Source organism: Amblyomma maculatum, chromosome 2, assembly GCF_055883805.1.
Source record: "Amblyomma maculatum isolate TAMU_Amacu chromosome 2, ASM5588380v1, whole genome shotgun sequence".
NCBI classification, from domain to species: Eukaryota; Metazoa; Arthropoda; class Arachnida; order Ixodida; family Ixodidae; genus Amblyomma; species Amblyomma maculatum.
In genome coordinates, this window is record NC_139345.1 from 209,807,976 (window position 1) to 209,952,154 (window position 144,179).

Consider the following 144,179-nt stretch of genomic DNA (forward strand, 5'->3'; position numbering starts at 1 on the left):
CAAAAGATCTGCTTAAGTAAATTAAAGTGATGTCATGTATAAGAGGGGAATTTCTTCAATTCGGAAGTAGTGAGGGGTAGGGGTGAAGGTGCAATGTTGCGAAGGAAGGAGTTTGGCTGGGCTTGAATAAACAGTAGCAAGTCCGCGCCCGTCGTGTCCAACTCTTCACTGTGCTTCGTCTTTTACGTCGTTTTCGTTCCAAGCTCATACATCACCAAGTAACCCCTCCTCGTACACTCCTTGTATTCACGTTATGGCTATTTCATTTGTTTTACTAGAGGCGATAATTTCTGTTTCTTTTTCCTTTTTTCTAAGAGCTCTGAGCCTGAATGATTCCCTTAACTTGAATAAGGAGGACCATGCATTAGCTCCGGTCAAGTGCACACCGCAGATCACACGTTGCAAAGTTCTTTAATATAGCTCGCAGAGTTAGCGCGCCTTGAGACTCCGTGAAGTGCGGAGCATAACACGAAATCGCGGTTCTCTGGCCTTTGTACTCATATTCCCGCTGAAATGGCTTTTCCAGAAGTGTAGCAGCAGGAAGCGCTGATCGGATCCGCACACGCGCACCTGCTATTGTGGGAAGCGTGATGCGTGGGCCCGGAAAAGAGCCCGAAGCGAGACGGTCCAAGCGCGCGTCGCCGGAACCGTGGCGAAGGCGCCGTCCAGCGCACGGACACGGTTTTCGCTGCGCCGCACTTTTCACAGCCTCTTTTTATTCCTGTACGCACACCGACATTTCGGGCGCCGACACAAGAGCAGGAAAGCGAAGCGCGGCGTAATCGCGTGCCGCGGAGGGGCTGTGAACAGGGCCGGCCATCATGTGGTTCGTGAAGAGGCGAAACACAAAAAGGCAGCCCATGAAACAGAGCCGAACTTTGGGTCAGCGTCTTGAGGAGGGCTGCGCGCACATTAAAGGACGACCGAAATTTCAATTGGATTATTCGTCGCGGAAATCTCGAGCAGGTTGTACTTTTCTTGCTTTACTAACAACCTGCGTTACTTTAGCTCACCATTGTCTCCGTGCCAAGGAAACCTTGTGAGATGTTGTTACTTTATTTTGTGAAAGCGAGACTATTCCTTAAGTCAGTATTTTTCTCGGTCTTCGTTTTCGCCGCCTCCAAGTCAAGTGGATGCTCCAGCAGTGTGTTGATGCTGAGCAGAGTTAGGCAAGTATCAGCAGCAAATGAATGAATCAATGTAAATTTTCAAATAGAAACACATGTTAACAGCGATTAAGCAGTGGTGTGCTCCCATGAAGCCTTGCAGCAGCAATTTCAAGAAGGCTCGTGCTTCACGCTGGTGCCTGCATCGAAGAAGCAGAAATCCCATTTCGGACGCATCTCGGTTGACGTGAGCTGCTAACTTAGCTCTTGTAGAGTGTGGAACGGAAATTGAACCCTGGACCTTTGGATCCCTAGTCAGACACACTGTAGGCCACGCAGAGGCATTTGTACGCCTTATTGAGATCAGGACTTTATATCAGGCGGGCTGCAGCCATTGGAGACAGACAGCGTGTCGCCGGAGGTGCACATGGTAATATCCATTGCGTCGCGCTTAAGGCTGGTTCTCTTGAATACACCTTGGATGGGCTGACGTTCTGTGCTGCAAGCGTACAGCCGAAGGAAACTAAGTTAGAACAAAGCTAAATCGACATAGGCAGAGCTAAACAAGGGCGGATTGTCCTAGCACCCGGACGAAGACAAGTCCGCTTATCGGAACCTATGGCTTGGCTTGCAAACTGATGTTCCCCCTCAACCCTTGTTCTCTTTCCTACTACTGCATCCCAGTAGTATGTTTCTTAAATATAAGTTTGAAGCTAATTTTAGTGCCGGTGTTGATGTAAAATATTTGCGCCCGTCTCTCAAATGACACAGCGAAACACAGTAACAGGCTAGCAGAACTTGATGAAATTAAACAATGTTCGTAGTGGGCCGATGACATAGGAAGTGACGGAGTACGGCATGCCGACTCCAGAAATTGTGGAGTTTGCTTTTCTAAAATGTGATGCAATAACCTTGTCGTTTTCAGTGCACCGGAAAAACTAAAGAGGCAGGTTTTGGCATGGTATGGCAGTTGTTAATTAATTATACAAAGCCTCCTGCAAGCTACATATGAGAAATTGAGACCGTATAGAGGGGGACGGCATGCACATGCCGATTGAACGATTAATCGATCGGGTACTTGCGAGACAATTTCCTTATTTTGTTAAGGGAAAACAGCTCTTTAGGGATGGCTTCAAGAAAAAAAAAAAACGTCTTATGAATTTTTAAACAGGGCAAAGATCAGGGGTCTGCAACTCAAAGATAAAAAAAATCTATTTAAAGTTCAATTTAGACGACTTGCCATCATCGACAGAAAGTGTCAATCGGTCATGTTCTGCGCTGAAATACGAAAACCTTAAAGTTGGCGTCCATTTATAGATATTTTTTCTAAAAGCGATGATCAAGTTCGTGCAACATTAAAAACAGCTCAAGAAAAAATAATCATGATACAAAAAGCACACAGAACACGGAAACATTGCACTGAACTCTTTATTATTATCCTTCTTTATCTTGGGCTTTTGAAACATGGCTTTGTTCAGGCCCTTTCTTTCTTCCCTTCATCTGCTGCAGCCCTGCTCCCTCTCCTACAGGGATACAAATGGTGTGCTGGCACATTGCTCACTAGAATTCCTGGTTGTGCAGGATCGTAAAATTTCTCAAGTCAGCCGGTCTTCATTCTTTTCCAGTACCTGCACATTATGAAGGTAAGCTGGCTTTTTTATTCTTTAAATTTATTGCAGTCATTGCAGTGCATCATAAGGTATCTTCCAAACCTTTCCAGTAAGGCTGTGACCTATAACTAGCGCATATCCTATTCTCTTTCCTACGTATTGATTTCAGCATGACAGGGAAATGCGATAAACGATACTTTAATTAACAGAGTTAACTGCTTTGCCAGACATAATAACAGGATATTCAGAGCAACACTGACACACACAATAAATAGCACACCACGGGCGCTTACTACAGCTCTTTAATCAGGTGAAAGCTGCCGAGATAATAGACTTCTCTGCTAATGCGTACACGTACAAGGCATTAGGGAAACAGCATCAACCTTATCAAACCACGCTTGACAGAAATGTTGCTCAGCCTCATAAAGAAGGCCCGACGTGTCAAGGACACAGTTCGAACCTGATTTTTGATATAAAAGGCTTGTAGAGTTTCACGAGCCCGTCTGATGCCTACCTAAACCTTGATTTCTCACGTAGCGGAACATTGGTATGCAACTGTTGCGAACCTGCCTTTGCACGTTCCCTAAGTCGGTCATTCACGTGTCGTCCCATCTGTCTAGTATCTAGTATAGGATTTACTATAAGACAATGGAATGTCACAGACGACGCTGGTGGCGCCCTTAGCGAACCACTGGCTTTGCTGCTTCTTCTGACAGCCGACATTTTGGCTTTCAGACGTTAAGCGACGGCTTAGCTGGGCTAGCCTGGAGAAGGGGGGGGGGGGGGGTCAGAAAATACCACCGCTACGTTAAACCGGTTTGCCACTTCTTGAGGCCCCGCCGGGGTGGCGCTGGTAAATCTTTCTTTATCCACACAAAATGAGGAGGGGGTTCCATATGATTCAATCATACTAATGGGCCTCCACAGTATATGGCGTTCACGCATGCCAGGATATCACTGTGATCCTGAAGCGCGTCCTGCACGAATGTTTTTCCGCGAGGCTCTCCATTGGTTTATCGTGATTGTGAATTTTGACGATGATAATCCTGATTTGTTGCCAAAGGTAGAACCTTTGATGGATCTAAAGGAATTTTAGAACGACGAAGCCAGCCCCTGGCAGGCTTATTATATCAATGTCTTGTGTGTGTTTGTGTTGTCATGCAAAAGTCAGGCAATAAAGAAAAAAAAAAGCCGGTGTAGCGCAGTGGTTACGGCGCTCGACTAATGTGCCCAAGGATGCGGCATCGAATCCCGGCCTCGGCGGCTGCGTTTCGATGGAGGCGAAACGGAGTGGCGTCCGTGTGCTGTGCGATGTCAGCGCACGTTAAAGAACCCCAGGTGGTCGAAATTTCTGGAGGCCTCCACTACGCCGTCTTTCATAGCCTGAGTCGCTTTGGAACGTTAAACCCCACAAACAAACCACTTTCTTGAGGCTGTGAGTAACTGTCGACGTAGGGAACCAAAAGAAGCCTTTCTTTTCTGCCAGTTGATTCCTGCTGGCGCCAGCCTTTATCTTCTTCAGAAGTGTCTCCGCCACGCGCACTAAGACCCACTCAAGGAAGCCTGTTCAATCTGCTATTAAAACTGATTTGCATCTCATGGACGCATGACTTCGGGAGCGACGACTCCAAGAAGAGGGTTCCGATGCCGGATTTCGCCACCTTTGAGGTTGCAGAATCATACGGCAAGAGAGCTTTGGCGCACGAGGGAAATAAGTCCAACATATCTGCCGATTCAAAAGCTTTAAACGCAAGTCTAGGAACTGAAGCATGCCGTTATCCGGCAGTTTAGAGGTGAAGGTTAGCCCTCTTCCAAAATTTCTAAAATCCTCTAAGACACGAACTGTTTGCCGTTGTCTCAGTAGACAGAGTCCTTTGCTGGTTTAACACAATTAAAAAATCTTTCATCTAGCGAAACACTTTAAGGACCTTGTGATAATATAAATGGTTAAAACAATCGTGTAAAGAGTGATCGAAGAGTGATAAAAAGGTGTTGCAAAGTACAGGGGCTACGCAAAAGCTGAGGCAGATCTCTTTCTTTTGGAAGTAAGGTTGTTATTATCAAAAGATATGAAAGTGCTGCGAAGATAACATTCTAAAAGGGCTAAGAGATTATCTGCTGAAATACTGGCAGCATTTTGAAAAGACACAGTGCCACATTCATGAATGCATGCTTTAACAGATGAAAATAGTTCAGGATATAGCTCTGAATAAAACATGTCTTCCACGTCAATGGAGAAGGCATAATGTAATTCAAAGTGTTCTTCAAAAAATTGTGTTACATCCCTTGAGCTTTTTGTAAGGAAAAAGAAGTTATTTCAAGGCCATTCAAATATCGCTGAAGGAACCTACTGATTTAAAACTGCCAGGTGCCACCTTCACTCACAAATAAACGGAGTGATGCTTCGGGTTATGTTTCTTAACACTAAAAAGACATTAAATATTCAACAATACCTTCAATTCCAACAATACCAGACTTTCAAACATATTTTCAATGCCTTCAGCTTACTTCGGTTGGTGTGCAATTCGGCATTTTTGCTTGCTCTCCTGCCCGTTTTCCTGCTCCGTGGCGCTATCCACACGCCACGGCTTCTTCACGGGCTCCGTTCTTTCAGCCCCTACCACTTAACGAGAGACTCCGTTTGCTTCGGGACTCTCATCAAGTGATCCCTAACGTTCCAAGGAACCTGGTGATACCATCTTTACCAAGGTCAGGCCTTTAACCATCTAGCCAGGACTTCTAAGAGGACAGAAGCGGCGCCAGACCGCGCTAAGCCTACACAGGAACGCAGACTGCCGGCATGCCTGACCGCACCCTGCCTCAGCCGCAGGAGGCTACTGCACCCTCCCCATCGCCGCCGAACCTCACCTATGCATCCCAGACGCGTGCCCCCGAGCCCGCATCTCAAGGTATACCTGCCCGTACCCTGCACCAGCTGCAAGGGGCTGCTGCACTCGCCGCATCACCATCGACCGTCGTCCATACATCTCAGATGCGCACCCCCGAGCCCGCGTCTCAAGTGCCTCCGCCGTCACCTCACGGCCCGCCAGCTGCGTCTTTTACTTCAGACTCACCTCCTCTCCATGACGTGACAGCAGGCGCCTCTTCTGGCCCGCTGGATCTCACGGCTGCTGCACTCCACCCGACCATGGACTTCACTCCCTCCCGAGACGACGGCTGGGAAACTGTCGGTGCCACTCGCAAGGCCGCGAAACCTGCCAGATCTCGCCTGGACGTAATGTCGGTCGGGTTCCAGCTCCCGCCTCGCACCCTTTCCCCTCGCACCCGGCCCTACGAGCTGCTTAAAACTATAATCGGTGCTGCCAATCTCTCTGAACGCTCCAGTAACGACCTCACCAACTAGACGAAGCCCGTGCTAACCTGTTCTTTCTAAAACACATTCTGGCCTCACCGCCCACCTTCTTTTGCATATCACCCACATCAACCTCTCCGGTAAGCTCGTAAAAGTCCGTCCCTACCCTGTCAAATCTCCTCTTTCCTGCCTCGGTGTCATTCATAATGTCGAACGCGGCCTTTCGACCGAAACTTACACAGCCGATATTATAACCGTGCGCATGATGGGGTCCACCGAAACAGTACTAATTGTATTTGCTGGTACTGTCATCCCTCGCACTGTTTACTTTCGTCGAGCAGCGTTTCGATGCCGCCCTCACAAACCCCGCGTTCCTGCACATACACGCTGTCTCGACATTTGGCCACCGCGCACATCAGTGCTCTAGTGCCACTGTTAACTGCCCCAAGTGCACTTCGCCCATCTCCCCGCCACCCTCTGTCCTCGAGTGCACGCAGCCTTGGTGCCGACACTTCCACACAAATAAGCATGCTACTTTCGCCCCTACTTGCCCCTACTATAAGCAGATAAACAAGGAACGCCTGCCAACAGCTTGTCAACCTTCTCCAGGCCACTCATCCGGCTCCTCCGCAGCCTCCTATAAACTATGGCTATCCTCCTCTTGCTGAGCATGCGTTCTATTCTTCTCCCGGCTCCTACGCAGCAGTAACACATTCATCTTCCCAGCTTCAGCTCGGGGGCTCTCCATCTCGTCAATCTCCGACGCGTCCGATTCCTAATCCTCGTTACTCTCTCCTATCATCTCCACAGTCACTCGTTTCCCACTCGACCCCTCCTCCGTCCTTTATTGAAGAACGCTTTCATACCCTCGATCTCCGTGTGGCTACTTTGGATGTGGCCATTCGCCCCCTCAAACAAGAGCTCATCAGCATCGATCACCGCCTAGATGCTCTTGAGGCTCGCATGGATCAGCTACTCACTACAATCGATTCCAAATTGTCAAGCATAGAGAATGTCTTCGCAGGCTATCTCAAATACCAGTCTGACTTAGAGCACCGCCTCCAACAGCATGAGGAGGCGGTGCGGTACCTAAATTGATGTCAAATTCAATAGCCTCAATACTCACGTCAACGTTCAGTTCGAACGCATCCTTAATTTGATCTCTACCTTTCAGACTTCACTGCAAACCATCACGGATTCTCTTCTCCCTCCCCCGAAGAAAAGCGATGGCATGCCACAGCGCAATCAAATTAGTTAGATGTCAACAAGGAGGACCTCAATATAATTCAGTGCGACTGTCGCAATCTCAGTACTAACCGCACTCCATTACACCAGTATCTTCTTACTCTACTTTCTCTGCCCCACTTCATTCTCCTCCAGGAAACTCGCTGCTCCGCTAACATCCCTGCTACCGGGCATTTCGCTCTATAGTTACTAACCCCCTAACTTCTATTTACGGTCGCCGTGACCTCTCGGTAGCTGCCCTTAAAATTCCTTCATCGTCCCAGTCCTACCTAGTGGGCACCCTCTACAATCCTCCTCAGGCTCACCTCAGCCTGGTACTGTTGTCCTTCTACAACCCCCCACTCACGTCACACACTTCACTGCTCTAGGTAAATTTCTTAATACATTGCCCTCTCATACGGCTATACTTCTCTGTGGCGATTTTAAAGCCCCGCACACACTAAGGGGTTATTCACAGTCATTTTGTGCCAGCCGCCTACACCACTCCATGGCCCCGCAAGCTCACCTCACTCTCCTCAACACCCCCGGGGTACCCACTAGGGCGGGCACATACTCCCAGCGCCACACAACCCCTGACCTCACTTACTGTTCTGGTCCTATATCACCTCAGTGGTCAGCCACTGCCGATACCCTTCTTAGTGACCACTATATATTTTCATCTCCGTCCCTCTTCAAATACCCACCCGCCAGCAGCGCATTCGACATACTGACTGGCAGGCCTTTGCGCTGTCTCCTCTCCTCTGCCTCCTTCATGTCCTATGACGGGTAATCTAATGCCCTTCTCCAAGCGGCATCATCCTCTACTCGTACGGAGACCACTGCATATCCCACTTCTGACCCCGACCTCCCTCTCATCAGGCTATGGAAGCGTCGCAAAAAGCTTCTCCGAACAGCCAGACTGCAACCCCGCAACATTCAACTGCTGACCAAGCTTTCGAAGTTGCGAGACGATATCGTGACATATTGTGCTACCCTTGAGGATTCTTGTGGAATGCCCTATGCAGCAATCTTGACACAGCGGTGCATAAAAAATCAACCTGGACTCTTTTTCGAACCCTCCTTGGTGCCACCCCTGCCCCTGCCCCGACTCTTGCTAAAGCCCCCGCCACAAAGTCTCTCTATGAGGTTTCGCAACCCTTGCAGGTCTTCATCTCCCGCCCCCTTTGTTCCCCTTTTACCCTGAATACACAGGCTGTGCAAGCAATGACCTCGATGCCCCTTTAACAATGCGCGAGCTTGAAGCTGCACTTCTTGCTAACGCCACTCGGTCGGCTCCCGGTGAAGATGGAATCACTTACTCCGCTCTTCGCAATCTTCCCGGTAACGCAAAAGAGCACGTTCACAACCTCTATAACACCGCCTTGGAAGAAGGCTCTCTGCCTTCGTTTTGGACTTCCTCACTTCTTTCTCTCATTCCTAAACCTGCTAAGCCTCCAGCCCTTTCAAATCTCTGACTCATTTCTCTGACCTCCTGTGTCGGCAAGACGATGGAAAGAATGGCGCACACTAGGCTTAGTACATTTGGAGGTTTCGAACTCACTCCCTCATACCCTAATTGGTTTTCGTTCCTGCGTATCTGCACAGGACCTTTTCCTCATACTTCAGCATACTTTGGTAGCCTGTGGTAGCTCTCAGTTTCACGTCCTGGTCACAGTCGATGTCCGGAATGCATTCGATTGCGTTCCCCATTACGATATTCTTACCTGCCTTTCCAGCCCCGACTACGGCTCCCACATATATAACTACATTCGAGCTTTTCTTTCTAATCGTTAGGTCCGTTTCCGAGCATTGAACTTCACTTCTACACCCCACCGTCTCAACCGCGGTACCCCGCAGGGTGCCGTTCTTTCACCCACTCTTTTTAATATCGCCATGGATCCTCTCGCGGTTCAGTTATCGTCTGTTCCCGATCTTCAGCACATTTTTTACGCCGATGATATCACACTGTGGTGCTCGCACGGATCTCTTGATCCCGTTCAAGACACCATTATGCAGGAACTGGATATCATTTCTTGCTTTCTTGACTATACAGGCCTGTCTCCCGCCCCCGCGAAGTCAGAACTCTTACTTTTGACTCATTCTGCTTATCAACGAGCTCACAACTCACTAATCTCTCTTACCATGGGCGGCTGCCCAATCCCCAAAGTTTCTTAATGTCGCGTTCTTGGCATGCCTCAGCATGCCGCCAAAAATATCCGGGCTCTCCATGCGGCTGTTGCTACTTGTCAGTCTGTCCCCCATTTACTTCGCCGAGTTGCGAGACGGTCCTCTGGCCTGAGGGAAGCTCACGCCTGTCGACTGGCTCACACGCTGGCTCTTAGCAAATTCCTTTACTTTATATCATATCTTTCCTTAACCCGGGCCAGCTAGACACACTTGCAACAGCTATTCACGGCCTTTGTAAAGCTGCTCTTTGTCTTCCCATAACCACTTCCACCGATAAGCTTTATGCCACCGGGCTTTTTCATCCTCTTCGCAGTCTCCTTTCCCTTCACCGTGACAGACAGATAGCTCGCCTCTCCGGCACAGTTCATGGACGCTGGCTTCTCAACCAGGCTAACATTTCCCTCATCCAGTCAGTCCCTCTGTCAACTCCTTCCCCTCCAGAGGCCACAAACCTCCGTATACTTCCTCTTCCAGCCAATATGTCGCCGGCCCTCTATGCTGGCCTCCTGCTGCTGCCTCTCATCATAGTCCGCCCTTCAATACCCATGGAGTCACTTACACGGATGCCTCTTATGTGGCTCCTCGCGGGTCCGGAAGCCAGATCCTCTTTCATCCTCGTCTATCTACCCTTTTCACACACACTAGCGGCCTCTTTCTCCACCCTCCGGATATTATCTCGCTTGAGGTCCTCTCCATCATTCATGGCATTCAAAGTTTCCATTCTCTCAAACCTGTACCTCAGTATATTATGTACACCGGCTCCGTGCCATTCAATCTAAATATCTAACACATCATCTGTCCACGGAGCTGGAGGCTGCACTTGTTGCGCTGCAGCCCTGCCCCGTCATCCTCCGATGGATCCCTGGACACTCAGGGATTGACGGCAATGAGCTGGTGAACCAGCTCGCCCGTGAAACTCGTAACCGTGCACCATTCATCCCCTGGCCAAGAGCCTTGGCCAGGGTCGAGACTGTCTCTTCGTGCCACCATCAGGTAGTATTACAATGCTGCTCGCTTAGACCGCTAGCTTTAACCCTACCCTCAACCTAACCTTTCCGTTCGGGAGGCTCATATCCTTCGGCAAATACAGTTGAATACACTCGTAACACCTGCACGGCTATATCTCTACAAATTCCGTCGTGATCCACCATGCCCCAACTGCCCTTCCCATTTGCCAACCTTTCACACTGCCTATTTTCATGTCCGGTTGCATCGCGATCGCGATTATTTCCCACCTCCTCCCATACTATCTGGACCTGGGTGGACTGGCTTGGTGTTGAGGGTGAAGAAGAACAGCGCCTCCTTGTCCAGCAGGCCATCGGTGTATTAGGCGCCTAAGTGTTGTGTCTCAATAAAGTCTTCTACTACTACTGCTCACCCATGCTTTTTTTTGCTTTGTTTGGAGAGGTGGAAATAATCTGAATACTGTGTCTATTTCCGACCGTCATAATATTGCGGGTCATCTCATCGACATAGGGTGCCATAATAAACTTCTTTCCTTGCCTTGTAGTTTCGGGGAAGGATTCTTTTACTCTGGTTTCGCCGCAGCAACAGCCTTTCTGGTATCCGGCGTAGCAACATTTAGGCAGTACTGCTTACAGAAGCCTATGGATGTGACGTTGAAACCTTGTACTAATATGATGATGACAGTAATTATTATGACCGGACATTAAGGGCACCCTCGCAGGACGTATTTTTACCGTCTCGGCACAGTGTGATATGTACAGTAAGAAAGGCGTGTCTCCTCGTGGCTGTCGAGCGAACGCATATGCCCTGGCGAGAATTCGACGCGCAAGGCTAGCAACGAAAATCTGGAATCTCCCAGTGAAAATTGAGATCAGGGCAGCTCTTTTAAAATGCGGCAAGTGCTCTGTATTTGTGTTCTTGCGTCTTATTTTCCTCGTTTAGACGTACACATCACCGTGGACAGGCAAAACTCTCAAAACTATGAGCATTCTACTCTTCTGAACATAGAAGATTCCTTCATGTCAAGCGGCTGCTGGCTTATGTTAGGCTCCCAACACCTCCACGAAGGTGCGCGCGGCTACACTGTCTGCATTTTGGAAAGGGATATCATGTTCTTCGGTGGTTTTCCTTCAAGCTTTCAAAAATCTGCCCTGGGGAATAGAATAACACATATATTCAATTTAGGAGTAAAATGATGCTAACAAACTCGGTCAAAAATTCACCTTCTTAAGGTTCATAAAACGAAACCTAGCTGTACCATATATTCAAGAACCTCTCCACATAAAGGAACTCAAATATGTGTTTGAATTTCTAAGCGATAAGGAAGGCAAAGCGTTGCGTGCATTTTTCATCGACTTAAATGTGTTATATTATTATTAACGCGTAAGCATTTTATGGCTATGTAGGCAAGTTTCGTGACTATGACTTTGTCGGCGTTGTAAAAGTGAGACTGGTTGGTATATCGGAAAAACAATGGTACCATCCGATAGAGCATCAAGGAAAGGTGTGCAAATGAGAAAATGGTTGATGTGGGTCCATATTCTTAGATAAAATTCCAACAACTTTAATGATATTAACTAGGTAAATATTTAGAGCCAATTAAGCCACTCAGACGGCGAAATAGCCGATACGGGTAATGTCGAGGAGGGGTTCAGGTGGCACTCGACTTCCGGGGACCTAGGTCTACCTTCCATTGGCGAGATATTTGACGTGTTTGAACGTAACGAGAGGTAATCAGCCAACTGCAATCTAAAAATATAGTGGGCACTTTATACCACTAAACTGCGATGAGGCGAAAGCCATTATAGGCACCGTGCGCATGTAACTGGATGGATGGATGGATTATAGGAGCGTCCCCTTTGAAACGGGGTAGTAGCAGGTGCTATCATGATCATTTTTCTCCTTATATCTTAGTTATTGTTTTAGATTGGTTAACTATACCATCGTTCTATTTATTGATTTTTTGTTTCTACATTATTAGGATTATGTCCCTTTTCTGTTTTTGAGCCACCAATCTTGCAGTCGTTTTTTGCTAGCTTCCACCGCCGGTTTATTCACCCGGCTACTGGTGTCTCTAAACCTAACTTCAGGAAGACTGACTGCGCCTGCATCGACTGCGGAGCGACGCGCGCGTCCTGAGTGAGAAGGCATGGCCTCCGAGATCACCCTCGCGCGCGTGTTTCTCTCCGGCCGTTCCAATCGGCCGGAGAGAGCGTAATACCCTAGTCACACGGTCATTTTCAAAGGCGATTGAGTCGATAGCCTTCGAGATTTTCAATCGCGATCGAACTCGAAGGAGTTGTGCCGCTGCTACACGGCAAAACTCGAAGGCTATTGAAATAGTTCTGGTGTTTGGCGCCAAACTTTTATGGCGCTACTATCGTTGCTTTCGGTTTTGCTTAAAGAACTAAAATCTCTCTATAAATGCAAAATAAAATATAATTGTTACCTTTTTTTAGTAACTGCAGGTGTTTGGTTGTTATTCAAGGACAGCTTTCTTTTTTTTTTAACGCGTTGGCGTTCATACGAATGTGCTTTTCATTGTGTTTGTTTTTCTCGGCGGCGCATGCTACAGATAGTAGTAGAGAAGAGCACATAAATAATACGACTAAAAAAGAGCGATACTATTTTAAAACAATTACGGGTATTAATATTTTACCGCGTAAATTAAAGATATACAATAATAACGCTTGTTCACGTTTTTGTATCGTAAACGCTCTGTGCACGTGTGTGCGTGACGCTACTCGGGTCAACGCTAGCAACCTTGCGCGACGTTCGAAGGCCTTCGAGATCTCGATAGAGTTCTGAGCTGTTCCGTTGACTCGATAGACTATCGACTCAATGGCCATTGAAAACGCTCGTGTGGCAGCTTTCGAAGGCCTTCGAGTCGATAGGCAGTCGGTTCGAGGGCCTTCGAAATGCCCGTGTGACAGCGGTATAAGTTGGAAAAGGGGCGTGGCAGCGTCTTTCGCCGCACCGCGGCGCTCGCCACCTATATGCATCAAGTGTCCCGCCGCAGCTTGGCGGAAACTTTAAGACACGAGTTTCCTCAGCTTGCGCTCGTACCACAGTCGAGCTGCCAGCTTAAAATGCCACGCGCAAGACGGCAGCCAACAATTTCGCTATCGGTAAAATACTAATAATATAAGGCCCACATGCTCAAAGTTAGGCAGCGACTACCCGAAGCTGCATGCCTGCCCGAAGCATGCATGCGTGCTCTGGCGCTCTCTGCTGCGGTTCCGCGTCTTTTTTTTTTTTTTTTTTTTTAGTCAGTGTGTATATACACGCCGTACATTTGCACGTTCATTAACTCACTAAATACAGTATTTACTAGTGCGGCGACTTACATAAACATCCAGCGCACGAATGCAATTCTCTAAATGGTTCCGCCACAGCCACATGATTATTGCTTACTTAGATGCATGTCACGATAGCTATTTTTTTTTCTCGCACGGTTTTAAAGCAGCCTTGGAAGATCGTAAGCACGCAAGTTCGATAGTCTCCTTACGGATAACAATTTACACGTGTTTTTATAATATACCTTATGGCAAGCTTGCGTAATAAAAAAAAGTTCGATAAAGGTGAAGGATAATCGGGGCACATTCATATGAGTATATGCGAGGTTTTCGGAAGTGATCCCGTTAAAAACGGATCAGCTTATACGATCGAAAGTGAGGAGAAGCTATTACCCCATTCGTAAACTACGCGGCCCGCCATAGCATAAATGTGCGATATTATCACGCGAGTTTCAGCTTATTTCTTGTTTTCACTTGTTTGCATATGCTACAAACTGCGTGCAGTGCTTTAATTTTTAATTTTTACTCCCATGCCTATACACGCAGAGGGCCAAGCTGAGCAAATGGGTTAATTCAAACAAATTATGATTAGACTACAGAATGGCACTATCATACACGCCTGCCACACTAGTTAGCAATTTCTCATTAACTTTCAATGATATGCGAAACTTATCAGAACGTTTTTGGCACTAAACCTCCGCCGGTTGCAATGATACTAGCGACTTTCTGAACAAAATTACGAGGCAAACACTGCGAGCAATTTAAAAAAGATGTACATGTTTCTTTATTTACAAAACTGAGGTGGACAAAGAGAAAAACAATATGGGCAAGCACAATCAAGAAGTACACAAAAACATTTTGTTATTTACAAAGTTCTATTACCACATGGTGACTACTTGCGTAGTTTTCTAGTCGCAAAGATGAAACAGGCAGACTAAACACGCAGCTCCTATCTTGCTCAGCAGGTGTTTTTTTCCAGTAAGCTGCTTGATCAATTACTATTTTTCCTGCGTTGATTAGTTGTGGCCTAAGCAACTTTTCTATGATTATCTTCGTTGTTTCAGTGGCGTGGTCCTTTCTTGGTACACAAAGCTAGAAGAGAGCACCTCTCGAAGTAAGCAACATAAGCTAGCGACATGTACGCTACACATGGAATGTAGCGATGTACGCTCCACTGAAATTTGTTATATTTTCAAGAAAGCGCAGAAGCCTTAGGATTAAAAATGGGGAGGAAAACGAATGTCTCATCAGTTCACCAAACTGCAACAAGACCTTGCAGCTGAGAAACATGCATGCCTTTGACCACTCGAGCATACGCTCGTAACGTTCATTGGCTGCAGGCTTCACGAGTGACCGTTAGGCACTCAGAGACTACCACCTACACGAGGTAGTATTGACGAGTAACTGACGAGCTATCCTGACATGCATGCATCTAAGTAAGCAATAATCACGTGGCTGTGGCGGAACCATTTAGAGAATTGCATTCGTGCGATGGATGTTTATGTAAGTCGCCGCACTCGTAAATACTGTATTTAGTGAGTTAATGAACGTGCAAATGTACGGCGTGTCTATACACACTGACTAAAAAAAAAAAAGACGCGGAACCGCAGCAGAGAGCGCCACAGCACACATGCATGCTTCGGGCAGGCATGCAGCTTCGAGTAGTCGCTGCCTAACTTTGCGCATGTGGGCCTTATATTATTAGTGCTTTACCGATAGCGAAATTGTTGGCTGCCGTCTTGCCCGTGGCATTTTAAAGCTTGCAGCTCGACTGTGGTACGAGGGCAAGCTGAGAAAACTCGTGTTTTATAGTTTGCGCCAAGCTGCGGCGGAACATTTGATGCATAGGTGGCGAGCGCCGCGGTGCGGCGAAAGACGCTGCCACGCCCCTTTTCCAACTTATGCTCTCTCCGGCCGATTGGAACGGCCGGAGAGAAACGTGCGCGCGGAGGTGATCTCGGAGGCCATGGAGAAGGCGCCGCGAATTCGCCACAGCGGCTAAATGATCACTACTCAGCTGGGGTACGCCAGTGAGGTTATTTCGGACAGCAATGGACCCTGTGAACAGTTCAAGAAATTGTTGTGTCGTTGGTTTTCACCAAGTACCAAGATTTACGGCTTCCTGACTCGACATTGGAAGCTGGAACGACGTCTACGTTGGATTCAACTCGTTCGCCGTCAGAAGCAGTGGCGTTGGGAGTGGGGTGTGGGGTGTGTGGTCCGCACCGCGTGCAGCGCTCAGGAGTGTGCAGCTGGGCAGTGAGAGGGAGGAAGGGGCGGGGGGGGGGGGGGGCGAAATAAATTATTGTATAAACACGCATTGGTGCCGCTCAGTCACTGATTGGCAAGTGTGATCTTCTCGTAGAACGAATTATTCTCTTCTGAGGAGCGCTTGAAAACGCATGCCTTAGTTAATGCTAGAGACTTAACGCCGTTTTAACGTTGGATCGATCCTGTGTTCTTGCGTGTACCCTGGAACCACCAGTATAAACACGATACCCGTCGGAAACACCTGCGCAGGAGCGTGACACCCGATGGCGGCCGTGCCGCCAATTCGTCTTTTTTGTGTATGTTCAGTGCATTCTCCTTCCCCAAGCGAGGACCGATGCCGGCCTTTTTTTTTTTTTTATGCCCTGTGCATTTATGCCCTGTGCCTTTCTCGCTCCTCGGCAGTCACACATCCGCCTCACACTTTCAAAACGCCAAAAGGCATGGAATGCCTGTTCCTCAGTGGAATATGGCAAGTCTAATCACTACGTGCTGACTAGAAAAAAAATAATACTAATGAGAATGAGGGCACCTTTATGCGAGGCCAGGTGCTTTAAAAGGGGAATTGAGAGTGAATGTACCCAAGAGTGCTCATGTAGTACATTATGCGGTTCTTACCTTTTTTTCTCTGAAAAAAAAGCAAATTCCTTGTTAAAATGAGAAACGCAACTGAAAGCGTTAAAACAAAAATGAGCCAGGAAATGCCCATCGTCTCCCAGCTCCAAAGGGCTGTTACGCGCCTAATATTTTCTGTTTTTATGGCATCAATGCGCATTGGTTACTCTGCAGTCTGGATGCGGAAGTCAGCTCGCACCTTTTGATGGAAATGAGAGGAGAAAAGTTACATATAGAGAATACAAAATACAAAGTACAAAGTACATGCCACCTATGCATGTGGCATGTGAAAGGCGCTCTGCTTGGGACCTAAATAAGGCTCCTCTATTTTTTTATAGAGGCGTCTTAAACCTAACTACAACGCACGGCAAGTTTTGAGGAACGGGTTCGGTTACAGAGTGAGCTGAAAGAGTGTTTTTCTGTTAACTCCCATTATGATTGTGCTTTTGCTTTGATGTTTTGCGGAATTATCAGTCGTGGGGAACGACATCGCGGCGCCTAAGTATTAACGAGGAAAAACAGAATGCCACTTCGCTCACACTGCGTGGTTGGGTGGACAGCGAACTTGACTTCAAAGCAAAACCGTGAAGAGAGGAGGTAGAAAGAAAGTTCTTTTTATGTATTTAGAGGAAGAGAAAGGCGCGGTAACTGTCTCACTTGTTTTCTGTGGACACCTCAACCGCGCCATAAGGGAAAGGAGGAAGGTGGGAGTGAAAGTGGAAAGAGAAAGAAAGGGGAGCCGCAGTGGAGGGCTACGGAGTAATTTCGACCACCTGGGGATCTTTAACGTGCGCTGACATCGCACAGCACACGGACGCCTCTTCGTTTCGCCTCCACCTAAACGCAGCCGCCGAGGTCAAGTTCGAACCCGGGTGCTCCGGCACAGTAGCCGGGCGTCTTACCGCTGCACCACCCCGGCGGGGCGGGCAGAAAGTTGCGATTTGGTGCTTAAACAGATGGGAGGGGAGGGGGGAGGGGGGGCTGCGCCTCTTTCACCGGGTGTAGGTGACTCTAGCGACTTCACTAGTTAGAAGTAAGCTTTATTAAGGCTAAAGCCTTTAATGGCTCATGTTGTCGTGGACAAAGTGTGTCCCGCTATTGCGGCGTTCTGATTGGCCGAGGCGGTATGCGTCCCTGCCATCTGCAATGCCGCATTTGAACGCGCGCCAAGTAACGCCACTCGACCGGGGCGATGGTGTACACTTACCGGAGAAGGTGTGATAGATACTGCGCTTTTCCTTTGCTGTAAACCAATTATAATTATATGTAGCACTGCAACGAATGCCGACAAGGGGCTATCGATAGAAGGCAAATTATAGGATAGGAAGGGTACGCTTTCAGAGATCCTCTAATTTGAAGACGAAAGCCTTTAATGGCTCATATACTGTCGTGGACAGTGTCCCGCTTTTGCGGCGGCGGTCGCGTGGCGTTCCTTGGCGCGCATTCAAGTGTGGGATTTCAGATGGCAGGAATGCTATAAAAGATGAGACTTCTGGAGGAAAGGCGCAGTACCTGTCACACTTTCTCCGACAAGTGTGCGTTGGTATGGTGCGTCATCGCTCCTGTCGCGTGGCGTTCCCAGGCGCACGTTCAAGTGTGGGATTCCAGATGGCAGGAACGCTAGACAAGATGAGATTCTCAGGGTTTCGCCTTTCAATACTTTAGTCGCTAAAGTCCCTCGTAATTTTTTTTTCGTAATTACTATCACACCATACGTTTGTTGCCCCTATAATAAGAGTTAAAGGCTGCTTGCTTCTTACATGTTGAAGAGATTTCTGACTGAAAACTATATACCGTAATATCCTCGTTTCTTTTTCGCGGGGCTCATTTGTCAGCGGCCTGTGGCAAGCGGCGCCCCTTATTCGTATTTTATTATTTCGCTTCAGTGATGACGGAATAGAGTGGCAGCCTTCAATCCACTCAAGAATATGCAGGAAACATTTTGTTGGAAACTCAAATGCAAATGAACAGGCTTCTACAAGGTTCATGGTTGGCAACAGCTAAGTACAATAAAGGAACATGTAAACTTCTTGTAAAACACGTAAAAAAGCGAATTAACGAATATTACTGTCAGGTTGATGGATTTCGAGGGCGCCGAGACGCACGTCTGTGCGATGCACCGGCCCGATACTTCGCTGCCGTTTTCTGTCGAAAATTCTTTTACATCGTGAACGTGTCCGGATTCAAACAGTTTGATGCCTTTGCCTATGTTCGCACCTCGAAAAAAAAAACTTGTCAGTCTAAAGGCAGGCTACAATATGGCAGCTGTCACCAGCGGCGTGCAGGCTCCCGTTTCCATGGTGGCGAAAATTGTCTGCTACGGCGCTCACTCGGGATGCCAAACTCGCCACTGGTGGCGCTGAACGCAGCGCCGGCGGTGGAGGCTCCTGGCGGCGCACAGCGCCTATGGACCCTATTCACTATCAGGTTTAGCAGGCGGCAGTTGTGGCAACCCTGTATTGTGGAGACGCCATAATGTTGGGCGTTTCGAAACTACCGGCATCCTCCCTGCTGCGCCCCGTTCATTTGTCGGACACTTGAGACGCCGTTTGCAACGCCTTCAAACCAGAGCCCTTGCCAGAGCTCCCATTTAACGACCGCCGTGTCATTACTCACCTCAGGCCCTCTCTCTCTCTTTCTTTCCCGCTCTCCGACGTTGCGTTGTGCTTGCCATAGTTGCCAGTGAAGCTACAATGACGTCACGTGAATTAGCTCTGATCGTAGCCCTTCACTACGGCACCTTTATCTCCCTCTCTTCTTTCACTCCCACCTTCCTCCCTTCCTTTACGGCATGGTACATCTGTCCGCGCAGAATTGTGACAGACACTGCGCCTTTTCTATCCTGTAAATCAATTTCAAACGCCACTGATGCCTGCTGTACTAACGCCTCCTAGACATCCGCCAGGGTGGTGCAGTGGTGAGACGCCCGACTACTGTGCCGGAGTACCCGGGTTCGAACCCGAAATCGGCGGCTGCGTTTCGATGGAGGCGAAACGGAGGGGCGTCCGTGTGCTGTGCGATGTCAGCGCACGTTAAAGATACCCAGGTGGTCGAAATTCCTCCGTAGCCCCCCACTACGGCTCCTCTTTCTCCCTTTCCACTTTCACTCCCACCTTCCTTCCTTCCCTTACGGCGCGGTTGAGGTGTCCACAGAAAACAAGTGTGACAGTTACCGCGCCTTTCACTTCCTATTAATCAATCAGTTTAGACATACGGATCTTCTTCTGTTTGCTGTGTGGTCTGGCGTTCGAGGAAGCGGCAAACGACAGGTGCCGCACGGAAGCCTGGATCGGACGACCGGCGGGGTGAGCTTCGTATATGCATGAATCGCCTTGCTTCGTTATGACCTGTCGTGACGCTGCATCGCACGCTCCTTGTCGAACACAACCAGCATTTAAATGAACGCATCAAAGTTCACCGGCGTTCTATAATTCGTTTACAGGAAAGGAAAAGCGCAGTATCTGTCACTCGCGAAATCCCGCCATCATCCTGACGGTTGACTAGGGGAATTATCAAGAGCGATTCATGATCAGGGCCGTGGCCCAGTTGGTAAAGCGCTGGGATCATAGGAATGCAGGCTCGATTCCTGGTGCAGACAAGGTACTACTGCAGAACCAGTAGTGCATATATCGAAAGCCTGAGGCGTTGCTGTTGCATATGTATACATCGCGCGGCCCTTATCGAACACAGCCAATGTTTCGTTGAACGCATCAAAGTTCACCGGCGTTCTATAATTGGTTTACAGGAAAGCAAAGGCGCGGTATCTCCAGCTCAGACACCACAGCAACGCTCAGGCTTGCGCATTACTTGAGTGCAGATTCTGCAGGAATCACGGAAATTTCTGAATGCGTAAGCATTATTTCGCTATATAGGCGGGTCTCCCATGGGCGTGACCTTGTCGGAGCTGTAAAAGAGAAACTAGTTGGTATATCGGGACAAAAATGGTACCATCGGATAGAGCGTTAAGAAAAGATATGAAAGGGACAAAATAGTTAATATGGATTATTAGGTAATTAATTAGAGCCAAATAAATCTGTATATGGGTGCCAAGATGGCCGCCAGCCAACTTCCGGTAACGTGTCCAAGTGGACGTGAAGTCTTAAATGGTACATCGCGTGCCCCTTGTAGAATACAACAGCGCTCCGTTAAAGGCGTCAAAATTATCCACTCTATAATTGATTTACAGGAAAAGAAAGGTGCTGTATCTGTCCTTTGCGGAATCCCGCTGACACATCTCGCGGACAGAACAGCAACGCTCAAACTTAAGCATTCTAGAGCGCAGCTTTTTGGCGCCCGTTCCAGCGTTGTTGTTGTGGCTGTAGAAGAGAAAATGCACGGGCCTGCTACTGGCTCTGTGCCTCAGCCACCTCCGTTGCGTCGTGCGGACAGAGGGAGCAAGTAAAGAAAGAAAAGAAGAGGGAGAGAAAGAACGCACCGCGACAGCCGTCGTCCACCACCTAAGCGGTGGCAGGTGAAATGACGGCCTACAACAGATAAAACGTTTGTGGCTGGCTAGCCCCCGCCGCAAGCGGCGTTGACCTACCGTCCCAGCCCCGCTGGGCCAGTGGCGTCACCGTCGCCATCGGCCTCGTAACCAACTCCGACCGCCTCTCAACCCCCAGCTCAGCCCCTCTCTTCCTTCGTGGCATTAACCAGTACTAATGGCTAACTGGTCACTAACCAGTACTAACTAATGATTAACTAGTCATTAAATGACAGATGACTGACTATGACACCCTCACATGGTGACGTAATCGGCCCCAATGCAATGACCGGACGTGACGTTAACATGATGTCACATCCGGTCATGTCTAATATCTGGAAGTGGTAACATCATCACATCCGGTCATGACGTCATAATTGGTGATGACGTCAACAGGAGATTCACACACACATGAAGTTGACCCCGCCGGGCGCTCGATCCAGGTGGCGCCTTTCATTTGGCGCTTCCTTGAGCGCTGCACCACAGAGCATGTAGAAATAGACGCATCAAAGCAGGCATCAGCGGCGCTTAAAATTGGTTGACAGTAAAGAAAAGGCGCAGTATCTGTTGTAATCCTGTGCGGGCACCTTAACTGAGCTATGAAGAAAAGGAGAAAGATGGCAGTGAAAAAAGAAAGAGGTGTATAGCGGAAGGTTTCGGACGACCACAAAGCTTCCTTAATGGCAGTCAAGAACTTCAAGTGGTGCAGCGCTGTTGTTACGGCGCGCGTATTTCCTTTCCTCTTCCTTTTCTTTCTTCTCTATTTTCTCTTCTGTCTGCACGAGGCAGCGGTGGTGGCTCAGCTACGGAGCCAGTAACAGGCCCGTGAATTTTCTTTTCCTTCTTCCTACAGCCACAACAACAACAAGCAACGGCACGAAGCCTAGACTAGAGAATGGGACACAGACACAGCGCTGATAGACATAGCGCTCCATGCTTCGTGCCGTTGCGCTGCACCACTTGAAAATGTCAGACCAACTAGCCCTCCAGTTCATGTAGTCAAGAACTGTTAGGGGAGTGTTTCTTGAGGGAATATGTGTGAAAACTTAAATACGTTGTCTGAAATTGTACATACACGTCTTTTTCGAAATCTTTGCCTCACTTTATCGAAAAGGTGAAACCGCTGATGAATTGCGCTGAAATTTCGCATTAGGAAGTAACGTAATCGTCGGCAATTTTTTTTTACAGTGCAGACTCTGCAGCGATCTTGGAAAATATTTGTATTCCTCAAGACAATCTTATAATTTGTATTAGCGATGTGACTGACAGTCATCGAGCCGTAACTTTTCAGAGTGCCTCCACCCTTTTCGCGGACATTTCCTTAAATTTGCTTGAAACTAATCTCGAGCCCACCTCGATACAATGGGATGATTGTGTTCAAAAGGGAGTAAAATCGGTTTCCTATATTTTGTTCTTCTCTTCCTCGACTCTTGAGAGGTGATCGTCGATTTGGCTGGCGACGTATTGTTCTCACGGACAGAAGGACGACGAACTTGAAGCAGTAGAGGAAACGTAACATTATATAAGAGAAGTATTTACAAAAGAGAGACAGGCAACTACACTTCAAAAGAGGCTGACTCAAGCTAAGTACAGCTACGCGGGGTGGCACGCTGAACAATACGTGAGTTCTACTCTCTCTTATCACGGCTTTGTTAAAGCCAGGGTTTGCCTGCGACTGTTGTTGGAGCCTTGCCTAGAACCAGCGGTCGCAGCTTGGCGCATTGTCAAGTTTTTGAGAAGAGACAGAAGAGTGAAGGGGGAGAGGATGCATTCGTGAAGCTATGCTCCTTTCCTCAGACCTGCTAGGCAATCTTGGGATTTACTCGAATCCGTAGTCCAAACGCGTGCTGCTCTCAAGCACGCGATGAGAGAAGGACCCGGTCCGCGCGGTGGGATGCATACGATGCGGCTGTACCTGCTGCCCTTCCGGTAGTTCCATGTGGTTTCCACCGTAGTCTTTTGCCAGACGGCAGCGATGGATGGATGGTTGGATGAAAATAGTGTCCCCTAGAAACGGGGTGGAGGCAGTTTCCACCATACTCGGCTGTTTTCCCTGCATTTTGAATGCTATCATTACTCCTTCAATTATATGATCATTTCAGTTATAATTTATTTCTACCCTTACGTCCTTTTTCTGCTTCTGAGCTACGAAACTACCAGTCGTGTTTTGCTAACTTGCACCGCAGATTCATATTCACCCGACCGCAAGCGTGTCTAAACCCTAAGGCATCAGGCAGAGTGACTGCGTCTGCATCGACATCTGGACGGATACCATCCTATATGAGTATAAGATGTTCAATTGTTTCTACAGATTTAACACTGTGCACAAGTGTCATTTTCTTGGATAAATTTCTTTTTGTACCAGCATGTTCCAAGGCGTCCAGATCTGGCTTCAAAAAGCAGGGCCATGTCTATTGAATTATCGAAGAAAGATTTCTTTCTGTTCTACCTCTTCCAATTTCTATACATTTCTACACATGGCTTCTTTATATAGTATTTTTCAAAATTCTACCTTCTGGTTTTTCACCTGTTGCTTAACGCTCTTTACTTCTCCGTTCCTATTCCCTGCACACTTAGTGGTTAGATTCCGATTTCTTCTCCTCCGTTTTCTCCTCGATAATTTCTTCTAAAAAAAGCGACAGCCTTTCTTGGCTCATGCGCACAATATATAGATAAGGTTATCAGAAAATGTCAGTCACGCGCCGACTTATCGAAAAATATTTTTCTTATCCACCGGTAATCGAACCACTATACCCCAGATGCCCAGCCGAGTGCGCAAACTACAGTTCCACCTCATGAGAAATAGATCGTTTTCTCCTCGACTAGTGTAAGAATGATAGTAGCGATGACAATGACACTGCAGCTAGTGATAATGATAATGATAATACTAGCAATGTCAATGATATTGCAGTTGATGACAGCCGTTGATGAAAACAATCCTCTATAGTCGCTGTTGTCATTTGCGCTTCAAGCAGACTTAAGTGCAGCCTACAAAAGTTGTATGCGCTACTGTAAATGAGCTAACTGATTTCCTTCGTCTTACCCCATTGTTATCCATGTCTTCATTTCGATTTTTCTGAGGGGCCCGCGTTTAAGTTTTCTTATGAATGATATTTATTGTCTCAGGGAATCAGAGGGTTATGTAATGAAGAATGAGAAAATGATTAAATTATTGGAAATTGGTTTGCTTATTTTAAAAAATCCAGTAGGGAGCGATGATGTGACCCCTATGTCCAGGCAATATATCCAGCAATATTTCAGGTTGAGTCTCTTTCTTTCTTCCCTTGTCTTTGTGCAGCTGGGCCCCTATACCTTATTATGCTTTGTAATCGACCGCTCGAAGCATTTTGCTCGTCGTGGACTCCCTGCTTCCAGCAGTTCAACATCTTTAAACCAAACTGTCTGGCCAGGTTCCCACGTGTCATGAGGCGCTCAGTCATCACTAAATAATTCCTCATAGGGCAATATCTACGAGGGAATCGGGGCATTGAGGAGAAGGGGGAGCTAGGGAGCATTCGCTCATTGGAGCGAACGGTCCACAAATTACCCGTGCGTACGTAAATAGCCTTGGGACTGTGCCCCACTGGACCTTTTTATTGCATATTTGCCTTGCGCGTCCCACCTCCACTCACAAATTTCCCTTCTCCCTGGTGGCCAAGAGTGATACCAACCCACAGGCCAACATACTTCGCTACCAGGTATTCCCCTAAGCATGTCCCATAGCAACTACCGCGCTCCCAGTGTATGTGGGGCAGCGCGTTAATCTAACGACCGAAGGGCAGCGATTCGAATGCTTAATCACCCATTTTTCTTTAGTGCAATAGTTTACTTAGAGACACTGCTTGATGGGAGTTGAATTACGTCACAGCCATTAGGGCAAATGAGTAATTTTATAAGATTCTACCACTGCTGTGCCTTGTGATCATTGAGGGGTGCTTGATTTTCTAGGCCTGGTTTCACCACTGAAAAGTTCTTGATGATGACGCGGTAGGTAATGTGGCTCTGATGCGACATCGCCTTCGTCTAATGGCAGTTTTTTTACACATGTGATGGCTGGGGTGAGCGTGCGCTCTGGTGCTTTCGCATTATTGACAACCGGCCTAATTTGACCCGCATATTATGGGCAGCGAAACGAAAAGCCGTGCAGGTGAATTTGAAATCGCCATTTTCGGCATAAGTCACCAGGTAATGAGAAGCTTTTATGGGCTAGTTGGTTCATTCGAAGCGAAAGAGTAAAACTACACGAACGATACCAGGACTAAAGGGAACACAGGCTGGCAGTTTTACTCATTTACCAGGTTGCCATGAAAGGGATGAAAGTGGGGTGAAATGTAGTAGCGGCGCAGCACTTTCTACCTTTTGGATTTCGTATAAACTACCGCAGCTCATCTGCATAGCAGATAGGAGGATGGTCTGAGAAGCCATAAGGGCCAGACTAGGGTCGGCGAAGAGGGCGCGATCTGCCACCTGCGAAGATCTGTCTTTGGATTGAGGGAAAAAATACTTGCTGAGACATAGCACTTAGATGAGACATAATCAAAATAAATGAAACAACAGAAACGACCAACAACACAAAATAAAATTGTAAAAAGCCTTTATTTTACTTATTGATCGGTGGATAAAAATGACTGCAGATGCAAAAACAACTGGTGGTAAAATAAATTAAGCAATTCCAGTTTACATGTTTAACGGTTCTGCTCGATCCAAAAAGCTTTTTTCGACTCGACGGACAGGCAGTCTCGTTAATTTTCTTGATGCTTCCTCTTCTCCAGAGCCAGGTTTATGTGGCTAAGTTCAGTAACGTTTTTCTAAACAGCCAGCTCTGTAAGGGTAATCGCAAACCATATACTTTTCGTTGAAATGTAAATTTGCGGGACATTGTTTTACATAAGGAATAAAGTTGGAACAGTGAACAAACAAGTTACAGTTTTGGGGATGCCGGAAAAGACCAAATCTTGATTTGCACACGGGTCCTTGCGTTACTTCCTCTGCCTTTACCGTTGAGGGAGTACTTTTAGCAGTCGTCCTAGAGGGTAGAGATGAAACTCGGTTTGGAACGACGGCAGTACTAGGTGCGACCGTTGACTGTGTAGATGTTGAAGCGACGGTCGCATCTTCGGCTATTTTCTGGGTAGGAAGGGGTAACATGTCGAGGTTCGTTAAATTAGGAGCATGCTGACTGGGTGCCCAGTGGGAAGTTCGGTTAACTTCCATCGTGGTCACTGATGTGAAATATGGTCGTTCAGAGTCTTCAGGAATAACCATACTACCTTTATTATGCTCCGTTTCTTCGTCTTCTATTCCAGGCAGGCGTTTTAAGCGTTCCACTGAATAAAGTTCGGTAGTTGAAAGGGGCGTTTCAGCGGTATTGTTTGATGCAGAAGAGGTTTCGTCATCCCGTCTAACATGCTGAATACTCTTCTCGAGCAAATTCCTGATTGAAGTAATTTCATCGCGAGACGGTGCCGATGTTAGCAGGCTCGAGATGTCCTGCGATGCTAGCAAAGTAACTAGGCGTTCGCTGGCGGAGCCATTCAATAAATGCATTTTGGAGTGCGCTGTAACGTTAGCCTGCTTAGACGAGACAGTTGAAAAATGCATGGTGAGTAACGGATTTCTGACTGGGCTTCGTCCCGAAGATTTGGAAAGGTGTAGTTCTAGCGACAACTGGTCCAGTGACTGATCACTGTCTGGAGTAAGTCGCTCTGTGTGTAAAGTAGCGGTAACATTTTGTAGCGCTGTTTCAGTTGTCACGTTTGGGACGTCGAGAGTGCTGACTCCTATGTAGTTACCGGAAACATATGATCGCGTTTCTTTACTTGCGTTGTACTGTGATGCGAAGGAGGAGGATGACGCGCTAGAAGGAAAAACTTTGGTGTACCCTGGGGTGATAAATTTTGAACTGATCACATTTCGGTAAGCTTCAGTCGATTCATTATCTCTGGTGTACATGTCTAGATCTGCATCAGGACGAAGAGTTCGTTTCGAAACAGAAGGTTGTGATACGTCTCGAGACGTTGTAGCGTAAGGCGACTCGGCTCCGTTCGAGCCATACGTCGGGAATCCGGTCATGCTATTTAAGGTTTCCTCATGAGTTGGCGTAGTAAGGCTGACGCCTTCGCTCTGATTTGTGAGCCGTTGCCCTGCTAGTATTCTAGGCGTTGATATCGACGTGGACTGAGCATCATGGGAAGGGGCGTTAGTCACTCTAACATTCTTTTCTGGGATACTGACGTTTTCGCGTTTAGTTTGACGAAAAGCAGGTTGAGTGAATGGCAACTGGGTTTTTGCAGGTGTCGAACTCGGCTTTACAGATAATTCTGAGGCATTCTCTTGCACCTCTGATAGTACAAATGTGACTGCTTGTGCGTCCGGTCTAGATGTATTATTATTATTGCCACTGCCGTCTGGACTTTGTAGCCGCACTGTGTAAGTTGGAAACATTCTATCTAAAGAAGTGGCCCTTTGAGTAGCTTCGCTAACTGCATCGGTCTTCTCAACGGGAAATTGACTTGTCGTGTCTGCGTACTTTTGAGTCGTAACCGCTGTCAGATCGACCTCACTGTTTTCAACTAACATGGTTTCAGTTGATCCCTGCACCCCATTACTGGATACTAGCTGCTTTGTGACCGCATGAAACGAAGGTTTTGCAGCCGTCACAGCGTGAGAAGTTAAGGTACGCACTTCATCGTGCATACTGTCAGCAGGTGCTGCTTGGCGGGTGACGGCTTCACGGGTCTCAGTAGGTGCTGTATGTTCAACATGTGGGCCCGAGTTGTGGTTCTCCTGTTCAGCACGAGCATTGTCCTCATACAGCGGCTCTTCTTTTACACTTTCGTTGACGTCTGTCCTCAATGTTGGTTCTGGTAGCGGTAATGTAATGGTGGTGATCGAGGAAGGCAAGGGCTTGCTAAAAGCATGTAAAGCTGGCAGGGCCGCTGTGGTGGTTTCCGTTGACGTAAATAAAGCATGTGTCTCTTTCCACCTTTGTTGGGCCGGTAAACGCAACTCGTGATCCTGAGTCGTTGTATACGCGGATGCTAGAGCGGCTTCGGTTTCTGCACCGAGGTGAATGTAGCTTGGCGAAGATGCCATTCGTTCAGTGAAAGGCGATACCGTGGCGTGAGTAAGCTGCTCTGCCCACGTTGACTTTTCTTCGTATGCATGGCTGCCGACTTCTCGCGAGATCGACGAAGTGAAAGGTGCACTTAGAGACTGTGAAGCTGGCGAAGGCTCTGTAATTGTTTCTGTTTGCGTGTCAGAAGGACCTGTCTCTTTCAATTTCTGCCGGGTCGGTGGAATGAGTCCATGATCCTGCATAGCCTTATACGAGGACGCTAAAACGGCTTCAGATCTTTCACCGCCTTTAGTGTAGCTTGGTGGAGATGCGATATTCTCAGTTAAGGGTGCTATCATTGCATGAGTAGACTGCTCTGCCCACGTTAAAGTTTCCTTGTATCCAGGGTTGCTGACCTTTGTCGAGATTGATGAAGTGATAGGTGCGGTCAGAGAAGTTAAAATTGGCGAAGGTGCTGTAGCCGTTTCTGCTGGCTTAAATGAAACTTCTGCCTCTCCCAATCTCGGCTGAATGGGTGAAGTAAACCTGTGGTCCGGAGTAGTCACATACGCGGACGAGAAACCGGCTTCGTGTCGGGTGGGCAAGTCAGTGTAACTTGCATCACTTTTAATGCTCTCAGTGAAAGGAGCTACCGTGGCGTGAGTATGCTGCTCTGCCCAAGATTTTTGGTATTCGAAGTCATTTACTGCTGCCGAGGTAAATGAAGTGATGGATTTCCTATGAGAAGTTAGAATTTCCCAAGGTTGTGTCGCGGTGTCTGTTTGCGTGACGGGAGAATCTGCCTCTGCCAGCGTGTGCTGAGTGGGTGAAGTTGCCCCAAAGCGTTGAGTCGTCATATACGCTGACGTTAAATGGGCATCATTTCTAGCAGATGAGGTAATGTAACTTCGAGCTAAAGTGATGCTCTCACTACTGGCCGCCACCGTGGTGCGAGTGTTCTCTTTTGTCCAAGAAGAAGTCGTTTCATATGCAAGACCGTTTGCATCCACGAATCGTGGAGAGTCCGCATGGGTTACTTGCCGCAGACCGTTGCCTGGTTCGGCGAATAACGTTGAGGACGATGCTGCCGGCGTGAACGAAAGAGCTGGAGACTCGAGCTCTGCGCCAGATGAGCTGAGTTTCGCGTTCGCTGTCGCAACAGGAGCGGTGCCCGGAGAGATGTCTGGTATTATCGATGACATCTTGTCGGCTGTCATCGACGAACTTTTCATTGCGCTTCGCCGACCACTTAGTTCTGTCGGCTGTTCAGATAAATCTACAGTCTTCCACGTTGTAAACTGAGCCTGTTTCAGTGACGTCATCGATTCCACAGGTGCTTCTTTCTGAATGTTTCTCAACATCGGGTCAAGCTCCTTTCTTGCCTGCAGGATTTCCTCGAAAGACTCTCCCGACTGTCTTGACTGCTCGGGTGGCAATGAAGCTTTTAATGCGCCTGTAGTGAAGAAAGAAAGGTACAGTAAGCACATACGGCTAGGTATTTTTGCGGCAATAAAATGGAGAGTTGAGCTAGTTGGTGCGACATTCTGAACAAGACACAGCGCAAAGGACAAAGGACAAGCGAGCAGGCAGCGGCCTGTCTACTCGCTTGTCCTTTGTCCGTTGCGCAGTGTGTTGTTAAGAATATTTTTGTAATACGCTCAAAGCTACAACTGCCAATTATAACAGCGCACACTTTGACAATAATAAGTCGTGATCTCCTTGGTCTAGCTAGCAAAGGTAGCATGTCACTGGTGGGATCCGCGACTTCGGATACCTCGTTAGTGGTTATTTTTCCTTCTACTTTCTAATCGGTTATCTCCATGGCCGCTTTATTATTTCACACAAAATGGTTTTCTATGCGTCAGCTAGGTGCTGTTGGCTTCCTTTTTGTTTTGCTTAGAGAAGCGATTTCTGTGTAGTTGACGAGTTGAATGAATGAATGATATCTTTATTAACTCTCACAAGATTACATGAGTAACAAAAGAGAGAGGATGCAAGGCAAAAAGCTGCATTGTTGCAGCTTGAGAGCCACCCTGCGCCCTCTGCTGGCGTATATAGTCCAGCAGCTGATCACAGCAGCAGTGGAAGAGCGCACTCGCAAGCACGAAAGAAATACATCCGCAGAATATATACATTAACATTTGCATAAGGTTATGCCTCTATTATCATTCGACATAATTTGACAAAAGAAACTACTCAACATTTTTATGTACAGGAAACGTATTTATAATCAACCGAGATACAAATCAAGTAGAATGAAGATACACAGAGCTGTACATATATGTTTTAATCACGATGTGAAAACTATGCACATTCAAACAAAGGAATAAGTGTTACTAATTTATGCAGTGAAGTCTTTTCAAGTATGATGCTCTTGTGCAGAATGTTGAGGTAATGGGGTAGATTGTATGTCCGTGACTGCTTACCGTATGTAGTGCGGCAGAAAGGTGCGAACCATGACATTTTGTTCCGTGTATTATAAGATGGAATCGAACGAGTCAGGTTGATAGGAAGAACTCATTCTTAGTTTAAACAGCGTTCTTATACATAAAGATTAACTTGAATGGGAATGGGAGATTTTCATGACATCGAATCTTGCAAAGTAGGAACCCGTATGAGCACACCACGGCACATTACCTAATAATCTAATTGCTCGTTTTTGCGCCGTTAGAAATTTCGTTTGGTTTTGCTTGGTGGTCGTCCCCCAGATCATGCGACAATAAGTTATATGTGGCAATATAAATGCCCCATTGTAAATTAATATTTTCACTCTAGGCGGAAGTGCGTGCCTCTGGCGGCATAGGATGCCATTAATCTTGTTTATTGTAGCGCAGATATTCTCAGTATGTTTATCCCAATAAAAGTGATTCGGTCCAAACAACACCAAGACAACTTACATCTGGCACGACATCAGTTTTTTTGTTCCCTGGAATATCGGGTACTTATAAGTAGCTGTAAGTTTGTGTCCCTGCCTCCGAGAGTTCTGCAATCTACAACTTAAAAGTAGCACCTACGAACCCACTAAACATAGGATTGGGCAGACCAGGAAGACGAAAATAGTTCGGTGCGTAGATCGCGAACGCTGCAAAAAACCTCTGTCATGAACAACAAAAAAGGATGTGGGTGAGCGACACCGGCGTCCGTCAGAATCACAAATGTATTATGTCAGTCGAAGCCTAACTGCTAATATTCAAGACGACAGACGCGAGGAGCTCGAACCCGTCAGATTAGCCTATTGACGGTTTCAATTCTTGCGCTCACCCTAGTCATGCTCGGAGAGCGTTTCTTTGTGATCGGCGATGTTTAAAAATAAGCACCCAAACCAGTCGCAGCAATACGCAGCATTCATAGGGTCGTATGCTGCGCGGGTGAGTAAGCAGAGCGCTTAAGATAGCTCAGCACCTCAGCGATGATTACGAGGCAAGTCACATTAGTAGCGAAATAAGCGAGAGAGACTGAAGCCAAGGGACGACTGAACATGCTGCTGTCTACAAAGTTTTATTCGTTATCTTCATAATGTATAAAAAATATATAACCTGTAAAGCAATTTTTTGTTCGAAGGAAAAGTTCGGCGTTCGACTCGATGAAAAGTTCTGCATTACGCTTCCACAGTATCCAAGGGTCCCTTTGAGTCCCGAAATTTGAACATTTCAGGGATTGACAACGTACCGCGTGCCTCTCAAGAAAAACGTACCTTGAGCAAATATCACGCGTTAATAATGCAAAATGTGACATTTTTTTTATTGATGATTTAGTAGGAAAGGTACGAATTTTAACGAAAATGTTCAGGAGACATATAACAGTTTCTTTATTTCAGTGGCTGCTGTAATTAGCAGGCCGCCTTTATAGCAGCCTCGTGCTTAGATCGACCAACCTTTCAAGAGGCGGCTCGTATTCTAGATGTGCTGGAAGGAGCGGTAGTTTCTAGTTGGGAAGTGCTGTGATCGCAAACCAGAGGACATTTTTTACTGGCTCTTATATACCCGGAGGCATATAGTTTAACTGTGGGTAACCGGTGGCGGGCTACCGACGCTGACGCCAACGGCGCAAAACCGAGGAAAGGGCTAGGAACAATTAACGCATTCATCACTAAGCCTTCGCCTCGGTGAATTAGAGGCTATGTAGTGAAGCCACTGCGGACGCAAGAGGTGCTGGAGAGACTGCTCCTACCGGCAGGTTACTGGCGATGAATGCATGGACGGCGTCGGTGATATAGCATCACATCACTTTGTTGACCTTGAATCATTATTCTTGAAATATTTGAAATAATATTTATTGCAATATTTATTTACCGCTTGAGGCCGTTACATTTTTGAGGAACGAGTCTATAAAGCCTAAGGCTGCAAGAAAATTCACAGCCGGTGATGTAGTGGCCTAACAGAGATCATTTAAGCGCAAAGCTGGTTTCGGCACGGGCATCCCTTTGCTGTAATAATTTACATGATCAGAATTTCCTGCGGTGCTTGTGGGGATAGAGCACAGGACAAGCGGTAAAGGCTTAACATGCTTTGTCGAGTTGCAGGTAGGACACTTTCCTCGCTGTGCTTATGCGACTAGTCGATTTTATACCTGCTGACGTTATTCTTTCATGTCGGGATGGTCCGGACGACCTGCTATTTAATCTCCCCAAATGCCCATTTGCTCGTTTCACGGGCGCTGCGCCAGCACCACGTACATACCGCGGATCTCACACTGAACCAGACTAGGCATCTGCATAAACGGCAGTGCGAAAGAACAAAATTTTCTGCTGAAAATTACCGGTACCCTAGGAGACACAGCAGGGCGGCAAGTCCCACCCAATCCCAGTACTCCACAGATGGCATCACCACTGCAGAAAGGGTTGCTTCCGTTCGCAGTTTCCACGCGCAGCACAGCCGCTGCTCTCAGCGCCAACAAAGGCAACGCGGGAACTTGAGCAAGAGCAGCTCAAGCTTCAGTCACGTGTTCAAGTACGAAAGCCACCTTAAGCACCGATGCTCCACCTGTATACTAACTAATAACAGCTTGGCCGCGCCCACGCGACCTTGATGGGGCAGTGGTCGTGTGGCCTGCGCTCATGCACCGCTAGAAGGAACACTGGGCGTCGTCCTGGTACATCCCGGTAGACTCTCTGCACCCCCATTTGAATGACATGTGCTGCTGCTAAACTAATTTTGATAATTTTAAGGGCATCTAATAATTAGCGTGAGCATCACATCTCTGAAATCAAAAAGACAAGATAATGCAAAGTTAATGTGAAATATGAATAGGACAAAACATACAATGCAACGCCTAATGCATACAATCGGCATGCAGAATGTAAACAAAACGAGCACAGATGCTGCATTTTTAGCAACAGTAGCTACAGCCTAGTTGATCAAAAATATTCATTCAGAGTAAGCAACTGCTTAAACAGGAAGAGAACATTAAAACGGAGTCACAGGTGTCAGTGTTGACGGGGTAAAAGATGAATCATATGCAGTACTAAAGGACGGGAAAATACTAATTTATCTCGTTTATGGAGAGGTGACAACTATATCCGGGATTCCTAGCTAATAACCACCGACCTGGTAATATAGAGGAGCTTTGTAGCGTTAGCAAGAAGGTGAGAGGTGTAGTATTTAATGTTATCAGGAAATAAAAACTTGAGGCTATACAGGCCTAAGGTTATCCAGTGACGATGATGAGATAATATAAAGTTTCTGTCAAAATTTGACTGCGGAATGTATAAAGTAAAAAGGCAGCATAGTGAACAATTAATGACTTCAATTAGGGTAGGCAGAAAGGATACAGTATATCAGGTAGCGGGAAAGTATGGCACAGATTAAAGGAAGAGCTGGACAAAGCCATTTTGTAGAGAATACAGGACGAAATAATTTACGGATTAGAAGTGCCTGCTCTTGCAAACGAAAAAGGCGGACGTGGACGTAGCAGAGGACGAGCAGAGAAGCTAACAGTGAACTAGTTTCATACTGTAGGCTAATCTTAGCATCATGCGGAATCTGTACGCTAACCTTGGCATTGTGACCATAAGGTGCGGAATTATTGTAGACTTCAAAAGGAAACACAGGAAATAAGTAACTAAGAATCCACCGACGAGTTGCTTAGAGGTAACATGAAAAGTAAAAGAATGTGGTATCTTGCAAATAAATATAAATGTCGCGTTAATAGAGGAGGATGACTTTGAAGAAATTATTGATCTTTCTAATGCAGAGGACACAGTCTCTAAACAGCATAAAGGCAAACTATCTCAAAATAAAAGCGGTTATCAGGAGCCCCCCCCCCCCCCCCCCCCCCCCAAAAAAAAAGGCCTGAAATTAGATCGATAGAACATAACACGGGGAACTGTCAAAAGTAATCAATAGCCTATAAGCAATCAATATAATTCAGTATAACAAGAACATAATAGAGCATGGTCCAGGAAATAAAGGCAGATTAAAGTCGTTTAAGAGGTTAAGCAGTATAAGAAACAGTTGTAAAGACAGGCAACTAAGACAGGCAATTACATCGCGAAACTGAATAGGTGCAGATCATAGTCAAGATTTTCTACGCAGGTCACACAGTAGACAGGGTAAATAGGAGGATAGACACCAGGACAGCGCTGTGGAGGAATTTACAACCAATTTTTTTTTTGTTCAGATTTTATGGCGCCGCTGCCAATTCGCAAAATGAATTCACATCCAACCGGAGAGGAAAGGGGAAGTTTGGTTTGGAGGGTATTGACGTCCCAAAGCACTCAGGCTATGAGAGACGCCGTTATAGTACAGGGCTCCAGAAATTTCGACCACCTGGGGTTCTTTAACGCACGTGCACTGACATCGCACAGCACACGAGCGCCTGGCTTTCTGCCTACATTGAAGACTGGTCGCCGAGGCCGCGGAGAAAGGGGATGTATAGAAAGCTTTAAATGAGGAAATCACCCAAACCACCTTGTGAGGCACATTTAGCGGCAAGTGTGTTGAAAGAGAGTAGGGAGATTGTGCTAACATTGCTGGTAGCGCTGTGTATGACCTCGTGGCTTGGCCAGAAGAAAGGTAACATTAACCTAATTCCCAATAGATCGAATACTGTCAAATAGAATTGCAGAAACCTTAGACTGATCTAACCAGCTAAAAAAGCATGTTTGTTTCCCGAAATGACACTCAACAATATATTAACATCATCAGCACTATAGAAAAATGGGCATAATGTAATTAGCCGCTTGGTGTAACTATCCGAAATTACCGTAGAGTTAGCTCAGCCATACCTCAGCAGCAGTGCCGGTTTTGCTGAAATAGCTTGTCAAAGAGGCATACACAGAATTATAAAGAAATAAATAGCGGCTGCACAACTTGCACAGTGTTCCAAGAAAAAGATAAAACCGCAGTCGGGAGCCTGTAGGGCAGGAAGGCACGAACTCGCCAGTACTATTCCTGATTTGGTTGCAGAAGATATTGAGAGATGGATTTTGAAAATTGAGGATAAAGGCTATTGGATAATGCATCAGTAATATAGGATTTACGGGTGACATTACCTTGCTAGACATTTCAAGGATAGACAACCAAAATATGATCGCGAACATAGACAGGTAGAGCAAAAGATGACCGGGAAAATAGTACAATTAAACTAAAGAAATATTCCTTAGTCTCTGTTGTTTATGACAGGCTGCAAAGCGTTGGAGGTAAGAGGAGAATAAATTAATTTAGTGTCCAAAGAATCTGAAGACGACAGTGAAATTTCTACACGAATAACAACAAGGCAGATTCTATTCGGCAGGTACTCGCTGTTCACAACTAACAGCTTACTAGTATCACTTCATAGGAAAGCACATCTCAACTGTATTCTACTGGATCGCACACGAAGCATGAACGTTACATGAAAGAAATACCGACATAGTGATTCGGAGAACAAACTGACCTAATGACATCGTAGTCGAAGTAACGAAGAAGTGAGAGTGACAATGGCCGTATAGCAGATCATGGGTGAGGGTTCCACAGTGGAATAAAAATAAAATCTTCACTATAACCTCATTGTATATCAAGCGCTTCCCCTTGTCGTTTTGCTGAATCACTCAGCAGGCTCTTTGCTGTAACTTTTAAAGCTTCCTGTAAATCGGCGTCCATTCATAATATTTGAAAAACTGCACATGCAGTGCTCATCCTGAAGAAACCTGAGCTCCTTTATTTGTCAGACCTTCGCCCAATAGCTATACTACGCGCATTCTGTAAATTTATGGAGCATAGTGTATTATTATGGAGCATAGTAAATTTACAGATAGACCTAAACAACATACAATCCTGGTGCAGTCAATGGCTAATGACTCTTAATCCTTCCAAATGTAAATCTATGTCATTTCATCGCCGTCGTAATCCTGTTTCATTTTTGTATCACGTTTTCGGCGTCCCGGTTGATCTAGTACCTCGTATAAGTACTTGGGTGTCTTTCTGCCTTTTGATTTAACCTGGCATGTACATGTAACGAACATTATCTCATCTGCTAACAAATCATCAGGTTTCTTAAAACGTCACCTTCGTAGTGCCCCTCCTCATGCAAGACAACCTTATCCGACCAAAATGAGATCTGCCGTTTAGAATCCCAATCAATTACATCTTGCTAATTCCCTCGAGGGAGTTCAAGATAGAGCCACTAAATTCATACATTCATAGTACTCACGCAATGTGAGCATTTCATCTCTAAAAAATCAATCGGATCTAACAGCATCTTTCAGTCCGCCGCTGCATCGCCAGTCTCTGTCTTTATCCCAAGTTTTACTATTCTGCACTTCATCAGGAACCCAACATCTGCGCACCTCGTTGACGCTTTTCTAATCGTACCGGCCATCCTCTTCAAGTTTCACGTCCATGCGCCCGTGCTACAACCTTTTCAAAGTCATTCTTACCGAGAACAGCAGCCGACTGGAACGACCTTCCTCACCACATGGTTGCCATCACGTGCCCCTTAATGTTCCGACAAAGTGTTGCTGCACATCATGTATAAAGAAAAGTTTTGTATTTATTGTAGCACCCCTTACGTAGTACCCCTAACTGGGTCATTAAGGTAATAAAATGAAATGAAATGAAACAGTTTCAAAATTTCTTCAGAATTACAACATTTTGTCTCAACATCCAACATGGCTTTAGGATTTTCGATAGTTTTTGAGTTAGTGACCTTATTTCGTTCTCTTGCTTCCATGTCAGATGGGGCTGGCCACGTTGACATGATTTTCCTCAATTTCAATGAGCCGTTTGACCTTATACTAAATAATAACGAACCGAGAAACTGTATCTGACCATAACTTGAATTTCTTCTTGCTTGGGTATTAAATTACTTAAGATAGCGTGAGCATTCTGGTATGTATCCAGCACAAGTTTCGGTTTCGCTTTTCATACAACCAGTGCTATCATCATTAGCATTTTTCTCTCGAGCTCACAGCTCACAATTTCTGTCATAAATAAAGAGTTTACCCTGAGCTGCTGTTTGCGCCTGTTCGTTACTTCAATACGAATACCGGACACCACAAAATGGCGAAGATGGGACCTCCACGAGGCTTAACAAAGCTGTCATCCCCGACGCGTTTTCTCTTCCGCACACAGAAGAGATGAACATACACCGCAGAGTCGCGACCTAACAACTTTTATCACGCACGATGTGTTCTTTCGATTCAAAAGAGTATGTTTTTGTCTGGCCTCTGCTCCTGCGGCTTTCAAAAGAATGATGCAGCTATTGTTGGACTGCAGGAGTGTGCTCTTTTACATTGAAGACATAATCATCTGGGGGAGGACAAGTGAGAAGCACAAAGAAAATGTGAAACATGTACTTCTATGTATAAGCGCTTCAGAATTGAAGCTAAATGATAAATGTCTTTTCCCTGTTCCTAAGCTGAAGTTTTTGGGACATGTCATTTGTGGGAAAGGTTTGTGGCCATTTAATTTCAAAGTACACGCTGTTGTGAAAGTGTCTGACCCTCATGACCTCCGAACGTTGCGTTCTTTCTTGGACATTGTGGGGTGCTACTCCCGTTTTATTCCCCGATTTGCTGATGTGGTCGAACCGTTAAGAAAGCTTTTGAGGTCAAATCAAAAGTTTGGCATGAGGAAGCTCAACGCAGTTTTGATGTCATCAAAAGCTCTTCATCAGCTAGTTCCGTCATACACATGTTCAATCCAAATTTAGATGTAATCGTCACCAATAATGCTTCGTGAAAATGTTTGGGTGCTGTGCTTCAGCAACGCGATGGTTAAGGAATGAGCACCGTTGCATTTGCATCGGGAACCTTGACCGCGGCGGATGAAATTCCGTGGATGAACAAGAGGCCTTGGTATGTCTGTTTGCATGCGAGCATTGGAATATCTACCTTTGGGGAAGAAGGCTTGTATTGGGCACTGTTGTGACCGTGCATGGTCCACGCTTGAGCGCACTATTGTGCGCCTGTGGGCATGGTATTGATATGTGCTGTTTGTGCAAGGGCTCTAAGTGAACGTGTTCACATGAATCGTTTTGTGTGAGCATGCTTAGCTTTGTCGTGACCCTACAACTGCCAAGTTGGCCCTGTCAAGAGAACGTCAAGAAAAATACAAAGAAACGTCGCCCTGTGAGAAATAGCCGGAAGTGCTTTTGTTCAACTATTCACCCTTCCCGTCGAGAGGCGCTATTGTCAAGTCAGGAATGCCTATTGTCCATGGTTGCTGTACAGCCTATGGTTGCTGTACAGCCTATGGTTGCTGTACAGCCTATGGTTGCTGTACAGCCACTATACCTATATATCTTCCAGCACTTTCACGTACGGCTCATGTATCCCCTGATTTCGCAAGGCCTGCATCACCGCCGAAGTTACGACTGAGTCAAATGCTTTTTCGTAATCAATGAATGCTATGTATAAGAGCTTATTATATTCCGAATATTTTTCTATCACCTGGTTGATAGATGGATATGATCGATAGTAGAGTATCGTTTCCGAAAACCTGCTTGCTTCTTTGCTTGATTGCAGTCTAAGGTTGTTCTGATTCTATTAGTGATTACCGTAGTAAATACCTTGTACGTAACGACACTAAGCTGATTGGTCTGTAATTTTTAAGGTCCTTAGAGTCCCCTTTCTTGTGAATTAGGATAGTGTTTGCATTCTTCCATTGTTCCGGCACCGTCGATGACTCCCGGCACTACGTATACAGGGTGGCCAGTTTTTATAGCACAATATCTTCCCCGTATTTTAACAAATCTGTAGTTATCCTCTCCAGCTGATTTCCCCCTTTTCATAGTTTCTAATGCTTTCTTGACTTCGTCCTTCGTCACTGGTGGAATGTCTGACCGTATTTCCCTACCGCCAATCACATTACAGTCTTGACTACTTTGGCTGCTGCAGAGATCTGTATAGAACTCCTCGGCTACTTTGACTATATATCCATATTCGTGATGACGTTGCCCGCCTTGTCCCTTATCGCATACATCTGGTTTTTGCCTATGCCCAATTTCTTTACCCCTTTAAGGCTTCCAACGTTATTTCTAGCATGCTCAATTTTCTCCATGTTATACTTCCTTAAATCGCGCCACCTTGAGCTTATTGATTAGCTTTGATATCTCGGCCAATTCTATCTGGTCTGTTGGATTTGAAGCTTTCATACTCTGGCATTCCTTAATAAAATCTTTCGTCTCCTTAGACAGCTTACTGGTATCCTCTCTAACTATCCTACCACCTACTTCGACAGAGCGCTGTGTAATGATATCCCTGAAATTATTGTTCATTGCTTCTAGGGTAATGTCGCCATCCACAGTTAGAGCTGAATATCTATTCTGTAGCGAGATCCTGAACTCTTCTGCCCTCCCCTTCACCGCTACTTTTATGATGGGTTTCTTTCTTACTAATCTGTTGCGTTTCTTCTTCAGATTTAGGCTAATTTGGGACCTCACCAACCTGTGGCCACTGCATCGCACTTTCCCGATTACCTCTACATCTTGCATAATGGCAGGAGTTGAACACAGAATCAAGTCAATTTCATTTATACTCTCCTCGTTAGGACTTCTGCATTTCCAGTTCTTCAATTTGCTGAAGAAGGTATCAATGATTCCTAAGTTACTGCGCTCTGCAAACTCAACTAGTAACTCCCCCCTGCTATTCCTAGAACCAATGCCATAGTCACCTAGTGCCTGGTCTCCTGCCGGCTTTTTCCTTACCTTGGCATTGAAGTCACCCATTAGTGCAGTATACTGCGTCTTTACTTTTTGCGTTGCCGATTCTACCTCTTCGTAGAAGCTTTCAACTGCCTGGTTATCACAACTACATGTGGGTGCGTAGGCCTGTGCAACTTTCAGTTTATAGCCCTTATTAAGCCTAATTACTATGCCTGTCACCTTCTCATTTATGCTATAGAATTCATCTATATTGCCCGCTATATACTTATTGGTTATGACTAGCAGCTTACCGGTATCGCTCAAGAGGAAAGTATACAACAGTTGCATCTTACCTGTACTCACATATGGGGCTGAAACGTGGAGGCTAACCAAGAGAGTTCTACTTAAGTTGAGGACAACCCAGAGGGCTATGGAACGAAAAATGGTAGGGGTAACATTATGAGATAGGAAGCGTGCAGAGTGGGTCAGAGAAATAACTCAGGTTACCGACATTCTAGTGGAAATTAAGAAGAAGAAATGGGCATAAGCAGGACACGTAGTGCGAAGAGAGGATAACCGATGGTCGCTTAGGGTAGCAAACGGGATTCCAAGGGAAGGAAAGCGTAGCAGGGGGCGGCAGAAAGTTAGGTGGGCGGATGAGGTAAAGAAATTCGCAGGGGTAAAGTGGATGCAGCTAGCACAGAACCGGGTGAAGTGGAGAAATATGGGAGAGGCCTTCGCCCGGCATTGGGTATAGTCAGTCTGATGATGATGAAGATGATGATGATATACTTATTGACAAGGAAACCTACTCCTAGTTCTCGCCTCTCCGCTAAAACTCGATAGCATAGTACATGCCCATCCTTCAGCACAGTATATGCCTCATTCGGCCTCTTAACCTCACTAAGCCTTATGACATCCCTTTTCATACCCTCTAGTTCCTGTTACAGCACTGCTAAACTAGCTTCACTAGCTAGGGTTCTAGCGTTAAACTTTGCCAGGGTAAGTTTCCAATTGCAGCCTGTTCAGCGGAGCCAGAAATTCTTAGCACCCCCTGCTGCGTTACAGGTCTGACCGCCGCCGTGGTCAGTTGTTCCGCAGCCGCTGGTGACTGAGGGCCGGGGTTTTATGGAACTAATCATGAGAGGTTGCAGCCAATTACTGCACCAGGGTGGCCAACTCCTGTTCTGGTGAGGGAGTGCGTTTCCGGAGGTGTTCACCGGCATCAGGTCGCACCCCAAACCTGTTTATGGTTTGCCTAGTGGTTACTTTTGCATGGTTTCTCGTTGAGTTTTACGTGTTTCGTTCTTTTTTATGGCCTTCACCAGTGCGCAATCTCTTTTAGGTGATGTGTTGACCCGGTGAAATCTGAACATCGAGAGTAGGCTAATGCGTTTAAGACGAGTGTTTTCGCGTAGTATGTACGGGACCGTTAGTGTTAAGACGGCAGGAAAAAGAAGGTACCGCACAAAATCTGGAGAGCCAGAAACTTGCGTGTCGAGGATCGTCATCTGCACCGAAAAACCCTGAGGGAATGTGCTTAAAAAGAAAGGCAATAAACAAGGAAACGCAGAGGTGCTCTAAACAGTGTTAGACTGAAGAAGTGGTGTGCCGATAATTCCGTCCTCTCCGTTTCTGAAAACATGCATTCCACCCGCGCATTTATTTTCAGTGCTCCTAACGCGCACTGTGTTATCCCCTGTGTTGTTGTAAATAATATTTTACGCTATTAAACGCGTAGTCGGCTATCAATGCCGCTTTTAAAACGAAAGACTAACATCAGCAAACATTTATTTTCAGTGCTCCTAACGCGCACTGTGTTATCCCCTGTGCTGTTGTAAATAATATTTTACGCTATTAAACGCGTAGTCGGCTATCAATGCCGCTTTTAAAACGAAAGACTAACATCAGGAAACATTTATTTTCAGTGCTACTAACGCGCACTGTGTTATCCCCTGTGCTGTTGTAAATAATATTTTACGTTATTAAACGCGTAGTCGGCTATCAATGCCGCTTTTAAAACGAAAGACTAACATCAGGAAACATTTATTTTCAGTGCTCCTAACGCGCACTGTGTTATCCCCTGTGCCGTTGTAAATAATATTTTACGCTATTAAACGCGTAGTCGGCTATCAATGCCGCTTTTAAAACGAAAGACTAACATCAGGAAACATTTATTTTCAGTGCTCCTAACGCGCACTGTGTTATCCCCTGTGCTGTTGTAAATAATATTTTACGCTATTAAACGCGTAGTCGGCTATCAATGCCGCTTTTAAAACGAAAGACTAACATCAGGAAACATTTATTTTCAGTGCTCCTAACGCGCACTGTGTTATCCCCTGTGCTGTTGTAAATAATATTTTACGTTATTAAACGCGTAGTCGGCTATCAATGCCGCTTTTAAAACGAAAGACTAACATCAGGAAACATTTATTTTCAGTGCTCCTAACGCGCACTGTGTTATCCCCTGTGCTGTTGTAAATAATATTTTACGCTATTAAACGCGTAGTCGGCTATCAATGCCGCTTTTAAAACGAAAGACTAACATCAGGAAACATTTATTTTCAGTGCTCCTAACGCGCACTGTGTTATCCCCTGTGCCGTTGTAAATAATATTTTACGCTATTAAACGCGTAGTCGGCTATCAATGCCGCTTTTAAAACGAAAGACTAACATCAGGAAACATTTATTTTCAGTGCTCCTAACGCGCACTGTGTTATCCCCTGTGCTGTTGTAAATAATATTTTACGTTATTAAACGCGTAGTCGGCTATCAATGCCGCTTTTAAAACGAAAGACTAACATCAGGAAACATTTATTTTCAGTGCTCCTAACGCGCACTGTGTTATCCCCTGTGCTGTTGTAAATAATATTTTACGTTATTAAACGCGTAGTCGGCTATCAATGCCGCTTTTAAAACGAAATACTAACATCAGGAAACACAGCAATGCTTGGAAATTACTAGTAGGAATCATCGCCGTGTCGCTTGCTTTGTGTATTTTACGTGGGTATGCACGCGAGGTTAGATAACTCATTGACCAATATTCGTAACTTTATTCATTTACAGATTTCTCGCATTTTACCTGTTTACATAGTGTCAGTAAAAGGTGTATCGCGATAACATATACTTCTACTGTACATTTTCCAGCTGTTGTCAGGATTCGGCAGTCTCTGCTGTGTGCCCTGGTGAGACAATTGCAGCATACGCGCAAGAGGTCCGGACCAATATCCCGAATTTCACGAGTCGATAGGTTATAGCTTTCACTTTCAGCTAGCCATTTCATTTGATTAAATGTGCACATCAGGTATTTCTACAACGATATAATTATTTAACATAAAAAAACGTGTTAATAGGCATGAAATGAATGTCCCAATTGTTTCCTGAGATATTAATATCAGTACATATTTTCACATTCCAACAAATTGACCATCTGAGAATATTGCAAGCTAAGCTTTATTGGTTTCTATTTACCGTCCCAAAGAGATGCAGGCTTTAAAGACGCGCATAATAGGGGAACCTTCTTATATTTACACTGTTGAGCATTCTGGCTATGTATTTAACGAGTGCTAGTTACGTTGTGATTGTATAATGAATACAAGGCACTTTGTAACATGAGTCAATGTTTTCCAGCTTATTTCGGGCTTATAGAATATTTGTGATTAGGAACCCTTCAAACATTATGAAAAAGGTGATGCAGAGGATGAAAGACGTAATCGTCTGCTGGAATTTGCTGCCAAGGTCGTATACAAAAACATGATTGTATGGGAAGGGTGCTCATTTACGCTAAAAGCAATGTGTCTGTGGCGTAATACCCAACTACTTGAAGTACATTTGTTTGAAATCTGTGTTTAAAATAAAATACAGGGTATTGTGATTGAGCCGCGAATATATTTTGACCATAGTGTATGTCTATTTTCTTATGTATCATTGTCCGTGCTATGTACATCTGCATGTAATGCTACATTTGTCTACTTATGTATTGTTTCTTGCCTTGTGTAATTTCATTTTACTTTTTTATAATGTACACGTGGGCTGATGTATCCTACGTTCTGTCTCTCTTCCTGGTTGCTTTCGTGCAGAAAACTGTGACAGAATTGCATCTGTTTTGTAATTGTATGAAACAAAATAAATGTTCATTTCACAGAGCTCCTGGCATCTTTCCTGCAATACTGCTGTTTAGCAAAGGCTTTGACGCAGCTGCGTTGATGTCCAGTAAGCAGTAATTGTGACCTAATTTTATATTTCATTGCTGAAAATAAATAGAAAAATAATACCACACCGTACAGAATAGAAAGTGCCAACAGGGCGCGGCAGTACGGCAAGCGCTTGCTAGCATTCAAACCGCGCGCCGTGTCGCAGCGCTTTTCCGCATTCAAACTTTGCGCCTTCAACGAAAGCGGATGTGCGTCAAGCATCAGCCACTTGGTGCGCTAAAGTCAATTGGGCCGCTGGGCCCCATGGAAGTGTCCGCTCTTTACCCTACTCCTTTCTCTATGATTTAACGGCCTCAGTCGTCATGGGTGATTCAGGCGAGACGCCTCGTGTCTGCGCCTCAGAGATTGCGAAGACGACAGGCCGAATCCGATCATCGAGCGGACGTAGCTTGCCAAGACGCAGCCGCACAGAGGCGGAGAGGCGGGTCGCCGATTTTGTTACTTGGGGTTATCAGGGTTAAATATTTGCCTATTTGTAATAATGTTGTTTATTACCTCAAGGAATAACGGGCGTGAAGAAAAAAACAAGGGTCATTAAATAAATGAGAAAAGGTTAATCGATCGACTGAAGTCGAGGCGGGAACTGAAATGAGGCCCTTGCTTTCGCTCTGCGAAATGTTCTGTCTTCTCAAAAGCTGCCTATTCCTCTGCACCTGAAGACAGCAAGAGCTTTCTGCCTTTGTTCATTATCCAGCATCCAATGTGAGACATGTTCTGATGTCTACATATAAATCCACGCGAAGCTTCCTGTTGCTTTTATCTCACTTGCTGTGGGAACGTGCATTTGAATGAAAACTTACCAAGCTGTCCTTAATTTTTCCCTGATAACAATGTGGGGAATTTCTGGGATATTTTGTGATATTTTTATAGTTCACCACTTATGCGCCCGATCGTCGCCTTAGTCGCGTCTCCGATAGTCTCGTTGCCGGTGTATAGGAGCGAAAGACAATGACCAGCCACCAGAGAGTCACTTGCCGAAGAGAATTTCTCAGACAAAGATAGAACCACGAGCTTTGTGCCCTTCGCTCGTGGCTCTTCTTCCTGCTCTGCTGAGAAATTGTCTATTCGCCCCCGGGGAAAAAAAAGGGTGCTTTGTAACTGCACATGCATACATAAGAGAATCTTCCAAATATATTGCATAAGCGATTAAATGTTTGAGCTCAAATTTCGCAATTTCTCAAGGAAGTATCGTAGTTGTTTAAATTTGTTTTGTAAAAAAAAGCGATATTCTTACCAGAACCAACACTTGTCTCGCCACGGAAGTCCTCTTGGACAGTAGATGGAGTGAATGTGCGGGTTTTGGAAGTTGCAGTGCTTGCATGCAACTGTGCTTGCGACAAAGGGTTTGGCGGAGCAATGCGGTTTTTCACAGGTTCTCCACGGACGTCCTTAGTGGTAGCGCTTCTCCGTGATGTGGATATTGTGCCAGAGGCCAACTTCTGTATTGCCGTCCTTGAAACTCCTTCCTTGTCATTGCGTGTAATTCCTCCACTTGCTTCAGCCATTGAATCGAAGAGAACGTCGCCTCTCCCGACTTGAGTGACTGTTTCCTCCTCTTCAGAATGCTTCAAGGGGCTATTCGACATTGGCCCCTTTCGAACTATCAGCCCCGGAAAGATGGACAGGATTCTGTCCGGCAGTTTTTCTGAAAGCTTTTGCGCACACTTTTTGCGCGTTGATTTAAAATTGGTAGGAGTGCGAGAGAACGGAAAAACACGTTGCGATGCTCTCCCTGTTGGTCGCACTTCGAAAGAAGCACTGTTGCCCTGTCGTGGGTTCTGTAGCGTCCGGGGTAGCGCACTTGTAATCCCTTTTCTTTGTGCGATTGAAACACGAACAGTGTTGTCACGCGAGCCACTAGTCACGTAAGCTGGAGGCTTTAGTACTTCCAGCGTTTTGTCCCTATGCGCCTGGTTACTATTGATGACTGGACGAGAGCGTTTGTGGTAGCAGCTGATGCACGTTGAAGGAGGTTTCACCATGTCTTTGTGGGGCACATTGGAGGGTTTATGCGGAAGCTTCTGTAAAACACTTTTACGGCCATTGTGTCCGAACCACCTTCTTAGGGCGACACCGTTCTTCGCGTTGCGGGATTGGGTGTCTCCTCTCTCGGTGTCCGCAGTTTTTCCTTTCCAACTTAGAAGAAGTGGAGACCATGGGCTGGAAACGGATGAGCTTACTGACCGGCGGGTATACCTTGGTCCTCTGGCTTCAAGAGGTAGATGTCCTCGGGTTACACCTGCCAAAAAAAAAGGTAACCTTGTTTATAACAAAATTAACCCTGAATTTATGCTGCGGCTTGAAAAAGCTCTCCGACAGGATTATGGGAGAAAATGTAACTTCTATGCTTCCCCCTTAACCCTTCCTTTCCCAGCATCCACGCTTTTCCCATGAGGCATATGCAAATCCCTGATCGGAAGTAAAACTCGAAGCTAAAATGCCATCAGATATCGCAGTCATGCCGCTCCATGCAGGCTGTGAAGCACTATATTTACGAGTTATTTTGCACTCCATTTCTTGTGTATGACAAGCACCGTGGTCTTAATTTGTTGTAACGTATATGAGCTGTAAGGTACAATGGGTCAAAAGGAAAGGTGCTGCTATGTTCGCCAGCAATATTTATTACATGAATTTATGCAAATATCTCAACTCGGTCCAGGGGGATCTTTGACAATCGTAGCATATCAGAGGTGATTTTTTTTATAGTTTAGAGATATTTATCTGAAGACCTGTCGTAGCTACGCCGGTGTGGTCTGTGCAGGTCAATTGTGCAGCGCGGAAAGCATTGTGTCGTAATTGAGCATAATTAAAGCAAAATTTAATAAATAAATTTAAGTAATATTTATTTTGATTTAGGGGCAACATTTACTTGCGGAGTGAAGGCCGCCAGCATAGAGATGAGCTTAGTTTTTCAATTTTCTTAACCACCAGTACAGTTGAACTCATTGGACGGCGAAGATGCGCACTTGAATGCTCGTTGACTTGGGTTTCCAACATTTCGTGTTTATAAATTGCGTTCCTGCGCTTAATATTTTTGCCGAAATCACGAAATCAGAACATTGTCTACAACATCAACTGCGCAGCAGCGTCTGTCTTACCTGCATAATAAATTGAGACGCCGCCATTTCATACACAAGCACTGCGGAAAGCCTGCTCAACGAGCTTTCAGATGCAGATTTCTTGCGTTAGATATTTCGAGCCGCACTGCTGAGTAGAAAAAAATAATTGGAATGCTAACCTTCGATTTTGACAGCCTTCAATGCCGAAATATTTTTTTCGATAAAATAGAAAATAAAATTGGTTAGCCTTTGTGGCTAATTATTCATGTAATCTCTAGACACTTCGAATTAGAGTCCAGTACCACACACCGCACGACTTACCTCAAAGATGTTTTAAAATAAAAATCTGCAAGCGGTAAACAAATAGCACAGTAGGCATTCTATAAAGCTCATTGCCTTCCTATTGACGTTACTGTTTCTCAGCTCGTTTGCAATGCAGAGCAGTTGTCGGTCAATCTAAATTTTTTATCTAATCAAGGTGTGTAGGTATAGGTGGACGAAAGCTTATTGGAATTTTTCAAACTTTCGGCAAGTCGAAGTTTATAGACATTCTATAGACGTTAGCAGTAAGAGTGTGTCTGAATATTGTCAATTGGAACTTTATGAAGTGTCTGTATGTGTAACTCAACTCAAAGTGCAGCTTCTGTCGACGTATAGCCTGAAAGTCGGCGGGAAGACAGTTACAAGTTCTCACTGCTAATGTATTTGCACAATCGAGAGGAAATACTCTGTGCTGCCGTTTGCTGGACGACTACAGGCTAGGATGTCTTTGTAGTTAGCGTGGAAAGCAACACCTGCACCCCAGGTGATGGTTTTGATATCTACAGACGGGAAATGAGTCGGCCAGCATGGGATTCTTCTGAATTACTATTACCACACCATTTACATCGTGACATAACCAGCAACCTTTGCCCACGCACTGTGAAACAAACCTCCTGGTATATACGATCAATAAGAGTACCTCAGACCACATTCACTATTCCCGGCACAAAACACGACCGAAAGCACACTGATTTTGGGTTGTGTTCACGTGTAACCTTGTCATCACCTTGCAATTCTTTTATAAAAAAGCATTTAAATATCCAGGAAGCGCAGCTTGTTGGGCCAGTTAGCGTATCGCTACTGAAAATGCTTATGGTAAAGAAACAGGAAAAAATGTGTTGACAAGGAGTAGCACACAGGAAAACGCTAGAACCACGATTGAATTTTACTCGGCGAATTTCCCCAAACAGAACCAGGCGAACATGCACGTGTAAAAGATATTTTGAGCGTGTATCAAACCAACGTTACTAGAAACAGCTTCAGTTTAAAAACTCCGAAGCGCCGCGTGGCGCCGCCGCTGCCTTTCGCGGTGAGTGGCGCTGCAGTCGAACTAAGCTTCACCGCACCGGCGTTTTTTGCCGTCGGCTTCAGGCGTGTTTTCAGCCGCGCGCTCGCAAGTTCAAAGCGCTGACTTGACGCCGCGCAACCTAGCGGCTCCGGAAACATGATTGGTTTAGTATTCCTATTTCCTTGACTAATATATTTCTTTCATGCAGGCGTGGTGTGCTAAGTTGCCACTAATAACTGCAGCGAAGAGGATAGGAAACGAACAAGAGCACTGCGCAGGCCTGATTTTCCGACCCGGACCGATCGTTTGAAGATCGAGACTAGTCCGGGATCATTGCTCCAGGCGTGGGCCCGGCCAGGGCCCACGCTGACATGAAGCAGACCCGAACCGGCCCTTGCCCAGGCCCGGCAGTCAGTCTGAGCGGATTTCTTAAAAAATGTACTGTTATGGCGAAAGAAGAAATGCTTAACGCTTTTTTATTCCATAATAAAGGATTTAGTCCTTATTTACATGCAGCAATACATAAAAGAGTCAATATTTCAAATAACGCCTTACGAAACCAAGCGCGTAGAAGAAAAAAATTTCATAAGGTTGCATGAAGTATTCCTTTGTTATCGTAAGAACGCGAGACTTACTACCAAAGCTCTTATCTGGGCTAGTTGGTTGCGGGATTTGGATATAGCTGCAATCATGCGAGCAACTGGCCACTTTCTGTATGCACCTTCCACGTTGTTGTGCCGGTGGGGTTATCACACAGTAGCCCACCGTCAACAGGGTTGTGCCAGTGGATCCTGCAACTGCCACCAATGTTGTGCCGGTGGGGTTATCACACAGTAGCCCACCGTCAACAGGGTTGTGCCAAGGATCCTGCAACTGCCACCAATGTTGTGCCGGTGGGGTTATCACACAGTAGCCCACCGTCAACAGGGTTGTGCCAAGGAGTTGGTAATGCAGCGCTCGTCACCCGTTTCGTGAACGAGGGCTGTCAGCTCCCTGGGCGGTAGCGATGAATCCGAGTCGGCGTTGGTGAGATGAAGAAAAGGCTTTATACACTATTTACATGTATTTACACAACAAGATCGGCTCTGGGGCCGAAAGCTAACATAGCCATACGCGACTCGCGCAGCGACGGCCGGGGAGATTCCGCCGCGTCCGCACTGTCAGGGGGCGAACTGCTCCCGATGGACGCTCGTGACGAACTCACACTCGGAGTCTCGAACGGAAGCACTTGAGACTCCGTTGCCGAGAACCGTTGACGCTCAAAATGGTCCAATCCGATGGCAGCACTTTCGCAGGTCCAATGGGAGAGCTTGCTGCGCTCTCGCTTCAAATATGCCGCGGGGCGAGAAGGGGTTCACCGTCAGGGCCATGGCGCGCCGTGCTGTCTGGACGTTCAGCGCATGTTAAAACACGTCGCTTCTGTCCCTTTGGTACGGCTCGCCTCCAGTGCATTGGTGCTTTGCAGAGAAGTATCCAAAGTTTGTGAAGGAGGCGTTCGCCGAAGAAGTTTGGCGTCCGGCTGAATTTCTAGGCGGCTTTGGCCAGGCACAACAGCACCCCCGCCATCAGACAATGCGCCGGGAAGACGAGCTGCTCGCATGTGGCTCGGATGCCGGGCGCGCTCGTTCGCCAGGTTCCTCCAAGCTCACGTACAGTGTCCGGGCGCCAGGTAGCCTCACGTGCCTCGGGTTCCACTCGCCAGGTCAGGATCTCTGCCGACAGCCTTGTTGCCGGGGCACGCCGATCAACTTCGCTCGGGTCGCTCCGATGCCCTTGCCACTCGCCACTGGTAACGGTAGACTTTTCTGCGGCTTGCAAAACTGACCGAGAACAGGCAACACCCAGCACAAGCAAGTACCCTCGGTCACCTGTCAAACACCAGACCGAGGCAAAATTTCAAATTCAATTAGCTAAATTGTTGTCCCCTTTTTGCTCCCACTAGAACAAGAGACAAGTGTATAGGATGCAGTACACAAGGTTCAAACAACAATTTTGCACATTAACGATACTACATTAAATAGCAAAGAAGATTAATAATCAGTAAAGGAAAAGAGTCTCCTTGAAATCACTTGGGCCGTAAAGCACAACTGAGGAAGTAAGGAGGTCAATCAATTTTTCCCAGTCTGCCTAGAGCATTACCGTTAGCGACGAAACGCTCGTCGAAGGTAGCTATGTTATGAATGCATGACTCAAAGCATCTGAGTTCGCATTGTGCTGCTCTCTTCCGCAAGCGGCAGAATGCGTAGCAGTATTCGGGCGGTTTGGCTCTCCTCCCTCCGCTACAGCCTCGGCTGTCCATTTCTCTACGAGACCTTTCTTTCCACTTTGTGCGTGAAAAAACAGACGAGCCCAAGTTGCTCGCTTCGCTGAACGATCTGTCTCGTTCCTTACGCTTGGCGCACCAATCGCGCATTTTCTCAGCACGGGTGCATTTGCGCCGATGGGATCGCCGCTTCTTTTCCTTTCGCGATTGTTTGCGTTTTCTTACCTTCCGATGAAAGCATTCTTTCATGCACCTGCCTTTCCGCTCTTTTCGGCGGCGGCACTTGAGTTTTTGCTTTCTTTCTTTTGGTGCCAGCTCTTTCAAGCTGCCGGTAACCGGAGCGGGTATGGCGCCGACATCGTCGGAGTGCGGCGCCGCGCCTGCATCGCGGCCAGCAGCGCATGACTCACTGCCAGCAGCGCATGACTCACTGCCAGTCGCGTCCGAACAAGCCTCGCTGACGCCAACCTCCGAGCTAGGCATATCCTCTGCAGGCTCGCCACTCAAGTTACACTGATCGTCCGGTGTGCCGCAGCGCGGTTCGCTCACCGATGCAAGATCAAGTTGCCTCGACAGATTTCGCGCTTTGGATCGCGTGAGGGCCATGTACGCCACGTCGGCAAAGAATGATTTGCCCTGTTCCTTTAGAAGCTGCTCAGAGCTGTTGGAGAAGAGGTAGGGAAATTGCTCCGGGAGGGCGGTAGACACAGCGGCTTCTGTGTTTAGTTTACCAAATTCTCCTTCAATGGTGACCATCGCAATCGGTAGACAGACGCTCTGCTGCTCGGCCACTTGCTGTATCCAAGCGCATTCTCCCGTAAACTCACTCGGGGATACCAAAGACTGGTGGACAACGTCCATAGTTGCTGCCGAGTCCCTAAGTGCTCTGCATTTTTTTTCGTTTACCTTAATGTCCTGCATATATGGCTCCAACAGACGCAGGTTTTTGTCTGTTTCCTGAATGGTCGCCAACACAACTCTCTGTTTGCAGTACGCTGCAAGGTGCCCTTCCCTTTTGCAGTTATAGCATTTCAACGGTTTGCGTTTTTCAAAAGGACGTGTCGCATCGTTGCCCTGTTTGGGAACATCATTAGCCCTCTGAGACTCATTCTGCCCCTCCCTTACAGTTTCCTTTGTAAGAGACGAGTCTTTACAAAACTCACGACGAGTGAATGGCTTCCGTTCGTCGGGCCTCCTCGGAAAGCCATCTTTTCTGTCAGTTTTCTCTACGCGCACTGCCTTGTTGTGTAAGCTTCGGCGGGCGTAATATTCTTCCGCTAATTCTGCTGCCTTGTTTAGCTTAACCTCCGTTAGCTTATCTAGCAACCAGAGCCTGACATCATCATCGATACAACGGTAGAATTGCTCTAATGCGATGCATTCCACGAGCTTATCGCGATCGTTGTAAACCTCTTCGCCCTTGAGCCACTCAACTAGGTCGGCCTTCAGACGGAACGCGAAGTCAACATGCGACTCCTTACCCTTATGAGCATACCGGAACCTCTGCCGGAAGGCTTCGGGCGACAATTTGTACTTCCGCAGTAGTGCCTCCTTGACATCACTGTAGCTTTCGAAAGCCTCTTTCGACAGGCACGTGATTACGTCAGATGCCTCCCCGGGAAGCAAAGCCAACAAATTCTGTGCCCAGAGGGATGGCTCGATGTCATTCCGTTCGCACACATGCTCAAATTTCACGAGGAATTTAGCCATATCCTCGCCAATGGCAAAAGGCGGTAGTTGATCACGGATTTTGGGACTGTTAGAAAGGACTGTCGCAGAAGCTAAGCTAGGTGCTGGCGAGCGGTTGTGGAGCTCCAACTCTATCCTTTTAAGCTCCAGCTGTATCTTCGCCTCACGCTCCCGCATTTCTTTCTCGAGACGTTCCTTCTCCTCCTCTTTCTCGCGACGTTCACTGACATCAGCCCAGGCCTCTGCGGCTTCCTCAACCGTGACTTCTTCTGCCTGCATGATCTCAAGAATTTCCTTTTTTCTTTTTGTTGAGCCCAAATCGATGCCCAACTCATCACAAATTTGGAGAAGTTCTTTGACCTTGTAACTCTCCATCTTTTACACCGGCCTCTTGTTGATTGCCTTTTTAGAATAGTGTACTATACGTTCGCTATCTCGCTCCTAGCAAGAGATGCGCAAGCCTTTCTCACACTGATTCCCCTCTTAGCATCCCCTGGTTTTCAAAACACTTCCTGTAGGCTTGAAACACGCAAGGTTAACACAGTGCTACGCTCAGCCTTTCTCTAAGCTACCCTGTGTGTTAGAGAAGTCTGGCGTTTGAGGGAAACTTTAGGTACTCACCGCGCCGAGGTGCCTGACGCCGGTCAATCCCACCGCTGCCACCAATGTTGTGCCGGTGGGGTTATCACACAGTAGCCCACCGTCAACAGGGTTGTGCCAGTGGATCCTGCAACTGCCACCAATGTTGTGCCGGTGGGGTTATCACACAGTAGCCCACCGTCAACAGGGTTGTGCCAAGGATCCTGCAACTGCCACCAATGTTGTGCCGGTGGGGTTATCACACAGTAGCCCACCGTCAACAGGGTTGTGCCAAGGAGTTGGTAATGCAGCGCTCGTCACCCGTTTCGTGAACGAGGGCTGTCAGCTCCCTGGGCGGTAGCGATGAATCCGAGTCGGCGTTGGTGAGATGAAGAAAAGGCTTTATACACTATTTACATGTATTTACACAACAAGATCGGCTCTGGGGCCGAAAGCTAACATAGCCATACGCGACTGTTCTCGCGCAGCGACGGCCGGGGAGATTCCGCCGCGTCCGCACTGTCAGGGGGCGAACTGCTCCCGATGGACGCTCGTGACGAACTCACACTCGGAGTCTCGAACGGAAGCACTTGAGACTCCGTTGCCGAGAACCGTTGACGCTCAAAATGGTCCAATCCGATGGCAGCACTTTCGCAGGGCCAATGGGAGAGCTTGCTGCGCTCTCGCTTCAAATATGCCGCGGGGCGAGAAGGGGTTCACCGTCAGGGCCACGGCGCGCCGTGCTGTCTGGACGTTCAGCGCATGTTAAAACACGTCGCTTCTGTCCCTTTGGTACGGCTCGCCTCCAGTGCATTGGTGCTTTGCAGAGAAGTATCCAAAGTTTGTGAAGGAGGCGTTCGCCGAAGAAGTTTGGCGTCCGGCTGAATTTCTAGGCGGCTTTGGCCAGGCACAACAACGTGCTCTAGCCTCCAAGTTCAAAGCGAGATTGTGATAAATTTATCAATAATACTGTATGTGCTGAATTGCTGAATTATTGCTTGTAGATATGCTGTTTACGATTTTGTTTTCTTTTGGTCATGACTGCATTTCATGTGCGATTTTTCAGTTTATTACTATGGGCGTACTTTTGATGTATAGCCAACCCACTCTTTAGCCTTGGAATATACTGATGGTATATTTAAAATAAATAAATAATACTGCTTAAATGTTTCGTAATCACAAATCAAGATTTAATGTTTGAGTGCTATAGAACAGGAATTTTAAATATTGCTGCTTATTAGCAATTAGTTCTTGGGGCATATAATTTGCTCAATCCCACAGGCTGTCCCGGGCAACTATGCCTCAAGAACCTGTAATAGCAAAGCGCAGGAGAAGAAAAAAAAAACTACAGATTCTTGTAAGCATCCAATGCCGCACTCCGCATCCCTATGGAGACTAAAAGCAAAATACCTGTTTATTGTGAATGTATTTGTGTTTGAATACCCGGATATTCCTATTGCTGTGCGCGCTTATTCAATGTCGTTTATCGAAGCGTAAAGGTGTCATTTATTTTTTCCGAGGAGGGGGTTGGGGGGAGGGGGGGGGGCGTAGGCTGATGCAGAGAAAGGCTATCTTTAAAAAGATGGTTGCCTGCAGAGCTTATCAGGCTTCAAATGGCCAGTCACTAAGTAAACACAAACACAAAATCGAGAAGATACAAGAGTGCCTTCTGCTAAAGCCAACGGAGTGTGCTCACCAAGGAGGCTTTATAGTTCTATACATCCATCTTGGGGCTCACTGATAGCTGAAAATTCCCACTTTTGTAGGCGCGTGGTCCTATAAACGACGCTTATGTCATGCATTGCAGCGGTCCATGAGATTTATATCGTAGTAGAGCGCGCTGCAGGATTTGGAGGTTTTTCGTTTTAACTCTTTCGTTTGTGTCGTTGAACAGGCGTGCGCGCCCAAAGTAACTTGGGCAAACCAATACTGCTGAATAAAATTGGTCTACAATTGAGCTTTTCCTTATTCGGCGTTAAAAAATGTACATTTAGTGGTTCATTCATAAACCACTTGAACGATTTTAATGCCACTATTCTTTCATCTCCGAAAGAGGTCTACACAGCTAACTCTAGCCTGGCCTGGGTCCGCAACTTCAAGTTTTAGCCCGGCCCGGGCCCGAAAAACAATCTTTTTTAGGCTCGGCCCGAGCCCATCTAGTGTTCTAAAAGGAACCACCTACATCCAGCCTACAGATTCATTTTTAAAGCGTGCGTATGTCCGTGGGTCCTTTTCGTGCTTGGGGGTCCTTATATCGTGATAATAAGCGCGGTCAGTCAATGGACGACTAAACCGAGCGCTCAAAGACTCGCCCACGCTGACTGGGCCCGTTACATTCCGACAATTTAAAAAAAAAAAAAAAAGAAGCAGTGCGCAGTGTGAAGAACTTAGCCCGACAACTTAAGACGTACGCGGCGCGGTCGCCTGCGTTTGTCTACGGTTCCATACCTTTCCAAGTTACCGCGCTTTCTGTTCACAGCAAAATGCAACACCAACTTGCCTGGCAGCATGTGTAGTGCAATCAGTAGTGCAATCGTACTCGATGCAAGCTGTCCAAAGATATGTGATTTGATGCTGCAGCGTAACGTTCGCATTTAATCACAATTCATATCATTACGATAATCGATCAGAAGTGCAGTTATACTAGTGATAAGCTATCTAACGATATAGGATTTGATGCTGCAGCATGAAGGTATATATTTTATTCACGGATGAGTAATTAATGGCAACTAAAAAAGTCCTACATTTAATTCAGTGAAAGTATATTTTACAAAGCAATCCAACTATATATTACCTAGAGATGTAGCATTCAATGCAGTCACAATTAACTAATTAAAGGTTAACAACGGAGAACTACAATTAGTCGAGTGCAGTCATGTCAACATAAGCTACACAGCCACTGCGAACACATCTTGTATACAAATTCCGTATACGGCGGGTTAGAAACAAGTCAAGCTACGCATTAAAATTGCCCATTGATGAATACGCATGCACGCTCATCCTATTTCAAATTACTTAGGCAAATTGCACGATCGGCAGTTCCTCATGCCGCTATTGATTCTTCACTATTCCAATTGCCAAATGTGGCTGGAAAAAAATTGCAAAGCCGGCTCTCGAAGATTTTTTACACATAGACAACTTGTCTTAATTAAAGCATGCGCACAATACTAGTTTCTTAAAAGCAGGCACGTGGCGTTTGATTGTTCGCACAAATTGCGCAAAATGTACCAGAAAAGTTTGGTCTTCCCTTTTGGCGAAAACCTGACAAACATCCCACGCGTGGGCTGCTGCACCTGAAGAATGGCTGCTTTCAAGGTTCTACATTAGTTCATAACCGTTTTATGAAGGTTTCAGCTATTGAAAAAAAAAAAAACATCGCTTTATTACTTCAGACAAATTAATTCGGAAATGCTGCACTTCGCCCAACGCGCCCCAGATTTCACTGCAACCCCAAGGTGTCAGTCAGGAGCCGGCTTCGACCGCCACGCCACCTACCCCGGGAAGCCGCCGGTCGCCGCCCACGATTTACAGCGGAGGCGGGGAGTTTTCAAACTGAAGCTGGTTCTATTACCATTGTACCAAACTGCTTAGGCCGTATGAAGCAGAAATTTGCCACAGTAGACGCAGGGCCGGATTATCCATGGTTTAAGGGGTTCAAATGAACCGGGCCCTGCGTCCCAGGGGCCTTCCGATAGGTAAAAAAAATTTAGGATTTCGAGGTTTTGTCTGAAAAACAGTAAAATTATTTTCTTCCTGAATTCCATGGTTAAAATTTAAGCTTACGGATTGCAATATAGAAGGGTTTAAAAGATATTCGTCGCATTCGGCGCAGTGCAAATTTTGTGGCCAGAAGGCAAACTTATACTATATAGTATAGGCTTGTCAACAAAATACCAATATTGACATAATACATCAGCCAACGTGGGAAGGCTGGGAGGCGGCCCTGTCCAGCTCGGACCTCGAGGAACAACGAGCCCTCGTCGAAAGAGCACGGAAAGCGGCTTTTACCAACGGTGTCCCGGACTAGGGACCCGACCAGACTTCCTTTAAACTAAGCCAATGTCAATAAATGTTTTCATCGTCGCATCATAAGCATAATCCTGAAGCCAGCCTCATATTTCGCCACTGAAAGTAAAAAACCTTTGCACTCGCCTAAATAGGCGAAAAAAATATATGTAGTTTTAGCTGGTTCTAAATGGTTTAAGTTGGTTTCAGCTGCATGGTCCAAGGCTCCATATGCCTACCGGCTGGAAGGCAGCGGATCCATCAAGTGGTACCAAATGGTTCTGGCTGGTTTTCAGTGGAGAATCAGCTCGCGCCAGTGGGTAAACCAACTGACCTCTGTCATTACTGCTGTTGAGGTCAGTTATGTATTTTATTATTATGAGCGTAAGCAGTGAAAGCTGCGATAAAGCAATATATTTTTAGGTAGAGATTCTGGCTGCCCATAGCTGGCAGCCGCCTCAATAATTTGTCGTTGCTATGAGCGGAGACGCGAGATCTAAGAATATTTTTGTACAATTCAATATGTAAACAAGAAAATAAACTTCTTGTATGAAACCACTGACGCCAACTGTGCGGCACTAAGAAAAGCGACCAAATAATAGAAAAAACTTACAATAAGAATAAATCCGATCCCATTATTTCGACCTGCGCGAACTAAGTCAGCCGCGCTTAGGTTCTTCGAGAAGCTGGATGGTATTTCCAGTAAAAAGGTTTAGATGCGCCGCTTTATTATCTGTATGTATTGATGCTTAAAAAGAAGTATTAAAACCCTTGCGCTCCACTACAGACGTCGCAGTTTATTATTTTAGTAGCCAAAGATAAACAAGAATCAAAGCATTGCTATCGAAACCGAAACTAAAACAGAGCCAAGCACGTGCCTAACATCTCGGAGGACGAAAATAGCGGTCTGACCAGCCGCTCCTTAGGGCGCTGGAGGCAGTGTAGTAGTAAAGTCCCTCAATAATTTTCAAGTATGGAAAGGCTTTGATCCAGCCGATGACGCCAGCGCATGGCTCATCCGTGACACGTGACTCTATGCCGCCATGAAAGTTCCCACGCGCCGGGCGGAGAGCGCGCGATGACAAAGCGGATGGCTATCGCAGTTTCGCCTGCTCTGCTTACACGCCGCAACCTTTTCGTTCTCGTCGAACTTATCTCATTTTCTGCTCTTTAGCCCTGAGTGATATCAGAACATGCACAGTGCTTTGATAAACTCGTTCCGAAAGGGACGAAATACCTTGCTGTTGTGCGGTTGGGGACCGAAACCGGACGGAGGATGGCAAGAACCTATTCTGCATCCCTCGCGGGAAACAGAACCTGACCAGAAGATAAGTGTGGCGGCATAGAAACGGACGGAAAGACTTTGGCCCTTCGTTAACTGCACCACTATGCGAGGATTATGTGGTTATTTTATTATTTATTCAAAAGGAAGGGAAAGGTGTTTGCAAGCCCTGGTATCTGCTATCTGATTTCCGAAGCACTTAAACTGGGGCGGCGGGAATAATGGGATAGTGAGGAAGCCGTAGACGAAGTCGAACTGGTGAGCAATAGGGAGAAAGGACAGGGCAGGTAAAAAAATAAAAAAATTCGAGGACATTTTGGCGACTAAAGCGATGAAAGGCGAAAGCCTGAGTGCTGCATTCTGCTATGCGATTTTACCGGGTGGGCGGCACTAATGAGTAATTAATTAATTAATGACGCAGCTGTCGCTGATTATAAATTATAAATTATTAAGTCAGTCAATAGTAATCATTCAATAAGACATTGACTAATTAGACATTAATTAGTAAGTGGTATAGATAGTCAAATGGCCGTTTAAGGCAACGCTAATTATCAATTACTTATTTAGGCAACTGTTATAATTTAGTAATTATTATTGATTTGTATTTATCCAGTAGTCATTTATTAGTTATTAGTTTGTACAATTGGTTATTGCTTGTCATATGGCCGTATAAGGCAACAAAAATTATTAATTAATTTATTGCACAAGTGTCACTAATTTGTAATTATAAATTGATTTGTCATCAGTTATAACTACTTATTAGGCACTATTTATTAATAATACCTGTCCAGGAATTAGCACTAAGTAATTGATTATTTATACACTAATTAGTATTTAAGCGTTGATTGGCATATGACTATAAGGGATGCATTCGCGCATACTGTAGTCAAGGGTGCGCAGCATTAATTAGAAATTAATTAACTCAGTATGCAACTGTCACTGTTTAGTAATTAGTAATAACAATCATCATAATCATCATCAGCCTGACTATAACCACTCCAGGGCGAAGGACTCTCCCATATTTCTCCACTTAACCCGGTTTTGTGCCAGCTGTATCCACTTGAACCCTGCGAACTTTTTAACCTCATCCGCCCACCTAACTTTCTGCCGCCCCCTGCTACGCTTTCCTTCCCTTGAAATCCAGTTTGTTACCCTAAGCGACCATCGGTTATCCTCTCTTCGTACTACATGTCCTGCCCACACCCATTTCTTCTTCTTAATTTCCACTAGAATGTCGGTAACTTCAGTTATTTCTCTGACCCACTCGGCACGCTTCCTATCTCTTAATGTTACCATTTTTCGTTCCGTAGCCCTCTGTGTTGTCCTCAACTTAAGTAGAGCTCTCTTGCTTAGCCCCATAGATGAGTACAGGTAAGATGCAACTGTGGTATACTTTCCCCTTGAGCGATACCGGTAAGCTGCTAGTCATAATCTGCGAGTGCTTGCCAAATGCACTCCATCCCAATCTTATTCTTCTTATTTCCTTTTCATTGCCTGGATCTGTGGTTACTACCTGTCCTAAATAGACATATTCGCCTGCTACTTGCAGTACTTCCCTACCTAACGTGAACTGGTGTTCCTTCCCGAGGCTGTTGAACATTACCTTAGTCTTCTGCATATTGATTTTCAAGCCTGCCTTTCTACTTTTCCTGTCTAGGTAATCAATCATTATTTGGAGTTCATCCCTCGAGTTGCTTAGCAAGGCAATGTCCACAGCAAATTGTAGGTTAGTGAGGTATTCTCCATCTACCCTTATCCCTAACTGCTCCCATTCCAAGTCTCTGAATACTTCCTCTAAGCAAGCTGTGAATAGTACTGGGGAGATTGTGTCTCCTTGCCTAACATCTTTCTTTATGGAAATTTTGTTACTTTCTTTCTGCAGAACTATGGTTGCTGTGCAGCCACTATATATATCTTCCAGCACTTTCACGTACGGCTCGTCCACTCCCTGATTTCGCAATGCCTGCATCACCGCCGAGGTTTCAACTGAGTCAAATGCTTTTTCGTAATCAATGAATGCTATATATAAGGTCTTGGTATATTCCAAGCATTTTTCGATCACCTGATTGATGGTATGGATATGATCGATAGTAGAATACCGTTTCCGAAAACCTGCTTGATCATTTGCTTGATTGCAGCCTAAAGTTGTCCTGATTCTATTAGCGATTACCTTAGTAAATACCTTATACGTAACAGACAGTAAGCTAATTGGTCTGTAATTTTTAAGGTCCTTAGAGTCCCTTTTCTTATGAATGAGGATAATGTTTGCATTCTTCCATGGTTCCGGTACCGTCGATGACACCAGGCACGGCGTATACAGTGTCACCAGTTATTCTAGCACGATATCCCCCCCCCCCCCCGCCCTTCAGCAAATCTGTAGTTATCTTATCATCTCCAACTGATTTCCCATTTTTCATAGTTTCTAATACTTTCTTGACCTCGTCCTTCGTCCTGACGGTCCTGACTACTGTTGCGATCTGAATAGAACTACTCGGCTACTTTTACTATGTTGTCCATATTCCTTATGTCGTTGCCCGCCTTGTCCCTAATCGCATAGATCTGGTTTTTACCTACGCCCAGTTTCTTCTTCACCGCCTTAATGCTTCCCCCGTTCTTTACAGCATACTCAATTTTCTCCATGTCATACTTTCTTATATCGGCCACCTTGCGCTTATTGATTAGCTTTGATATCTCGGCCAATTCGATCCGGTCTGTTGGATTGAAAGCTTTCATACTCTGGTATTTCTTAATCAAATCTTGCGTCTTCTTACACAGCTTACCGGTATCCTCTCTAACTATCCCACTGCCTACTTCTACAGCACCCTCAGTAATCATATCTCTGAAGTTATTGTTCATTGCTTCTAGAGTAATGTCGCCATCCTCAGTTAGACCTGAATATCTATTCTGTAGCGAGATTCTGAACTCTTCTGCCCTCCCTCTCACCACTAATTCGTTGATGGACTTTTTTCTTACTCATCTGTCGTGTTCCTTCTTCAGATTTCAGCTAATTCGGAACCTTACCATCTTGTGGTCACTGCATCGTACTTTCCCGATTACCTCTACATCTTGCATAATGGCGGGGGTGAACACATTATGAAGTCAATTTCATTTTTAGTCTCCCCGTTAGGACTTTTCCATGTCCATTTCCGGTTCTTCCGTTTGCTGAAGAAGGTATTCATGATTCTTAAGTTACTGCGCTCTGCAAATTCAACTAGTAACTCCCCCCTGCTATTGCTAGAACCAATGCCATAGTCACCTACTGCCTGGTCTCCTGCCTGCTTTTTCCCTACCTTGGAATTGAAGTCGCCCATTAGTACAGTATACTGCGTCTTTACTTTTCGCATTGCCGATTTACATCTTCGTAGAAGCTTTCTACCGCCTGGTCATCATAAATACATGTAGGTGCATAGGCCCGTACAACCTTCAGTTTATACCGCTTATTAAGCATAATTACGATGCCTTACGATTAAGAGACTTCTGATGCGCGTACAAGAAGGGAGTGAGAAGTTTGGGCTTAAACTGAACATTAAAAAGACGAAGATAATGGCGTCTTGCCCTATCAAGTCCTGGAGCATCAATGGACAAGAAGTGGAAGCAGTGACAGATTTTCTGTTCTTGGGCGCCAAGATTACCTCGGAAGGAGACTGCAGCCATGAAATTAGGAGACGCCTGCTTCTGGGAAAGAGAGAAATGGTTAGCCTTGACCGCCTAGTAAAGAGCAGAGACATTAGTCTGTCAACCAAGATCCGTATAACCCGTGCTATGGTCTTTCCAGTTGTGATGTATGGATGCGAGAGTTGGACTTTGAAAAAGGCTGACCGCCGAAGAATTGACGCGTTTGAATTGTGGTGCTGGCGATAGACTCTTAAGAGTTCCTTGGACTGCCAGAAGATCAAATCAGTCGATATTGTCAACCATAAACCCTGACTGCTCATTGGAGGGTCAAATTCTAAAGTTAAAGCTCAGCTACTTTGGTCATCTGATGAGAAGAGAGGAGTCGCTGGAGAAAGATTTGATGTTGGGAAAGGTTGAGGGTCGCCGGAGAAGGGGTAGGCAGCGAACGCGATGGTTAGATGGCATTCTCGAGGCATTGCAGAGGAAGCTATGTGATGTTAAGAAGATAGTGAGAGAGCGGAAAGCGTGGCGTGACATGGTCCATAGGGTCACGAAGAGTCGGACACGGCTGAACGCCTGAACTGAACTGAACGATGACTGCCACCCTCTCATTAATACTATAGATTTCATCTATATTACCCGCTATATACTTGTTGACAAGGAAACCTACTCCTAGTTGTCGCCTCTCCGGTAAACCTCGATAACACAGTACATGCCCACCCTCCAGTACAGTATATGCCTCATTCATCCTTTTAACCTCACTAAGCCCTATAACATTCCGTTTCATACCCTCTCGTTCCTCTAACAGCACTGCTAAACTAGCTTCACTAGCTAGGGTTCTAGCCTTAAACGTTGTCAGGGTCAGTTTCCAATGATGGCCTGTCCAGCGGAGCCAGAAGTTAGCACCCCCTGCTGCGTCACAGGTCTGACCGCCGCCGTGGTCAGTTGTTCCGCAGTCGCTGGCAACATTACTAGACTAGGTTCAGTTTTCAAAGTTCTGTGCTTGCATGGACCCGCCACGATTCTCTCGTTGAGTGGCGCTGCCATCGCACTTTGGTCGGTCAACGCGACGTGGCCGGTGCAGCGTCACGTTGTTGTGGCTAGCTTGTCGTTGTGTGCGGATGCGTGTTTCTGCTGTCTCGCTACTTTGTGCGACCGTCGTACGCGTTTTTCATTCAGCGAACGGCTAACGAATGATGCCGGCGTGCTTCGTGCCTGGCTGCACCAGCGGCTATGCAACTGATACGAACAAATCAGCCCGACATCTCTTCTCCCAGCGACGAGACGCTTCGCTCTGCATGGAACAGGGCCATCCCACGCGCCGACAAAGAGCTCTCTGTCAAGTCTAAGGTATGCGACATACAACATCCTCAAAAACTATGTACACGTGATCAATGGGAATGTTGTGGAAACGCCGCGGGGCAAGTGGAGCCTGGTTGAAACTGCTGTCCCGAAGGTTTTCCGAAACCTTCCTTCCTACCTATCCAAGCCCCCTCAGAAGAAGCGGAAAAGAAGGGAAAGCGCTCGGAAGACTTCTCAGTGTGTTGCACGTGGTCTCGGAGATAAAGATGGTGGCTTGAACAAGGAAGGGAATGAGCTCGATCCAGACACCGGTTCTGCCATTATTGAAGAGCTCACATTGAATGATATGGAGCGTTTTGAGCTGCCAACTTCGTGGCAGAGGATTACCCTCGGAGACGGCAATGGTGTCCTCATTGCATTTTTCACAGTCAGCTTGGATAACAGGGTTCCACAAATAGAAAAATGCGTTTGCATAGATGACGAAAAGCTGGCTACAGCAAGTGCCTGCGGGCGCGCAGCAAAGGCGTACATGCGTATCAGCATCACCACTGCTGAAGACTTGCAAAAACTGATAACCACCGTTGATAGACTGCATGTTTGCAAAGGACAAGATGCACATGGAAGCAGCTCCTGCACATTTCGTAAGTCCAAAGTCCTCTCATTGCAGGCAACTTGCGCGTTCTGCCATACCCAGAAAAAAGCGCATCCAAGGAGATGCATCTAGAAAGAAGGAACGGCAAGCGCGAAGGCAAAATAACTTTAAAAATCTCAAGAAGAAGGCAATGAGGGCAGCAGCAGCAAGAACTGCTTTTGTAGACAATATAAAGAAGTTAAAAGGGCAGTTGTCAGCGAAAGATTCAGTGCAGTTGAAAGAAGCACTTGGATCGCTGCCACCAATAAGCAGCTGGCTTTCGAAACATCCCTAAAGCAAGTGCAAGCAAAATGCCCTCAAGGGATGCGGTACACAAGGATGTGGGTGATGAACTGCCAGCTACTTCGCATTGCAAGTACCAAAGCATATGTCTTGTTGCGCAGCATGAAGCTGCTCCACTTCCCACCAGCAGCCGGCTCAATCAGATAGTTTCAGGCGTACCTTGTGAGTACGGCTACAATGCAGTTGCTCTTGAAACGATTCGCACTTCCTTCAAGCACAGGCCTGCTGTGCAGAGATGTGGAACACTTGTGCTTGATTAAATTAAACTAAAAGAGTCGGTAGACTTCAACAAGTCACCCTATAAGTTTGATGGATTTATCGACTTTGCGACTCCAGCAGTGCAAAGCGGAGTCATATTTGCCGACCATGCTTTAGTTATTATGTTTATCCCTCTGTTTCCTAAATGGGTGAAGCCAGTGGCTAGTTTTGCCACAAGAGGTGCGGCTGCTGGATTTGTATTTGCTAAGCTGGTTCTCGAAAGCGTTCTGCAGCTCGAACGTCACAGTGCATCAATTGTAGCTGTGGTCAGTGATGGTGCCGGGAACCATAGATCAATGTGGACCCAGGTTGGAGTTTCAGGCAAGCTTGACAGTTCACAAAACTCCCCATCCTACCCTCGAAGACGGACATTTTCTTCACTTTCCCTGTGATGTACCGCATATAATGAAGTGCGTGAGGGACCATCTTCTGTCACATACATATGCGAAGGTAATATTCAGTATAACTTCTAGACATTTAGGTGCATAATTATTTTGCAGTGCATTTTTAAAGTTGTTTTCCCCTATTTGTTTCCAGGTGGGCTCTGACTGCATCAATTATAAACATTATCAGCAGTTTTATGAAACTGAGAAAAAGGTAAAAGTGAAAGTTGTCCCTAAGCTTGCAGCTTCCCATGTCAACCCAGGAAAATTGGAGAAGACGAATGTGCGACTTGCAACACAGGTATGCTGCTCTTGCCTCTAAGCATTTTTTTAATGCTGTAATTTACAGGAGATAATGCTGTAATTTACAGAAGAATCTTTCATAATATTTACTCACCAAATGCTTTAGTACAATTTTGTGTTGAATTTTATTTCAGCTCTTCAGCAGGAGTGCTGCCATTGGGCTAAAGTTCTACAGAGAACAACGTGAACCGGGGTTTGAAGGGACGGAGGGCACTGAGAAGTTCACCCTTATGATGAACGAGCTGTTTGATGCCCTGAATGCTAAGTGTCCTGTTGAAGGCACTTCGCAGACACTCACCAAAGATAAAAGTGAGAACTTTCTTATGGCCATTTTAGAAAAACTTAAGGTGCATGGAGACTGAAGCTATCTTCTAGCATGTTTTTGTGTTTTTGCTACCAAAAGTTCTCATGCGGAAGACACAGGAATATAATTTCCTTGAATACATTGCCATTAGAGCGAGTATAAGCGTTATGCAATGTTTTTCTTCTTTTGCTAGGTCATCAGAGACTTCCTTGACATTCTAAACACAACGGAGATAAAGAGCATCAGAGAGAAGACGAAACTGTTCGCATCACAGCAAACAACTGAGTCGCTTCGTGTGACCCTTCTGTCTTTTCTGGACATCATCACTCTTCTGCATAAGGAAGTTGTGTACGTGCTCACAGCAAAGCTGAATCAAGACCCTCTGGAGGTGGGTGACTGTACTGAATTTTTCTTATGCAGCTCTAACTCTTTGCATCAAATTTTAAAACTCTGTACTCTCTTTTCAGCGTTTCTTTGGAGTCGTGAGGAGCTTTGGTGGTGATGAAGACCATCCAACAATTACACATTTTAGTCAGATATTCAGACTTCTTAGCTTGTACTAACCACTAAAGATGGCAAGAAAGGGGAATTGCTCTGGTGATGCAGAACCCGTGTTTGTCTCTGTTGAGGAGAGCCTTGACACAGGCAAGTTGGCAGCTTTTTCTGAGAAGCAGGCCCGGCAAGAAAGGCTGGCTGACGTTCTCCAAAAGGTTCACCTAAGGGAGCATGTACCTCATGATGAATTCCAGCACAACTACAATCGGCCTGTCGCGAGAGATGATGTCCTATATTACCTTGCTGGATACGTTGTAAAAAAATCAAAGAAATTCTCCACCTGCACTGACTGTCTCGCTACTCTTGTGGGATCCGGGCATGTTCCACCAGCAGCAATCCTGACTGAAATGCGGTCATATGTGCCTGGTGCACTGCAGCAGCCGTCAAGTGCCCTGACCTGCTTGCTGGGGGGAAATGAGCGCGTCATTGAAGAAAAGACAAGATCCAAGGAAGTGTTTGGGGACTGTTACGTTCCTCCACCGACAAGTGGGACAGCTGACGCGGCCACCGCATAGCAACAGGCAGAACCGCGAGCGGATCGGCCATTTCGACGCCGTTCATCGGCCGCGCAACGCTTCCTCCCACGGGCAGGTCTCAACGTGAACCGGCCACGCGCCAAATGTGTGTGCGTGCGTGTGTGTGCGAACACCGGCCAAGCCCGGAACTCGAGGGAGAGTGCGCCGCCCTCGCCCGTCTGCAGGAGGTCGAGGAAATGCGGTCGGACCACCTGCGATTGGGTCATCCCATCTTGCCCAGACTTGCCGGGCTCTCCATTTCCTGTGAGGGTTTTCCCTTTCCCTGTGAACTGGAAAACCTATAAAAAGCAGCGGCCGATTCCGCTGAGACAGAGACTACTTTGACGCGCCGTTGGCACGACGCTAAACACCAGCTGTGTGAGAGTGTCTGTAATCTCTCCGGGTCAGCATCTCTGCCCGTTTCTTCATGTTGTTGCAATAAACGTTGTTTCGTTAGAAGACGCCTCGTCTTTTCTGGGACAGTTGATGCCGTCCGCCGTCCACGGAGCCGCCATGCCAACGCTGACGAGGGGCGCGCACGCGACCTAAACCTAATAGCTGGTGGCAGCGGTACGATACCACAGGCACGCGACCCAAACCTAACAATTGGTGAACAGCGGTGGGACGACGATGACCAAGCCGTAACCGTGGTCGGGGGGACGAGTCAGATGAGCCAGGCGATACCGTCGTCCAACAACTGGTGAACAGCGGAGGGACGAGGACGACCAAGCAGTGACCGTGGTCGGTGAAACGAGCCAGGCCTGACCGAGGTGCAACATCTGGTGGGAAGAGCGATGTCCGAGGCGTGACCCGTGCAACAAGCAGCTCAGTGGAAAGGCGGGAGCAGTGCAACGAGCCCTGTGTGATGACTGGTTGCCTGCAGCGGAACGACTGCGTTGGGTTCTTGGCTGCGAGGTTTGGTGAGTGCGGGACTTTCTTCTACTAAGTTTTGCCAGGCTTTTGTTAAGTAGAGAACAGAGCTGGTAATTGTGTTGTCGTTGTTGCTGGGTTAATTGCAGCAAGGCAATAGTGGGCAGTAGAGAAGGCAGCACTCGGAACAGCCATGGATTTGGATTTGAAGTCGTTGCGCAAACCGAAATTGCTGGAGCTTGCGAAGGAGTTGTGTCTGGATTTGTCAGACAAACTCAGAAAACCGGAAGTGTTAAAGGCTATTCTTGAGTTGAAAGCTGAAGATGACGAGCTTTTGGAATGCCTTAAGGTCATTGAAGAACGTAAGGAAAGGCTAGAGAAAGAGGAACGTGATCGTGAACGTAAAGAACATCACGAGAAAGAGATGCGTGAACACAGGGAACGTCACGAGAAAGAGGACGCCCGCGTAAGGAAACTGATGCAGCTGGAGATATCAGCACATAGAATGAGCGTGGAAAGTATTAAAGCTTGCAATGCCATTCAGTGTAACGGTTCAATACCGCGAGATGGTCCGCCACCGTTCCTCATTGCCGAGGATATGGCAGATTATTGGCAGACTTCGAGAGTGTCTGTAGAAGTAAACGCTTCGAGCGAGATAGTTGGGCGCAGAAGTTGGTAGCTCTTCTTTCCGCTGAAGCGTCGGAAGAAATCAAGCGATTGGTTGGCGACCGCTTGAAAAATTACGATGCACTAAAAGAGTCATTGCTGATACGATATCGGATAACGCCTCAGGATCTTCGGAAAAGATATGAGAGCGAGAAACATCGTAACACGCCGTACTTTGATTTGGCGTATCAGTTGAAACCGCTGTAAGCGAATGGCTAGACAGTGCGGAAGTTCCGGAGCAAATCGAACTTGCACCGGAGTGTGAGAAACAGCTTGGGGAAGCGGCCGAGCAATGTGACCGCAGTAGCGAGCCGACCGAGCCTCGAACAGAAGAGTATCCTGTTACCTGGTCGAGCCACTAGCTGAGACGGTTAGCACAGGCTTAATCGGCGAGAAGTCCGAAGGGACGCCGTTAAGCGAGGTGAACTGCATGCAGACCCAAGTAGCTGTAGGATATACAGTTCCATCAAACAAGTGTGGGGAACTATCAATAACTGAACCGCTTCTCGAGATAAAAGCAGAAGCTTGTGTAGAGCGCGACGGAGATGAAAATGAGCTAGGAGAGGAGAAACTTTCAGTTTCCGAAATCAGCTGTGTCGTAGAGCAGGGCACGCAGAAAAACGAAGTGCCGATCAGCGAAACTGCGCAGCCCGCGAGTTGTGATGAGCCAGGGCAGACCGACGAGGAGTGCGCGTACGCTGTAGAGAGCGAGACTTGCGAAGGCGACAGTGAGCGACCAGAGCAGAGTCAGAATCGTTCGAGCCCCGATACCACGCTATGTTGTATTCGCGAAAACAACCCCAGTGCGAACGCGGACGTAGCACCTATGGCCCTCACACAATCCGAAGCGCCCCAGCTGTCGCAGGAGCTCGATCCTGCTCCGGCTAGCTCTGAGCGAGGCGACGCACTGATTGGCGAGCCGCCAGAGCAAATGCCTGGAAGGGGGACTGACACGACTGAAGTCAGCCGTTGTTGTCGTTCGGACTTGACTGAAAGTGAGTCCTGCGCTGCTGGCCGCGATGCATACGCGGCACCACACTTTGACCAATCAGACGACACCGGTGTCCTACTAGCTCCGGTTACCGCTAGCTTGCTAGAGCTCGCGCCGAAAGAAAGTAGGACTAGCGTATTCAAGTGCTGCCGCCGGAAAACGCGGAAAGGCAGGCACGAGAAAGATTGCTGCCGTCGTAAGGAGAGCAAGCTCAAACGGTTGCAACAAGAAAGCAGAAAGCCTGTGTTCCAGTGCTGCCGCAGAAAAAAGCGGAAAGGCAGGCGCGAGAAAGAATGGAGCAAGTTGAAGCTATCCCAAAGGCACAAATGCGCCCGTGCCCAGAAAATTCGTGACTGGTGCGCAACCCGTAAGGAGAGGAATAAATTGTTCAGAAAAGTGAGTGATTCATCCTCATGTGGTTCTTTGCACAGAAACAGGAAGGTACGGTTGTTCCGTGAATCGGACAGCCGAAGCTTTAGTGAAAAGGGTGATCTCAAAGGTAACGCCGATGGCTTAAGTCGGAGCCCCTAACGTGAGAAGAAACCTCAATTTTCACTTGGTGTTTTTCTTCCTGACATAGGATTTTGAACAGATTGCATTGTATTATTTTTGTTTGAGAATGGTGTTTTTGAAAGCGCGACTTTCAAATTTGTGGACGCGTTCCAAGTGCTGCTGAGCTGCCCTTTAATATAGATGGGGGCATAAGAGTGGAATAGTCTGGCATAACTTAGTGAAGATTGTGCCGTGCTTGCTGCGGTTGAGTTTTTAGCGTGGTTGTGACGTTGTGGGTTGTCAGAAATCTCTCCTGAAGACAAGTTGCAGAGTGCCTTGGAAACCGGACTTGCCAATGACTTCTTCAGGCTGACTGGCTCAAGAGAAGCAGTCGGACGACCCCGGCTAGCAGCAATATCCTGATCCCTCCGGACAGCGGATGCAGACCCCTGCCCTTCGGGATCTCCCTTCCCCGGCGGGGCAGTCTGTTACGTTTCTCCACCGACAAGTGGGACAGCTGACGCGGCCACCGAATAGCAGCAGGCAGAACCGCGAGCGGATAGGCCATTTCGACGCCGTTCATCGGACGCGCAACGCTTCCTCCCGCGGGCAAGTCTCAACGTGAACCTGCCACGCGCCAACTGTGTGTACGTGCGTGCGTGTGCGAACGCCGGCCAAGCCCGGAGCTCGAGGGAGAGTGCGCCGCCCTCGCCCGTCTGCAGGAGGTCGAGGAGATGCGGTCGGACCACCTGCGATTGAGTCATCCGATTTTGCCCAGACTTGCCGGGCTCTCTATTTCCTGTGAGGGTTTTCCCTTTCCCTGTGAACTGGAAAACCTATAAAAAGCAGCGGCGGATTCCGCTGAGACAGAGACTACTTTGACGCGTCGTTGGCACGACACTAGACACCAGCTGTGTGAGAGCGTCTGTAATCTCTCCGGGTCAGCATCTCTGCCCGTTTCTTCATGATTTTGCAGTAAAGGTTCTTTCGTTAGAAGACGCCTCGTCTTTGCTGGGACCGTTGATGCCGTCCGCCGTCCACGGAGCCGCCAGGCCAACGCTACCGAGGGGCGCGCACGCGACCCGAACCTAATAGCTGGTGGCAGCGGTACGATACCACAGGCACGCGACCCAAACCTAACAGGACCTTTTTTGGGCCATTGTGGAAAAACTTGGCCAAGACACCCTTGTGCGTGTTGGATGCTGTGTGCACTTGGAAGAGTTTACTGCCCGCATTATCAAATTTTATTTGGTGACACGAATACATTTTTATGCACGGTTCATTCAGCCAGAGCGTGCCTTGAATGTCCAGATAGAGTGCTCGCAAGCGTACTAAGCTCATTGAGGTGTGAATATTGCTCCTGTGGTTATTGCACTTTTACAATTAACAGCAGTGCTAGCTCCACTTGTTTTTTTTTTCAACAAAAAATAAACTGCTAAAGTACACAGTGTAAACCTGCCTTTTAGATTTCTAACAAGACATATATTAAATGCTGCCTTGGATTTATTCCCATTATTTTAAAAGAACAAGTGCATCGGTTGGCCTGCAGATTGATACTTGAATTCTTCCGTGGATTATTTGCATTTTCCTGTAAAGCACTGTCAACCGCGGCTGACAAACGTGTCGCGCGTTTTCAAGCCAATTAATGCTAAAATACTGTAGAATGTTCTATCGCGATGAAGAGTTTAGGGGAAGCGACTGTGCAGAAAATATTTCGAAAGAATCGTGAAACCCAGTAGTCTATAACATTTTTTTTGCCCCGGGAACAGGCGTCCCATTAACGTTGGGTCACGATAGTACTCCTGCTGAACTGAAAGGCAACGAACGAGCTTTCAAAAGCAGCTTTGGCGTGTGAAGGGCGGTGACAAAATGTAATGGGAATCTTGATCATGACACTAATCTACACACTCGAAATCGAAAACCAGGAACAGCTGATGAGCGCACGCCAAGCTGCACAACAGCATTTTCAGAGCTCATTGCAGTTTTTTAGTCAACCTCCTAACCGCGAGGCTTTGCAAATATTTAAAAAGGATACCGTTATGATAACGTTTGTCGTGTTCGTAAGCTAGTACGTCCAATGAACTGAGCGCCCTCGCCAACGCAGAGCTGTACCCACGTAGAGCTGCCTGCTGCGCTACCGCCATCTGGCGGCGAGCCAAGAAATGGAGGCGCCCGCGATACACGGCGCCTGTGGAGAGTTCGACAACTGAACCTAGTCTAGTAACGTTGACCGCTGGTGACTGAGGGCCGGGGTTTTATAGAGCTAATCATAAGAGGTTTTGCGGCCAATTACGGCACCAGGGTGGCCAACTCCTGTTCTAATCAGTGATCAGTAATTAAGAAATTATTAATGATTTACTGCGCAACTAGCAATAATGCGTATTTAATAATTAACTAGTCATTAATTATTAAAAATTTATTGGTTGGCATATGGCCATGTAAGGCACCCATTCGCGCATATTGTGGTGGTGCTCTGTGATTTCATTAGGTAGTGCCCCTCCTCTCTACCCCCAATGCCTGTGTGCTAAGTTTGGAATGTCTTGTACAAAGGCTGATGTGCAAAATAAATGGTCTTTTTTTGTACTGCTGTAACTGTGTGGAAGTTATATGTTCTTACACTTTTTTTACTTATTTAAATGTCAGTGTCAGCACTATTTTATATTCTTTTGCTCACTTGAAAGAATCTTCTAATTTTTATTTTATGGAAAAATTTTATTTAATGTATTTTATGCACTGCATATGCGAACAAATCCTCCATTACTCTGCTTTTAAAAACAAACAATGCATAGCCACTGCTACTGTCCATCACATAAAATATATATTCATATATCAAAGCATATTACACACAGCTGTGAAATCTTTGCTCACAAGTTTCTTACGCTCGGATATGAAGCAAAATGTTTCAGTAAGTGGCGATGTTTCTTTACACAAAACAGAACTGCAAACTTACATATGAGAAGCGCCAGATGGAATGAATAAATTTGCAGTGAAGCAAAGTGCACTCATAACTGCATGCAATCGCCGGCGCGTCGTGTAAGATCTAATTATTAAGAGGCTTTTAATTGAGCACTGCACGGAGTCGCAAAGGCAGACTGAAAATGCATGACACATCAATACGCGTGATGATTCAAGCTTACGGGGCGACATCACTCAGTCCTTAATTATTATAGCGCTGAAGAAACACCACAGGAAGAAAGACACAAAAGGACAGAAGCGCAGTCCATGCCACCACCAGCTTGCACCAGCTCGCAGCAAATAAGCACAATGGACACGCTAGTTATCGCATAATAACTACACTTCACACTCAGCGGCAAGAGCACTGCTGACGCATTCGCTTCCATACACGCATACACGACTTATTTACTTTCCGTGAGGATCGCACACTCAGTACTTTCAGCGTGCGTAATGCCGCAAGTGTTTAGGTCCGGGCGACTGTCAGCCTTTTTATTTTTTGCAGGCACCATACAACCAAACCGCTATACGTATCCTACATCGTTACAAGGAAAAAAAAAAAAGAAGCCACAGCGCAAACGCAAATAACCGCAAGCAAGCACCGAGACTCGGGTGGCACGAAACGCCACGGGAAACGCGTCTCGTGTCGTCTTCGGCTCCGACTTCTTGTCCACTGTCAAGAGCGTCAACTCTTATGAAAATCCAGTAAATCAACACTCTACTCTCTTTTTATTTATACGCGACTAGTTTTTATGCGGTAGCTTTTATTGCCTCGCATGTGGCGATATGTTTTCCACTAAAGAATGCCGCGATTTAACACGGGCGTCGTCTGCTCCAGGATCCTTCTAGGTGGCGCGCGCGGCAGTTGTCGCTACCTTAAAAATTATAAAGGGACCTTATGTAGTAGTAGTGACAAAACAAATCGCCAAAGAATAAAATCATCTTGTAAAAAAAAGGAAGCAAGGAAGAATGAAAATCCAACAGAGAAGGACACAGATAACCAAAAGCAGGAACCAACAGTTGGGAGGGAGATAGAGAATGCCCAGGGATTCCAGCATGAGCAGGTCCAGGCGAGATATCATGGAACATGTAAAGAGTGATAAGCGAGTGTTAGTTGGAGACTTCCCAGGGATGACAATGAGGGCAGTGCTGAAAGAGAGTAAACATAGGCTGTTAAAAAATTCCGCTGAGTGCAATATGGTGATAGTAGCCGCGGGCTAAACGATGTCCTAAATGGTGAGGCTGCAAGAGGGGTGGAAAGTTTAGCTAAGGGAGTTGACGATATCAGGGAGATAACACAGCACGCGCAGATAGTTGGATGCACAGAACCAGAGGTGCTAGGATCGGATCGAACGGAAAGCTGGAAAAGGACGTGGTGACCGTTAATCAGGACATAAGAAAGTTAAGCCTGGAGAAGCGTTTAGAAGTGGTGGAGGTAAACAGGGAGGTGCATAATGCAGGTTTTGGCAGGGCTTTTCAGCGAGATGGCATCCATTTTAACAGAAGGGTAGGAGCAGAGATCGGCTGGCGCCTGGCAGGCAGGGCTGTAGCTTTTTTAGGGGGTCCGCGAGGACTCCGGGCACAGGGGTAGTAGAAGTGAAGCAGAATAAAGAGTAATAACGGAGGCTGAGCCCCAAAAATTGGCAAGGAGGAGGTCGAGAAAGAAAAGTACAAAAAGGAGATTTAACACTAGGATCAGCTACATAAACATGCAAGGAGGTAGAAATAGAGTGAAATGGCTAGATATAGAACAGCAGTTGAAGGAATACAAAATAGGTGTGTGCTCTCTATGTGAGACTCATCTCAGGGATAGGAGACCCGCCGTTTATAGAAGGCTACGTCTGGAAAGGGTGCAACAAAACGATAACGGAAAAAAGGGGTGGAGGGGTAGTTATGCTGATACACCAGTGAACAAATTGGCTAAGAATAAAATCATTTTGTAAATAACATATCTGGGTATCAGGAACAATTACCGGCATAAGGACATTGCGAAGCGGACACCAATGCAGGCAAGAAAACAAAGATCTCGCTTAGTGTCTCAGTGACGATATAAGCCAGTTTGGAGACGGGGCCGATATTATTCTGCTGGGGGGCATGAGCGGCCACGTCGACGACCTGTAAGGATACACAGATTGTAACGGAAAGCTAATGTTAGATTTCGTGTTAGAACACGACCTAGTTATAGTAAATAAATAAACAAAATGCGAAGGACAAATCACGTGGAAATTCCGCAACAGGCAGACGACCATTGATTACTGTCTAATGTCGCAGGGAATTTATAGCAAGGTCACAAAAATGGAAATAGACGAAGTAGGGGCGTGTATACTGGGAAGGTGATCATAAACGCATTAGTTTGCAGATGGGGTTCTTGATGAAAAGAGAAATGGAATTTAGACAAAATGTAAACGCAAAATAAATGACGATCAAATAGCGCAGATAGCAGCAGGCATAGAGGAAGCAATAGAGAAAAGCCCCATGGAAGACTGGGATTATGAACAAGTAGAACTATTCATAAGGAGGAAAATTAGGCAGGTTAAAGTAGCAAATTGCTGGAATGGAAAGAGGAAGCCACGGAGCTGGTGGAATAAGGAAATCAGGGAAGCCATTGAACAACGACGGGCTTCTTCAAGGGAACACCGAGAAAGAAAGAACATTTAACTCATGAGGAAATCGACCAAAAATAGGAATTAAATCGACAAAAGAAACTTGATGTACAGGCTCTCGTCCAAAGTAAAATAGAGCAGTTGACAGATCGTTGGATGGCTGACATACACGATGCCACATAGAGGCGTACCAAGAAATTTCTGGAACCATATAAGCTGGTATAAGCTGGCTAGGTAAAACGAATCAAAGAAAGCAGGACCATATTCAAGATAACGAGGGAAATTGTTTAAAGGGAGACAATGCAGTGTACTACATTGCATCAGTTATAGCCGGGTCATTTAACAGCGACGATAGGGTAATCTCTGCAAATCAGGAAGCAACACAAGATAGCAGAATACAAAAAAGCTTAGAATTCACCAATCTAAACTGGAAAAAGGCAGACAAAAATATCCCTAAAAACACATCTACAGGAATAGATGAAATTCCGATCAAGCTGAATAATGAACTTGGTCCAAGAAGTAAGGAGACGTTATAAGCTCTCGAAACAGTCAAAACGAATAAGCAAAGTCCGGACAGCTAGCGGCAGAGTAAAATGAATTTGATTTATAAAGGGAAAGGAGAAAGGATGCACATAAAATCCTATAGGCTGATTACCATAACATCTGTTATGTACAGGTTGGCCATGCAGGCTGTGAAATTAAAGGTGCAAGCATGAGTAGAAAGTAGCAAGATACTCGGAGAACTTCAGAACGGCTTTAGAAATGGTACGCGCTTAGATGATTGCCTGTTCATGCTTACCCAATGCATACAAATATCTAGAGTGGAAAATAAACCTTTGTATTTGGCCTTCCTGGACATAAACGGGGCGTACGACAACGTAAACAGGGAACTCCTGTGGAACATATTAAAAGAAGAAGGTATCGGTTATGAGATAACAGAGTTCCTACAGGAAATATAGCGAGATAACAAAGTAGAAATTACATGGGAAAGGATAAGAAGTATGGAAGCTGTCAAATTATGCAAAGGATTAAGAAAAGGTTGTCCTCTGTCACCGCTGGTGTTCATGCTTTATATGATAAACCTGGAACGGAGGATACAAGAAAGTAACCTAGATTTTAACCTGTCATATAGATTAGGTGGAAAGGAGGTAGAGCAGCGCCTCCCCGGTTTGATGTATGCAGATGATATTGTGCTGCTAGCTGAGAGCCAGGAAGAATTGCAAACTCTAGTCAAGTATTGCAGAGACGAAGGGGACGCTCTAGGCTTCAGTTTTAGCACAGTTAAGTCGGGTCTGATAATTTTCAATGGCTCAACAGATCAGAGTCTTAAAATAGAAGGCCATGAAATACCCAGAGTTGCAGAATATAACTATCTCGGGATCCGGTATAAACGTCCCCGGAAAAAATGTCCCCGGAGCAAATGTCCCCGGAAAAAATGTCCCTATTGGCGAAGTAGGAAAAAATGTCCCCGAATGACGCTGAAGTCTTGTGCAATAGGACGTAGACTACTTTTCCCCGTGGCGAGTTGCAATGGTGAATGATGTATGTTAACTTTATTACAATGGTTCCACCTGTCGGCTTGGAATTGACCGCGAACATCGAACTGATGCGGGCATTCATGACAAAAAAAAAAAGATTATGGCAGCAGTAATACAGTGACAGCGCCTCGTCTTCACTTTGCTTGCGGGGAAAAGAGGAGCTGACCAGCGGCTTTACTGAAGAAGCTTGTAGCGATGCATTAATATGTTCATAATGCACGACCGGTTAAGCCTAGTTCTGCTTATACCATCATCACCCTTACCACAATTCTACACCAGCAATAAAAAAAAAGCGGTTGCACCTCGTCACCAGAAGGCCTGGAAAGTAGTTCTAGTGACATCTTCTGCTTTGGGCGCTTCCCCGAGACTACCAATTGACCCCATGCTCGGAATCACAAACGTATAAAGAGCCAGATGGCTCTTTCACCGTGCTTTTACACAGTTCTTGTAAACATTTCGGGCCCCCAAAGGACGCATGTTCCAAATGATGACTACATTTAACTCAAAGCCAAGAAAGAATGGCATAAAATGTTTTTTTTTCCATGTGAATTCCGGAAAAAATCTTGTTTAGGGCCGGCTTTGGCCTTGGGGACGTTTTTTCCTAGACGTTTCTTCTGGGGACGTTTTTTCCGGGGACGTATCTTCCGGGGACCTTTTTTTCGGGGACGTTTTTACCTACACCCAACTATCTCGGGGTATGGGTAAACGAAGGAATGACATACATTCAAAAGCATGAGCAATCACTTAAGGCAAAAGAGCCAAGAAATGCCGGGTTAATAAAGCAGAGGGCATTGTGGGGATACAAGAGGTATAAGGTTTTGAGGGGTATTTGGAAAGGAATTATGGTGCCCGGACCTACTTTCGGAAATGCGGTTTTGTGCCTAAAATCAGAGGTACAGTCGACATTATAAATAAATGAGAGAGCCGTCGGACGATTAGCACTAGGTGCCCACGGCGAAACCATAAATGAGGCGGTACAAGGAGATATGGGCTGGGCATCTTTCGAAGTACGGGAAGCTCAGTGTAAAATACATGAGAAACGCCTGAGGAAATTGGACAGTAACTGATGGGCAGCTAAAGTATTTAAATGCCTATACCTAAGAAGCGTTGACTAACCATAGAGGGCAAGACCTAGGAAACTAACAAGTAAGTATGCTGGTCACAAGTGCTAAGAAATAAAGATCGTTAAGCGACAGGTGAAAAACACAGAAAGTAAAAATTGCATAAATTCGATGGAAAAGAAACAGAGTCTGGAGCTATACCGAAAGTGGAAAAGGCAGATCAGGAAGGAAGCTTTCTTTGATAATTATAGAGGCAGTGCCCTACGTTTTGAAGCTAGATCAGGGTGCCTTAGAACACGCAGCTACAAAAAGAAATTTAACAATGAAGATGATGCATGTGCAGTATGTGGTAACTCCACTGAAATAATTGACCATATTATACACGAATGTAATGGTATCCATCTGGAAGTCGATGCAGGCGCACTACTCTCCCTGAAGCGCTGGGGTTTAGAGATGCCAGTGGCCGGATGAATAAACCTGCGGTGGAAGCCAGCAAAAAACGACTGGAAGATTGGTGGCTTAAAAGCAGAAAAGTGATATAATGTTAGTAATGTAGAAACAAAAATTCAATAGAATGATGGTATAGTTAACCAATCTAAAATGATAATTAAGGTATAGAGGGGAAAAGGAGCATGGTAGCAACTGCTTCCACCCCGTTTCAAAGGGGACGCTCATATATTCCATCCATCCATCCCAGCTCGGCCGCAGGGCCCTATGGGAATATCCGCTCTTTACGTAATATGTTCTCCTATAGTGCGCGGGGCTCGTCGATAAACGTATAAGGCATGCATATTGGCTACTTGCAGTCTAAAGGCAGTTGTATGCGCTAGCAGCAAATACATTTTCTTTCTTGAAGTGTACAAACTATTCGAGTGGCTAACGGACCAAGCTGTAGACGATCTCGGAGGCTATCATAAGCACGTTGAAAGGTTACGTATACTTGCGCGAAGAAGACGGGACACAAAAAAGGCACACATACGACATGTACGGAGCGCAACTTCCAACTGGTTTAATTTTGAAACGGCCGATACATTTACACCGGCGCTGTGCAAACACAAGGAAAATGAACGCACTGCCCACGTAGCGTCCCGCCGCCAAGTGTTCCGCCAGATAGCAAACGTGTAAAACTGATATCCTTCGACATACAGTAATCAAATACAAGACAAGGCCACGACACCGATAAAAGGGAAGATGACGCATGTAGTGAACGATGAACATATAACATTTGTTAGCAAACGCAGTGTCAAGGAAATAAAACAAAAATAAAAAAGAAAAGAAAAAACGAACAATGTGTAATAATTGCTCATCGTAGCAATAGCAGTGTCGAAAAGTAAGAAATAACTAGATGCCGAAAGGCCAGAACAAGGCAAACACGGTGGGAAAAGGCTTATCTAACTAAACAGCAAACGAAGACTTGGTCAACAACCCACCAAAACTAAGGTGAGGCAAACAAGAAAAAGAATTCACACGTGTCCATCTAAGAATGTTATCTCTTTGTCCAGCAGTACGACAGAAGTATTGCTATTGCATTTGTCACCAGTGTTAGTGATATGAAATGCTTCTGTTATTTCTCTACTAAGTTTAATTTTTGCATGTGCCAGGATCAAGGTACTGCTGAACGAAGGCTTGCAATTATGAGTCGCGACATGCTCTGGCAGGTACCGTCTTTCGCTGTTTTGCACGGTCCTTTCATGTTCCCGCAGTCTGTCGTTGACACATTTTCCCGTTTGTCCAATGTATACACAACCACAAGTTAGAGGAATGCTGTACACTACGTTGGTGGCGCAACTGACATCTTTTTTCATGCTTTTTCTCACATGACTCCCGCTTCCTGGACAGGACAGTACAAATACTAGATAGACGACTGGGAGTTGAGAAAAGAACCTTTACATCATGTCTGTGGCCTATCGTCTTTAAGTTGTGTGAAAGTTTGTGAATATACGGAATAACCTTCATGCGTCGTCTGGGAACTGTGGGTCTCGAAGGCTTCTTGTCTCCTGCTTTTAACTTCTGTAGAAGACTCACAGTGACACTCCTGATGACATCGTAGGGGTACCCTGCTTTCTCGAGACGGGCGAGCTGATTTCCGAAGCTGTTTTTCATGAGGTGTGGACAACTTTTGAAGAGCGCTGCTCGAAGAAGAGCCGTAACTATGCCACGTTTAACAATTTAGAGTGGGCACTCTCATACGGAAGGAGACTTTTCTTTGTGCGTGGGTTGTATTTGTACCACAGAAGGCATTTAGAATCACCAAATATGATCTGTATCTCCATGAACTGGATGCAATTGTCTGGAGGGAGTTCCCAGGTAAACGTAAGGCCTTTGGATTCAACGGTAAACAAACTGACAATCTAAGACACCAAATCTTCAAGATTGCATGCTGACGGAGCATCTAGCATAACTAGGTAGTCATCAACGTACTTCAGGATTTTGAGTACTGCCGTACCTGCCAGGTTTTTCTTGATCCGGTTGTCCATGGAAGACAGGTATATGTCACAGAGTACCGGTGTGACTGCGGATCCAATGTAAATTCCATCTTTCTGCATATAAGATTTGCCATCGAAGGATATCAGGGTATCACTGTCGACTGCAGGTAGAATTCAAGGAGAGTGATAAAGTTGTCCGTGCTGATTCCGGAGGAAGTTTGAAAGCTGATCTCATTTGTGTAACCTCTCTTATCCCGAACTGCTTCTAGAAGGCCTCCGTGTGGAATAGAATAGTACAGATCCTTGACGTCTATTGAAAAAGCTGGAGTGGTGGAGCCGAGGGTTTGAAAAGCAGTGATGGCCTCTAAAGAACTTTTGACCAGAAAGGGATCCTCTAGTGGCAGGCTCTTGAGTTGTAGCTGTAAATACTTGCTGAATATGGCTTGCCAAGTGCCTTGTTCCGAGACTATAGTCCTCAGCGGGCATTCTGGTACATGGGTTTTACCCGAAAAGAAAACCTCCAGGAAATCTTTCTTTGATTTTTCGACGTCAGATTTTACTCTTTCGAGGGAGAGCTCCCGTAGCATCTGCACCGCAGTCGATTTCTGTTTCTTCGGGCGAAACTTCACAGACCTAAAATTCTCCTTCAACGCTGCCTGTGTTTCTCTTTGAAAAGTGATTCATGCATCACAACAAATCCTCCTTCCTTGTCAGCCTGGAGTACGGTGGCACCGCAACGCTGAATCGCCTTTGCTGTCTTCGCGATGGGAGGCTTACTTTTAGTGCCGGCATCAGCCGTCCGCATGAGGCAGTCGACTCCATCACCAATGGCTCCCACCTTGTTTGCTTCAGAAGCGCCGGTAGCCACGTTCCTCACAGGTTCCAAAAGTTGAGGCCTGCTGGTGCTTGGTTCGTAGCTGAACTTAGGACCTTTTTGCAGTGTTCTCCTGACGTCCTCCGGTAGTGACACATCCTCCAGAACGGAGACCATGCTTGCTGTCTCTCGCCAGCTTTTTTGTCTGGGTGGAAGATTGGTGACGGCGTGGCGCCACTGGAACTCTGTTGACTGGGCAGCTAACTTCTTGTACTCTGCGAGGTGACGAGCTTGTCTTGAAGGCTCAGTGCTCTCCTTTACCGTCACCTTGAGGTATTCTTCCAGTAGCCGAGCCTGATTCCAGTATTCAGATTTAAGAATTTTACACATGCGTTTCACATGTCCCTTAACAAAACTTGAAGTTGGGCTAGATGGTGCATTGTAAATTGACATAGCGCGTGTCCTGTGTCTTCTTCTCTTGTGTGTGTCTTTCCGTGCGCTTTATCTTCAGTCAATTCACATGTCCCCATGTCGGATTCGTAAAACCGAAAAACCGTCGTAACTCCATCGGTGTGTGCTTCCTTTCAATGCAGTACGTTAGAAGCCTAGCTTCGCTAACGGTGCTGGCGATGAGATTGATGCACGTGGTTGCCGGGTCAAGAATCTTCGATGCAGACAGAAAAGAGCCCATTGTAAGAGACATATGTTCAAGTAATACTCTTGTTTGGGCGAGTTGGTTTTACGTATACTTGCGCGAAGAAGACGGGACACAAAAAGGCACACATACGACATGTACGGAGCGCAACTTCCAACTGGTTTAATTTTGAAAAGGCCGATACATTTATACCGGCGCTGTGAAAACACAAGAAAAATGAACGCACTGCCTACGTAGCGTCCCGCCGCCAAGTGTTCCACCAGATAGCAAACGTGTAAAACTTATATCCTTCGATATAAAGTTATCAAATACAAGACAATGCCACGACACGGATAAAAGGGAAGATGAAGCATGTAGTGAACGATGAACATATTGTGAGCGCAGTGCGTGAACTTTCACCTCTTTCATCTGTATAAATCTATCGTCATCATCATCATCATCGCTGAATGCTGCTCGGAGCTTCGCGCGCTGTGTGCCAGCTGGTTCTAGAAAAGAACAGACGTTCGTGCAAGGGCTGACTTACAAGTGGCAGAGGTGCGATTAGTATTCCCCACCTCTCGCTTTAGACCCACCTACCGTTCTTCCTGGGGCTCCGTTCAGGCCTTCGCTTGCGTCAACAGCCCTGTGCTATGGATAAGGGCAACGGTGCTCGCTCACCCCCGGCGTCTCCTGCTCCTACTGCGGCTCTGCGGCTGCCCCTGCCTGGACAGTCACCAGCCGCCAGCGCGATCCCCAGATCTTTGCCGGCCTTCGCGGTGAAGATGTCGACGACTGGCTCGACAACTACAACAGGGTCAGTACATTTAACCACTGGAATGACGCTCACAAACTGCTCAAAATCGTCTTTTACTTGGCCGACGTCGCCAAAACCTGGTTCCTTAATCATGAGGATGACATCGCTGACTGGCCTAGATTCACGGACAAGCTAAAGAAAATTTTCGGCACTCCGGCTGGTCGCTCAGAGCAGGCTAAGAAAAAACTCGAAGCTCGTCTCCAGCAGCCCAGCGTATCCTATACGTCGTATATCGAGGACGTTCTGGCCCTTTGTCGCCGTGTCAACGCTGCTATGCCTGCACCTGAGTGTGTTCGCCACTTAATCAAGGGCATCAACACTTCTGCTTTCAATACCTTCTTGGTTCAAAATCCGTCGTCCGTGTCTGACATCACATCTACATGTCAACGTCTGGACCAGCTACAGTCATGCCGCCTCGTGCAAGACCCTACTGATGGCGGCTCCCTCATAGATAGAAATTTGCTGTCCCTAATACGCACCATGATCTGAGAGGAGCTATACAGCCTCACCAACCCCTCTGCTGTATCTCCAACTCTTCCGCCAGCAACCGTGAATTTTCGCAGCATCATCAAAGATGAACTGACAAATTTCAACTGGACTGTGGCACCTGCTCCACCTCCCATTGCCTCCCAACCTCCCTCGTCACCCCAATCGCCTCCCAACCACCCTTGCCAACCTATACCGAGATTACTTCACGCCAATTCGCCCCGCCTTCCCCGACTTGTTCGGCACTCTTGTGTGGTCACGTCGCTGTCATAGCACCATATCCTACAGTGCACCGTCCTGTTCAAGCCTGGCGCCCCTCCCGCCCTGTGTGCTACTATTGTGGGATACGTGGCCACATTGCCCGTGTGTGTCGCCGCCGCCAGCAAGACGAGCAACGGGGTTATGCTCCCTTTGAACGTTCCCGCTTGCGCCAGCCTGATGATTATACACTGCTCTACTCAGACTTTTACCGGCGTTCTTCGGGGTTATGCTCCCTTTGAACGGTCCCGCTTGCGCCAGCCTGATGATTATACACTGCTCTACTCAGACTTTTACCGGCGTTCTTCCTCCACTCCGGATCCCACCAATGTTTCACAGCCCTCGCGTCCTTCCCGACGCCGATCCCCTTCGCCTTTTCGACGCACGTCACCGCTTCGTCCTGAATGGCAACCCTTCGAACCTAATACGGAAAACTAACAGAAGCAGTTTTGGAGAGAAAGCTGCTTCGAGTTCGAATCTATAATTCCTCCTGGGCGACCATCGAATATGTTAGTAGTGATTGTTGAAGGATTGTATGTTGAGCTCCTCATCGACACCGGCGCCGCTTATTCAGTCATGCATTTCTCTCTGTGTTCTCATCTGCGCAAAGTTCTAACGCCATACATCGGTCCGCCACTTCGTGGAGCTAATGGAACTCTTATGAAACCCACCGGCCAATGCACAGCACGTGTCGTCATCAATAACCAGCGGCATCATATTGAATGTACTGTGCTCCCCACCTGTGTTCATCTCATGATCTTGGGGTGGGATTTCTTATCTTCGGCGTCCGCCCTCATCATCTCTTGCCGTGAGCGCCTTATTCAACCTGCCGAACCCGGTATATTACCGACTTATGATTGTTCACCACCACAAGTGTTCGCAGCAGTTGATTTCGTTTTGCCCCCAGGACGCGAACAGTTGATCATAGTGGCATTGGACTACCCTCTCGATGGCGAGGCCTTCGTTATGCCTGCTCCTCGGTGGAACTCCGACGGCCTAGCTCTTGCCTCGTGCCTCACCTCCTTCACCCGTGGTTGCGCTGTGTTTGCGGCCCTGAATACATTTCTCCAGCCGTTCTTACTGCCCAGAGGATCCACAGTTGGGTTTATTTTTGACTGCGATCCCGTTCCCCTCAACACAATTTCCAGTGCACCAACGCCTGCTCCCACGTCTCCATTTCCGACATCCTCTGCGCTCGCAGCCGCCATCAGCCCTGACCTTACATCCGAGCAGTCCACAGCTCTGCTAGACGTCCTCTTGTGGCACCGAGAATCTTTTGATGTGTGCGCCTCAGCGTTAGGGAAGACCTCCGTCACCTCTCATCGCATAGGGACGGACGGCTCTGCTATTGTTCAACGACGGCCGTATCACGTTTCGGCAGCAGAACGCAAAGTCATTGAGGAGCAAGTTGCTGACATGCTTGCTCGAAATGTCATCCGGCCATCCACGAGCTCTTGGTCCTCACCTGTGGTTCTCGTTCGAAAAAAAGATGGCTTAGTCCGCTTCTGCGTGGTTTACCGGGCACTTAACAAGATCACGCGCAAGGACGTTTACCCTTTGCCTCGTATTGATGACGCAGTAGGCTGTCTCCAAGGCTCTGAGTAGTTCTCCAGTCTCGACCTTCGCTCGGGATACTGGCAAATTCCTATGCACGATGCAGACAAGGGCAAGACTGCCTTTTCTACCCCCGACGGTCTCTACGAATTTAACGTGATGCCTTTCGGACTATGCAAAGTGCCGGCCACTTTTAAGCGCATGATTGATACCATGCTTCGCGGCATGAAATGGAAAACATGCCTATGTTATCTTGACGACATCATTCTCTTCTCGTCGAACTTCGCTCAGCAAATACAGCGTCTTACTGAAGTCCTCACGTCCCTTGCCCAGGCGGGGCTTCAGCTGAATACCAAGAAATGCCGCTTTGCCAGTAAGACCATCAAAGTAATCGGTCATGTACGTCAGTAAGACAGGAATCCAGCCTGATCCCGAAAACATTGCGGCTTTCGTTAATTTTCCTCGGCCCCAACGTCAGAAAGATCTTCGCAGCTTCCTTGGTTTAGCCTCCTACTTCTGCCGTTTTATTCGGAACTTTGCAACAATTGCGGCCCCTTTACACAAGCTCGTGTCTTCCCAAGTGTTTTACACCTGGTCCACTGAATGTAAAGACGCCTTCAAGGCTCGTAAGCAGGCACTCACTTCCACTCGTGTGCTTCGCCATTTTGATGCTGACGCGCCCACCATCAGAGGTGGGCATTTGACCTCAAAAACCTCGACCTCACCTCAAACTCAAAAAATATTTGGCGACCTCACTCAACCTCAACCTCATCAATTGAGGTTGAGGTCCCCAAGGCGACCTCACCTCACTTTTCAGGTGACCATTGGCGACCTCACTCAACCTCACCTCAAACTCAAAATGTGAGGTTGAGGTCGGGCGCTCGACCTCAAAAAAAAAATTCATTAAATTAAACCGTAACTTAAAGCAAATATAAATTTCTGGATAATCCTGGGGTATATAGGCTAGCCAGAATTTTGTTGTATGAAGGCTGTATTTTATTCCTAATTTTATACAACAATTAATATCCCGGATAAAAGCAGAAAAACTCCGGACACTACATGTTTAACTCTGCGCTAAAGTGGCAATTCTCTCTTCCTCCTCGCCTACCCTTTTGTGGTCGGTCTCAATATAAGGCCTACATGGGTACCACATTTCTACACATAGGCCCATAATGAAATACAAAGAGTTTATCCCATCTGACCCACGTGAATAAGGTTCGTATTAGAAATAAAACAAGCCAGTTCTTACTATAAACTGAAAAGACAAATGCTGTTGACCCTAATGACGACGACAACATTGACGATATGCTCTTTTTCTTTTCTTGCAACATAGCGCTAAACAGACAGGGACACAGCGAGACACACGGGACGGGCGCTTTTTTTTTAGCCCCGTCCCGTATGTCTGGCTGTGTCCGTGTCTGTTTAGCGCTATGAGGCAAGAAAACCGACACCATCTCGCCCAAGCTTCTATCCTTGCTGTTTTTCTTAATTCGCAAAAAAAAAAATTGATGATTGCCGAGCTTTTTTTTTTAATACATTGTACATTGTCTTGCGACAGAATACATTAAATTAGGAAAAAATAGGAATACAGTCGTGCCTCGTTAGTATGGACGCTTTGGTTTTCGACCACAACTGTCCATAAAGCGAGTCATCCATAATAACGAGTCATGAATAAAAACGAAAAGTATATAATTGAGAAAAAAATATAATTAATGGCTGCTATTTTAATAATTCCGGCCCCGGCGGCAGTTTTTCGATGGAGGCAAAAAGCAAGGCGTCCGTGTGCTGTGCGATGTCAGCGCATGTTAAAGAACCCCAGGTGGTCGAAATTTCCGGAGTCCTCCACTACGGCGTCTCTCATAGCCTGAGTTGCTTTGGGACGTTAAACCCCACAAACCAACCAACCAATCTAATTTAGGTGTTTAAACACAGCCGAGATGTCGATGCTCCTCTTCTCCATGAATATGTCGACCCGAAACGTCATGTTTGTTCTTAAACCTTGTCAGCCATCCTCTTGAGTAGCTGAAGTCAGTAACGCCTATACAGAGCGTAGAATAATATTTCTCAGTAAACATCCCCCTGTTTTACTGAACAAAAATTCCGTAAGTCATCACAGGTAAAACCTATCAAGACGGAGGAAAAGAAGCCCCCATAATGTTGCCGAGGCAGCGAGCCTTCTCTTGAAGCATTTCATCGCTCACGACAGTACCATTCGCGCGCACATTCCCGAACCACATTAACAAGGCTGACTCCATTTCTTCAACTGTGCGGGGCGCTGTCGGGTTGTGGCTTACGCTGTGAAGCCGACGTTGAGCCATTTATCGGAGTCTAGTAGTATAGATGCTACCGTCGACCTGGCGAGGCTGAGGCCTAGTTGAACTTAGGTGCAGTCTTTCACGGCTTGGATTGACTGAGATGGCTTTTGCCGCTTGTATTCACAGATTTCCCGTTTCACGCCTAAGTTCAGCTCCGTTCCTCTGTGCTTAACTCCCGCCATGCCAAAAGTCAGACTAAAGTTGAGGGTTACATATCTAATAAATGTTTTTCACCACCACCACCAAGCTGAAGTACAGTTTAGAACGACGGCTAGCCGACTACGAAGAGCTCAGACCTTGTCAAGGCCGCATCGTTGACTCAAGGCGAAGCCGACATGCGGATCGCTGTGGTGCAAAATGTAGCAGTTCGACAGCGCAACAGTGACGAAAACCAGGAGCATGAGAAGGAAGGGCCTCCAGGACAGGATGCCCGGTCCAGGTTGCGTGCTCGTCGCCTTTCTTTTATCGCTCTACTTCGTGAGTGTGTCTTAAACCTGACCGAAAAACTTTAACGGCTTCATGGAACACACTTTGTGTTCTGGGATAGAAAAACTTCAGTTCCCACCCACAATTTTGGCGCTCGCCTTTCTTCCTATCTTTCTTGCGCTTTTACCGGCCTCTCTTCTGTTCACGTTCAGCCTAATTTATTGCGACCACATGTTGCTGTTTTCCCGACTGCGGCCTCTCGTTCTCCCGGTTCCCTCCTTTTGGGGTCTTTCTTAGTTAGCTGACCCTCGGTTTGCTGTGGACGATCCCTGCCATCCACCCTCCTTTTCTCCTCCTCTTCCCTTCCTTTCCGTTCTTGCGCCCCCCCCCCCTCCCTCCCCTCCTAAAACGACGACACGCCCGCTTTGGTTCTTTCCAACTCCACAGGACTCGTTCAGGCATCCGACCGTATCGGCTTTCGCATAGGTTCCCGGCCTGCGCACCCTTCTTTAACTTGCTTTCGGACTCTCCTGCATTTTTTAAACGATGTCCATATTAACGAGACAAAAATACATGTGCCGAATAGGCTGTGGGCATTCATCCCCTGTCCATTGTTCAGACAGCGAGTTTCTATATTAACGAGGCATAAATACATTGAAAAATCTTCGCCCCCAGAAAAACTGTCCATAATTCGGGTCCTCCATATTAACGGATGTCATATTAACGGGGCACAAATTTTTCATAATAGCCACTCATGAAACAACTTGTGAAGACTAAATCCCCAACAAAGCAAACAAAAGAAGAAAAGACAGCCAAACACTAATTAATCATAAAACTCGGCCAACGCCGAATAAACCTTCAGCAAATTTCGAAGAGGAATGCGTTTATCTTATGAGGTCCCGACCGGCCACTCTTGGGCGTTTTCTTATAATTCTGTGATCCCGTGGCGTACTGCAAGAATTGGCGAAATTGCTTCTTCGAACACCACGCTTACATTAAAAAATTGCAATGGTCGGAACTGCTAGGAAAGAGGGTTAAACGTGAACCACTTTGCTGTCGCGAACATCGGCTCGCCCGTCAAATTTCGCCGGAGCAAAATGTCCAACTCCCTACCGCCTAAAAAAAAAAACAATATACATACATTTCCGCCCGAACTGAATACTGGATGCCATTTCGCCAACAATTTTGAGACGAGCTTTTTTGTGGTATTCACTTGTTTTCCTTTGAAGACTGAACTAATAAATTGCACGGTGGTGTCTCCGAAGCTGCTTCGCCGCATGCAACGTACGTGAATCTAGAGAAACCGTTTCCCCGTTAGTGTCGTATAGTTACAGCACATAAACGTAAAATAAAGACAAGAACAACAGAAAGGAGGCGAGCAAGCAGCCCGGAGGGACCGCGCTCCCTGCTGTGCACGCGCTCCTCCCTTCGCCGTCCGTCTCCATGGCATCTGGTTTTGCTCATACAGTGAATGCTGAACTGTCACCAATACACACCAAAAGGCAGTGGCGTATGTGTGCCAGCTCCGCTTTCAGAGACTAGATCGCGCTTTCCAATATTTGCAAAAGAAAAAGAAAAAAAAACTAAATGACCACGCCGGTAAGTGGAAAGGAGGGTTGTGCTATGGGCCTCTGAAAAGATGCCCAAGAAAGAGCCTAATGTGAGAGAAGAAGCCTGTTCTCTTTTCGGCAGTGCACGAACTTAATTGACATACAAGAAAATATATATAAAGAAATACCATGTTGACGAAAGTAATAACAAATGTCGCACACTAAAAACAGAAGAGAACTGCGCTTCCCAGAGCGTATAGGTTTGAGACATCGACTTAGTACTGCATTAATCAGTGCTAGCATGTAATTGGTTTCATTCACGTATATCTAAATTGATTTTTAAAGAAAAAAACAAATGTCTGAAAAAATTATTCCCACATCTGGCCACAAAAATTTTCATCCGATTCATTTGTCCGTCTCGAGCAGACGGGAGCACAAAAGAGACACGCTCAGTTTGACACCAAAATGTCGAGCCGGAAACCATCTCAACACTTTCTAGCTCATAAAAACATATAGGAGAACGCTTTTTTTTTCTGCCCCTGAATAAGAGATTTCAAGAGAAACCTGATATTATGAGGTTAAGAATCCCTTACTCTCCTCCTTCCTCCTGCATTGCTTGATTTCACTAGAATTTGAGAAAGAATCAAAGGGCCTTAGCGGTGCAAAAACTTTTTGCTTTTCATTGGGCTTTACTGTAATGCAAGCCCCATATATATTTTGTCTCTTCTATCTCGGCAAATAGTTAACATGCTCAGGCTCCTTTCCTGTATACCAGCTGCGTCTTATATGCGGTGCCATCCGTTTCATACTCTTGCATGTTTTACCGCTATATTGGTTATATAAGGAACACTAGCACCTTCATCCGATTGCAGTTTTTTGGGGCAACCTGTTAGAAGGAACAAGCAGCACAAGACAAAATAGAGGTTATTCTGGAGATTATAAGAATATAAATTTACAGGACCGGAATATAGAACGATGACGTACCATTCGAAAGGGAGGACTTCGATAAAATGCTCAGATGGTATTGTGCCGGTTTTCCTTTTTTTTTTTTATCTGTCAGTATCACGTCTTCTAACAATTTCGCTGCACCATTTTCTGTAAAGTTTCCGTGTAATGTACAGCGGGGTCCTTTATCGAATGTAAGGCAGCAGCCGTTACGTCAGCGCCTGGAAACGGGCATGCACACGACAAACAGTTCTGCTTCGCGTCGTCTACGCAAAAGACAATTTGCTTCGCTTTTTAGTTTGCTTGTTTGTTTGCGGCATCCGACAAAAGCACCGCGGGTCAGAATGAGTTATGTGCTTTGCGCGCTCCTGGGTGTTTGAGCCGGCGGCAAGCATCATCACAAACAAGTCAGAGGAAACGGGGGTGGCGGGCGGGGGGCATGGGGAGTTCGTGCAGTAAAAAAAAAAATATCTCCTTCCAAGAAGACCAGAAGGAAGCGTCCTCGGGCTGTGGACATTACGGTGGAATGCCGAAAGCTGGGCAGGGGCTGCGGCATCCGGTCGTCCGAACGGGAGGTAACCAAACACCGAGAGTCGGCGGGCACACCGCGGCAGTACGCTCGAGCTCCGCGTCAAAAGGGGCGCTCTTCGAAGAAATCCGCGGCAACAGCAAAAAGCCTGGACCTCACAATTTCGACCTCACACAATGATGACCTCACTCAACCTCAAACTCATGCGTGAGGTTGAGGTCCAATTTCGTGACCTCACTCAAAACATTTCGAGCTGTCGCCGACCTCACCTCAACCTCACCTCACTCCGTGAGGTTGAGGTCATTTTGAGGTTGAGGTCGACCTCATGAGGTTGCCCACCTCTGCCCACCATACTTCACACAGACGCCAGTGGCCATGGTATTGGCACGGTTCTCTTGCAACGCAAACCAGTGTCTGAAGAGCAAGTCGTCGCATACGTACGCTTGCTGCAGCTGAGCGTAACTATACTATTACCGATCAAGAGTGCCTCGCCGTTGTTTGGTCGATTAAAAAATTTCGACCTTATTTGTATGGCCGCCACTTCAGCATTGTCACTGACCGTCACGCACTTTGTTGGCTGTCATCGCTGAAGAACTTATCAGGTCGACTGGGTCACTGTCTACTACGGCTTCAAGAGTACAGCTATACCATCACCTATAAATCTGGGCGAAAACACCTCGACGCTGACGCCCTCTCTCGCTGCCCATTGATTCCTATTGACGCGGCTAAACCTACGGCCTCCTCTCCCTCCTGCCATCTGAGCCAAACTTCTGTTGGCCACCTAAATGTTGCACCCATCGCTATAGCTCCACTCGAGATCAGTGCTGATTTCTCGTCCCTGCAGCTGACTGACCCATACTGCCGCACAATCATCGCTCGCCTCCGTGGAGAATCAGTTGTCCCAAACAGTCGCTTGCGCCGTCAGCTTCGTCGGTTCCGATTGCACCGTGGAACACTTTACCGCGACGTTTATCACCCTACGGGTCAACGCTGGGTACCCGTTGCACCTCGCTCCCTTCGTTTTAAAGTTATGGAGGCTTACCACGACGACCCCACTGCTGCACTTTAAAACGTATGACCGTATAAAGAGCCGCTACTTCTGGCCTGGGCTTTCTGCCAGCGTCGCCAAATACATTTCATCATGTCCGTCCTGCCAGCATCGCAAGCGTTCAACATCCCCTCCTGCAGGCCTACTGCAACCTCTACCTTGCCCATCTGTGCCTTTTGACACGGTCGCCTTGACTTGTTTAGTCCTCTCCCTTTGACGTCAGACGGCAACCGTTTTGTTGTTACTGTCATCGCCCATCTAACGCGGTACGCTGAAACCGCCCCTCTTCGCTCCGGTGCCGCCTCTGAAGTCGCAGATTTTTTTCTGCGTGCGATATTTTTGCGTCAGGGAGCTCCCCGTGTTCTCATTAGCGACCGTGGAAAGACATTTCTTTCTCAAGTCCTTGGGGAAGTACTGCGCGCCTCCAACACTGTCCATAAGACTTCTAGCTATACCACCCTCAGACCCATGGGCTAATCGAGTGGTTTCATCGCACTTTGTCCGACATGATACCTATGTATATCGCTCCTGATCACCGGAACTGAGACAACGTTTTACCTTTCGTCACCTACGCCCACAATTCCGCTGTTCAGCGGACTACTGGTTATAGCCCTTCCTTTTAATTTAATGCCGTCAACCGTCGACAGTATTCCACACTACTTTCATCTCTGCTCCCTCTACTTCTGAATCTCTGGGCGAAGAGTTTGCCACTTGTATGGTATGGCCCAGTGTCGCCAACTTGCCCGTTTGAACACTGAAGATGCTCAACAAGAACGCAAAGCCCTGTGTGATCAACGCCATCGAATTCCCTCTTTTTACCCCGGTGATGAAGTTGTCCTGTGGACACCAGTCCGCATTCCTGGCCTGTGTGAGAAGTTCCTCCATCGTTACATTGGCCCTTATACAGTACTCCAACAAACGTCTCCAGTGAACTATCGCGTTATTCCCTCGCACACCGTCGCAGATCGACGTCGTAGCTCCGAAGAGATTGTCCACGTCTCGCGCATGAAGCCTTATGCCCGTCGTCCCTCATCCCTGTAATCAGCGACCAGGGTGGCCGCTTTCTTGTAGGGGGGATTTGAGTGAGCGCAGCGCGTGAACTTTCACCTCTTTAATCTGTATAGATTCATCATCATCATCATCATCCTCATAATCGTAGAATGGTGCTCGGAGCGTCGCGCGCTGTGTGCCAGCTTGTTCTAGAAAAGAACAGACGTTCGTGCAGGTGCTGCCTTACAATATAACATTTCTTAGCAAAAGCAGTGTCAAGGAAATAAAGAGCAAAAAGCAAAAAAAAATTAAAAAAAAAAACAAAAAGAAAATAAACGGACAATGTTTAAAATTTGCTCATTGTAGCAATAGCAGTGTCAAAGAGTAAGAAATAACTAGATGCCGAAAGGCCGGAACAAGGCAAACACGGTGGGAAAAGGCTTATCTAACTAAACAGCATACGAAGGCTAGGTCAACCACCCACCAAAACTAAGGTGAGGCAAACAAGAAAAAGAATTGACACGTCTCCATCTAACAATGTTATCTCTTTGTCCAGCAGTACGACAGAAGCAGTGCTAATGCATTTGTCACCAGTGTTAGTAATGTGAAAGGCTTCTATTATTTCTCTACAAAGTTTAGTTTTTGCATGTGCCAGGATCGCTGCCTGCCAGAGCATGTCGCGACTCATAAATGCAAGCCTTCGTTCAGCAGTACCTCGATCCTGGCACATGCAAAAACTTAACTTAGTAGAGAAATAATAGAAGCCTTTCATATTACTAACACTGCAGTGACAAATGCAATAGCACTGATTCTGTCGTACTGCTGGACAAAGAGATAACATTCTTAGATGGACACGTGCGAATTCTTTTTCTTGTTTGCCTCACCTTAGTTTTGGTGGGTTGTTGACCAAGCCTTCGTTTGCTGTTTAGTTAGATAAGCCTTTTCCCACCGTGTTTGTTTGTTCTGGCCTCTCGGCATCTCGTTATTTCTCACGTTTCGACACTGCTGTTGCTACGATGAGCAATTTTTACACATTGTTCGTTTTTTTCTTTTCTTTTTTATTTTTGTTTCTGTTTTTCTTTTTGTTTTTATTTCCTTGACACTGCTTTTGCTAAGAAATTTTATATGTTCATCGTTCACTTCATGCTTCTGTCGTGGCCTTGCCTTGTATTAGATTACTGTATGTCGAAGGATATCAGTTTTACACGTTTGCTATCTGGCGGAACACTTGGCGGCGGGACGCTACGTGGGCAGTGCGTTCATTTTTCTTGTGTTTGCACAGCGCCTGTATAAATGTATCGGCCGTTTCAAAATTAAACCAGTTGGAAGTTGCGCTCCGTACATGTCGTATGTGTGCCTTTTTTGTGTCCCGTCTTCTTCGCGCAAGTATGCGTAACCTTTCAAAGATGAACCAACTGGCCCAAACAAGAGTATTACATAAGCTCGTTGGTTGGTTGGTTTATGGTTTAACGACCCAAAGCGACTCAGGTTATGAGAGACTCCTTAGCAGAGGGGTCCGGAAATTTTGGCCACCTGAGGTTGTTCAACGCGCACTGGCATCGAACAGCGCACGGGTGCCTGGCTTTTCGATAAGTGTGGAAAAGTGGACTAATTGTTTCCATTGAAAATCTGCCGCCGTGGCCGGGATTAGATCCTGCCCCTTTGAGCGCAGAAGTCGAGCGCCCTAAGAACTTCGACACCGCGGTGGTGTCGCGCGATGACATGGGGGGTAAAACCAAGGGCACTCCCACGTCGTCGCCGAATGTTGCGCTTACGGTGGCGCAGGTTACTGAGGTACCACACCGCGGCGTTGTTAAAACGAAAGCCTTGAAGGCTACGTTGTTAAGGCCGAGGCGGGGATGCAAAAAGTGGACGTAAAATGTGAGGCCACGAGGCTTAGGCGCTGTAATAGTGTAACTTTAACTTACGGCGCAGTTTAGGTGTCCACAGAGACAGTGTAAAAAATCCAGCGCCTTTCCTGTCCTGTGAACTAACTACTAATGCGAAAGCATTAGTAAGCTGTCGTAAAAATAAATTACGCTAATTAGAGATGATAATAATTAATAATGGAAGTATATGAGACGTTTAATGACAGTGATAATTCGAACTATTATGCAAAGAAAAATAAGAGAAATAAGAAAAATAAAAAAAAAATAAAAGAATAGAAAATAAAATAAATGCATTGCAAAAAAACATCAAAATTAAAAAACATCGCGGCAGCGCTAATGCTTTCGAGTTATTCCGATGCAGTTTCTGCAGCGGCCTCAGAACTTTATTGCTGCTTTAAATGCCTACAACGTAGAGATTTATTTAGACGCATGGGTCTTCAAAGCGCATGTCAATCATCATATATCATATTCACCGCCATCATGTTGATATATCCATATTCACAAATCATATCATGTTCATTATATTCCTAAAATATTGCCACTTGTGATTCTTCGTCTCATTCTATGCGTTAAATCTTGCTATGAGATTGTAAAATGAAATACCTCTGCCTCGACAGCACCGTCTGCCCGCATCTTGTGCTAGCGCACGCTGCACTACGGGGTAGACAGTCTAAACCGTCAGTATTGTGGCACGTTGCTGGGCACGTCCCAGCCGATCACACTGCATCGCACGAGTACGCACAAAGCTCCACGGGTGCCTTGAGGGGGATACACTATAAGTATGTTCCCATTTTACGACTGCCTGTTGATATGCGTATCTTATCGCTGTATCCGGCGTTTATAGTCAGTAGAAGCAACAAGACAGATAGTACTCTGAACGGAATCTTTGTCTTTAGCAAAATATAAATAATACTTATGGGGTGTTCGGATGACGGCATTCGTGGAGTTTTCTGAGCACTTCGCGCGCTGGTGCACTGTCATACGTTTAGGTGGGACGAGCCCGCCACGAATGGCTGAGCGCGGTGACCCCATCAAGCAACGTGCGCTAGCCGACGGCAGACGACGCTGACAACAGTGCTCTGTTATCTCAGGGATTCCGTAAATAAGCTTCGACGAAGTTAGGCCAGACAAAACACCTTAACTGGTAACATCTGAACGGAACTGCCTTAACAGAATAGTTGCCACAATGTATTGCTTGTGCATCAGCTAGTTGACGGCCCACTTACTTCAGTGGACGGTTGAAAGATAAGAGTTAGGGTGTAATGAAACGATACGATCAAGTTAAGCGCTTGAGTAACACTTAGATTCGAGAATAGATGAGTTCCGCAGTTGGCTAGGCCTCACTAAAATGCATATATCAAAACCGTAAACATAAACCTGCATCTCCACAATGGCAGAATTTCCCGAGCGCGCACACCATTGCACGCCGTAGGCAGACATCCCTTTTATTAAGCACGTGCTGTGCATTTCGTGCACCTAATAATGTCAGCAGCTTTATAGATTTCGCTTTAATGAAGTAATTGTTACTATTTGTACAAATCGGCAACTGCTGTCAACTACAAGCAGTAAAGATGGCTTCCGAGAATAGTGCGAATCTCGCAGGCCACAATGACCAGAGGGCACGGAAAGCCACGGTGAGTTGCGAGTGGTTCGCATGTTCTACTGAGACACACAGGGGCGCCCTACTCGTATCGTATGCGACGCTTCTTCTGGCCCACCGAAGCGAAAGCATATTTTACGGCTGTTTTTTCGCAGCTGGAACGGTTGTAGCATTGCCTTGCAAATTCAGACGTTGTCCTTTCGGCGTCAGAATGTTCAACAGGCTGAGCCTTCAGGCCTGCGTGCAGAGAGCAGGTCTGCAATGTGTGAGTTTGGTAATAGAGTTTTCTGTCACCTTTATTCTCAAAGCTATCCTTAGGTTATGAATAGTATCCTGCACGTGAGCACATTTAGCAAGAAAAAGAGCGGTGACAATTTAGCCTACTTCAAGGCGCAGCAAACTAAGTAAAATGCCACTGGAAGGAACTTCATTTAAATGAAGCATTCAGTTCTACGAACGTTTTCTAAACGTCCCAAAACCAGCGCCATTGAACCCATTGCAAACGCCCTTCGGTTTAACGAAATTCAGTACGGCGCGCATTTCTGTTCTACGAACAGTTACCGAGGCGCTATGCCATATCTCCGAGGTCATACTGAGCACTTCAACAAGTACAACCCGCTCTTCTTGCCGCGCTTGTTTTCGTTCAGTGCCGCGCCGACCGCTGACGAGAATGGGGTGAGACAGGGCTATTTTTGCAACTGCTCCCAAACAAAACCATGTGTTACAAGGATGACACGTGAAAATGTGGAAAGCACTCGAAAGACAGAATCGCAGCATTGTTTTGCTGTAACGCTTCAGGTACGAATAAGATTAAACCCTTAATCATCTTACGCTACGCCCACCCAAGGTGTTTTAAAGGGCTTACATCACTCTCATGTGTTTACACTCACAATTAAAAGGGCGGAATGTCGCGTGAAGTGTTTACAAAGTGGATCGTAGGCGTGAACGACGAGATGGTGAGAAAAAAATCGCAAGATTTTGGTAATTTTGGACATTTGCTTTGCACACTTAGTCGACACAGGACTCAGTAATATCAGAGTCGAATTTCTGCCACCCAACTGCCCGTCAGTCGTGCACCCTCTTGATCTAGGCATTATAAAGCATGTAAAGGTACACTACAGAAAGCAGCTTGTGCAGCGCATTCTGGTAAATTTAAGAATGCGGACGCCTGACGCGAATAATGTCCGGCAGGCCGCAGAAACGCTTACGGCAGATTGGTGGATTGTGAAGCCAGCAACGATAGCGAACTGCTGGCAAAATGCAGGCCTGCGTGCAGCAAACTGGACTGCTTTGGACACCAATCTTGAAGCAGAGGCCAATGGGGCTAATGAAGAGAACAGTGAGCCAGGTGGCTGGCCGGAACTGTCAGAAAAACTAGGAGCCCTTTGTATTTTGGGCAATAAGCTGCCTGTGACCCCTTGGTGGAGACATGCGCCGCACTCACTACTGAAAATATTGTAGCGATTGCATTGCCTGAAGAAGGCGAAGACAAGGAAGATCCATTGATGACAAAGTACAAACGATATCTGCCAAAGAAGCACTTATCGCCCTGGAAAAACTTTAAGCATTTGCTGCCCGGCAGAGAGCTGTGCAAGAGAGCTTAGGAAAAATGACTGAGTTCATAACTGCTGCAGTCCGAAGTATAAAAGTGCAGCAGAAGATTACAGATACTTTTCGAGGGGCCAGTTAGCGGAACTTGAGCAGTGTGACAAATAAATGGGTTGGTATACAATTTGACCACCCGATATTTTTTTACCTAATGGCAACAAGCTGTCATACACTTATTTCAGTTGAGTGAGCTTTCGCTTTAACAAACTTTTCCCTGGGGTCCCTTGAAGTCCGTTCAAGTGAAGGTTCACTGTACTGGATTTACAAAGCACAACCATGAAGAGATGTGTGCAAGGATTGATTTCTACTAGAAGAAATCGGTTATAGAGCACAGTTGCAACACTGGGACAATTAGATGGCAACTTGTTATCTTTCTTTCTATCAGCTATACGCCTACGAAAATCGGGAGCACCAAGCGAACCTACCACTTTCTCTGGGATTCGACTGGGAAGGCAAGCACCTGCTAGCCTGGGCGGAGAAGACTCGTCCTGGCGCACACCACCTGGGATACAGAGCGCCGTCGGTGCACTCCAGGAAGCGAGCGCCGCCCCGCGGGTGTTGGCGGAGTGCGCCCTCCGTGCAACCAGAGGGTGGCGCCACTGCGCCATGAAGCCAGTGTCTGGACAGTCTCTGCGTGGCTTTCGGCAGTGGCGTAGCTGCAGCAGAACAGTTTGCGGCAGGATGTAACAACTGCACCTTCTCTGCTGATGTCAGTATCATTCGAATCAGTATATCTATGAAAGCATGGAAATAGACGGATCCGCACATTCACATCCTTTTCACGCATGCGAGGATGAATCCAGGATTCACTTTTGAGAAGCAAATAAACATGATACGTTAAAATTCTTCAGTCGGCTCGCTACAAAAAATTAATAAGCCAATTCAGATAAGTTGGGCAAATGTGAAGTATTTTCGTGACTACCTCACTTTTAATTTTGCTTTTAGTTTGAGGCTACAGTTTAAAGTACAGGCCCCAGGTGAAGGTCGGCGAAATCTGCGATTAGGGAACGTTGTGCTAGAGCACTGTGCGAGGGCGCCGTGTTTTAGATACATTGGGCCCGGCGAAAGCTGATGAAGACGAAAACATGCAATTCACAGCGCGGGAGATAGCAGTTCGACACGCGGGGTGACCGGTAGCCAGAATATCATGACCGTTTTGAAGTCGATGCCCTAAAATTAGAATATTGCGGAATCAACATCGTCAGTCAAGCACCTACGTGAAAGATGTAGCGTAAATATGGCTGTGAGCAGGGAAATTAAACTACTGATGAGGGGAGGAACTGCTTTTGATCTGTTTGTACCTTGATATATTATCGATCGTTAGCCATTAGAAAGGATTACCTGGAGAGTGCCGGCTGCTGTTTCAAGAAACTAAAAAAAAGCATGGATACAACTTACGTGTCGTATTACAGCAGAGACGCCAGAAATAATTCACATTTGTAACCTCGCACTTTTGTGTGAGTAGTGGCTCGTTTCATTGTTTGTACTTCCAAACGATGAGATGCCTGCATGGTCGACAAGCGACAGAGGTCCGCGCAGCCGCCGCGGTGTTCCGAGAAGCGAGAAGGGACTGTCTCTATATTTCTTTAGGCCAACAGGAATACGCCAGTCGGAGGTATAGCGCCCAACCAAAAGCTAAAGAAGCAAAATAAAAAAGAAGAATGTTGCAAGAGGAAGAATCTGAGAATTGTCTCTTCTGATTTTTTTGTCTTTTTGTTTTCTTGGGCGGAGGGGGGGAGGTGACGATTGGCCGTACCGCAGAAAAGAGGCTGGTTGTGAGTAAACGCGGATGCACAAACGCGAGAGGGGGCACTGGTAAGTGACCACACAAAACGAAAATAATAAGTGAGGAAAAATAGGGGTGGTGCAAGTGTACTGAAAAACTAAAGAACAGAGGAGACGCAGATCTTCAATCGCGCATTCACACGCTTGAGCACCGCGCACACATCTCACTCTCTCGCCCACACTGCCACTGTCTTTGTAACTCTCGGCCCCGTTGACAGAAACGCACTTAAAAATACCTAAAATTCACAAACTCCCAGAGGCGCGCGTATGTGCAGTGGCTTACTTTCCAAGAAATGCCGAGGGGTTCCCGGGTCCGCGCTTTGTCCGCTAGTTGAGAACGGACACCGGCTGCGGAGCCGAAAGAGCAGAAGCCAGCTTACGAACAAAAGGCGCGCCCGCCACTTTGGCTGCAAGCTGTAAAACGGAGGGGAGGCCCTCGATAAACAAACATGTAAATAAAAAAGGCGCAAGCTCACGTAGGGTATGAGAAAGGAATGACTGCAAGCAGTCGTCAGTCACCTGTCTGTTCTTCAATGATTCTTCGAGAAGGGCATATTAAATTTATCGTTTTATGTAGGGGTAATTTAATGTCTAGTGACTAATAATAATAATAATAATAAAAGAGTGGATTGCACTGATACAACTACGATCTACCGTCCTATTGCTTTCTTTCGTTTTAACTCGTACCGTATACAATAGCAAAAGCAGATTTTATTTACTAAAATACAGTCTTCGTGGGGTGACTTCTCGTCAAGCAATTTATCTCTCGTCTCTTCTGCATCCTTGTTCTTTTCATATGCCTCTCTGAAACCTCCTCTCTGTGCCATCCTCGCCAAGCAATTCCTTGGTTGCTGGATCTTGCGCTTGCCTCTTTTCTACTATTCTAGCTTTTTTTTTCGAGAAGCCGACACACGCACGTAGGTCTGGAAACCCTTCGAGTTTTCGCAGACTTTCTTTACTTCCCAAACTCGCTCGGAATGGTGGCGGTATCTTGTTTCACATTCTTTCGAGTTTGCAGCCGTCGTCCGACCCCACTCGTTTGCCGCGCTGCACTTTACGCCCCCCCCCCCCCCTCTCCTTTTTTTTCGTGTCGAACGCAAACGCACAGACGCAAAATGTTCGTTATGTGCGCATTAGTAGCCAAAAGAGTGCACACGACAGGCATTATGAAAGGTGTTTTCCCGGCTATTTTCTCGCTGTGGGAAACAACAATTTCGACATTACAAGCCGACCTCACTAAGTTACGACCTCACTCAACCTCAAACTCACGCATGAGGTTGAGGTCTCATTTGCTGACCTCACTCAAAAATATTTCAGGTGTTGCCGACCTCACCTCAACCTCACCTCACTCCGTGAGGTTGAGGTCATTTGGAGGTTGAGGTTGACCTCATGAGGTTGCCCACCTCTGCCTGCTGGCGTCCAATAAAACTTTAGTTGTGAGTGAGCGCTGTGTGGCGTCCCTCCTTTATCTTTGTCCTGTCGTTTCCGCTGTAGTTATGGATCATCAAAAACACCAATTCGCCCAACAAATGCTTTTGTCCAACATGCTTTCACATGCTCATTTCGACATTCAATATTTCGAACCGAATTGTAATTTCACGAGCTCTAAAAGGCGACCTAACTTTGATGCTGAAGGCATACAATTTCGTACAATATATTACTCCTAAAATAAAATCTAAAAATCCTAATTTTGTAATTTTAATTAGCAATCAACCGTTTAACTTGCAAGATCAGATAGAGCGATGCTATAATTGTTTCCTTGGTTTGTATTCGTTTCTATTAGTCTAAATGTACATAAAAAAATGGGAATGCGTTTGAACAAGGATTTCAAAAAATACAGAACGTCAACAATTTTGTTGATCTGCAAGATAGGGAGTACAAAGCTAGCAAACTGACATGTGTCAGTCATGTCCTACTTGAGATAGAATTGAAGAAAACAGTTGGTTGCCGCTTTTCAGGCACAAAAAGACGTCACATTTGGTGCACTTGAAGCCTGACACACCTTTATGGCAGAGAACGCAGCGCCATCTGACCTGCTGTGTTGCCGGCGACTTCCATAAAACAGCGTTGTTTCCATGGCTACAAGAAGATAAGTACGTTACTTGTTGGCAAAAGAAAGTGAAACTTGAGGTGATGAAAAGCTAACGTTCCGCGGTGCTCATTTCACCATTATATGAACACAAGTACTCAGATTCCCGCCATAAACTCTTCCCTACAAAAAAAAAAAAAGCGACCTTCAAGAGCTCACATACAAGCGGCAACGCAGAGCTATTTCTAAACAGCTTTCTGTGTACCTTTACGCGTCCTGTATCACGTTCAAACCAATTGTGGATATAAAAACAAACAGCCCACTGCACATCATTGACGGTAAATTATTACCTTATTCTGGGAGCTCAAGAATTTTGTAGACTATGTATTTTGTCCTGCACAGCCGCTTCTGTTGCGAATTAGGTTATACTATTCAGCAAGGGCCACGTTTAGAGACGCCTCTGCAAGGAAATAAAATTTTCGCCACCCTTATCTTCGAATATCGGTTGCTGCTGAGGCCAGAACTCTTCCAACGTGTCGCGCGCGTGTAGAAGACGACGACGGCACTTTTAGGTTGAACATGGTCATTACGGGCCATCTATTGACGACTGATACAACTTTATTTCAGAGCGTACTTCATCAAAAGACTAAATTTAGGTGAACACGTTCTAAATTATAGGGAGAGGCATTTTGCGGCTGCCTATAGTGGGTCAACAATGTCGTTGAACTGCTGGTTAAAGGGTTAACGATGTAATCCCTGAGTGCCGTACGTTTATATTGTTCATCGTGCACTACAATCTGAAGAGCACTTACCGGTGTATCTTCCACAGCTATTCAAAAAAAAAACAACTTATATTACGCAACTTTCAAAGCCCTGTATATTATCCCCAACTAACGTAGTACCTCTTAGAACAGCCGTTTACTTAGACGAGACTCGCAGAACAGCAAAACTCTTCCGATAGGAAAACAATGCTACGGTACGCATTGTGCTCATATAGCTCAAATATGTACGCACAATTGAGAGCAGATCGACTTCAGATCTAAAACTATTATGGGCATCCTTATTTAAGATCTCCGTACCGGCGCAAAATGAGAAGTGAAGGACATTTAGGCTTCAACTATAAGGACTTGACGCGGTAGCACCTTAATGACTCTCATTTTCGGTACCACTTACGATAGATCGTTCGCGCCATGAACACTCGTAAAATATATGAGCATGGACATGGCAAAGCGTGCCGCAATGTACAATCAGCGCAGTCTAACGTGCGCTGGCAGTGACTTCAGGTGCGTTATACGCGTGGCTTAAAGCTGTTACATGAGCGGACGCACTTCCTGCCAGACCCTCTTGTTGTCTGCACAGCGCTAATAACAAAGGCATAGGCATTAAACGGTCTGGTCGCTTTCCCATGCATATAAAGCGATAATCTGATGTGCTAAAGAAAACGGCAACTTCAGTTGGAGAGTATAGAATTCTTGTCGCTGCGCACTCGGCATGGAGCATGCACATGCGTGTGCCTTTATTAAGCTGTTATCACCACGTGTTGCAGATAGCCAAAGCAGCATACTGCCGGCTAGACGAGGCAACAGACCGCATTGATGGCAGGGAGTCTGTCTGCTCATCCAACAGCCTTAGCCGCGCGTATCTCGCACATGCCAGCGCACAGCCAGCGCACGCTAGGTTGCGCGATTGTACAGCGCGCGACACGCTTTGCCATGTTCACGCTATTCGTTCGGTCATCTGTCAGAAAGTTTTTTTCCTTTCTTATGTAGCGCATACTAATTTACATATTGTCGTACGCAACCCCACTTTGTGAAATACCACCAAAGATAAATCCCCGTTTAAACCAAGTTATACGGACGTGCCGACATAGGAGCACAGCGTCTGACTAGAAAGTTCGATTTCCGTATCACCCGCCCTTCACACACAAGCTAACAGAGTTGGTTGGCATCGTCGACTCGCTCCACCATGTCATGTGCTCTCAGAACATCGAGAGTCCGATTTATCACCCGCCCTTCACACACAAGCTAACAGAGTTGGTTGGCATCGTCGACTCGCTCCACCATGTCATGTGCTCTCAGAACATCGAGAGTTCGATTTCCCTATCAGCCGCCCATCACACACAAGCTAACAGAGTTGGTTGGCATCGTCGACTCGCTCCGCCATATCGTTGCTCTCAGAACATCGAGAGTTCGATTTCCGTATCACCCGCCCATCACACACAAGCTAACAGGGTTAGTTGACATCGTCGACTCGCTCCACCATGTCATGTGCTCTCAGAACATCGAGAGTTCGATTTCCGTATCACCCGCCCATCACACACAAGCTAACAGAGTTGGTTGGCATCGTTGACTCGCTCCACCATGTCATGTGCTCTCAGAACATCGAGAGTTCGATTTCCGTATCACCCGCCCATCACACACGAGCTAACAGAGTTGGTTGGCATCGTCGACTCGCTCCACCATGTCATGTGCTCTCAGAACATCGAGAGTTCGAGTTCCGTATCACCCGCCCATCACACACAAGCTAACAGAGTTGGTTGGCATCGTTGACTCGCTCCACCATGTCATGTGCTCTCAGAACATCGAGAGTTCGATTTCCGTATCACCCGCCCATCACACACGAGCTAACAGAGTTGGTTGGCATCGTCGACTCGCTCCACCATGTCATGTGCTCTCAGAACATCGAGAGTTCGAGTTCCGTATCACCCGCCCATCACACACAAGCTAACAGAGTTGGTTGGCATCGTTGACTCGCTCCACCATGTCATGTGCTCTCAGAACATCGAGAGTTCGATTTCCGTATCACCCGCCTATCACACACAAGCTAACTGAGTTGGTTGGCATCGTCTACTCGCTCCACCATGTGATGTGCTCTCAGAACATCGAGAGTTCGATTTCCGTATCACCCGCCCATCACACACGAGCTAACAGAGTTGGTTGGCATCGTCGACTCGCTCCACCATGTCATGTGCTCTCAGAACATCGAGAGTTCGAGTTCCGTATCACCCGCCCATCACACACAAGCTAACAGAGTTGGTTGGCATCGTCGACTCGCTCCACCATGTCATGTGCTCTTAGAACATCAAATACCTTTCAAACTATCCTGGCGATTTGACCTTGGGTATATCATTTTTTTTCCCACAACGCCCAGACGCATTTTTACGATTTTACGGGGCGGGGCGTTTAACGCTATAGCGTTTGATCTACACACCTGACCAAAGCTTCAAAGACGCTAGATGGTTGTCTGGAGACGGCAGCTCCAGTGCTCTAAATTATTATTGCAAATTGCTGATAGTATTTGCAGCAATAAGTCAATTTAGAGCATGATAATGATTCCTACTTGGAATGCACAAAGATACGTTTCTCCCTGTCAAATCAGGTCATGAAAATAGACGGTCACATCCTAAAACATGCCATGTTTGAAAAAGAGCTAGAGCGATAAAAAGGGCATTTTCAAAAATCACTCATTTCGTTTCGTTTCATCTTTATTTCCTCTCCGTCCCAAAGCTGGAAAAAAACACCAGCTTGGCATGTGTCCAAGCCCTTATCAGAATAGTAGTAGAGAGCGTCAGGATCAATGCGAACAATTTTGCAGATGCAACGTAAAGAAGTTTCGTTTGGTCTAGAGAGTTTGCCTTCCTTAAGCAACTTAGGCTATGGGGGCTGTCATAGTGGAGGACTCAGGAAATTTCGACCACCTGGGGTTCTTTAACGTGCGCATATAACGCATGCACTCACGCCTATAGCTTTTCGCCAGCATCGAAAAGCAGCCACTGTGACCGGAATTCGGTCCTGCATCCTTGGTCACATATGTCCAGCGCCTTAATCACTTTAATACCAAGCGGGGTGCAAAGTAAAGAAGTGGGTAATATAATGAAGTTAAAAGGTACGATATGACAATGTTTCGTAGTGCTTCAGGAAAATACCTGTACAAGTACTGTCAAAATCTTCCTAATTCTTTCCTAAATGTATAGCGGTCAAGTTAAAAAAGGGAAAGCGGTTCTTATCCCTAACCTGTGTACATGTACAAATTGGATATATTACTATCATATTTCTGCAGCAGGGAAACTGTAAGCACGGGCGTTGAAAAGATGGGGCAATATCTGGCACGAATAGAGTGGAACATTCAAGGAAGTAGGGCAAAACTGGGGTGATTTCAGCTGACCGCTGTCTCGCATCACATTTTGGACTGCATTAAAAAACTATGGGAACGTTGTGTCACTGAACGATTGCAATTTTGTAAAGGAAATATACCCGGCACTGCAAGTAAGCAGACAAAAAAGAAGAGGAGACGACGGACAGGCACATTCTTTTGTTCGTATGCAGCCAGGTAGCGCCCGGCCTTATTCTTTTTTAAAAATGAAAAACCTACTCGCCCGATAAGATTGGAATACGGTAGAAATTGAAGGAGCTTTATTGCTACATGCATCTCCGTTTATCTCACTTCACTTTATTACCTTGAAAACCTCACGGCGTAGGCGGGTTGTGGAGTGGGGTTTGTTACATAAGGGATGGGAATAAAAAAATGTTTGATTTCGTTGATTACGTCACATAATTGAAATTATTGCATAAATTGATGAAACAAATTATTGGGATGGTGATGTCAGCTCCATTGTGGGAAAGGCTGTTGCAATGTTAACAAACAATAGCTGTGGTTTAGCTTGTGGTAAAACCTGGAGTTACTCGAAAGCAATCTGCATGGTTACGCTGAAGTTTGGCTTGACAGTAAAGGCATGACTTTTACGCATATTAGTAGTTCACTCTGTGGTTTCAGCCTTGTTTATGCCAAAGGGAATCACTTCACGTATGAGCATCCCTTGCCTCTCGTCGTTGACCATTCTTATTTGAGCGTAGAAGACTTCTAATGGTATGACATCCTCTCTACGTCGAACTGTGGCGCACTCCGCCGTCACAACGTTGGAACGAATCTTCTGTCCTAACAACTCGCTGTTGTTAATCTCTCAAATTACCGAGTTATCTTTCTGTCTTCTTTATCTTCTTATTTTTCTTCTCCTCAAGGACAGGCGCGGACAGGCATGGCGAAATGACATGACTGTGGCCAATGTAGCTCTCGCTGCAAAATGGATGAAAAAATTATGGTATGGGTGCGTTGGCGAGATACTTGGAGCGAATGGCCGGTGCGGGGACATGTGCAAATTGGGAGGGGGGGGATATGTAAGGTGGTTGGCAAAATGAATTGTAAAAACAAACGATGAGCAAGCGTTGTCAGGCCTAATTGTGCTTTAAGTTACGATACTCCGATGTCGTATGAACAACGAGAATGATGAAACACGCAGCAGAATAGGTGACCACACATAAAAGAGGCGCACAGACACACACATAAACAAGGTCGATGCTGCAGTGACAACTAATTACTTGTACACCAAGACCTTATACCTTTTCAACTTCTAAGTACACACCCCTTTATTTTTAACTGTCCTCCCGGTGACCTAAAAACTCTCTTCTGCTGATAGTCAAGTTCGACTCGGCGAAGGCTGGCATTGATAAACGGCCCATGGCTACCGGCGCATGCGTCGCGCCTTTTTCCTCCTCTCGTTTTATCTTTCTTTCTTTCCAATGCGGTCCTATATATTCTGAAGCCGAGAATAAAACTGTGTTCATTCGCCGGGCAATGCTGTCTGCGGTGGTTGCTTACTGACGCCTTGGCCGATTGGCCGCACGTGTAACAGTCTTCAATATGAGAACAGAAGGCCTGCAGACACAATCATCACCAGCGAATGATATCGCCAGGCTCCAAAATGTCCCTGGTCTACCTGTCCTTATTCCTCCTTAAAATAATACTATTAATAATAAGTTTATTCGGACATGAATCATCTATACACCGAACATGCCCACGGGAAGAGGCAAAAGGAAGAAGCTGGTGGCAAACTTCCTGACGAGGCCTCACCCGGGGTCACACATCGGTGGTAGAAGGATATACATGGTCAGTTTTACCAAAACAAAACAAACCAGGTTAATTCCGGATTTATCCAAAATTGCAGAGGCATTTTCTCTTACTCTGTCAATGAGGCATCTCCCATTCTGGCCGATGTATTTCTTGCCACCTCGGCTAGTACTGCAAAGACTGTACCTTATGTAAGAGAGAAACGTCCCCAGTAGACCTTAATGAAGTAGTAGTTTTGAGAAAGAATAAGGTCAGGTTGACGAGAGAGATTTTGGAAGCCTGGGTGATATCTTTGGCTGGTGAGGATTGTTTCAGCACGCTTCTGTTTTCTTATTGAAGAAAGAGAAATACTCTTTAGATCATGGGGAGGACAGCGAAAGATGAAGTGGTGTGTACTTAGAAGTTGAGATGGAAGAAAGTGTTATAGTACAAATACTTGGTTGTCAGTGCAGCATCGTCTTTGTTTATGTGTGTGTGCGTGTTTGTGTCTGTGCGCATCTTCAATGTGTTGTCACTTATTCTGAGGCATGTTTCACCATGTCTGACCAACTAGCTCGACGTCATACTGTAAGGAGAATCAATTGTGAACTGATTCAAGTGGGCTGATGAGATATGCTTTGTGCTGAGTCCAGATCAGTTTAGTTCAGTCGTTCAGTCGGGTCCGACTCTTCGTGACCCTATGAACCATGTCACGCCACGCTTTCAGGTCTCTTGCTATCTTCCTAACATCACATAACTTCATCTGCAGCGCCTTGCGGATGCCATCTAGCCATCGCGTTCGCTGCCTACCCCTTCTCCGGTGACCCTCAATCTTTCCCAACATCAAATCTTTCTCCAGCGACTCCTCTCTTCTCATCAGATGACCAAAGTAGCTGAGCTTTAACTTTAGAATTTGACCCTCCAATGAACATTCAGGGTTTATGGTCGACAATATCGACTGATTTGATCTTCTGGCAGTCCAAGGAACTCTCAAGAGTCTCCGCCAGCACCACAATTCAAACGCGCCAATTCTTCGGCGGTCAGCCTTCTTCACAGTCCAAATCTCGCATCCATACATCACAACTTGAAAGACCATAGTACGAGTTATACGAATCTTGGTTGGCAGCCTAATGTCTCTGCTCTTTACTAGGCGGTCAAGGCTAGCCATGGCTCTCTTTCCCAGAAGCAGGCGTCTCCTAATGTCATGGCTGCAGTCTCCTTCAGGGGTAATCTTGGAGCCCAAGAAAAGAAAATCTGTCACAGCTTCCACTTCTTGTCCCTTGATGCTCCAGGACTCCAAGTAAAGATAGCGAAGGTCCATTCTAGCTTTGGTTTGACTAGTGATTTGTACAAGGGCAGCTTGTTGTCGATGACGGCTAGAAAATCCCAATGACCAGTTATCGGATGCGACGATAGTGTGTGTGTGCCCCACGAGTGATCCTGGCACAAGCTTACGCTTAAGTACTTGTATAAGCGCACAAATTCTAGGGAGGTTGTTTATTGCTTAGTACATAAAATGGTAAAAATGTTAAGGATTATGTCAGCGATGAAAAAACAGGCGTTCGGATTTAGCGGGATTAAGAAAAGTCAGGCAGTCTTGAAACCATGCACGCACGCGGCTAAGATAAAAAATAGAAAATATTGTCACTGTGTCTTGTTTGCATGCGTATAATCACGCGCCCCGTATGTTATCCTTCATTTTCCTATTCTGGGGACCCCTGTAGAGTTACCGCAGTTGTGGAGACACTACTTATTCATGGAGCCTGTAACTATTTGACGCACGTCCCAGCCAACAGCGAGCGCGCTGGTGCGTGGGCAGCTACGGCTACCAAGACCACATTCCAGCCACCTTGTCGCACATATTCCCAACGCGCGTTCCCATCTTGTTTTTCAGTTTCAACTTTTTCTGCAGCCAGCTGCCCGCGCTTCCTCCTCTCTGGCAAAGAGCATTTTAAAACCTGCTGGCCTTGTCCCCTTGTTTGTCAATTTTACTTTTAACGCTGTGGTAACTTGACCTTGTAAAGTTATCACCCTCTCAACCAATCAAGAACTGCTCCCGTGACCTTGTGACGTTATCGCTGTATGAAAAATTAGCGAATTGAAAATGCTGCCCCAATAACAAACGTGGGGTGCGCTTTAGAGTCTAGGTGGTGACCGCAGACTACACCGGCGCATAGAAGAAGCGGTCGGGCCACTCTCCTAACCATTTCTTCGCGTTTCTGTGCCATTTTCTGCCGGATACCGCTGTCCTGTCATGACGTTGTTGTTGCCTCAACATCGGGCTTCTTCCGTCATGGATTAGTCAGGAGCAATGTCGCTCTGTCAAGGCGAGTACACTCAAGTTTCATATATGGCTTAGTTTCCCAGAGAAGACAGGCGTAGGGCCCCAAGTAGAAACAGCCAACATAATGTCTTCGCCTTGAGACCACGACGGAGGCCTTCTGGCCATAATCCCTTCGAGAGGCCCGCCTTACGACCGTTAGCCGTAAATTGGAAAATGGCGGTCGTTATTCTTTTTACGGCTCTCTCGTTCACAGGACGGCGACGAAGCAGCCTGTGACGCTCCTTTCTCTTGCACCTTGCAAAGCTTGTGCCCCCTCCACTCTTTTTGTTCAGCAGTCTAACGGGTCCCTAGCATCACAGCGCTAGAGGCGAAATGCCTCGAATTATTGTCGCCACCCTATTCTATCCCTCTGATGTCCCTCATACGGAGGTACTTAATTTGCATTAATGCGATAATGTTGAAGACCTCTCTTCTGGTTATTCTGTCATTGGAAAAAAGTCAGGCGCATGCCTCTTGCAGGTTGTAGTTAACAGGTGACCCAGATGTGTACTGATTGTTTGGGAGGTCGCCCAACGCCACAAAACAACAGGCTCTCAGTTTCCTTCGGTCGCCCTAATACCCAAACCCTTTCTTCTTTAACCTTGTTCCCCTTGAAACGCTCGCAAATCCATTAAACAGACGTGTCTGTACCATAGCTCCAAAGGCAGCCATCTTGTCACCTTGACCAGCTCGTGAGAGGTCGCGGCACTTCAATAAAAAACCGGGCTTACTCGACATTGAATTTAGCGACTCTAGGTTTCACAAACCGCTGCATGAGATCTCATTGCTAACAAGTTCCACAAATATACTCACGACGACTCGCCCGCCACCGTTTTGTGGCGCATTTGAGGGTAGCCGTGTGCTACATACTTTGTGATACATGAGAAGTGGCACTGCCAATCACAACGATCACTTTATACACGCATAACATACCACTATGTTTGTGGCACTCTTGTCAATTAGCGTAACTACATTTAAGTCTTCTCTCGGTACAAAACAAATCCGGTAAATTATTCTTTCATCGCCTCATCTTCCGACCAACTTTGATATCTTATTGCTCAGGCAAACTTTGCCTCTGCATGAAGCCAGTTTAATAAATTTATGTGGGATCGCTTTTCATTACAACCAAACAGGCATCTGAAAGAAGTTACGTTAACTCGAGCGGTCGTCTTAAAGCGGGTTTTCTGTTCGAGCTTTCGGTAAAGCTGGCTTCAAAATTAATGTTTTAGTACTATCCTCTTGATCAATTCCGGGCTGACATCCGGCTCTACTCATAAATGTCTTGTTGGATTATTGATTATGAACAATCGTGATACAATGGGAGAAGTACCCACATTCCATCTCAAAAGTATAACGCGACAGCGTTACTGGCGCCCGTAACTCTGTTCTCTTGCAGGTTTTCAGTTACGTACAAGCACTTCGTTACGCACTTTATCACTAATTCCTCGACACTTATGTCATTACCTCCCATAAAATCATTAGCATACACTCGTAGTTAACTAATATTTACCATATTGACCATCCGACAGTTTTGCTACTGCAGAAGTGCGGGATTAGAGTCTCTAAATATAGACCTTAATCTTTTGAAAAGCCCCTCTGAGGTGGCTCAGTGATCAGGCGCACGGTTACGGTGCCTCAGAATGCGGGATCAAATCCCGACCGCGGCGGCCGCTTTTCAATGGAGGCGAGAAGCAAGGCGCCCCTCTGCTGTGCGATGTCAGCGCATGTTGAAGAATCCCGATGGTCAAAATTTCCGGCGCCCACCGCTACGGCGTCTCTCATAACCTGAGCCGCTTTGGGACCCCTCTCCTTCTGTATAAGCTAATGACGCGCTATTATGGTCATGTGGCGCAGCAGATCGTGTGCCCCAAGGCTCTTTATTGGCTTCTTGGCTCGTCCCATTTACATATCAGTGACCTTCCGATTCGAATAAACTGTTCCCTTGAATCATTTTCTGATCACTGCGTTCTTACAAGACCCAAGCGGTAGTTCACTCCTTCAGTCTAGTATTCTTAGGGTCATTATTGTTTGTCAAGATTTATGGTTCTTTACTCATCCAAGTCAAAAGTTATCTAGAGGTCTCGATTACAAGATTAGCGGTGGTTCAATGGAAAGTGTGTTGTCTATCCTGACGCATGCAAAGTATTTATATTACTAACAATTCGATCAGCTCTCTCCGTTTTTATACTTTCGGTATTAAGTTACATAGGCTTCAAACACTATTACGGCTTAGGTTTGAGTATGCATCACCCATTTCGGACACTCCACAACGCAGTATAATGATGGCACAGAATCAGTTCAGAATTGATGAGTTGGCTTGCTCCCTTGCAATATTATCGCACGACCAGTGTTTCTTTATTTAAATCGAAGCCTGGTCTTGCAACTCTTGCAGATCAAGAAAAAGTTTCGCATCTCTGTATTTTACACAGCATTTACTTTCATAACCAGATACTTAAATAAGAACCTTGATGGACGCTATGCGTATTGTCACTTGCTCATCATCGCATCACGTTGCCATTACTATTTCTCTATCTAATATCACCTTTATTTCCTTGCGTCCCAAAAGCACCAAATTGTCGAACCGCATTCCGCCCTCTATCACCTTCATTGAAGACAGATCACCATTTACGACAGCCATGGGCAAGCATTTAAGACTTCGATATAACTCACGATGTTCGAATTACGCTTAGGGTGCTCTGCAGCAACTGAGTTGTGACGGCCTATGTGATAAGTGCATTGTTAACACATACTTCTTGAAAGGAGTTTTAATTACCACGTGCGAATGAGGAGCGGACCAGTGGCGTAGAGGAAGAACAGCCGCCTTTTATGCAAGAGGACCATGGTTGAATGCCGGTGCCGCGCAGTTCCCTACCAGAATGAAAAAGGAAGATAAAAACAAATTCCCTTGGCGATGGAATTTTATAAACAGGTTTGTGGTGCATTCTATCCGGCGAACATTTCCGGTAACGCACTCCCCCGCCAGATCAGGATTTGGCCACGCTTGTGTAGTACCTGACCACAGCTCCTACGAATGCTCTAAGTACCCGTCCTTAGACCTTAGCGGCTGCGACGCAACTGACCACGGCGGCGGTGAGACCAGCAACGCAGCAAAGGGTGCTAAGAATCTCTGGCTTCAGACAGGTCGCCACTGAAATATGACCACGGAAACGTTTACCGCTAGAACCCTAGCTAGTGAGGATAGCTTAAGAGTATTGTTAGAGAAATTAGAAAGCATGGAATGGGATGCGATAGGGTTTAGTGAGGTTAGGAGGCCTATGAGGCATATACTATACTAAAGGGTAGACATGTATTGTGTTACCGAAGTTTCCCGAAGTAACGAGAACTAGGGGTAGGGCTCCTTGTCAATACGGATTTAGGCGATAATATAGAGGAATTCTATAGCATTAAAGAGAGGGTGGCACTCATTGTAATTAAACCTCATAAGCGGTATAGACCTACCTAATATAGCGGTATAGCGGTAATAAGCGGTAGGTGCGTAAAGGCCTACGCACCTACATGTAGTCGTGATGATCAGGCAGTCGAAAGCGTCTTGGAAGTTGTAGAATTGGCAATATGGAATGTAGAGATGCAGTATACATCCTTAATGGGTGACTTGAATGCCAAGGTAGGGAGAAAGCAGGCTCGGGACCAGGCAGTGCGTGACTATGGAATTGGTTCTAGTAAGAGTAGGGAGAGTTACTAGATGCATGTTCAGAGCGCAATAACTTAAGAATCATAAATGCTTTCTTGAGGAAACGGAAGAACCGGAAGTGGACATAGAAAAACCGTAACGGAATATTAAAAATGAAACTGAATTCATATTGTGTTCTAATGCCGGCATTACGCAGGATGTAGAGGTAATCGGAAAGGTGCGATGCAGGGACCACAGGATAGCATGGTCTCCAATTAGTCCTGATCGGAAAAGAGAAAGGAACAGATTAGTAGGAAAAACGTCCTCCCCTTCAGCAGTGAAGGGGAGGGCAGGGCTCAGGATCTCGCTACGGGATAGATATTGAGCTTTAACCGAAAATGACTACCTCAGTGTAGAAGCAATGTAGAAGCAGGACGACCACGTCCTGTTATTCTTGAGCTTTTAGATTTCCGCGATTAAATAACTGTGATGAAGAACGTCTCGAAACTGAAAAATTTAGAATTTTTCAATAAGGAAGAGTTTTCCTTTCGAGTTCGCTCTATAAGACAAACTTTGGAAGGAATCGGCCGCTTTCCGCGATAATAGTTCTACTGTTCGTCTACACTATGATCATGCCGTCATTGACAGGGTAAGGTACAACTGGGATGATCAGTCCAACTCTTGAGTTAGGGCAGATCCCGCTACAGCTAACCTTGTTCGTACAGCTCCGCTGTCTTCTACCATTGAATCGCCTACTCATGATCACCACCAGTCTTCGTCACCTACCCAGAGCTGACTGAGTGTGAATTCCATTGAGCATCTTACCCTCCTAAATGTCAATGCAAGAAGCATTGTAAATAAATCTTCAGAACTATTTGCTGTCATTTCTGTTTATTCTCCTCACGTGTTCTGCATTACCGAAACCTTGTTGCATGAGGGGGTTCTAGACGCAGAATTCATTCCTCCCGGTTATGTCACATTTAGACCCGATAGGCAAAGTTGTAAAGGCGGTGGTGTTGCCTTAGTTATCCGAGCTGACCTAACGGTAACCTCTTTACGCAGTGCTGATAATGCTGAGTCTGTCTGGTGCAGACTCATTTAGGCTAAATTCTCTGTAGTAATTTGTGCATTTTATCGACCTCCTGCTTCCAGTATTGATAACCTACACAGCCTCAATTAATTCATGTTTGAGAATAACTTCGGTTCATCTATTTCATCTGCGTGGGCGATTTTCCTGCAACGAACATTCACTAGCGATCTATGCAGTTTTCTGGCAAAGAAACTAGCGTTTATAGGGAGCTACAAAACTTTTCGCTAACCTTCGGACTTACCCAGGTTACCAATGATGCTGCTAGGAATGATGCTATTTTAGGTTTGGTGTTCTTGTCTTCTGGTGTATTTAGGAAAGGTTACAAATATGATATTATCGACGGCATCTTTGATCATAAAGCCATTCTTGTCACAATTACGTGTGAAGGTAATAAACTGCAGTATCATCTTACATCTTGTCGCTGTTTTAACAACGCAGATGACGTTTCAATTACCGACTATATGGCTGATTGCTTTGATAAATTCTTGACGATGAGTGCTGCAAACAATGTTGTAGCCCTTTTTGATTCCTTCATGAAAATCGTTAAAACATGTATCGATCGTTTTGTCCCCTTTAAAACAAAAAAGAAAAATCCAAAGTTGTCTTGGATAAATCGTAATATTTTACACTTGTCCCGTCGTGTGAGTAGACTTAGACGTACAAAATCGTTAAACAATCTAAAAAGTATGATTCGTTTTATTAAAGCAAAGCTAGAACTTAGTGCCGCATCAAAGTCCGCGAAAGACTTCTTTTTTCGTGTTGAGCTAAAATATCCTTTGTCCTCAAATCTTAAAAAGTTTTGGTCTGCAGGTTTGCCCAAGTCTACTCTGTCTAATATATTCCAGAATAATGACGTACTTCAGTGCCCTAACAAAATTTCTAACGCCTTCAACGCTTTTTTTCAGTCAGTCTTTACGAATGATAATCAGATTTTACCATTGTTTGTTAGCACTTCCTCTCCAATTGCTAATATCGATGTTTCTATCGAAGGTGTCCTGAATCTTATACTAGGCTTGGATATTAAGAAGCCTGCTGGTTATGATGACATTCCAATTGTGTTTCTAGCCCGGCTACTTAGATATTTTATTCAGTAAAGCTCTCAATTCTAGTACAGTTCCTGCCTCTTGGCACCTGGCGAAAGTGCTTCCTTTATTCAAGTCTGGTGACAAACATCTTTGCAATTACAGGCCCATTTCGCTGACTTCATAATCGTGCAAAATGCTAGAACATATTATTTACAAGCATATCACAGAGTTTCTGGAAACAACTAGGATCTCATCTAGCGTTCAGCAGGAATTTCGGCGGGGTTTAGCACGTTAACACAATTATCTGAATTTGTGCATGACATTTCTTCTAGCCTTGATTTTCGTAACCAAATTGATGCTCAATTTATTGACTTCTCTAAAGCTTTTGACACCGTAATCCATTCAAATACTTCGGTTCGCGTCACAAGATGATGCTCTGATCAACAAGCGCCGTCATCGTCCCCATAAAAGCGCATCGCTTGCAAGCAGCAAGCGCAGTTGGCGGCACGTCCAGAGCCGGCCCTAAACGATTTGTTCTGTTACTGCAGGTGAGCTGGTTTCGCTGTAGAGACTTTTCTGTACATTCCATGCCGCCAACTGCAAAACTGCCTTTTGCTTGATCTACCACGTGTGTTCTCTTGTACGCATGTGTGATGGAGGGAAAAAATTGTGCTCAATTTGGGGATGATTTTGCTGACGAAGACCGGTGCATGGAATGCTCCAACTGTGCATCGTTGTATCACCTCGGTCAGGAGTGTTCAGGCGTGGCTGAAGGCACATTCTCGTCGATGGGCCCGAAAAAGAGAGAAAAGTGGCGGTGCAAAACATGCAGATCAGCGGATTCTTCCCAAGGCAGTTCTCGCCAGTTAACAGCTATTGCTGAAAAGCTATCGTTGCTGGATTCTATTCGCGAGAAAGTTGAATCTCTTTCCCTGGTTCCGTCGAAAATAGACGAACTGGTGTGCCTCAAGTCCGAGATCGAAGTAGCGAAAACAAAAATGCAGGAAATACACAACTCGGTTGACTTTCTTTCAAATAAATATGATTCCTTGTTGAAAGAATCAGCAACGCGAGAGAAACAGGTCACTGAATTGTCTTCTAGAGTGATGGTACTTGAGGATCAGGTCGCTTCTCAGGCAGCTGTGATTCAAGATCTTAGAGGCAAAATAAATGCCTCTGAACAGTATAGTAGGTCCTCAAACCTCGAAATCCATAACCTACCCCAACTTCCTAGTGAAAACTTGACTACTGCCGTTGCTGAACTGGCCGCTCAACTGGGCATTGACTCATTCCTGCCAGGTCATGTAGTAGCTGTGCACCGGTTGCCCAGGGAGAGCAAAACAGCTCCAGTTTTAGTGCGCTTCCTTTCGGCGGGCATACGTGACAGCTGGCTGCCAAAGCGAAAGAAACTGGAATCTCTGGCGAAGTAAAATGAGCCCTCGGTTTTCTTTGTCAAAAACTTGACGAAATACAACAGAGAACTGTTCTGGGAAACAAAGACTAACGCCAAGGAGGCCGAATTCAAGTTCGTATGGGTGAAACATGGCAAAATTTATGCCCGTAAGAAGGAGGGTGACCCAGTTGTGCGCATAATGAGCCCTTGTGACTTGTCTCGGCTAGTCTGACCTCTTCAATTCTCCGCTTCGTCTGTTGTAATCTTTTTCCTTGATTCATGGCTTCGTGCGAACAATTTCGAGACTTTCCTTCTTTTTCTGTTCTTTTAAAACCAGGTGAAGGCACATTCACTGTTTTTCATGTAAACGTGCGTAGTATTCGCAAGCACTGGAATGAATTTTGTGTCCACGCTGGTGAAGTACGTGATATAGCTGATGTTCTCGTCTTAACTGAAATTAATATTGGGCAGGAACATACTGGTCTCTTTCAACTCCAAGGTTATCACAATCATTTTTTGACGCGCAAGGATGGCCGTGGCGGTAGAATTCCCAGTTTCATTAAAAATGGTTCGATTTGAAGTCCTCTGAACATAATTTTCACAAGTGCTGAATCGCTAGTCTTTCGTAATCACACACAATCTTTTGCCATCACATTGCTCGCTATTTATAGGCCGCCAAATCAAAGTGTCAGAAAGTTTGTGGACGAATTGCGTCTACTTGCTTTCCATCTGGTCACGTGTGCATGATAGGTGATGTTAACATTGACGTGCTGAAGAAAGAACGACACATTGTAGCTGATTACTTGAACACGCTTGCTGACGTTGGAATAGAATCTATTATCAACCTTCCCACACGTGTCGAAACTTTGGGCACATATCACTTGTGTCTTCATGCATAGATCACGTCAACGTTCGCACTGAGAACGACCAGGTATCTCCGTTTATTATTGAGCAAAAGCTATCCGATCACTTCTATGTTGGGTGTAGCTTTCTATCGTCTCAGCATGCTGCGGCTAACAACCCAGTATCACAGATAGAGGTTGTTTATAAAAGAAAGCTGGACTCGTTGTTTCAATGCTACGACTGGAAATCTTTCCTAGCAGAAGTTCCTGCGAGTCACCTCTATGAATCTTTTATTACCGTTTATACGCAGACAGTGCACTCTTGCAAAAACGTAGTCGTCTTAAAGCAACGAAAGCCGGGATGCCCGTGGATAAATGGAAATGCTCTAACCACGATAGCTGAAAAAGAACTAGCCTGGGCGCGTTGTCGTCGCTCACCTAATAATCAGTATCTTCGTGAAGCTTATAAGATGGCTCGCAATAAAGTCACTGCTGTGCTTAGGGGTGCCAAGCGAAAGCACTTCCAAGGTAAATTTTCTGAATTTAGAAATAACCCGTCCAAGGCTTGGTCCGTGGTTAACGAATTAAGGGGTCGTCCCCGGAAAGGCGCATACCAAACTATTGCCAAGAATTTCGGTCCACCATCCATAACGTTAGCAGACCAATTTAATTCCTTTTTCTCGTCTACTGCAGCAAGTTTGTCGGCTAATACGGCTATTTATTGTATTCCACAATCGGTAGTTGAGTCTGCCTTCCTGCCTGAGTGTACCAAGGATGATATTCGCTATATTTTATTTAACTTAAAACAGCACAAGTCGGTTGGATTAGATGGTGTGTCTGTGGACGTGCTTCGCAGAAATTTCGAGGCCCTGAAGAATGTGCTTTTAGCAATTATAAATAACATTATAACCACGCAAGAAATTCCACCTGGCCTCAAGGAAGCGCTTGTAGTTCCTCTCTTCAAAAGCGAACAGGTCAATGTTATCACAAACTACAGGCCAATACTTTCGTGCATTGCTCTTATAGTTGAAAAGCATATTTTTCACGTAATGCAAAGCTTCATTGATGCGCACAACATACTGTCGCCTAATCATTACGGATTTACTTGTGGGCGTGGCACTAGATTAGCATTAGATGAACTAACCGATTACCTTAATAGTACTCTGGAAATTAGTGCATTCGCTTGCGCAATATTTCCAGATGTATCAAAAGCTTTTGACTCCGTAAGCCATAAAATTTTACTTCGTAAACTTCATAGCTATGGCTTCCGAGGGCCTTTTCTAACTTTCCTTGAGAATTATTTGCACGGTCGAATCCAAGTAGTAGTTCTCAGAAATATTAAAAGCAAACCTAGACAGTTGAGCGCTGGAGTTCCCCAGGGGTCAATTTAGCTCCCCTTTTATTGAACTTGTACGTTAGTGATCTCAGTCAAGCAATTTTTCACTGTCGGGTGTTTCAATACGCAGATGACACGCTTTTATTATCTCGTCATACTAATTACCATCAAGCCGTGGCTGAATTACAAACTGACACTACAAATGTTATCAGTTGGTACCATAATAACTTAATTTCTATTAACCAAAATAATACTAAATTAGTATGTTTTCACGATCCGCTGAAATCTATTCCTGTCATCACTCCAGTGTTTCTTCATTCTCCTCTGTGTAACAATTGCTCTTGCTCTCCTATTTCACACCTCTCAAGTGTCAATTATCTCGATGTTCATTTCGATTCTAACATGTCCTGGAACACTCACTTGGCTAACGTTTGTGAAAGGCTGCGCAAAATAGCCTGCCTGCTGTATTCTATTAAAGCACTATGCCCAATTTACGTAAGGAAAACAATAGCACATGCATTGGCGTAGAGTGTGTTGAGATATGGAATCTGTTCTTTTTATTTCTGTTCAGTGTTTTGGCGCAATAAAGTTGATTCTTTACTAAAATCCATAAGTCGGGCGGTGATGTATGGTGTGCACATTACTAACAATTCCGGTCTTTTTTCATGCTCGCACATGCCCTCGTTCAGGCTGGTATTCAAAGAAACGGTATCCTTTCGTAGTATATATGGAACAATGAGTTCTGCCTCCCGTATGTCCCCGCCAGAACATTACGTCCACGCGACCGCTTTACCTTACCAAGAGTACGGACAAGATGTGGCAAACGTGTCCGTGCCTTCTATGTACCTGATGTGTTGAACGACCTGCCAGATGATGTTTTTTCTTCCAGCACACGGAAAGAAGTTAAATCTTATATCTTTGATTTGTATGTGTAATTTTGTTTCTTTTTTTTCTTTCTTTCTTTCTTTCTTTTTTATTTTTTCCCCCGTAATTTCTTACTGCCTTTCTTTAGTTTTATTCTGCGTCTTGTGCAATATTGACTTACTGTGCCGCTCCCTGGCTTGCTCCATTCTGCCGAGCGCTGCCCCACAAGCCCATTGTTGGCTTGGGCAGGCTCGTATTTTTATGTCATTTTTGAAATAAATAAATAATTTATATATGAAGCTCCTGCACAAACTAAACCTTCTATTAAAAGATCCAACCTTGGTTAACTGGATATCTTACTTTCTTTCTGGCCGCTCTCAGTATGTAGCATACAATTCTGGTGAATCCAGAGTCGTACAAGTCTCTTCTGGTGAGCCACAAGGATCCGTCTTAGGCTCCTTACTTTTCTTGCTTTATATTAACGACCTTCCAAATAACGTAAAATCTAAAATCCGCATGTATTCCGACGATTGTGTCCTATACAGCACCATTCATTCTTTTGAGGATCATTATCGTCTTAACGAATCACTTCTTGCATTTTCTGATTGGCGCGAAAAATGGCAAATGCGTATCAATTTTCGTAAGTGGGTAATAATGTCATTTTATAGCAGTTCATCGCCCTCCGTTTTTGCCTATTGAATTAACAGCATATCACTCGCAAGGGTATCTGAGTATAAGTATCTGGGTATTACTTTCACTGCTAACTTATCTTGGTCAAAACATATTGATTTAATTTGCGGTAAAGCCCTTAAGAAATAAGGTTATCTTAGACCTAACTTAGCTCAAGCTCCATATAACGTAAAGTTATTGATGTACAAATCCTTCCCATACTTTATTATGCTTGAGTTATATGGAATCCTCATAAACTAACTGATATCTACCAGGTCGAAAGAGTTAAAAAAAAGCTGTTCGTGTGATTTGTCACCAGTATCACCGGAATTTTTCGCCCACTTCCGCCCTTCTTTCATTGCACCTAACAACATTCTCAAGTCGCCGGCAAGTTGAATCCTTGCAATTTCTTTACTTAATCGTACATGTTGATTGTAAACAGAAGAATGGGCAAAGCAGTGCTAGGGTACAACCCCAAAAACGACCGAATGATTTCACTTCGGATCCAAGGTCACCCTTTCAACATAACAGTTATCCAAGTCTATGCACCGACCACTGCTGCTGAAGAAGCTGACGTTGAGAGATTTTATGCGGACCTACAATGCCTTTTAGACCGCACCCCATCATCAGACGTCGTTTTTCTCATAGGAGACTGGAATGCTAAGGTCGGGAGTGAAGAAATATCCGGAATTACAGGCAAGTTCGGTCTTGGTGAGCCAAATGAAGCTGGGCAGAGGCTAGTAGAGTTCTGTCAAGAAAACAACCTGACCATAGCGAATACTCATTTTCAACAGCACAAGAGGCGCCTGTACACATGGATTTCACCGGACGGTCTGTACAGGAATCAGATCGATTATATTATTTGCCGGCAGAGATGGAGAAGCGCTATACAAGCAGTAAAAACAAGGCCTGGGGCCGATTGTGGCACCGATCATCAGCTTCTTGTTGCCAAAATTAAGCTTCGATTGAGGAAAACGCAGAAAAGTAGAAGGCCTTTCAGGTATGATCTGGATCAGATTCCATTAGAATATGCTGTGGAAGTGAGGAATCGATTTCAAGAATTAGATCTAGAAGACAAAGAGCCCGAAGAGATGTGGACTGATGTTCGTGATATAATACAAGAAGTTGCTACTAAGGTAGTTCCAAAGCAAAAGAAATGCAAAAAAGCAAACTGGTTATCTGAAGAGGCTTTGCAAATAGCTGAGGAAAGGAGGATGGCAAAAGGTATGGGGGAAAGAGAAAGATACAAGGTTCTCAATGCGGATTTTCAGAAAATAGCAAGGAGAGATAAGAATGCCTTCCTGAACATACAGTGTCAAGCAGTTGAGGACAACAGCCAATTAAGGAACACAAGAGCTCTGTATAAGACAATCAAGGATATCAAAGGAATCTTCTGTGCTAAGCTGGGCGTGATAAAGGACAAACGAGGCAAGGACCTCACTGAAGCCTCAGAGATAAAGAAGAGGTGGCAGGAATACACAGAAGAACTGTACAAGAAGGACCCGGATGTGCAAACCCAACATAGGACGGTTGTGATTACGGATGTCGAGCCGGGCATCCTGAAGAGTGAAGTTGAATGGGCCTTAGCCAGCCTTGCTAAGAACAAAGCTAGCGGAATTGATGGTATTCCAGCTGAGTTGCTTCAAAACCTCAACCACGACGCTGTTAACACACTGCATACATTATGTCAAAAGATTTGGACAACCCTGCAATGGCCACAGGATTGGAGAAGGTCAGTTTACATCCCCATTCCAAAGAAAGGCAGTGCCAAAGATTGTTCCAACCACCGCACGATTGCGCTTATTTCGCATGCTAGCAAGGTGATGTTAAAAATCCTGCAAGGTAGGCTGCAGCAGTATGTGGATCGGGAGCTTCCGGACGTGCAAGCTGGGTTTCGCAAGGGCAGAGGAACTAGAGACCAAATTGCCAACCTTCGCTGGATCATGGAAAAAGCAAGAGAGTTCCAGAAACCCATTTACTTCTGCTTTATTGATTATGTGAAAGCGTTTGACTGCGTAGATCACAGCAGATTGTGGCAAGCTCTCCAAGAGATGGTAGTTCCAATTCACCTCATCTGTCTCCTCAGGAACCTTTATGAAGGGCTAGAGGCCACAGTCAGAACTGGGCATGGTCTTACTGATTGGTTTCCGATTGAGAAAGGGGTGAGGCAAGGCTGCATACTGTCGCCCTGCCTATTTAACCTATATGCAGAGTGCATCATGAGGAAGGCCGGTCTGGACGAGTCATCAGCTGGAGTGAAGATTGCTGGAAAACGTATCAACAACCTTAGATATGCGGATGATACCACTTTAATGGCAGAAAGTGAAGTGGAACTCAAGAGACTACTGATGCGCGTACAAGAAGAGAGTGAGAAGTTTGGGCTTAAACTGAACATTAAAAAGACGAAGATCATGGCGTCTTGCCCTATCAAGTCCTGGAGCATCAATGGACAAGAAGTGGAAGCTGTGACAGATTTTCTGTTCTTGGGCGCCAAGATTACCTCGGAAGGAGACTGCAGCCATGAAATTAAGAGACGCCTGCTTCTGGGAAAGAGAGCAAAGGTTAGCCTTGACCGCCTAGTAAAGAGCAGAGACATTAGTCTGCCAACCAAGATCCGTATAACCCGTGCTATGGTCTTTCCAGTTGTGATGTATGGATGCGAGAGTTGGACTGTGAAAAAGGCTGACCGCCGAAGAATTGACGCGTTTGAATTGTGGTGCTGGCGAAGACTCTTGAGAGTTCCTTGGACTGCCAGAAGATCAAATCAGTCGATATTGTCGACCATAAACCCTGACTGCTCATTGGAGGGTCAAATTCTAAAGTTAAAGCTCAGCTACTTTGGTCATCTGATGAGAAGAGAGGAGTCGCTGGAGAAAGATTTGATGTTGGGAAAGGTTGAGGGTCGCCGGAGAAGGGGTAGGCAGCGAACGCGATGGTTAGATGGCATTCTCGAAGCATTGCAGATGAAGCTATGTGATGTTAAGAAGATAGTGAGAGACCGGAAAGCGTGGCGTGACATGGTCCATAGGGTCACGAAGAGTCGTACACGACTGAACGCCTGAACTGAACTGAACATGTTGATTATCGATTGTCGTCTACCAGTTATATTAATCCAGCGCATCGCACATCCACAAGGAATTATCATGAAGTAAACCTTAGCACCTACTTTGCCAGAAGCGATGCATTTGAACACAGTTTTTCCCTCGTACGATCGACGAATGGAACAGAATACCTGGATCACATCGTTCCCTCCCATTGCATGAATTCTTTAGGGCAATCAGCCACTGTTAATCACTGTCTTTATAACCTGAATTCAATGATTAGTTTCTTTCGGCGTTCGTTTGATTGTTTGCTCGGTTGTTTGTTGATATTGTACTGTATGATTACCTTACAGTTTTTCTTTTCCTTTCGTCATTTCTTAAAATATACACTCCCCCACCCCACTCCTGATATAGCTCCAGAAGAAGCTGCAGTATGTACAAATAATAAAAAATAAAGAAAGAAAGCTGTTAAGCAAGGAGACATGATCTCCCCAGTACTATTCACAGCTTGCTTAGAGGAAGTATTCAGAGACTTGAAATGGGAGCAGTTAGGGATAAGGGTAGATGGAAAATACCTCAGCATTCTGCAATTCGCTGATGACATTGCCTTGCTAAGCAATTCATAGGATGAACAGCAAATAATGATTGATGACCCAGACAGGAATAGCCGAAAGGTAGGCTTGAAATTCAGTATGCTGAAGGCTAAGATAATCTTCAACAGCCTCGGGAAAGAACTGCAGTTCACAATAGGTAGCGAAGCACTGAAATGTGTAGGCGAATATGTCTACTTTGGATAGATAGTAACCGCAGATCAAGACCATGAAAGGGAAATAACTGGGAGAATAAGATTGGGATGGAGCGCATTTAACAAGGATTCGCCTATTATAGCAGCTTACCGGTATAGCTAAAGAGGAAAGTATACAACGGTTGCATCTTACCTATACTCACCTATGGGGCTAAAATGTGGAGGCTAACGAAAAGGGTTCCACTTAATTTGCGGACAACACAGACGGATATGGAACGAAAAATAGTAAGGGTTAAGAGGTAGGAAGTGCGCAGAGTGGGTTAGAGAAATACCTCGATTTAATGACATTCTAGTGGAAATTAAGAAGAAATAGGCATGGGCAAGGTATGTAGTCCGTAGAGAAAAACTGATGGTCGCTTAGTGTATCACATTGAATTGCAAGGGAAGGACAGCATAGCAGTGGTCTACAGAAAGTTAAGTGAGGAAGTTGAGGTTAAGTTTCATGTTTAAGCAACAGCGCAAAAGGACAGAGACGAGTGAACGGAGGTACACAATGACGGCGCTGAACTTACAACTGTCTTTATTAGGAAAACACTCATCAATTTATATTTTACTCAATCAGCGCACATGCGCAACGTCAAAAACATGCGTAAAACCCAGACTGTCTTTGCCAAAAGTAACCGAGCAGCCCAGCCGGCCGGCGGAGCAAGCGCAGTGCCGAGCTGCGGCGTGCCGGTCACCGTCGGTGGCCGCTGCTCGCCGGCTGCGAGTGTAAGCGTGCTGGCGTAAGGCTGCTCCCTCGCTATCTTTTTTGGGATGATAAAATGTAAGCGGGTACTATGTGCGGCGCCCAATTTTGTTCCTTTAGAACGCTGTGCTAGTCATGGAGGGCGCTGTGCACAGCAAAACTCGCTCAACGCTGATTTTGGGCTGGGGTCATGAATCTGTCGTGAATCTTCGTTAGAAGGCCTTACATGTTGAATCCCAAAACACAGCTCCCGTAGATGAAGTAATTCGAAAAGTGTTTTTTTTTTGTCTTGTTTGGAATGTTAGCACAGGGAGATAGGACACGATAGAAACCTCGGTTTCGTGTTTCTCGCGATTCCTACTCTGCGATGGAAACACTTCGCTGAGCTAGAGAGAAATAAAAACGAAGCGATATTTTCCGTCTAGTACAGCTATTCGTGTCTATGTAGTGAGGTGAATTTTTTATTTTCGCATTAGCCGCCGCTTGTTAACGCACAGAGGTGGGTAATGGTTTTTGCTATCGCAACGCCAAACGGAATGCCGAAAATCTGAGCAGAGATGGCAACTGCTTCAAAAAAATATTTGGCAATACCGAATGAGGGATGTAAATGTTCCCTAGCATATGATGCCCCCAAAAAGCCTTGCTATTGCGAAGGATGCCCATGAAGACGTTCTGCTCCCACTCGCATTGACATTCCCTCCTAGTTAAGCTTCCTTTTTGCTGCCAGGGAGTTCAGTAAAGACGGGACTCTCAGGTTTGCAAGATTGATCTTGTGTTGCACTTGAAGGTTCTATTCCGGTAACTTATTTATCGAGTCACCGATGCACCACTCTGCCAGCGGGCACTAAACTACCGATCAAATCACTAGGTAATAGGCAATAACACAAAATTAATTTGCAGTGCAAATCAAACGCTGCGCTTCCGCATTTCTTTTCACTTCCAGAACATGTTGCTGTCAGGTTGGTCGCATAGTGTACCCTCGTAAAAGAAACAAACAAAAAAGAAACGGCCGCACTTATTGAGAAAATGGGTGACTTATGTTTAAGGTGTGAGAATTACATTTTTATGCAGTTAACTAAACAAACGAAGAGATTAGGAGAAGGCTAACGCGCGAGCGTAATTACCAAAGTGGAAACACTACGCGCTTTTTGTATGTTTCCAAATAGTAGTAATGAGATATTCAGCAAGAGGGCCACATGTAACAGCTGGAAGTCTATTTTTCTTAGCGTCAAAACAAATTCGGTGGTGGTCCCAATAGGCCACTAGGAACCGCAAGAAAAGCGCATCGAGTTTTCGAAATCAATTTCTCGCCATACTCTCCAGACAATCCAAACGAGTAGAAAAGCGTGTAGTTGTTCATTCGTTTCAACCACGAGATCACTGTACCGATATTAAACGCGAAGGCAATCTAACGAAGAGCGAGCTTCACAGCGCCAGAGAAAGGAGCATTGAGCTAGTGATGCTATGCGGAGCGCCCTTCCTATGTAGCGCAGCGTTCTGAGGGCGCCAAATCAGGCACCGCACATGATACTCGCTTACTTTTTATTATCCCGAGAAGGAGAGCAAGGGAGCATATTTACGTCAGTTAGCTTACACTCGCCGCCGGAGAGCAGCGGCCAGCGACGGCGATGGTAGCGCCGCTGCTCGGCCCCGTGCCTGCTCCGCCAGCCGGCTGGGCTGCTCGGTTACTTTTGGCAAAGACGGTACCTATCAGGATAAAATCACTTACAAATTACATGTGTGTGCGCTGAGCCTTTATTCTTTGTGTAGTAGGCTCATTTCTCTGGCTGATAAAGTCCCGGATGGTGTGCTGACACTACCGTCCATTCTTCTGATGATAATGCCGCGAAACATTCAAAACGGTATTTGTTCTTCTTTAACAACCGCCGGTATGCGACCTTCTCACTCTGATTCTGGATCACGTATCAGTTTTGTATCCCGTGTTTGTTCATGCTCGTTGTCGCGATACGACGCGTTTATCATTTTCTTTCTCACGAACGATGCGCCGATATCTGTATCGAAGATTCCGATCACTTGGGTATGTTTCTACAATGTTCCAGGTTCTACTAGTAGCAGTTTGCGACGTTATCTAGATTGTTCTGAGCAGCCTTTAAATTGAGCGTTGACGAGTGTGACGGGCATTCTATGTTCGACGATCGACGAGCACCTTCGTTGCTATCGCCGCCGCCGAGTTGCTTAGTTCTTTTGCGGGTGCAAGTCAGCCCAATAAAGAGTTAATTTCAATACCATCAAACCTGTGTCTTCTTTAGGTGTCAACGGCCTTATCATCACTACGTGACATCTGGTGGAGGTGCTGCCCTTGATCCTTCAAGCGAAGACATCAGCCTGGTTCCTGTCGCCCTGGAAGATCAGCCTACAGGCCACCGAGCCAGCCGCCGACTCCAAGGCCTGCAACCCGAACACGGTCTGCTGCCTGACCCAGTTCGACTCCGGAAGGAATCAACTTTGGAAATGGCCCAGTCAACAGCACCAGTCGACTTCGTGCAGCCCAGGGAGGCTCCCATCTTCCAAGGATTGCCCAATGAAGATGCGGAAGACTGGATGGACCTTTTCGACCGTGTGGCAGAATTCAACGGCTGGAATGCGGCCGCAATATTCAGGAAAGTCTACTTTGTTTTTCAAGAACATGCCCGAGATTGGTTCGAAAATCATGAGGCAGCTATGAAGGATTGGGAGATTTTCAAGCAAGCGTTTTTGACCACCTTTGGAAGTTCTGTCCTAAAAGAAAGAGCTCAGGCCCTCCTCCAATCAAGAGTTCAACTCCCTAACGAGCCTGTCCTGGCGTACGTTGAGAAGAGGAAGCGCCTCTTTCGCCGTGCCGACCCTAACATGACCGAAGGTGAGAGCATAAACTTTTTTTAATGCGAGGCGTTAAAGATCGCTTTTTGCAGGTCTTGTCCGAAATCCGCCAAAAGCAGCGGCGGAGTTTGAAACGGAAGCATCTACCATCTTGAAGACGTTGGACACCCGGATGCGCCCCTACGAGCGACCACTTCAACCGGACTACTCAACCACTAACCCAGCGCATCTGCAAGCGGAGAGAATCTTCGGGACCTCATCCGGGAGATCGTGCGAGAGGAGCTCCGCCGATTGCTGCCATCATCACAACAACCCCAGGTGGCGACGCTCGCGGACGTCGTACGTCAAGACGTCCAGCAGGAACTGGGCGTTCCTCAAGCGACGACTCCGACGGCTCCAGTGCATGAATCAGCAGTGATGATCTATCATCATCATCATCATCAGCCCGATTATACCCACTGCAGGGCGAAGGCCTCTCCCATATTTCTCCACTTAACCCGGTTCAGTGCTAGCTGCATCCACTTGACCCCTGCGAACTTCTTAATCTCATCCGCCCACCTAACTTTCTGCCGCCCCTTGCTACGCTTTCCTTCCCTTGGAATCCAGTTTGTTACCCTCAGCGACCATCGGTTATCCTCTCTTCGCACTACATGTCCTGCCCATGTCCATTTCTTCTTCTTAATTTCCACTAGAATGTCGGTAACTTGAGTTATTTCTCTGACCCACTCTGCACGCTTTCTATCTCTTAATGTTACCCCTACCATTTTTCGTTCCATAGCCCTCTGGGCTGTCCTCAACTTAAGTAGAACTCTCTTGGTTAGCCTCCACGTTTCAGCCCCATAGGTGAGCACAGGCAAGATGCAACTGTTGTATACTTTCCTCTTGAGCGATACCGGTAAGCTGATAGTCATAATCTGCGAGTGCTTGCCAAATGCGCTCCATCCCAATCTTATTCTTCTTGTTATTTCCTTTTCATGGTCCGGATCTGCTGTTACTACCTGTCCAAAGTAGACATATTCGCCTACTACTTCCAGTATTTCGCTACCTAATGTAAACTGCTGTTCCTTCCCGAGGCTGTTGAGCATTACCTTAGTCTTCTGCATATTGATTTTCAAGCCTTCCTCTCTACTTTTTCTGTCTAGGTCATCAATCATTATTTGCAGTTCATCCCCCGAGTTGCATAGCAAGGCAATGTCATCAGCAAATCGCAGATTACTGAGGTATTCTCCATCTACCCTTATACCTAACTGCTCCCATTCCAAGTATCTGAATACTTCCTCTAAACAAGCTGTGAATAGTACTGGGGAGATTGTGTCTCCTTGCCTAACACCTTTCTTTATGGGAATTTTGTTACTTTCTTTATGCAGAACTATGGTTGCTGTGCAGCCACTATATATATCTTCCAGCACTTTCACGTACGGCTCGTCTACCCCCTGATTTCGCAATGGCTGCATCACCGCCGAGGTTTCAACTGACTCAAATGCTTTTTCGTAATCAATGAATGCTATATATAAGGGCTGGTTATATTCCAAGCATTTTTCTATCACCTGATTGATTGTATGGATATGATCGATAGTAGAGTACCATTTCCGAAACCCTGCTTGATCCTTTGCTTGATTGCAGTCTAACGTTGTCCTGATTCTATTAGTGATTACCTTAGTAAATACCTTATACGTAACAGACAGTAAGCTGATTGGTCTGTAATTTTTAAGGTCCTTAGAGTCCCCTTTCTTGTGAATGAGGATAATGTTTGCGTTCTTCCATGGTTCTGGTACCGTCGATGACACCAGGCACTGCGTATGATAAGCTCCTATGATAAGCTCCATAAAACCCCGGCCCTCAGTCACCAGCGGCTGCGTAACAACTGACCACGGCGGCGGTCACACCTGTAACGCAGCAGGGGGTGCTAAGAAAGCCTGGCTCCGCTGGACAGGCCGCCATTGGAAACTGACCCTGGCAACGTTTAATGCTAGAACCCTAGCTAGTGAAGCTAGTTTAGCAGGGCTGTTAGAGAAACTAGAGGGCATGAAATGGGAAGTCATAGGGCTTAGTGAGGTTAGGAGGCCGAATGAGGCATATACTGTACTGAAGGATGGGCATGTACTTGTTATCGAGGTTTACCGGAGAGGCGACAACTTGGAGTAGGTTTCCTTGTCAATAAGTATATAGCGGGCAATATAGATGAATTTTATAGTATTAATGAGAGGGTTGCAGGCATCGTAATTAGGCTTAATAAGCGGTATAAACTGAAGGTTGTACAGGCCTATGCACCTACATGTAGTTATGATGACCAGGCAGTTGAAAGCTTCTATGAAGATGTAGAATCGGCAATGCGAAAAGTAAAAACGCAGTATACTGTACTAATGGGCGACTTTAATGCCAAGGTAGGGAAAAAACAGGCAGGAGACAGGGCAGTAGGTGACTATGGCATTGGTTCTAGGAATAGCAGGGGGGAGTTACTAGTTGAGTTTGCAGAGCGCAATAACTTACGAATCATGAATACCTTCTTCAGCAAACGGAAGAACCGGAAGTGGACATGGAAAAGTCCTAACGGAGAAACTAAAAATGAAATCGACTTCATAATGTGTTCAAACCCCGCCATTGTGCAGGATGTAGAGGTAATCGGGAAAGTGCGATGCAGTGACCACAGGATGGTGAGGTCCCGAATTAGCCTAAATCTGAAGAAGGAACGCAATAGATTAGTAAGAAAAAAAACCGTCAACGAATTAGCGGTGAGGGGGAGGGCAGAAGAGTTCAGGATCTCGCTACAGAATAGGTATTCAGCTCTAACTGAGGATGGCGACATTACCCTAGAGGCAAGGAACAATAATTTCAGAAATAACATTACTGAGTGCGCGGTAGAAGTAGGCGGTAGGATGTTAGAGAGGATACCGGTAAGCTGTCTAAGGAGACGAAAGATTTGATTAAGAAACGCCAGAGTATGAAAGCTTCCAATACAACAGACCAGATCGAATTGGCCGAGATATCAAAGCTAATCAATAAGCGCAAGGTGGCCGATATAAGGAAGTATAACATGGAGAAAGTTGAACATGCTTTAAAGAACGGGGGAAGCCTTAAAGCGGTAAGGAAGAAATTGGGCATAGGCAAAAACCAGATGTATGCGATAAAAGACAAGGCGGGCAACGTCATCACTAATATGGACAAGATAGTCGAAGTAGCCGAGGAGTTCTATACAGATCTCTACAGTAGCCAAAGTAGTCAGGACCGTAATGAGATTGGCGGTAGGGATAAACAGTCAGACGTTCCACCAGTGACGAAGGACGAGGTCAAGAAAGCACTAGAAACTATGAAAAGTAGGAAATCAGCTGGAGAGGATCAGATAACTACAGAATTGCTGAAGGACGGGGGGATATCGTGCTAGAAAAACTGGCCACCCTGTATACGCGATCATCTATGCTGCTGCATTACGTCGTCCTGCTCCTCGACGCGACCTCCCAAGCCGACGCGACCTTCCAAGCCCTCGTCGCTACCATCCTGCCCCCGAAAGCCGTCCCCGCCCCCACCCGGCAAGTCTACCAACGATCTCCAAGCCCCAGGAAATGCGACGCCTGGAAGACATCTAACAACCAACCGCTCTGTTTCCGTTGTGGTGAGGCAGGACACATCCTCCATCACTGCCCTTACAGGCGGATCGGCCTCCGTGGTTTCGCTGTCGACGCCCCACGACCCCGTCCTGGCGAGCGACCACAGGAAATCAACGACTTCCTGCGCAGCGGAGAACGCTCATCACCAAGGCGTGTCACGCTCCCCATCACCGTACAATGCCCGATTTGCGTCGCCGGGCCGCGGTTACTTGCAAGGACGATCTCCTAGCCCCCGTAGGGGAAACTAAAGGCAGCAACCTTTGGAGGTGAGGTTGCTCAACGGCGAAACGATGAAGAGGCTCTACTGCCGACGACCGCTAACGACGACGCAGCAATTTCATTGCCGCTCCACACGACGACATCGACGACAACCCGACCAGAGTGCAAGCCGACACCGCCGCTCAGCGAAATAATAACGGTGTGCCCCGGCCATGACCTGAAGAAACGACGGAGCCGAGATCGGACACCAAGGCCCACGTGCAATGCGAGGACGCGAATAAGCGACCTTGAAGTTGATGTCGATGGTCGCAGACTAACTGCCCTAGTAGACATCGGAGCTGACTATTAAGTCATCAGTGGACCGTTAGCCTCTCAGCTAAGGAAAGTTACCACCGCTTGGGATGGCCCGCTGATTTGCACCGCATGTGGCAACCTGATTACACCATCGGTACGATGCACTGCAAGAATAACCGTAAATGGGCGCACTTACCCCACCAGCTTTGTAGTCTTGCAGCAGGGCTCCCGAGACGTGATTTTAGGCATGGACTTCCTAAATGAACATAGGGCGATCATCGACCACCGATCCAAGCTCATAAAGCTCTCTGCAGACAAAGCCATACCTGCTACGCCGACTTTGATGTAACACTTCGCTCTAAACGTCATCGACGGAGAATTGATTGTGCCGCTCCGACCAAGCATCGCAGTCTGCGTAGGTAGCGCAAACATCGAAACCGCTGAAGGCATCGTCGAAGGAAATATTCAATTGCTCTTGGAACGAGGTGTCGGCATCGCAAGAGGCATTGCAAAATTCCGGAGAGGACAAGCTCAGGTGCTGGTAACAAACTTCACGAAAGAAACCGGCATTTCAGCAAGGGCACGACGATCGCTTTTCTCGACGAATTAGCGGACCTCAAAAACCTACTCGCCCTCCGCGACCAGCCACTGGAAGACGCACCGGACCCATTCCGTCAGCCCAAATTTGACATCAACCCGGCATTGACCCACAGCAGGAAAGACCAGATTCGCAGTCTTCTTCGAAGCTACAGGGAGTGCTTCTCGTCATCATCGAAGGTACGACAAACGCCACTGGCCAAGCACCGCATTATAACGGACGAGCACGCCTGACCTCTGCGGAAGAGCCCCTATCGTGTATCGCCGCGAGAATGCCAGGTCATACGCGATCAAGTTGAGGAAATTCTACGTGATGACGTAATCCAGCCATCGAACAGCCCCTGGGCGGCACCAGTCATTTTGGTGAAGAAGAAAGACGGCACACTTCGCCTCTGCGTTGATTACCGCCGCTTCAATAGCGAAACTAAGAAGGATATCTACCCGCTTCCTCGCATCGACGCCACTCTCGACCGGCTCTGCAATGCAAGTTACTTCTCATCGATGGATCTGTAGAGCGGATATTGGCAAATTGATGTCGGCAAAAGAGATCGCGAGAAGACCGCATTCATCACACCGGACGGCCTTTTTGAGTTCAAGGTGATGCCATTTGGCCTCTGCTCCGCACAAGCCACGTTTCAACGAGTAATGGACAGAGTCCTGGCAGGCTTTAAGTGGAAATTTGTTTGGTATATTTAGACGACGTTATTGAAGATCACCTAAGACGATGTTTGAAGACCAACTAAAATGACTGCAGACAATGCTGGAAGCCATCGTCATCGGAACTAACGCTTAAAGCAGAGAAGTGCCACTTCGCCTACGAAGAACTGCGGTTCCTAGGTCACAACGTTAGTAAGGATAGTGTTCGCCCAGACCCGGAGAAAACAGCTGCAATCTCACAATTCCCATTGACAAGAAAGCTGTGCGCCGATTCCTTGGGCTGTGCGCTTATTATCGACGATTTGTCAGAAACTTTTCGCGCATCGCCGAACCGTTGACACAGCTTACAAAGGCTGACGTACCTTTTTAAATGGGAAGCGCCGCAAGGAGAAGCCTTTGACGAACTCAAGCGCCGTCTGCAATGCCCTCCTGTACTTGGCAACTGATGAAAACGCCCAGACCGAAATTAACACCGACGCAAGCAGTGTGGACCTAGGAGCCGTTCTCGTCCAGAAGTGCCGGATAGGAGAAAGTAATCGCCTACGCTAGCAGGTTCCTCACAAAAGCCGAAGTCAATTACTCAATGACCGAGAAGGAGTGCCTCGCGATCATCTAAGTTTCGTGCATACCTATACGGCCGACCATTCAAGGTGGTAAGCGACCATCACGCGCTATGCTGGCTGGCTAGCTAATTTGAAAGATCCCTCCGGCCGCCTTGCCAGATGGAGCCTACGAGTTCAAGAATTTGACTGGACTATAGTCTATAAGTCGGACTGGAACCATTCCGACGCAGACTTCTTATACCGCGCTCCCGTCGACGCTCCCCCGAAGGACGATGACGACGACGCCTTTTTGGAACCGGTAAGCGCCAGCAGTTTCGCAGAACAACAGCAATAAGACCCTGAGCTGAAAGCGCTAGCCGATTACTTTGAAGGAAAGACCGCTTCCCCTCCTGGTGTGTTCAGGCGACATTTATCATCGTTCGTGTTAAGCAATGGCGTCGATGTGAAGAAGAACTTCGCACCCAACAGGACCGCGCAACTTCTTGTAGTGCCTAAAAACCTCCGGCAGAAAATTCTGCTGGCGTTGCAAGATGAGCCCACAGCAGGTCATCTCGGATTTGCGCGCACGTTGCGTCGAATCCAGGAGAAGTACTACTGGCCGCGACTTCCTGCCGAAGTTGCCCACTACGTGAAGACGTGTCGTGAGTGCCAACGACGCAAGACGCCGCCGATCACACCAGCAGGACTACTAAACCCGATTCCGCCCCTAATTCTGCCCTTTCAACAAATTGGGATGGATCTCCTCAGCCCCTTTGCATCTTCGTCTATGAGGAACAAGTGGATCCATGGTGGCAAGCAAAAGGTACCAATGGTACCGCGCAGAAGTCGCCAAATTTTTTGTCGAACAAATTCTCTTGCGAAACGGTGCCCCAAAAGTGCTCATCACGGACAGGGGAACGGCGTTTACGCCAGAGTTGACGCAAGCCATCCTTGAATACATCATACAAGCCATCGACGAACTGCGTACCATCCCCAGACCGGTGGTCTTACGGAGCGCCTGAACAAAACGATCGCGGACATGATCGCCATGTACGTCGACGCTGAACACAAGGCCTGGGACGCCATCTTGCCGTACGGGATCTTCGCGTATAAGACGGCAGTCCAGGAGACGACCAGAGCGACCCCGTTCAAGCTTGTGTACGGCAGGGAGCCCGCGACGACGCTTGACGCAATGCTGCCGCACGTAACCAACCAGGAAAACCTTGACGTCACCGCGTACCTACAGCGTGCAGAGGAAGCCCGACGACTCGCACGGCTGCGTATTAAAGACCAACAGCGCACCGACAGCCGACGATACAACTTACGACGACGCCACGCAGAGTACAATCCAGGAGACCAAGTGTGGGTTTGGACACCAATTCGCCGTCGCGGACTAAGTGAAAAGTTGTTGCGTCGATGGTTTGGGCCGTACAAAATCATTCGCCGCGTCGGACCACTCGACTATGAAGTCCATGTTTAAGCAGCAGCGCAAAAGGACAGAGACGAGTGGAAGGAAGTACACAACGACGACGCTGACGACGACGCTCAGCGTCGTCGTTGTGTACCTCCTTCCACTCGTCTCTGTCCTTTTGCGCTGCTGCTTAAACATTGATGATCACCAACTAGCCCAAACCTCCGTTCTTCGACTATGAAGTCATTCCCGACGGAACGTCAGCATCACAACGGCGACGTGCACGCCCAGAAATTGTACATGTTGCACGACTGAAGCCATATTACGCACGTTAAAGAAGCTGTGGTGTTTAAACTTTGTAGTGTTTATGTTTAAGTTGCTTTGTTTTGGAACATCGAGGCGATTTTTTTATAAAGGGGGAGTAATGCCGCGAAACCTTCAAAACTGTATTTGTTGTTATTTAACAGCCGCCGGCATGCGGCATTATCACTCTGATTCTGGATCGCATATCAGGTTTATATCCCGTGTTTGTTCATGCTCGTTGTCGCGATACGACACGTTTATCATTTTCTTTGTCGCGAATGATGCGCCGAGATCTGTATCGAAGATTCTGATCACTTGGATATGTTTCTGCAATGTTCCAGGTTGTACTAGTACCAGTTTGCGACTTTATCTAGATTGTTCTGAGCAGCCTTTAAATTGAGCGTTGACGAGTGTGACGGGCATTCTTTGTTCGAGGATCGATGAGCACCTTTGTTGCTATTGCCGCCGCCGAGTTGCTTAGTTCTTTTGCGGGCACAAGTCAGTCCAATAAATAGTTAATTTCAGTACCATCAAGCCTGTGTCTCCTTTTGGTGTCTACGGCCTTCACCACTACGTGGCAATATGGAAAGCCTCAGCCAACTCTCTTGTGCGCCGGTCATTATGCACAAACAACACTTCTGCATCTACAAAGAATGAAACACATTTACATGTAAAGCAATGCTTCGCTAGGTTTTTGGCTTGTTTGTCTATGCATTAAAATATTTCATGAGAACCAGCCCGAGAAAGCCCTCTTCTTATATTTCATGAGCCTTGGCCGATGTACGTGCGGCCACAAGAGAGCGGAATTTAGTGAACTACACCCTTGTGACAGGGAACATACCCACTTACATGCTTAATGTTAAACTTATTTGCTTTCGTCCTTCACTCCTCATTTGAACGGCAGCCCCAAATTTTTCTAGTTTGTTAGGGGCTGCGAATAAAACATCACTCCGTGCCTAGCCCCACTTTCTTTAATCTGTGAGATAAGGCATGCACATATGGCATAACCGCCACCTTCCTGCGTTCTTCAGGAGCCTCTTGCATCTCCGAACCGCGTTCTGAAGATTTTATCATTCGGATAACTTTGTCTGCACTAGATACTAAAACTGCGTCAGGGTACCCCGCTTCCTTACACCTCTTAACCTGAGTAGCGACACTAGTGCTCATTTGATGAGGGTAGGACTTTTGCACTGCCATCCTTAAACAAGTATTAACTATACTGGTTGTTACAAGCTTAGAGTGTAAGGATTTATAATTCAGCAAAGGCTTCTCACTTCTGGGAGAATACTGCCAACAGATTTGGTCCGGCTGAAATGTTAAGTTAGCAGGGGTCAGGTGGATGGAGCTAGCACAGGACTGGGTTAATTGGAGGAGTATAGGAGAGGCCTTCACCCTGCAGTGGGTATAGTCCGGCCGATTATGATGATGATGAGGATGTAGATGATGGTGCGAATGTTTTAGAGAATCGTTAAGAGAATTTTTGTTCAGATTTTAAGAGATTTGAGCATTGTTATATGGAAAACTTTTACTTTATAAAACTGACGCCAATTTAATATCGTAAGGTATCTGCAGGTGCCACAGTTAAGGGCGCACTGAATTTCCCTTTAAATTATTCCTATAAATGCGTCCTTGCGATGACTGTTTATATTTAAACAAAATATGACATTCTTTCTTAATTGAGGACAAGTAATGACTGTCGAAGCTTGATACTATGCGGGATGCGAAGTGTATATCAAGCGTTCATAGGTCTCAGAGGGGCTATCGTGATTTAGAAGTAAAACTGGCTCGGGATGGTACCAAAGTGTGATTACTGTGGGAAATATGAAGAGACTCACTTAAGTCTATGATTCTTTCTTCTGGCCTTGATCCTGCAGCCCAAAGGAGAAACAAAGCCCTACTAGCGGGCATTCCGCATTGATATTCTTGGAGATGGCATTAATTCTGGACACTGTCTAAAAATGATTCCTCCTGACCCTCTCGCCATAAGCACTGTCCTGCCTTATCACTTATATTTTCCTTAGCGAATATGTACAGATGTTTTCAAAAACAATAGCAGACCGGGATGGTGTGCCCATTGACTCGTCGTTTTTGTCGCCTCCTAATTAGAAAGGCTCTATGCTCTACTGCGCATTGTGTTTTCCGTGTGTTATCAGTTCAGCGCATTATGAAATTCTTATTGTTTTATTGTTTTCGAACTGTGTAACATTAGACTTTGCTGCTTTGGCAGTGTGCGTTTAGTATTTCTTCAATAATAATAAATGGCTGTAGACCTAGCATAGATTTCATTAACGAGAGCCCCGTTTGCACCGAGCTCCTTGTTTGCGTTATGCGTTCATCTTCCATCCTGCATAAAACAACGGCCAAAAAAGCGTCTGATCCTGAGCTTTAGAAATTTCCTTCTCCTTTTAAAAAATAATCATGATACCGTCCTGTTCACTGTTTTCTACATCAAAGTAGCATAAACGAACGTTACCAGAGAAGCTTTTCTAACGTTGGAACTAACAACAGTGTTTGTATTAAAATTATTTATAGCAATTTAGAACTACGCTACATGGTTTTCATGAGTCTTTTGATGCGTGACATCTGCGTAATGTGTAAGTTTGTCACTAAAACATTTTATTTCTCTTTCAAACTCAGCTGAATTCATATTTATCGAAATATGCTATAAAAAACGCGAAAATACATCAAGCGCTATTATTCATGCGGACAAAAATGGTATTGTTACGCTGAAGACCTTCGCGCAAAACGGAGCGTACGGGACGTCAGGGGCACCTTGTAAGCTGCCAGTCGTCTCTGGCTCTGCGCGCGCCTCACATCACTTAGTCTTCTTTCCTATCGCATAGCTCTTCATCTTCTTTGCAGCCCGTTGCAGTTCCAGTTACCAGGTCTCACGAGGGTGGCAGGTCTTCAAGCATGCAACGTGCGATAGTTCTGTCTTTTTTTGAATGGCGACCTGACGCAGTGAGGCGTGCAATCTTGTAGGTCACATCACTGATGCGGGTAAAAATAACGTAGGGATCCATCGTAATGGCCAATAGTTTCTGGTGAGGGCTACATCGTCGTAGCGGTCGCCAAAGCCAGACAACATTTCTCGGAGTGTAGGGTAACGTGCCGACGGCGTTTATCGCAGCGTTCCTTGAAGCAGTCTTGCGAAGAAATGGTCCGCAGGCCTGCCAGCCACCGAACGTCTTCAGCAAGACACAGGGTTTCAGCGATGCAGGGTTCGTCACTTAGTGAAAATGGTAATATTGTGTCCAGGGTGTAGCGTGGTGGCCGAGCGTACAGAAAAAAAAAACGGGCTATAGCCCGTTGACTCATGAGTCGCTGTAATAAAAGCGGAGCGAAGCGGCGAGTACCGGCCTGTCGTAGGTCGCAGACCGCTGCTGGAGCATCCTTTCCATCGTGATTGCTTCCGAAACAAACTCGGCAACTGTGCTCGGCGGGTTGCGCACGAGCCCAGCGAACAGTTGTTCCTTAACGCCGTGCATGAGATGGCGCACCTTTTTCTCTTCGGGCATGGCCGGGTCAGATCGTCGGAACAACCTAGTCATGTCCTCCACGTACATGGTTATGGTCTCGTTCGGCATCTGTATTCGAGAGCGTAAGGCCCTTTCCGCTCGTTCTCGGCGATCCGGGCTGGTGTAGGTGTCCAGGATGCAGCGGCAGAACTCGCGCCACGATGTTAGCACGCCTTCACGATTCTCGTACCAAGTACGAGCGCCATCTTCCAGGCTAAAGAAGACGTTCCTGAGCTTTGCGGCGTCGTCCCACTGATTAAATGCGGCGACCCGTTCAAACTGGGTGAGCCAGTCTTCGACGTCTTCCGTCTGACAGCCGTGGAAAGTCTTAGGCAGTCGTGGGCTCTGTAGAGTGTAGTACGTTGGAGTTTGCATGACAGGTCGAGGGGCGGCTGCGGTGGTGAATTCCAACGGCCCGTGCTCAGGTGGTAGGCCTAGGTTCCTCCGGCTAGCGCGGTGAACAGGAGTGTCGATTGGCACAGGACCTGAATCCTGGGTATGCGGAGGAGTACGGGACATATACTGGGATCGATACCCTGCGCCGACACCAAAATATGTCACGGACAACAGGGCTAGACTTGACTAAAACGCCGGGACGAAGCTGTACCAGCAGGCGAAGTTCGGCACACAGCACGCGAGAGTCAACTTCAGTGTTCTCTTCTTCCAGGCGCATGCAAGAACATGGGGACACCAGGTGGCAATATATAACAAACGGCAGGATTGTGTCCCAGGTTTTGTGATCTGCGGCTACATTGAGAGCACATTCGTCAACGTCTTATTTATGCGCTCTGTCAAGCCGTTGGTTTGCGGATGGTAGGGTGTGGAGTGGCGATAACAATCGTTACACATAGACCCAGGAGCTCCTCGACAAGATCCGCAGTGAACTGACGGCCCTGATCGCTTATTATAACCCGTGGTGGTCAATGGCGTAACGTCACAGAGCAAAGAAGAAACAGCCAGATTTGATGAGCTGTAGCTGATGGAATAGCCACCGTTTCATAGAAGCGAGTATAGGTAATCGGCGCAAACGACGATCCAGTGGTTGCCAAAGCAAGACTTTGGAAATGGTCCCAATAGATCGATGCTGACTTGCTCAAAGGGTACGCTGGGAGGTGCCACAGGATGCAACAGCCCAGCAGAAGCAAATGGCCACATATCTGTGACGTTGGCACTGTGTGCAACTGGCCACATATCTGTCAATTTTCGATCGCAGTTTAGGCCAATAAAAGCGTTCTTGGGCGCGGCGGAGCGTCCGAGCCGATCGGAGATGACAGGAAGTGGGACTGTCGTGCAGTACGCGCAAAACTGACGAATAGAGGCTTTGAGGAACTACAGATACAATCGTATTCTGGTTCCACATACGCATTAAAAAAGTTCTAGTTGTAAGTGGAACTTCCGCTTATATAAGTGGAAGTTCCACTTATATGTGTAACGTTTTTGACACGTATGTGGAACCAGATGAAGTGTGTAGTAAACGCAGGCCCACTTCCACAAGATACAACCTTCAGGAAAAACTTAGGACAACCTTATACTTTAATCAACGAAAGGATCAAGCTGGTTTTCTTTACGGGTACCCTACCATCGATCATGTCCATACCATCAACCAGGGGATAGAAATGTGTACGCAATATAACCATGCCCCTACGCATAGCATTTATTGACTACAAGAACGCATGTGACTCGGTGGAAACCTCAGCAGTAATGCAGGCATTGCGAGATCAGGGTGGAGGTGAGCCAATATGAAAGTACTGGGAAATATATATAGTGGATGCACAGTAAACATATAGTGGATGCACAGCAACCATAGGGATGCACAGCAACCATAGGAAAGTGATAAACTTCTGATTAAAAAAGGTGTTAGGCAAGGAGACACGATCTCCCCAGTGCTATTTACAACTTGCTTAGACAGTGTATTTCAAAGGCATGGATTCGGAGCAGTTAGGCGCCAGGGTCGATGGAGAATATATCAGTAATCTGCGATTCGCTGATGGCATTGCCTCGCCACGTAACGAAGGATACGAATTGCAATGAGTGATGGATAGCCTAGACAGGAAAAACAGAAAAGTAGGCCTAAATATTAACATGCAGAAGGCTGAGGTAACGTTGAACAGTACCGGGGAGGAACAGCACTTTACAGCAGGTACAAGCCTGCTGATAATGTTAAATCTGAAAAGTACATCACTTTTGGTAAAGTCTAACGAACCATGGACGGTTGAAAAGATGTACACGGTCTCTTCACTTCACCGTGTTTTGCTAGCCATGTAGCAAGTATAAGCTTCCACCAATCCATCCAACCATCCGTAGATTGACATTAAATATTTGTCCCCTCTGTCAACTGCAAATCAAAGAATGATTTTTTAGATACTTAATGTAGCTGTGTTTTAAACAAAAAATAAAAAGAAAACTTGTTATATGGATCAACAAGCGCAAACGTCACGTACCCCAGGCGTGCAAAACGATGCACAAAGCTCTCTTTGTTAAATGCAAAGAGGGGATGTACCAGGTTTAGCCATCGTGTAGTAAACAGTACGTAGGAAAAACTGGCTGGTGTGTACATGATCGCCTCCGTGAGCACGAGCGCAATGTAAATAACAAAAATAAGCAATATGGGTCGCTTGTAGTGCATTGCAATAATTGCAAATGGTGTACCCCTTTATATGTATTCGCGAAAACAAGGATAAGCGCACGGACAATATGACTGAAGCGGAAATGATTGATTGATTAAGAGGTGCCTGGGTTAGCACCGCTTTTGTTAATCTATCCTTAAATATTATAAGGGGTTGAGCGCTGCTGAACCGAATGTTTAGCGAAAGCGGCTGTGGTACCAGGCTGCGAAGCCAACCGCCGGCAGCTGAGTTTCGATGGAGGCGAAGTAGAGAGGCATCCGTTATGCAGTGTGATATCAGTGCACGTTTAAGATCCCCAGGTGGTCGAAATTACTCCGCTGTAGGCAGAATCCACTTGCATGCCCGGCGATGCCGGCACGACGATTTCCTGCTCCACTCGATCAGCTCTCCAGGGATGCCTTCCTCATCTCTGCAGCAGTGACTGAACACCTGTGGAACGGTGCTGCTGGTTTCCACCATGACGGCGCGTGCTCAGTAGCGGCTTGTGTCATTCACGGCGACCAAAGCTTAACATGGCATAGTGAAGCTTTCGCTTCAAAAGAATTTGCCTACATTCCGGTCGATAATATTATGTTTGGCTGGTGATATCACGGCAGTGAAGCGTGATATTACACCCTGCACAAAATCATAGAAACTGCATGAACCACTGCATTTATTACGTTTCTGTATAAGAAGATGGACCTGAATAATTTGTTTTGGTTTGATTTGGTTTGTGGGGTTTAACGTACCGAAGAGACTGAGGCTATAAGAGACGCCGTTGTGGAGAACTGCGAAAACTTCGACCACCTGGGGTTCTTTAACGTGCACTGACATCGTACAGCGCACGGGCACTTTGATTTTCGTCTCCACCGAAAAGCGGCCGCCGAGGCCGGGATTTGATCCCGCATCGTTGGGCACAGTAGTCGAGCACCGTAACCACTGCGCCACCCAGGGCAGGGTCTGAATAATTTGCTTGGGCAAGATGGCAAACGTATTAGTAAGGCTACCCTATGCATAACTTGAAATAACCGCTTCTCCGTCATTAAAAGCCGGCGTGTAGTTTTGTGAAAACGCGGGGTATCTCCACTTTTGCGCAAGGAACATGTGTTTCTTCAAAATAAAATTGTTGGAAGTTAGCGCTGTGTTCTGTCTCTCCCCCCCCCCCCCCCCCCCCCCCCCCCCCCCCCCCCCCCCCTTTTGCTTCCTCGCGTGTGCTGCGCTACAACGATGGTTTTATGTTTCTGCCAGCATGGGCAATGCGTATCTTTTCAGTATGAATCGATTACGTCAATAGTATTTCTAGAAAACTCTTATGCGCGTGTTAAGCCACCGATTGGAAGAAACGGTGGCAAACATGGATTACTTGAGACGACATAACAAAAGCGTCAGAGTGCTTTTTTTGCAGCTCACAACCTTTTATGTATATTATCTTAATTGACGGTAATTAAACGGCAAAATTTGGAATCGATTTAAGCCAGAATGTAACATTGCACAAAGCCACATAAGTATAAATTATCAGAAATGAAAGAAAAACTTGCGATAAAGTTTCATTAAAGTATGGTAATTAAGGAAAAAAAAAACTCTCTCTCTCTCTCTCTTATTAAGCTTTAGGCCTGTTCAAGGTACGGAGAACATTTATGGGCACCGTACCGCCCCTAAATATATGGCTGAGAAATAAACGCCGTTGCTTTATTAGATAATGGCAAACAGCATATTTTCGCCACAACTTATACAATGCAATGACCATCTGCAAAAACACGTTCTTAAAATAGGGTCGCTTTGTCTACTTGATGCTGTAGAAGCAGTGAGCGTTATTTCTGTGACAACACGACGGTCAGCGACGCACATTCAAAACTGTGCACTACGGCAAGCCCCCTTTACAAGGTAAAAATGCATATTCCTGACATTAAACATTTCGAACTGCATTGTTGATAAAGTAAATTAAAAAAAAAACTGTACTCAATTTTTGGTTGACGATAACGTTGGTCCCTAAATAAAAAAAATAAAAACGCTTATTGGTTAATTTCAGTTCACTAAATGACAGTTACTGAATACAATCGCGGTCATAATGTCCGCCTTGCTGTACATTGCACCTGTACAGACAGCACTGACATATCGCTGACAAAGTTTTAAACCGCGACCTGTAAAGAGTTACAAGTACCCGGTATATTTTTTTTAACGTGAGTGAGCTAACAATACAAATCAAGAAAATACGTGGTCGCGTATCGTACAACCTTCGAAGCCCACAATCAATTCAGGCAACTTTTCATGCACAATGGGGTACATACCACGCATTGTCATTCGTTTTGGGAATATCATCTAGAACATTTGCGTTTGATTCCTGTTTGGTAACAGAGCATGTGCTG

The 144,179-nt window shown here is 46.2% G+C and overlaps 1 protein-coding gene and 1 long non-coding RNA gene across 2 annotated transcripts; both read right to left on the minus strand.

The window, feature by feature from the left end:
• Positions 1-26,081: 26,081 nt before the first annotated feature.
• LOC146201203 (uncharacterized) lies at positions 26,082-98,477 on the minus strand. Its single transcript, XR_014705294.1, has 3 exons — positions 98,263-98,477; positions 45,637-46,641; positions 26,082-29,578 (listed from the first exon to the last, which is right to left on the minus strand). It is a non-coding gene; the product is annotated as an uncharacterized LOC146201203 (long non-coding RNA).
• On the minus strand, positions 48,091-53,799 carry LOC146201204 (uncharacterized). The gene is made up of 2 exons (XM_084591797.1): positions 51,465-53,799; positions 48,091-48,119 (listed from the first exon to the last, which is right to left on the minus strand). Exons 1-2 carry the CDS (start codon positions 53,116-53,118, stop codon positions 48,091-48,093), a joined length of 1,683 nt encoding a protein of 560 aa, XP_084447923.1. The 5' UTR covers positions 53,119-53,799.
• Positions 98,478-144,179: the final 45,702 nt, after the last annotated feature.

Excerpts from the sequence above, each read along its gene's own strand:
- LOC146201204 (XM_084591797.1), bottom strand. The coding sequence starts at position 53,118 with ATGGAGAGTTACAAGGTCAAAGAACTTCTCCAAATTTGTGATGAGTTG. Across the intron at positions 48,120-51,464 it reads TGAGTCATGCGCTGCTGGCA|GCTATACGTCGACAGAAGCT; the intron begins GTGAGTCATGCG and ends GCCGACTTTCAG.